The sequence below is a fragment of the Trachurus trachurus genome (genome assembly GCF_905171665.1).
Source record: "Trachurus trachurus genome assembly, chromosome: 7".
In the NCBI taxonomy this organism is placed as follows: Eukaryota; Metazoa; Chordata; class Actinopteri; order Carangiformes; family Carangidae; genus Trachurus; species Trachurus trachurus.
The window spans coordinates 25,716,536-25,860,714 of NC_139901.1; the positions used below are offsets into that span (position 1 = coordinate 25,716,536).

Genomic DNA, 144,179 nt, shown 5'->3' on the forward strand with positions numbered 1-144,179 from the left:
GGTGCTTTATTCAGGTCTGTTTAATTATGGATGATGACTGTTCAAGCCTAAGCCTCAAAGAGGACGCCCTGTTCTCAAAATCAGTCTTTTATTTCTAGGCTTTGTTCTTATAGAGGAGGAGATGGGTACATGCATGTTTTCTAATTCATTTCATTTCAGTCAGCTAAACACAGGCTCGTACATAGATTTTGTGTGTTTGTTAACTGTCACTGGGTCATTATATATTAAGCTGTTAACAACAACAGCAATGGTAAAATAATGTTAAATAAAAAGGTGAGTCTATTTCTATTAGATACTATATTAACTCATTCTATCTCCTTTTATTTTCTCTTGCAGACTGAAATGCAAAACTAGTTGAGGAGCAATAGCCCTGTCTTTTCTCTGGAAACGGCCAAGAGGGAGGGAGGAGTTTAAACAAAGGCCCACTCCACATAAAAAAAAATGGAGGCTTGTGCTGAGAAGCCATGGTGTCCTGCTGCTCACACTCTACATGCTGCCATTTCTACTCCTAAAGCCTTCAAATAAGACAACAACCGGCAGATTCTACACATGGAGGCTTCAAAACACTATGATACGGGGTTTGTATGTCAAAACTACTCATATTGATCATGTTATTTTGTGGTTTTAGGCCTAGCTCTGTGCTTATTTTTCTTCCCCTGTCTCTGACACTCACAGTGCTGCCCCTGCCTGCACTGAACAAAGATAATTACTCAGGAAACATTTCAGCCAATCAGACGCGGCCTTGTATCTCGCCTGCAAGGAAAGCGACCAGTCAGGATCTGGCTAACATCACTGGGGCCTGATCGCCTTGCCTGAAGAGCGGAGCCTTCCCCGACTGAGGGCTGAGAGTGTCCTCCATGTTTTATAAGTGTTGACATAACAGTGTGTCAGGCAGCCATGCATCCACAGAGGTAAGCTCTGTCTTTTTTATCTCAACTCTCTGATAACAACATGGCTTCCTTCTTCTTGTTGTGGTGAATGTTAGTTTCTCATGATGAACGTGCACACCTTAAAATCAGTTTAGTGTGCAGGAGGAGGAGCTGGGGTGGATTGGAGGCCTTGCCAGGCCTCTCTTCCACAGTGCTGTGGAGAAGGGTGGGGGGTTGGGTAACGACTCTCACCCTTGCTCTCTCTCTGTGTCTCAGGGTCACATGGGTGCCCCAGACAACCAGGCTGCCATACAGGGAGGCAGAGTGGACCATGGCAAATCCTTTTCCTTTTTTTATAATGCAAAAGAGAGTTAGATTCAAAAAAATGGCACCCACATCTCCTTTCTGTTGTGGCAGTCTTGTGTTGTATAGCCTGGCAGAGAAAGAATGAGGGATGGGCAGGAGTGGAGGAGGGGGTATTATGTACCCTTTGTAAGTAGATTGGCTCTCTGCTGCTTTCTTGTGTGTCATGCCAGGCCATGGACTAGACGCAGGGGGCAACAGATGTGTTTGTTAGGAAAAAACCAAGGGTACAGGACATAAGTGAATACAGGTTTCTGTCTAATAATTTCATATAGATGTAAAATGAATAAATAATTGAAGAAATCTTTGCATAGAATAAACTGTACAAAGGCAGCACACTCCATGCTGGTCAAAGGGTGACCCTCATGAAGCAAGTCTTTTGTCAAAGGGCAATCCCCCTGCCACTTCTTATAGTCCAACCTTAAGAAATGAGTTTCAGAGAAACAAGTTACCTCTGTTTACAGCCACAGGCCCTGAGTGTACACACCAGGGCTACGTCAGTTTCACAGCAGCATTGTGAAACTGCTTCCTCCACTCTGAGGCCATTTTGTGTTTAGAGAGATTTTTACAGGGGCAGTCAGGCTTTTCCCTTGAAAAACAGACAGCAGGCCAGAGAAACAACACAGGACTCTCAGGTTTTTATACGTTGTCTACATTTATAGATGTAAGTGCCCGAGAGCATTTGAAATGTTTGGCTGTGTTTAAACGTCCATCTGACTGTTTGCTTTATTTTAGACTGGAATTAGGGGGTTTCTCCATTTTAACAAAAACAGAAATGTCACTGATACATACGCACAATGTGTGTTATTTTAAGATTAAAAAACAAATACATTTGAACATGTAATAATACAATTTTAGGGCTGAGAGAATGACAAAGTCTCTGAAAACTGCTGTATGTAGCTTAAAGTTTAGAAGACAAAACAGTCATGCCATATATATATTTTAGGGGAACACATAAAGACTGCATTGTTCATGTCATTTATGACAATTTTAGCAGTCTCAGCTGCGTGGGGGTGACAAAGAATGTAATGTGTCTTCTTGTGGCTTGGTATGTTTCATCTACATGGGAGCCAGAAAATAGCAACATTACAATCCGTGTTTCATCTTAGACCAGTTCACTCCTTCTACAAAACCAAAACCAAAAGCTCATTTCTACCAGAAAGGCGTAATACCTGGCATAGATGAGCATGCAATATATATACGTATATACTATGTTACATTGCTAGTTAGAAACGTCAATGCAAAATGTTATGGCGGTGCAACAAATCCTCTGGGCCTGTTTCTGAGCTGGTGTATAACCAGGACGGCAGAGGTAAAATAGCACAGCCATAGAGTTATGCATCATGACCACAAATATAATCTCCCTGAAGGCCTTTTTCAAATCCCCTCTGGCTTATACTGTCATAATCAAGAAGGCCAAGCTAAACTGAAGGAAAATAAACCGTCTAATGCAGGGGGAAATCTCTGCATTGCAGCAAAAAAAAAAGGAAAAAAAAGAAGCATTTTAAAAGGACGAGGGGAGCCTGCACACTGTGATCCGTGTGGCATAGCACAGCCGACCAATAATGTTCCACCCTGTTGGCCCTCCAGCCAATTGCAGCTGCAGTTGAGGTTAAAGATTGACAATCAGAGGGAGAGCAGCAGGGAGAGCAAGGGCCTTCTGGAAAATTCCACAGCCATCTTTGATTCACCCTGTACAGCCTTATATAAAATCCAGGTCAAATCTCTCTTTTCATACAGGATATTCTGTGTATGTTAGCACTTTACTGTATTTGCTGATTCAGTGTTGCGAGGCATCTTAATGTTGTTGAGATTAATTATTTTTTGGATGATTGTTAGGCAAGAAATGTGTCTTTTTTTATGTTGATTTGATGCTCTCAGGAAGAGCAGAAGATAATGATATGCATTTCTACATTTGTCTGTATGTGGTTTTTTGGTCATTGCGTCTTGTTACTCTACAAAACCTAGTAATAGTGTAGCAGGCTGAGTAGGATGTTTTCTAGTCAATGGTTTCAATGCTGGTTCCAGAGTAAAGAGCGCAATATGATGTTTGTATTAAATGTCTTTCTTGGATTGTCACACAATGTGGCTGTTTATTCGGATATCTGTCTGTTTGGTGTGTGTGTGTGTGCGTATATCATTTTAATCAGGGAATAGCTCTGCCAGGATCCGAGTGTGGTGTATTTCACACAGGATTGGGTTTTCTCTTTCTTCAAAATGAAATCTAATTATTCTATGACAGCAGTATTCACTAGGAAAGGAGGGAAGCCAAGATCGAACACATAAAAAAAAGAGCGAGAGAGAGTGAGAGAGAGGGAGAGAGATGAGTGTTTCTCGCTTTGCCGGATTTTCCCGTGTCTCCCTCTCTCTCTCTGTCTCTCTCTCTCTGTGTTTTCTCCTCTGTATCTCTGTGATCCACCATCAAGGTTTTGTCTTGACATGGTCTTGTTTTTTGTTTTTCCTGTGTTTTTTTTTTTTTTAAATGTTGGACTATAATCTCCACACATCTCTCTCTCTCTCTGGTCCTCCTGCATGGATGTGCCAGTGCCTGAGTCTGAGCCTCGGAGTGGGGGATGGGGGAGAGGGGGGAGGGGAGCAAGCTGTGGCCTCCATTTTCTGTGACGAGAGAACCCTGCTCGTCTCTCACAGGAGTGGAATCTGAAAAGGCACTGACTCAGTGTTGTCTCCTTTTTGTCCATCAGGTACCACTTGCAGAGGGGGGAATACTGTCAGTTGTTTTCTTGAACCTGGGTCTCTCTCTGGAATATATCCCAGAATCTGCTAAAAAGGATTTATTTGCTTAACTCTTCCTTGTGTGATGGATCATAGCTTCCTGTGACTGAGAATGCCCTTTGGATCAGCATACTCCTCTGCTACTGGTCATCCTGTGTCTTCCTGGTAGTTGTGTTATATGATATAAGCTTGTGTTGAGCAGCTCTGGGCTGCCTGGTGATGGCGAATGTTCTTCTCTCTTTTTCTTTTTCTTTTTTTTTTCAGGGCTGTGGTACACGTAGCAGAGTGACTTGGCTAACGTTTTCTTATTTTCATGTGGGCCTCGTTTGTTCACTCAGTCCGGAACAGGAAGGCCCCGGAGGGGTTGGGGGTGTGAGTGTGTGTATGTGTGCGTGTGTGAGAGAGAGAGAGACTGTTGGCAGGCTGAAACAAGATACCCATGTGTCACATTTTAAAGAAACTCTGCTCAACCCATGTTTGTCATTTTTCAGACACCACAAGATCACGATGCATTTATTTTTCTGTGATAAGCTTTCTGTAATGATCAGGTTTTATGTTTGGAAAAACAAGGATTTTGTTTAGAAAAGCCCTGATGGTTGTTGTGAGCTGTGGTGTTGGTTTGGCTGTAAACCAGTACTTGTATTTCATTGGTTTGGTAGAGATGAGATGTGTTTTTTTTTCACTGTTATGGCTTTGGATTGTGAAGGTTGTTAAAGTTGACTTAGCGTTTTAAATGGTGTAGGTTTAGTAGCTGATGTGGTGGTGTTGGGTTTGTCCTGCTTCAGTAACCATCATGTGCCGATCAGTGAACTGACATTTGATCAACCTAGTCTTGAATCCCTTTATGAGGGTGGAGGAGGGGACATGAAGGACATTCCCGTACTATCAGAAGAGGAGGAAAAAAAGGCTTATCCCACGATGTGGTTGACCTTTGAGTTGTAACCTGTGAAGCCCTCGTCCAAGCTGGAAACCAGAGCAGCGGCCAACGCTATGAACTGGTCAAGTGTGTGACCTGTCAGGGGTCCTTGCGAGGGTTTTCCTCCTCGGGGCTTGAGAATAAAAGCTACATCTTTGGAGCAAGGCCCTCTGTTGCTCTAACAAAGGAGGAGCCAAAGACTCAAAAGACCTTCATTTATCGCAGGACCCCCTTTATTCTAGTGCCTTTTCCCTACACAGGAAATGAGATGAGAGCAGGTCTGGAGACCTGAGCAACTGGGGTTTTCCCGGGCTCGACATATGTGTTGGAGAGGGCTCTATTCTTGTCTTTGTGAGTGATTTGCGATGTATGGATTTATTGATGTAGGCTATAAGGCTTAATATTGGTCTGGTTATGTTGGAAACGGAGCAGTAAATGTGGCCCATATTCTGAGCTATGGATTGAGTTGCGTTATCTACTTTTATTCCATTTTTGTTTGACTATACTCTAAATATAATATGTAGTTTATAAGTTACAGATTGATAGTGGCTCCTGAAATATGCCTCGCAGGGCCAAAACATATAGGCAGACCCTGTTTTGAAACTAATCAGATTGGTCTCTGAGAATGGTCCCAAGTCCTTCAGGTGTGTAACCCCGTTGTCACTGAAGGGGCTTGAGAGGAGGCAGACACGCATACATCTTATTGTCATGAGACACCGTCCCTCCAGTAATATGGACCAATTCCCGTTGGCTTTCTTGTTACTATGGGGCTATTCACCTTTTGTCATAAACAAAGTGCAGAGCAAAGATCGGAAACCTATAATCAGACTTAAAATATTACAGCTGCACCGTCTCCTGACCGATGGAGGGTGCAGGAGTAATGTTGGCCAAAATGGCCCTATGTGGTGTTGTGAATATCAACTTGTGCCTAGCAGAGAGGAGTGTTGCCATGGTGATTGTTACCATCGTCTCTCTTGGAACATAAAGAACATATTCAGACTCATTTGTCACTGATAGTATGGAAAGGATGCGAACTTGGTGCCACCATATGGCAGAGATGTGCTGAATTCCAGAGAAAAAACAATATCAGTGGAAATAAATGTGCAGATTCCCAGTTGACAGACCCACTGGGACCTCGGTGCCTTAGGTGGTGTTCCACTTGTTTACTGTTATGCTGTTGTGGTTTCTGAACACCCTTTTCTGACTTTGTGTTTGCCTCTCTTCCTTTCTGTGTTCCTGCCTGCTGTCGTTCGGTGCTCTGCAGTCTGGCTGAGGAGGAGATAAAGACGGAGTCTGATGTGGTAGAGGGGATGGATGCATCTGTGCGATCCAAAGGTAAGTCTCTTCAGGCCGAGTGCCTCGCATCAGCCGAGTCAGCTCCGCAGAATGCAGAGGTGATTTAGTGCAAGTTTCAAGGGCAGTGTGATGTATTTTGTCGGTCTCTTAGCAGTGAAGAGATAATCCATTATCCCTGGCTGTTTGTGTCAAGTATCAACACTGGGTCTAGTTGGTTTAGAGGGAGGCCTCTGGCCATTTGTATTATCATGTTTTAAAGCAATATGTGTAATTTCCTAATAGCTTTTTTAATTAACTCTTTGATTATGATGGAACAAATTATAAAAACACAGTCTGATCACCAAATTGCTGAAAACTGAATTGCTTCAATTTGCGCATCCTGCCCGTTTTTATTTTTATTTTCTATTTTTTACATAATCTTCTTAAGCTTTTGTAATGTATTGGTCTCCCGTGGTGAACAAAACAAGCATCTCTTATGTTGTGTGATAACCCGACTGTCTCTCTCTGTCCAGTTCCTGACCCACCAGGGTCAGCAGAACGACCACCAGCACCACAGAAGAGGAAGGTGTCGAGTCCCACCCATTCCTCCAATGGACACTCTCCCTCAGACACCTCCCCCAGCCCCCTCAAGAAAAAGAAAAAGCCCGGGGCCATCCATCCAAACAGTAAAGACCAGGTAAGGGGCTTATATTTGCTCACCTCAAAATCTGGTGTGTTCTCAAAAGCTGTGGATTACGGTGCTGGAGGTGAAAGGTTTACTATTCATTCTACCCCCACACCATCGGGTAGAGTTTCCCAAGGAGATGACACCTCCAGTCTCTCCTGAGAGGAATTCACAATGTTGTGCATATGATAAACAAATAACTAGACCAAAGAATGGAGAGAGAGAGAGAGAGAGAGAAAAAGGTCTACAGATGGCCAATCAAACCACAATGTGTGTGAATGACATTCGATTTAGCAAAGTTACATAAATTATGGCTGCACACACTGCAGCATCAGATGAAAAGGCACAGTGCCACAAAGCCTGTGAGAACATGCCAGTTTTGATTATGACTGCAGTATACAGCTGAAATTCGAACACGTATGAAGGGTGTGACTTCCTGTAAGACTGGAAATATCTTGTGTAGGTTACTTAGACTCTGTTATGTATGCATGGTCAACAGGATACTTTTGTTACTCTGTTAATGTGATGTAAACACTTTATGGTAATTAATGTCCAGTTATTTACCTGTTTTTAAATGTTAAATTAATTTGGTATTACAGGCTGTGGTGCTCTTCCCAGATTAATGTAGTGCCGAGTAATTCCCTCTTGTCCTTATTTGATTGCATAATGTTCAAAGACATATCTTGTCTTTTTGACTAAAGCATAATTCTAGGCCTTTGTAATAGGTATAATTATTACATACTCGGCATTCTGGAAAAGGATCAAATAAAAGACAGTAAAAGTTAAACACTACTGATAAATTACAGAGCGTACATTTGGTGTAAGATCAGAATCATTTGAATAGTGAAACATTGTTTCTTCGAGTTGTGAAATCAAATGCATCCATTTCTATTTATTCAGTACTGTAGCATAGAGTGGTTGGGTCTTACTAGAGGAACATTGTTATGCATTGTTGACGCCCAGGTAATCAGACAAGCTGCTTTAGGTCACACCCTAAAACCTGTTAGGTTAGTTTGGTTTGACTGAAACTGTCACATGACTGCAAGTTTAGACAATAGTAACTGACCCCTGTCTTGTATCACTAAAATGTCAAAGGACTCAAAGCTGTGTCATCTTACCAGAATCAGATTAATTTGAATTTGAGTATTTTCTACATTGAAATGTATGAGCCAAGCCTCAGTACAACGAAAGCGATCACTGCAACAAATTTGGTTACATCTGGAAAAACTGCATGACCAAGTTGACACCTCGGTTTGACAAATTACCTGAACCACGTCAATGAATCTGTGTTTTTATAGCCAAATACCAAATGAAAAGATGACTCCCAGTCTGGAGAAGCTTGGCAGGAGGGGTCCAGATTTTCCAACATGACAAAATCACAGAGGAATTTTAAAGAAGAGAAATGTGAAAACCACGACCCAGCCAAGTAGTAGTAGTAGTAGTAGTACTTTAAGAAAGTAGTTGCAATGATGGGTGTGCTGACTTTTGTTGCAGCTGATACTTTACTTTAATGAAAATTCCCAGTTATCAAACATTTCTGGTTTTATTAAATGGACACATGTTGACATTTTAGAGATATTGACAAGAGGCATATTGTTTTGCTGTATACTGTATTTGATAAAGAGAAATAGTTTTGTGTTGGGTTCATTGCCCTTTATTGTCCTCTATGCTGCTTACCCTGCTAACCCCAACTGACTGCTGCCTTGTTGTTTCTGTTGCACTGCACCTTTTTTGTGTTCCTGCGTGTTTTTTTGAAACCTGCCCCCCTGTTTTTTCTTGCCTGCATTTCAGTCAGAGCTAAGACATGGTCCCTTTTACTATATGAAGCAGCCAGCACTCACCACAGACCCTGTTGATGTTGTACCGCAGGACGGAAGGAATGACTTCTACTGCTGGCTGTGCCACCGCGAGGGCCAGGTGCTCTGCTGTGAGCTCTGCCCCAGGGTGTACCACGCCAAGTGCCTCAAACTACCAGCCGAGCCCGAGGGCGACTGGTTCTGTCCCGAGTGTGAGGTATCTTGTTGAAGACGTGTGTGATTCGTGTGGGTGTACACAAATGATCGTGGCACTCGAGGCACAATCTTGCTTGCTTAAGTTGATAAAATAAAGGGGTGTCAGATTATGTGTCATTCAGTTTGAGAGGAGGGAGAAATTAGTGAATTTAGTCCGAGGGTGAGCTAAGCACCTCTCCAAGACACATGGTGTGACACCACTGCAAGCAAAACAGAGGATCAAAGTTTTAATCTGCCTCTTTACATTTGATCAAATTTAGCGTGCACGTCTTTTTAATTGGCACATCTAACAAGCTAAATCAAGACTGTAGATGATCTGGACTTTTATTATATAATTATTATATAATGTTCAGACTTTTTGCTTGATGTTTCTTTGTTTCATTCATTATATTGGCATTTATGTCATGAATCATTTTTGTTTTTGTTGCAGAAAATAACGGTTGCTGAATGCATTGAAACCCAGAGCAAAGCAATGACAATGCTGACAATAGACCAACTGTCCTACTTGCTGAAATATGCACTCCAAAAGATTAAACAGCCAGGGGTAAGACTTGTTAAGATTCACTTAATCATGGTTTTATAGGTGTTGTAAATCATTCTCTCTCTATAAGAGAGTGTTTGATAGTCAAGCAAAGTTCAGGAAGTTAGATATCCCAATGATGGCTAATGCATCTGTTTTTCCTTTTTTTCTTTATATTTGTATAATCTGAGCAGACAGAGCCTTTTCAGAAGCCTGTGTCTCTGGAGCAGCACCCAGATTACGCCGAGTACATCTTTCATCCCATGGACCTGTGTACTTTAGAGAAGGTAGCATTAATTATTTAATATGCTTTGCACAAAAAAATGTTTTGTCTTTGAAATTGACTTGTTTGATTTTTGCTTTTTCACAGAATATCAAAAAGAAAATGTATGGCTGCACTGAAGCCTTTCTTGCTGATATGAAATGGATCTTACACAACTGCATCATCTATAATGGAGGTAGGCAGATTTGACATATCAGCAAAAAACATTTTCTTCTAAATTTAAAAGAAAATATCAAGTCAGCTTGTGACTTTATTCCAGGTAACCACAAACTTACTGCAACTGCGAAAGTCATTGTCAAGATCTGTGAACATGAGGTAAAGAAGCTTCTGTAACTCACTATTAGTGAAGTTTCTGCAGATGTTTCTAGTTCGGAAATTAAATATGTCTCTCTTATTTGATATACGTTTTAGATGAATGAGATCGAGGTGTGTCCAGAGTGCTACCTGTCTTCATGCCAAAAAAGGGACAACTGGTTTTGTGAGCCATGTGTAGGTCTTAAATATTGTATTTAAACACTGTTTATACATATACTTAACACTGTAGAGAGAGTGAGACAATTAAAATTTCTTTGTTCCCCTATAGAGTCAACCACACCCCCTGGTCTGGGCAAAACTGAAGGGTTTCCCTTTCTGGCCAGCAAAAGCACTTAGAGAAAAGGATGGGCAGGTGGACGCACGGTTCTTTGGGCAACATGACAGGTGAGATTAACTTTTGAGCACAAAGATGACCACATTGTATTATAATAAAGGCTGTCAGACTAAGAATGATCTGGTACTAATGTGGAAAATGTTTTATATTGTATTTTTTGCTGGGGTTTCACACAGGGCCTGGGTCCCCATCAACAACTGCTACCTCATGTCCAAAGAGATCCCCTTCTCCGTAAAAAAGACAAAGAGCATTTTCAACAGCGCAATGCAGGAGATGGAGGTCTATGTGGAAAACATTCGCAAGAAATTTGGGGTCTTCAACTATGCACCCTTCCGTACTCCGTACACACCCAACAACCAGCTACAGATGCTTCTGGACCCAGCCAATCCCAGCGCTGGAACAGTGAAGACAGAGAAGGTGGACAAACTTCGCTTCAACTTTGATATAACTGCATCGCCTAAGATGGTCCTCGGCAAGAGCTCTACGCCGGGTGGTATGAGTCGGAGGGTCTCCATGACGGACATGCCTCGCTCTCCCATGAGCACCAACTCCTCAGTTCACACGGGGTCGGACGGGGAGCAGGACATGGAAAAGCCCAGCAGGAATCCTGCCTTCCACTACAGCACTGGAGAGGAATCAATGGACTGCACTGGTAAATTAATGATATTTTCTATAATACAAACTGATATAGTATATCATGACAAGCTGAAAGAACTTTGTCAATGTGAAAAAAGGTTGTTCACAGTATTGAAACTGCAGCGACTTATTACCTCTATCTCAGTTTCAAAGAGTTTTATACTGATTCTCAGCTCATTGTTTACCTGTCTAGTCTACAAATAGTAGAAAGTAAGTGCTTCATCTTCCCTGCTGTCATAGCATCATCAACTGCGGCAGGTGTTAAATAAAATAACTCTTCTTCTTCGTCTTCACTTCACAAAGCATAGATAGATTGCAGTTGATGAACACAATTAAGTGTTTTACAGCAGAAGAGACTGTTGTGAATGAAGGGGATTTTGGAATAATTCAACTCCAGATGAATTATATGGTTCCATTTACAGGTCATAAATGTCACACATCCCCTAAATAGATACCTGCATACATACGTACATACCCACCTCCACAGCACTGTGTCAGTGCTGGAACACTCTGGCTGGTTTCCATGTCTTTAGATCAACGTGGGCACCGATGCAGTGGCAATAGCTCTGCAAAACGGTGTCATACTTGTTTTAGTAGAACATTTGCATGTGGGGAAATTATCACTGTCCTTAAAATGGCAAATAGACAACGCCCAAAAAACCTTTAAAGACATGTTGACTGTGTGATTGCACAATCCAAACTTGGTAGGTAGTGTACTACCAACTCAGAGGTGGTTGTTATCTAAGTGAAAATGTCAACAGTAGATTGTTGAAGGGGAGAGGAATGTCACAGACGGGGTTAAGTTGAAATATGTTTGTTGTGGTTGCAGCGTCTCCTGTCTCGGGAAAGATGGGTCCTGCAGGCAGTGTAACAGGCAGCCCGAAGCCCTTTAAACCTGGACTGGTGCCGAAGCAAGAGAGGACAACAGGCTCAGGTGGCATCCTTAATCTCAATTTGGGTCAGTACAAATGACTTGTCACACAGTCATTATTATAGCCATTAAATAATCAGAATCAGGCATGAGTGAAAATGAATGAGTCCCAAATCTTGAGTCTGTCCTCTGTCAAAAGAGCCAGTACTGTTAAAGAGAAATAAAGAGAGAAGAAATTGCAGTGAAATTGAACGATGACCTGTTTGTTGTAGATCGAGTGAAGGCTGAAATGGATCTGAAGGAGCTGAGTGAGAGTGTGCAGCAGCAGCAGCAACAACAACATCAGCAACAACAAGGGTCAGCTGCTCAGCATACTCCAAAGAGACACATCCGGAGCCTGGACAAGACTATTGAAAGCTGCAAGGCACAGCTCGGTACATACACAATCACCCTGTCCCTTTTTATTTCTTTGATTTTTTATGGCTCACAACCCTCAGTGTTTATCTTGTATCTTGTTGCTTCTTGATAGTGACTAAAATGCAGTTACACCTTACAGTCATTTCATGAATATTTCAAGTTTGTCTTATGATACTGAGATTTTTGATTGTTGTTGCAATAAATTATGAATGTTGTGACAGTTTGCCTATTTTTAGATTTAATTAGAAAAAGCTTTTTTTGTGGTGATGAATTATTAGAAATTAACCCCAAACATTGGCATTGTGAAAGATGTTATAGATGTTGTTGACCTCACTGTAAACATTCATGGTCAACTTTGATTAAAAGTCTTTCACCTGTTTAAAAATACATCATGAATGTATGTTTCTCCACACAGGGATAGATGAGATTTCTGAAGATGTGTATAAAGGTGTGGATCACAGCGACTCTGAAGACTCTGAGAAATCTGACTCAAGTGACAGTGAGTATCTCAGCGACGAGGAACACAAGCCAAAGAGCTCCGCCCAAGACGACAAAGACAAGTCGGAGAAAAAAAGGCCTAAAGGACACACAGACAGAGAGAACAAGGAGGGAGTAACGGGGACGGGGGATAAAGCCGCCCCTGAACCCCTTCTCAAAGAGAAACAGAGCAGCAACGGCCCAGAGAGGGACCTGCAGGACAAACCCAGGACGCCCCAGTCTCAGCCCGTCACTGAAAAGCCCAAAGCTCCAGAGGAGGGCAGAGCAGCTGCTGCAACAGCGGCGGGCGAGCACGACTCTGACTCTGAACGAGAGCTGGTGATCGACCTGGGGGATGAACATGGAGGCCGTGATTCGAAGAGGGCGAGGAGAGAGCCGGGGGCCTCTGTTGCCAAAACTCCCAAAGAGTCTAATGTTGCCAAGTTGGAAGGTGAGGCCTTAATGATCAACTGTGTTGCATTTCTCTGACTTTCATTATGACATTATCTTGTCTTTGTCAGGTTGATTCTTACTGTTTTTTGGTCTCATACTGACATACCCTACTCACAAAAAGTTAGGGATGTTTGGCTTTTGGATTAAATTTCAGAATGCACCTAAAATGCACTATAACCTTTACAGGTGAACTTAATTTAACCTTCTCTAAACTTTTGAATGCACATGTCCAATTGTTCAGTGTTTCAGTACTTATTGAATAACATGCTGTTCTCTAACAAGGTGAGTAACCACAAAAATCACAAGCACCGTCTGATTTAGTGGTTCAGTTGTCATTGAACCACTAAATGTTCTGGTTCAATGACAATTTGTAGACAGTCCTCTTCTCTCTCCCTCTCCTCTCCACCATGTTCACATGTTGACATCATTAAACCAAGACAACACGTTGATCAAACTGATCAAGTTATTGAGACATTGAGATTTTTGTTGTGCTATTAGCCACCACTGTTGTTAGCTTTTGTTTGAGATAAAGAAATTACCATTGCATCCTTCTACTTAAAAGGCTTGCATGATAGAATATCACTGTAGCATGAACATTTTATAGAGATATTCTTGTCAAATATCCCTAACTTTTTGTGAGTAGTGTACACTTCATTGACAAATTATGTGAATGATACATCCCCATAGATTCTACGTGTACAAATCATTACCACTGTATTTTTATTTTATATGTTTACAAAAAACAGTTATTCTCAATGAAAAATACACTGGATAAAAATAAGAAATACACAACCTACAGTAAATACACAAATTGTCGCATTTTCCTAAATACAGTGTACTCAGTTTCATCTCTAAACACTTATGGATAAAATAATTTCAAATTCTGCAGTTGACTTTAACATCCTGTTCCTTGAGGACAAATATAATCCATGACACTTTAAAAGTCTTATTTACTATTCTTGGCTGATATAAAAATCTAGAGTGTCTCCCTCTGAAGGAGCAGTGTTTCTTTCTGCCCAGGTAAACCACCTTCATCTGCTACAGCAGCGGCACCGTCACGGGAAGCTGCCTCCAACCTCAAAGACTCCTTACAACCTGCCATCACAGCAGCTCTCAACCTGGTTTCCACTGCAGCTTCTGGTCAGTCCAGTGCAGCCGCCGCCGCTGCCGCTAACACCGCTAACACCACCACCAACAGCAGCAGCAGCAGCAGCAGCAGCAGCAGCAGCGGACCCACCGGCGCTCCCTCTCCTGCCTCCACCTCAGCCTCAGCAACATCCCCAGTACCTGCAGCTCTAAAGAAACAGCGCCCTCTACTGCCCAAAGAGACGACTCAGGCTGTGCAGCGGGCAGTGGTTTGGAATCCCACTAAGTTTCAGACGTCCTCACAGAAGTGGCACATGCAGAAGGTGCAGAGGCAGCAGCAGCATGGTGAGCAGTCGCCAGCGCAGACCCCAGCGCAGACCCCGGCGCAGCCCCCGGCCCAGACTCAGGGGCAAACGCGTAGCCCACAGCAGCAGCAGCAGCTGCAGTCACAACAGAACTCCTCCAGTACCCGCTATCAGACCAGACAAGCAGTAAAGGGTATGAGCATAAGCATTCATCTGAGCACTTAATGCAACACAATACAGAAACAATGAATTGAAAGATTTATAATTTCCCCCCTTTTCCACCTTTTATCCCCCCAAGTGCAACAAAAAGACCCGGCTCAGCCGTCATCCTCATCCACAACTGGCCAGGCCACATCTGGTAGCTCCTCTTCTTACACGTCTGGAGATTTACAGATCCCCACAGGCTCTGCTGATGTGGCTGCAGATATAGCCAAGTACACAAACAAAGTAAGTTCAGGTTTCCTGCTGAATGTTAAAGTGATGAAAGCCATTAAAATGGTCGACTAATATCACACGTCTTTTGGCAAAACTTTGCAGATCATGGACACAATAAAGGGGACGATGACTGAAATCTACAACGACCTTTCCAAAAGCACATCAGGAAACACAATTGCAGAGGTAGATAGTGACATAAACATGGGGGCTTTTTAGTGTGTCATCATAATACTCTGCAATGTGTGAGGGATTATAATGACTGTGTTTTTTTTGTTTTTGTTCCCACCTCCTACAGATTCGACGGTTAAGGATAGAGATAGAAAAGCTCCAGTGGTTACATCAGCAAGAGTTATCAGAAATGAAGCACAATCTCGGTGAGTTTCCCACTTCCAGCTTGTGTCATTATTACACCTATAAATAAATTTACTCAACACTAACCCAGTATTTACCTGAACATCACACGGTTACAGGTGTCTCTTTTCTGCATAGTTTTGAGATATTTGTGTTTGTCTGATTTAAAACACAGAACTGACGATGGCGGAGATGAGGCAGAGTCTGGAGCAGGAAAGAGAACGGTTAGTGGCTGAGGTGAAGAAGCAGACGGAGTTGGAGAAGCAACAGGCAGTGGACGAGACCAAGAAGAAACAGTGGTGCGCGAACTGCAGGAAAGAGGCCATCTTCTACTGCTGCTGGAATACCAGTTACTGTGATTACCCCTGTCAACAAGCCCACTGGCCAGAGCACATGAAGTCCTGCACACAGTCAGGTAGTAAGGATCAACACAATTTTAAATGTTCCTAATTATATGGAGGGGGGTTGTCTTTTAGATTGTTTTTAATTGAGTCTAACAAAGAAGAGAAAAAATACCAATAAAAAACCCCATTATGCTCAAGTTTATTTATACAGCATTTACAGGCAGGAAAGAATAAAACCAAAGGGAACTTAGGGTTGTGTTCAGCTTGAATGGCTTCTTCTCTTCAGTTACTTTTTTCAGTTTCAGCTTCAGCTGATGCACCCGTATGTGTATCTACCTCTGTGACACAAAACTAAAATCTTGTTTGACACATAGAAGAGGAAGAACAGGAGTTGTGTCCTGTAGTCTATATATAGTTTACATTATGTATTGTTAGAGTGGAGGTTTCTTCTCACATGAAACCATTTTATAATGAAAATATGAAAATCATTGGACATTGATGACTGTCTTTTTCTTGGCTTTTTTATGTCATGTCCTACATACAGTATGTGTTCACTTCCTCTTTTTTTTTGGTCCTGCAAAGCACTTCACTTTGGTTTATTTAAATGTGCTTTATAATTGAAGTTTGACTTGACTTCTTGACTTGACACACTCACTATACCATACTACTGTAATTATATACAGTAGGTCTTTGCCTTTGAAAGAGAGCTGTGGATCTACCAGCCAAGTTATTTTTCCTACACTCATGTAATTCTGACGTGAGACTGATTCTTTGTTACTAAATAATAATATTTTCTAGGTTATTCAGACAGTTTTTTCAATATCATTAAAATGTGGCGAGACAAAAACTTCCCTATTGTATACTTGAGTTTGAATGAATATGAAATTATGAAAAGGCAATGTGGTGTATCCATATTAACCAAGAATAGCGTCACTCTTCAGTAATAAATAGAAATAGGTTCACTGATCATTAAGTTTTGTGTACACAACCCATTCCCTTATCCAACCTGTGGAATAAGTAGCTATGTAGTGTCCATCTCCTCATCTTCTGTCTTTGTTTTCCTTCCAGCCTCAGGGTCACAACAGGAGCCGGAGGCAGAGTCCAACTCGGACCCTTCGGTCAAACCACCAGGTCACTCTCCTGCCACACAGACCCTGACCCCCGCAGGAGCAGGATCCATATCAGACAAAAGCAACTCCCCCACATATATGGACAAGAGTAAGGACAGTGCTGCTGTTACTGTGACCTAACCGCTACGCTACAGAAACTCTAGCAGATTCTGCAAGGCCGCTGTAGGGCTCGTGGCGTCAAAACGTTGTGGCGTCAGACTTGATGGTGCTTGAAGGCCTGCACGTCTGCGACAAATCACTTTGATATCTCCATTCCCACATGTACATCTGACATCTTTTGGTTCATCCCTCATTTTACAGTTCCGACGAATCTGTGTCCAGGTGGATTTACCATGTGAAAGTAGTCTGTCTTGAGAAATAAAATGTGAGTCTGTATGTTTTCATACTGTAGTTTTATGTTATAGCTCTGTTACCACTTTGTTTCAAATCTGAGCAAGATTGTATCACCACACAGAATATGTGCTACATTATCACTTTCAGTGCTGCTCTTAAGTGCTTCATGGTGGTTTTAATTGTGTTGATTGTTCTCCATATTATTGAAAACAGCCATCAACAGTTGATACTCACTCATCATGGTGCCACCAGAGGTATTTTGAGTTATGCAAGTTTCATCTTTACTTTTTAAACCATGTCCTCCTCATGTCAAACTGGGGTATTTCGAGTCATGCAAATGAAAACATTGTGTTTTTATCCATGTCCTCTTCGTGTCAGCGGTGACATTTTCGGCTCATACCAGTTTTGTATTGTTGTTCCACATTGTATAGGCCTACATAAAAATATCTGTGATTTATTAAAAAATAACTAAAAAAATTAAAACTGTACAAAGGTTTTGTAAGAAAATAACTGAACAATATTTATAGTGTTATATGTTTTATAGTATGTTTAATGAAATCACATTTCTATGTGTCTAAAAAAAAAGGTTATTTGAAAATAAATTACTTCACATGAATGTCAGCGCTGAGCGAAGTCTCTGTTTAACCGGTTATCCAAAGCTGATGTAAAATCCTGGTCAGACTGTGTCTATGAACTGGGTAGGTATAAATAGAAACTGCATTTTGGCTGGATATTCTTTGTTGTGAGCATGTATGTTTTGAGCTTGTGTCACGTACTTGTTTACATATTGTACATACAATATATGGACTCGTGAAGCAAAAATAAAAATGCTCTGATCAGTTTGGTCTTTCTCGGTTAAATTTGTTGTCAGAGGTGAAAAATCAAACATCCATCATGAATAGAAAATAGTTTACTTGGATTACTATTGTGCACATTGTATACTGTGATTCATTCAGACTTTGACTGTAGATCAATCAAACAGGAAACTGTTGTTTACCTTTGCTTTCTTCTTTCTTAACTCCACATAATATGTTGCGGACTTTGTACAAGCCAAGGGGTTTGTTAAAGTAGTCCACTCACTGATATTCATTTGAAGTTTTAAATTACAATGACATATAATATTCAACGTATTTTTAACTACACAGTGCCATACAACTTCTGGGTAAATTTGACGCAAAACCTAGGATAACTCTTCCTTCACTCTATTACCAATGCAAAGTTGAGTCAAAATGAATCTCTCATCATGATTGTTCTATAAATATTTATGTAATTTTGTGTGCAGAAATGTCAAATATTGGCTGTTTTATAAGAGACTGCTGTGAGATATTTGAAGAAGCTTGACAAAATAATCAATGTTTGGGGCATTTATCTTGAAAATGGTCAAATAGTCCTGCAATGTTTGAACAATGTGTTGAATACAAAAAAAACCCGACTTAATTTGTTTGCTTGTACAACTTGACTGTGACTCCATGCAAATATGCCAATAAAACTAAGTGAATAAATAAAAAAAGAAAGAAAAGTTGACATGATTAAACATGAAACATGATTAACAGACCAACCACGTTACTTTCCGCCGCCAACTTCTCGCGAGATTACGAAATCAGGACGGCGGAGAAAATGGAAGGCTGTGCTAGGTAGCTAGCCCAGCCAACCCATTCGTAACTGGAAAATTTGTCCTTTATCCTGAAGGTATGGTTTATTTTTTCCTAGGAGTGTCTTTGTACAGGTGTGCAACATTTAACTCGTGTATCGGTATCTCAGCAGACCATTAGCTTCCCGCGTTATTGCTGTTGTTACCAGGTAGTGTAGCTGCTAGCTCTGGGCTAAACTAGCTGCAGGGAACAATGTCGGTCGCCGTGTAAAACAAGACTCCTCTGCTCTTCTCTACGGGGAAAGAAAACCCATTGAGTGTCTTGCAGGAGCGTTTCGTTTCCGTGATTTTTACAGTCCACTGAGTTCTGGTACTGAAACGGGTAAGGTCTGTTGTTTGGTTTCTGTTTTGGTAACGGGACTGGTTGTGAAACAGCCGAACAGCCTAATCCTGTAGATCAGTCTCTGCATAAACAAACCAAACACAACCATGTGTCGGTGAGTTTTTCTATACAAATGCCAGGTACATTAGTTCTGGAGCTGCACCAAATTATCGGATTAATGAATCACTCAATTGGCATTCATTTTAATTATAGACAACTTGTGATTGAATATCGAAATACATCCCAAAACATCTCTAGTTTAAGATTCACGTGCGAGCATTCAGTGTTTATTAGGTACAATAACACAATCATAAAGGTCATTAAGTGTAGTTAAAAAAAAAAAAAAAATCTGCTGTATGATTTTTGTTAAAAACTTATATTTGTGGTTTTGTGATGCACTATTGGTTTTATGATGTTTTTCATTAGCCTATCCCAGTCTAACATAGGCTAAATATCAGAAACACCTTGTTGTTTAATGCACAGCCTCTCTCAAACTACATTTTCATTAGATACTGTGCAGAGGTATCAACACATCTTTGAAATGATTAAAACAACAACAACAACAACAACAAAAAACATGATGGAAAGTAGTAATTATTAGGTGTCTGTATAGTTTCAGCTAATGCAAAGAAAAAAAAGTCTGTTGCATCCTAGTTTCTCGCAGTGTTTCAGTCGCCTGTTTAAAAAAAATAGCTTAATTGGTTAATTTGGCTCTATTCAAATAATGTAGGCTATCTGTGAACACAGAACAGGAGGGATGCAAACTGAAACATGGCTGAAACCAACACTTGGGTGAATGCAATTATGACGGGATGACTCATGATTTATATTTAGCCTATTATGTCATCCATGGATGTTTATTTTTTTTTTTTTTTTAGCATTCATACAATTAACATTTGCTAGATCAATTAGCCTAATATAAAATATTCAGGTTATTTGATAAACACTTGAGGCTACAATTAAAGCAGAAGTGAGTGATCCGGTCGTTTTCGCTAATGCTGCGTTCCAGGCAGGCTTTTGAAATCGTAAATTACAGCTTCAAGTCACAACTTACGACTTTGTAGCGTTCCAGGCAACCCACTCGTGTTTTTCCGACCTGTTTTACCGGTGAAAGTCACTATAACAGCCACTCGTAACTTCCGACCGGCGAACTCGTACCAGATCGAACTGGTACCACTTCACGGTCGGAAAAATACGAGTTTCCTTGAACGCACCATAACAGTCCTCGTCGCTACGTCACCACATTCACGGCGTCCCTTGGCTGCACACACAGCCCTGCATGCCGTTCTCTCTCCTCATTGGATAAAAACTGTAGGATACGATAAATGTTTTCTCCTCGACTCAGAGCAGAGCAGAGTGACTGACAGACCCGTGTTTCAGACCAAACACTCTATGTAAGTGATTGCTGTCGGAAGATATAACTATTTAAGACTTATATTAACACAAATATATCACTTACTTCTGCTTTAATAAATTAACTTGTTTGTGTATGAAGCCATGGGAAATTGTGGGAAAAGGCATCTGAAATGTTCATCAAGTCTTTTAAATGTGAAAACTCAGATGCCAATATTTAGCACTCACGGCAAAAACTAATGCAATGTTTTAGCTTTGCAATAAATCCTAATCTCGTGAAGGTTATACTCAGTGTTGGTTGAAACTGTTGCTATTGAATTATTTGACACACCTAGAAATGTGAAGCAGTCGTATAAAACATTGTTTTCTCTGTGTTTTGACAGCCTTGTTCCCTATGGATGTCAATATGGACCCAATGGAAGGTAACAGCGTCATAGGTGATAATGATTCAGGTAACACAGATTCCCTGGTTTATGAATTGCTTCAGTTGACAGTCTTAAACTGTACATGAACATAAGATACATGTTTGTTCTCATTATGTTAATTTTGTGTGTCCCTGTTTGTAATCTACAGAGGAACAGGACAGCCAGACAGATGGGGCAGAGTCTACCATTAGACCAACCCTCTCACAGGTCACAAAGTCCTGGGGCTTCAGGCGGACAACCATCGCTAGAAGGGAGTTCTTGGAAGAAGTTGGCGAGATAAAAAACAGCCCTTCGCCTGTACGGAAAACCAGAAGTCGCCGAAGCGCCCAGAAATCCCAGACCACTACAGAGACCCGGGCTGCCCAGAAAGCCACGTGCTCCACCAGGAGTGTTATAGAGGACCTCGAGTGGTCTTCTCCGTCCTCACCTGCATCAGAGGAAAGCAAGGAAGCCTCAGAAACGTCTGCAGGAGGGGCCCTCGACCCCAGCTTATGGCAGGATTTCGGGTCTGCCTTCCACACTGCCTTCTCGCTGCTTGGTGGGAACGACGGCTTGTCATTGGACATGCCTGACGCACTGGCAGCCCCTGACAATTTGACAACTACTGATGCCACCGAGGCCCTTCCTCCAGAAGCCGTAGATGAAACCGAGGGGCCTGATAATATAGAATCTGCTGATGACATGGAAACTTCACAGGCAGTTGCTCCCGACAACATGGCAGGAGGGGAAATAGATGATGTGGTGTTGATCTCTAGTCAAGGAGAGGACAGTGACGAGATGACCCTGATGCAGATTAGGGAGCAACTGGCAACTAAAAGCAAGCAGGGAGACTCCCGAGCTAGAGGGGGTAAAGGTGGAAGAGGAAAGGCTAGAGGACGGGGCCGGGGCAGGGGGAGAGGTAGGGGTAGAGGGAGAGGAAGGGGCAGAGGGAGGGGCAAGGCAGTGGCCCTCGAGCCCAGCATCGTAGATGATGTGGACAGTGATAACGAGGTGATGCTTCTGGATGCAGCTGAGCCGCCGCCGCAACAGCAGCTGCAGCTGCAAGATGAAGACAATGAACGACCCAGCCCTGCTGAAATAGAGATTTCATCCTGTCACTCTGATATGAGTCCGGCACAGCACTCGAACTCGGACTGCATAGTCATAGACACTGATATAGAGCAGGTTGCTGACGCAGCTCCTGGCCAGTACGACGATGCACCAGAGGAGGACGAGGTAGAGGAGGAGCAGGAGGAGAAGAAAGACGAGGAGAATGTAAGGGAGTATTCAAGCATGTCGGACTCTGAGGGTTATGACTCCAATGCTCTGTGCTGCATCTGCAGACAGAAACACGATAAAAGGTACACGCTCATTTCTGGTAACAAGATCTGTTGTGCTGAGCTGCTCTTTCGGTGGAGGTGGTGGTGTTTGCATACCTGAACCATCTGCCAGTTTCACATCCTGATCTCTCTCCTGTTTGTTCACTGCTTCTTCTAGGTTCATGATCTGCTGTGACAGTTGCCAGGGTTGGTTCCACGGCGACTGCGTGGGTGTCGATGAAACGATGGAGAAAAAAGGGCAAGAGTATATCTGCCCCCCCTGCACTACCAAGAAGCAGCTTCAGTCTGAGCCTGAGCCTGAGCCAGAGCCTGAGCTTAGCTTTTCTGAATGCGTGACAGTAATTCCTCCTGGTGAAGGAGGGGAGGAGCGTGAGGAGCAGCAGGCGCCCAAGGTTAACATCTCATTTAGATTGTCAATGAACTCCTGAAGGATCATCACTCATAGGCACAAAAAATAAAGATAATGATTAAGAATAGTTAGGAAGTAGTTGGCATGCAGGTTGAATAATTCTCAGTGTGTGTCAGTAACTATGTAATGAGTCAACACTGTGTGATATTTGTATTACTAATCATTGGCTGATTTGCATGAAGGAAGTCTGGTCTCTGGGTCTAAGATGAGAATCGGTTTTCAGGAGACTGTGGTGGTGGTGGAGGAGCAGGAACAGGAGGAGGAGGAGGAGGTGGCAGCAGCGGCAACAGCAGCAGCTCCTGTGATTAGCCCAGAGCCTGAACCTGAACCCGAACCCGAACCCGAGATGGACAGCTCCCTTCCCCTGTGCATCGGACCAGGCTGCTCCAAACAAGCCCTACCAGACTCTGTCTACTGCGGCACTGAGTGCATCCTTCAGCACGCAGCTGCCACTATGAAAACACTCTCCGGCCCTAAGGCGCCCAAGACCAGAGGACGGCCACAGAGGAAAGCTGCAGCCACCAGACTCCCTGCAAAGGTAAGGGATTTAAACACCGAGACTGAGATGTTTTTTAAGTGTTTAGATTTGAGATTTTCTTGTCGGGTCTTGTCTCTTTAAATGTGAAGCTACTGTGTAAAACTGAAAGCTTTACGAAAAATCTTTTTTTTTTTTTTAATTTTTCGACATGTCTATGTGTTTTCATCTCAGGGTCAGAGGTCGGTCAGGATGTCTAAGAGGTTAGCGGAAAAGGCTGAGGAAGAAGGTGACAAGGAGGAGGAGCAGAAGGAGGACATGAAGGAAGATGATGGAGGGAATAAGGAGGCTGCATCTCCGTTAGCCTGCGACCCCAGTCTCACAGAAGTTCAGACCACTTCCATACCATCATCTAAGTTTTACACAGCGTGTATGTACCACTCACTACTCATACACATTCAAATCACACAGCAGTTCAAACACAATGCACAGATCAGATTGTCTCTATTGGCTCTATAGATTTCCCTCCCTTTTTTGAATCCTTCAAGTATGTAACACAATCATACACAAGCACACCCACACTCAAACACATATACTCTCTCTCTCTGGGAAGACTGATAAGTAGCAGGGGTCAGCAGTGGGTAAGTATGATCACTTTTATAGTTCCTTGTTGAATCCAAATGTCCAAAATGTTTTCGCTGAAGCAGTCTTGACTACTTCAATATTTAACAAAGTCACTTACTCAAAACAGTCTCATCACTGGAAACTGATAAATGAGCAACACAACAACTCTGTGTGTATAGGGTCGTACTGGTGGTTAGGCAGGGTGCTCTACTGGGTTTCACAGCGCTCCATGTCCAGTTTGTCTGAAGTCTTTTGCAAACTTGAACCTGAAAAATATACACAACACTCGTCGAATGATGAACATGAGCTCAAATAACTTCTACTGGTACAAAGAGGCTTAATACAATGACACCTGAGTCTCTTGTTCCGGACACATACCTCGTACTATGAACTAAGCTGCCAGCTTCTCAGTATATGAAGAATATTCAAATGGACTTGACAGTCAAGGTTTAGAGTCTGTTTCTCACTGTAGCGTCCACATACTATTTTTTTTTCATGCTACATATTGGTTTCAACAGGAATATGTTTGCATGCTCCCAACATCCATCTCTTTCAAAATAAAAATACGCCTTCAATAACTGTCAAAAAAGCTTAGAGGAGTTTGGCTGTTGTGACATACCCAGCGTTGGCATTTACAGCTGTTCAGTCTGGATGAGATGTTGAGTCTGGTAAATTCACAGCTGTTAAAGCTGATGCTGGCTCTGTAGCAAAAGCCAAACTTACAAAATGCTCCCTAAAAAAATTAAGTTTAAAATCAGATTTTCCAAAAACACGGTAACTCTTACCAGATGTGCAGATGTTTAGAGATATTAATGATGTCAGTCTAGTTGTCAGGAAGACTGAAGCTCAGATAAAAGACATTATTATAGGCGCCAATGTGGAAAGTTGCTCATACAGTTACAAAGTCACTTTCTTGACTGCGCACAATCGATTATATTATATAAGTTTTATATAGTACTGTCTCTGTGCTTTATTCTATTACAGACTTCATGCTTGACGGAGGTTTATGCCCAAGAGCTTGCATTTACTATTACAGATCATAAATGTACTACTGAAGTCCTTCTTTTTGACCAAGTCAAGCAAAACTCAGCAAAAATGTCTGATTCACATATACCATTTTAAGGAAGAATAGAATGACCTTTCCTAAACTTTGGCTTTTTTTTGTCAGTCAACATTTTTGAACACTTGACAGACCTGCTGTGGTTGATCTACAGCTGACTCAGGACAGACGCAGCACTCAGGATGTCTTGTCCAGAGGCATCAAACCGAGACTCTCACACATCAAACCTTTCATGACTCCTCTGTACCAGTGAGTTCACTGGTTCCGCGACAATTCTACGTCATAGTGGCCAAACTTTAAGGTTTTCTCTGGATCACAGTGTTGATGCCATGTAGGAAGGATGCAGAAGTGTTGCAAATGGAAGATTGATTTTGAAACAGCAGTCTGGTGGCTTCGCAATCTTGTTTTATTTGTTGGCAGTGAGTTGGCGTGAGTAAATTGAACTAATTGCAGCTCTAAATCCATGAAATACACTTCATGACACATACACAGAAGAACATTTTTACAGCTTTCCTTGCGCTCTTGCCATGTGCAAACATCTTTCCAGGAGATACCTGAAACCTTTTTACATTTACGTTTTTACATCCTGTCTCTTGATGCTGCATCTGGCTGTGCTTGCCTTAACCATCAACACACAAACACACACTCTTCGACCAGTCGTTACACAGACACACCAATATTAGATTGGGACAGCATCCTGAATGTATAGGGACTGGGGCTTCTGGTGAGGAGGAGTTGACTTCTTGCTGCTGGAGGGACACAGAGGGAACTTGAGGATTCATCAGTGCTCATGCTAGAAAGAGGTTTCACCCGGACTCTCCCTGACAGCGAAAAAGGAGACTTGATGTCATGTTTACATGAAGATGATACTGACGTGTCAGTGGGCCTCCGACAGTAAAACTCTCTATCGCACTGAGCCTCTGAGAAAAATCTGCAAATGGAGAAACCGTTTACAGATCACCATGCATGCATGCATACAAAATCTGGAGTGGGATGTCAGTGGAGGATAGGCATTATTTTATTTATTTTATTAACTGTGTGGGTATATCTACTTAAGCTAGTTCAGTACAGTATGAAAACACTCATGGATCATATTCCCATCAGTTGCTCACACCCTCACATACCCACACCCTCTTATGTCCATGCAAACAAAACCAGCAGCAAATATTTTATTACAATGCATCTTTTCTTCTTCTTTTTCTTTATGTAGTTTCCTTTTGAGCAGCAATATTTGTAACCATTAATATATTTCAGATTAATTAACATTACACCTTCACCTTACACTATCACATCACACAGCCTAAAACAGTATTATTGCATTTTATGTTTTGATTTTTTGTTGATATATAATATAGACAGATTGTAATGGTAATGTCCGATCAGCGAATCAGTGTGGTGCAACACAAAGATCTCACCACTCATATGTTAAAACACATTTTCAAAATATGTCACAGATGAAGCCTCAAACCTCACTGCTCGGACCAAAAACACAGCCAAAAAAATGGAAGAAAGAAACTGCACATCAAAGGTTCCCTGTGGAGTTTCCTTGTCATTATTACCTCTAGTAATGCTGTGGAGATTGATTTTTTTTTTTTTAAATGAATGTGTCCCTTCTTCATTTGTCTCGTTTGTCCAAGGGAACATGTGCAGCATGTGTGCATGTGTGCACACGGGGTGATGCGAAGCTGTCAGTGGTTTTCCTTAGATTAACAGGCAGAAGTAACACACAGACGTGTGACATGTAGCAGTGTAAAGGTGTGCACATGAAAACTCCACAGGGCATCTTTAAGTATGTGAAGCTATGGCTGAAAAACCTCCACATTTTTAAGTTGTATTCACATAAATACACAGACAACAAATGACAGTTTTTCTTTACTAGGATTTAACCAAGATGAATTTCAATCTTCTGCTTTGTCAGAATTTTTCTGTCACTATCATGCAACCCAGAGATTTTGGAATCACTAGGTCAACATAACCCAGGAGGCTCTTTATCACTCACGTGAGTCTTAAACAGATATTTGACACAAGACACACAAAGACTGAAGTCGGACTTGACAGATAGGAGATAAATTGTAAAAGATCCCTGCCCTGTCCCCTAAGAAGCAGATACGAACTGTGTATCAACTTTAGTAGACATGTAATGAAAAAGAACCCTTCTAACCCAACTTAAAACATAAACTTTCCTTTTGTAAAGTCACACTATCAGTTCCCATCCCAGTGAACACAATCTTCTTGAGTTGTCTCAAAGCATTTGACTTTCAAAAAAACACCACATCATATATTTTCAATGTCCCACATTCAGTTTTACTATTCAGCTCCTTGAACCTCTTAGTGGTAGTTGTTACAAGGAAGGAGGATGGTTTATGAACTTGTGCATTGACGTATCAAAATGCTAGGAACTAGAGTAAAGGCTCGTCCACCCCAAGAACAATAACTATAAAGACAACTTTAACAATAACGACGTGAGCATCCACACTGAACCATGACTAAACAGTGACCCGAAGCACACACTACACACTCCAAAACACGAAGCACCACTCGACCCGATGTTCCAGATGTTCCTCTTGTTAGAATTATTTTCATTACATGCTAAATGTTAATGTACTATGTGTTGGTGCAGCTGTCACCTGCCTGAACTCATATATTATTTGATTAGCTGTCATAATTTGAATTCATCAAATCACTCTGAAAGTCATTCTAACAATAACGTTCACAGTCGTTCTTTTTACAGTTGTGTTGGGGACATAGCTATCCTCTTAAAAATTTAAAACAATATATTTGTATTAATAGTTAGTTCCTTTTCTTGGTGTGGACAAACCATAAATCTATATACTGATGGTCAAAAGAAAAGATGTAGCACCAGAGTAAAATAAAAATAATATATTAACAGGGAAACAAACTTCCACACTATCTTCAATAATGACAACCAGCAGTAGTTGTCCATCAGTCCAGCACATCCCCTGGTACAGCTCCCTCTGCTTGACGTCCCACGGACCCTCCGAGCGTCTGAACGTGCAGCTGTGAGGTGCTGACACTTCGGAGAAAACCCTGACTAAGCTGCTGGCTCTTGACAGGCAGAGGTCACGTCTCCAGCCGTCGTGTTGCAGGGCGTCTCACAGGTTCTCAGTGGGGTTGAGGTCAGGAGATGTGGCAGGCTGAGATACCATCTGCCAACCAGCAGTCCTCAGGGGCAAGTGTGACCTGGTGACCAGAGACTTTCTACTGATGAGCGGTGGCGCTGCTGCACATGATGAGCTGCTGCACAATTTCAACACGTGCCGTCATGGAACTCAGGAAACTAAGTGTGGCATCAGTCTCAGAGGGAGCTGAACTCTAATTTAGTTTTTTTTTTTTGAGGAGAAGGAGGAGGATATGAATGGATATTTCTTGTGCTGCACTTCAGAGAACTCAAAGTGAACCTTTTTGAACCTTATGGAACATACAAACCGTAGCTATGCTTTCCCTAAATGTTTCTTTTCCATCAGTATATATCACATAAATCAATTCTAACAATCTCCAAAACAAATTTAAGCAGTTTAAACTTACTTCTTGAGAAAGCACAACTTTGCAAAAGCAATCTTTTGAAACAACAAAACAAAACAAAGCAAAAAAGGAGTAAAGATTAAAACAAGAGCAGCAAATACAATGCAAATGCAAACATTTACAGTTTAACTGTGATCTGTTTGTGATAAATAGTGCAAGTGAATGAGTTTCGAACGCGTTTGAAAACGGCTGTTTTCTATATGGGGTTTTTTCGACCATCCATAATGCATGCATTCTATATGAGATTTTGTTTCTCAGTTTTTCTCATGCATTAGCAATAGTCTGTGAACTGAAAGTTGCCTTCAGCGACACCCCCCACCTGCCTCCAGAACAGTTTTCCCACCTGTGTTTTTGGACTTTCACTATTAGTTGGGGGGAAATACAGAAAGATCCAAGTATGATACAATGACCTGACCTTTCAACATGTATGTTGCATAAGCAAATACTGATCAAAGCATTTGTACAAGTCGAATCCATGTCAGAATCCAAATGTATGTCAAAGGGAAACCCACATTGAGTGTCTTAGTAAGGTTTTGGGCCACTGTATGCTGCCACAACAGCTTCATTGCTTCTTTGCATTGTTCCTACAACTGTCTGGACTCTTCTGGAGGGATGAAGACCATTCCTACAAAAGATATTCCATCCTTAAGTGTTTTAATGATGATACTGGAGAGTGCCGTCTAACATGTTGATTAAAAGTCTCTCATAGGTGTTAATTAATTAAGATATTGTTACTATGAAGCCTGTAGCATATGATTCATGTAATTTCCATACTGGTCGCAGTATGTACTTGTCCTCAGGCCCTTTCCATGGGAGCATTATCATTCTTTTTATCTAGGTTTTTCTCTTAACTTAACACTTGGCTGTATATTTCGTTGATTATTATTCGGGTGTCGGTGCCTAAGAAACATGTGGTTTCATACAATTAAACCACAAGCCTCTGGTATTTAATTAATTCATAATCAACTGCATAATAGTTCAATTTTGTATATTTTAGACTTGGCACGTGTTTGAGGGCCATTACTTCTAATCAAAACCATCAGTTGAAGTTACTTTTATCAAAAGCAACCTATCCCTGCTTCATTGTCTTCATCCTCTGCCTTTGGTTGAAGTCTTGCACTTAATTGCCTGTCACACAATACAACCACACAATGATGCGCAGCATGTCTTGTTGGCGAGTGGCAGGTCTGAAATCACTGTGTTGATAAAAATCAGTCGCTGTGGAAGAATATTGATTCATATTCCTTGCTTTAAATTTTTGTGATTTTGTGATAGCAAGGTCAAAAACTGAATCAAGGAAAACTGTAAGACTGGATCTGAGTGAAGCTCTCACTAAGCAGTGAACACACCAATATCAGCAATTTTCACCCCAGTCCACTGAGGACACGTCAATTGATTCAGTGCCAATTTTTTTGCTGTTCATACAACTTGTCAAGATCTAACCAACTCGTATGACATTTTAATGGTTCAGTGAGTTGTCCTGCTAGAAGTCATGGTGTCATATGTCCTGATTTACTACAGGGGATGTCAGGACTATAAAGACCCAAAAAATGATTTTTGGCCCATTATTTATATCTGAGATTAAATTGAATTTCTAAATTTCATGGTGGATCTCATGTGTTTAGCTTGATTTGTAGTGTGACCACATGATATAGTGTAACAGACGAGAGAAGCATGTGATTTCTGTGATCCGGTTTCAGTGTTTACGACAGAATAACTTTGCTCAGGGATAGCAGCTTCCTTCTTTTTTTCTTTTTTTCACCTTGGTTCAGAGTGTACTGGCTGGTAATCTTAAGTTTTGAGAAGTATGAGAAGTCCAGAATGAGTTTTGTGGCTGAGGAAAAACACATTTTTACCGTAAGAGATGCTACAAATAATGCTATGTATTAGCCTGAATCTATTCTACTGTTTTCTCTTGGATTTCCACTTTAGCTCTTTGTTGAACCTGAAAATTGCATCACTGCTGCGTCCGTCTCATGCTGTCAAAGCCTGTATCGCTACAACATGTGTCCTCCAGCGTTTCCAATCATTTTTGTACCTCAATGTCTCAAGCATTTTATTGTAAAACACTAGCACCCTCTGCTGGCCATATGAATACCATGCAACCAAAGACAAAAACAGCTGCGGACATGCCCTGCATGACATAGTGGCCACTCTTCAGCTTCAGCTATTCAACTACTCAGCTTGATTAATGACATGACAACACTTATAATGCAGAAAACCTAACCACCACAAGCTGTCCTAATGAGATTTGTCCCCACAGCCAGTTGCCCCTGAGGTAAAATATCCTGTAAATCACATGGCACATTTTATATGGGAGATATGCTGATTTGTTTTCTTGATGGGATTGATACCACTCTGATATCTGTCCACAACCTTCAGTGTCATTTAAGAAGGTCCACCTAACACTACAAGAAGTAATTTCCCTCAACCAAGAAAGTGAAAGCACAACTTCTTTGCCCGTCTCAGCTTTTGTTATACAGGTTTAAACAGTTAGCTTTAAACTGTTTGGAGGAGGCTAGGGTAGCTGTTTTACATGTTATCCTGAATAGGATGACGTACTCATCAATGAAATAAGATGGTGATCTTTTAGTCTGTACAGTTTTAAAGAAAACTCTGTAGACTGTTGGCCCTCTGTGGCACATCATTTACAAACACTGACCTTTGGTTGTCACTTTGACGGACGTTTCCTTCCATAAACACTGAACTGTCTGAGTCCAGCACAATTGACCTGTTCCTCTACTGTAGTAAATGCTGAGAAGTTACAGATCTGAAGTGAGAGAAATGGTGACACTGTGGCTCATAATAGATACAGATATGTACTTTATTAAGCGCCTAAGATGTTGCCCCAACTGTTGATGCATTCAGAAGTTCAACCATAGTAAATGAGGTGTAAAATAAAAACTGCAGTAAAGTATAACACATGAATAACACACCTAACATGTGTTTTGTAGTAAGAAGTTCATTCATCATTGTCTTGCTTATCCAAGCACAACATTTCTTCTTTTGTAATGGTTTGATAAATGATGTAGCAATGTAGTTATTTATGTTGCTTTGATATAGCTGACATGGTCTTTTTATTTGATATTTGCTGCTACGTATATCAAAGTTCAGGACAAATCTATGAGCTGCGATAGCTGAATTAGCTGTCGGAAAAAAAAGAGAAATTATAAATAGGTCCAATTGGTTATGACTGTGTTGTTCCATGATTCCTGAGTGATTATGAAGATTATAGATACATAGAGATATAGATTCATGACTGCACCTCTCTGGATGTTTGATTCAGGAAAATCGAATCTGCAGACATGCAAGTTCGGCTTTGTGCAAAATGGAGACATGTTAAAGTTGGTGTTATAGATCAGAGAGACTCAAGTCAATTTATTAGTGTCCATTTGACAGGCAGTCAGATTGAAGTGTCCTCCAATTTAGCTGAGTCATCACAAGGAAATTAATATTCCTTAAATGTCATAACATTGTGTAATGGTAAGGTATAGCATCGGAGAAGAGCACTGCTAACCCCAGCTCTGGGTTGTAGTGATCATATTCAGTGTTTTTTCTTTTTCTTTTTAAATCTAAGTAAATTCCAGTAAAGAGTCCTTAAGATTGAGCATTTAGATAATATCAGTTAGCCTATTCCGAAAACGGATGAGGACTTTTACGGGTCGTGTAGAGGGAGAAATGACGTAAAGCAGCAACAGGACAAAGGTTTTATATAAAAAAACAAAACAGTTAAGGAGTTCAGTGCTACAATAAAGATGAAAAATGTGATTGTATGGAGTTGAGGTTTGTGGTTGATCAGGATCTCATTACAGATACAAGATTAGAAAGAACAAACCTATTATGCTCTCGGTGACGTTTCCCAGGCTTGTCGGGTTTCATTCTCATCAGATATGTAAATCTTGTGAGCTAAGAAAGCAGCAGTGATTTGAACAGGGAATATACTAGTTTAGAAAGGACAGGATCCCCCAGAGTCTAGATGCTGGAGGTGTTGAAGTGAAGTCAGCAGGTGGTTGATGGAAACTTTCAATTGAATCTCCCAGAACATCCTGCAGCTATCACCTGTCATGGGGAGGGGGCCGCTTACACAACAGGAGTTGGAGGCAGAGAATTGTAGTGATCACACAGCATTTTTAGGGCAAGTTAGCTCCAAGGCAAATCACCGGGAAAACGTGGTCATGTCAGAGCAAGGGCAGAACAAACAGCAGGAATTCACCTTCAGAGGAATAAAGGCAAATTACAAATGACAGTAGAGTCGCAGGAACACTGTGTGTATTTGTAACGACCACTGACGCAGTCTAAATGAGTGCATCATACCTTGAAACCAACTTTTAGTCACTGAGATGGATGCTTTTGTGTCTTCAGTTAAGCAAACACACACACACACACACAATAGTTAGACAATGCACAAATAAAGATTCAGCATTCTTTCCCTGATGAAGAATGTGGCTTGTGCATATTTACATGTTGCTTCCCTCCTTCTTTTCTTGCTTTAGTAGTTAAGTTATTATTTTTTCCTTCATTGCTCCAGCTGGTTGTGAGAGCCCTAAAGCAGAAATATCTTTCTCCAGATGACACACTAAACCTGGATCATTAACTCACTTCCTTTATTCCTTCGTTTGTTTGTTTGATTAACCACATGACAAGTACATCATTAATGCAGTTACATCTTACCGTGACATTGCCCCAGTCTGTTTGTCTGTCTGTATGAAGCACATAGTAGAAAGTGAGCCATATTTTAAACCCAGTCATAACCCAGTGCCTCGGAAGAGAATATGAGCTTCTTCATAAACGACTGGTTTGAGTAGGCACCTCACATCAGAGATGTCATGTTCAATTTCACCAACTCCAGGTGGCTTAACATTGAATTACACCTCACTTCATCACACGCGCAGCAAATCACAGCCTCAGTGGTTCGATAAAGGTCTCAGCTTCTGCAGAAACATGGTATATCTGACTGTTCAGTGGTGCTCTGTTGCCTCCCAGAAACATAACAACAGATAATCTTGACCAAGCGACTGATGTCAGAGCTGGAGTTGGCCTCCAGGTGCTGCACTGTTGCTGGCAGAGGGAAGTGGATGAGTAGCTTTCCAAGAATGAATAATGCATAATGTAACTTACACCACTGTGTTGCAGTGCCTGTGCAGTATGTAGGCACACACATATCCTCCTACCACATATCATCCTCCCATGTTCAGTTTTTCCATGCTTGCTTTGTATAAAGCAACATTTACCACCTCAGACACTTACTATAAATTCTCACACAGTTGGACATGTGATGAATGAAGCAACTAGTCCACACCACACAACCTGACTTGCTGCATCTGCTGATGACAGTTAAGGATGCATGTGATCAATCAATGACGTGGGTTCTGCAAATAATGAGTTTCTCTGGCCTTGTTGGCAAAAAATTGCTGCGACACACTTGATGAAATCAAGCTTCTTTTTTTCTGTTCTTTTTCATTTACAGGTGTAGTAAACAGGGCTATTGATATGCAAATAGTTTGTTATGGCTGTCTGAAACTATAAATGGCTAACTGCTCATACACCCACACAACCAGTTTGACACTGAAGACTCTTTGGGCACATTGGTGAAAACAAACTGTGGTGTTAACATTTATCTTCATTAGGATGGTCTCCAGTGACATGTCGCTAGAAATGACATCTGTGGCTTTGTTAGTTACACTCGCAGTAGCAAGGAAATGTGAGTGAACGTATCTGTACTTGTACATGGATCAAAACACAAATTGTTGTTTTGTTGTTCATAGTGAAAACTTTGTTCACAGTATAGGTTGGAAAAAATCTGTGAACCCTGAGGCTAATGACATTAACAAACACTCAGGAGTCAGCCACTGGACTCAGGAGTTGCCTCTGGAGACCAACCAATGAATCAAGACTCGAGGCGTGGGTTTGAGTTGTTCTGACTATTAAAAAAGAGATTTCCGAAAGCTTAAGATGAGCAGCATGAGGCTGCAAAGGTTACAAAAGCTTAGATATTGATCAGTCTGCATTTAAACAGACTATAAACTAAGATGGTTTAGTTGTGTGGCCATTCTCTCCAACAAGCTCAGATTGAGAAAGCACATTGAGTTGCCTTGGTATGAAATGCGCTATATGAATAAAGATGCCTTGCCTTGCCTTGCCTCTAAAGGTGCAATGCAGAATGATCAGTATTATAACAATGAATCTGAGTAACAGCTAGAGGCTTAAAGGAATCATTGTAGCTGGTAAACATCTGTGATGGGACATCATGTCCACCGTTGAGAAAGCTGCTGCTCTCCAAAAACAAACTTTACTGTGAGCCTTACATTTGCCAAAGAGCAGCTGAGGAAACTAAAGGTGAATTGTTTTTGGAGGATATATGGTGTAGAGAGCACTTGGCTTTGCTGCCACTATGTCTGGCAGAGTTTATTAAGGTGTGTTATTAACTTAAGCTTATTGTGTTACACTTCCTGTGACTTGGCTGAATGTCAGATAAGTTAATGCAGCAAACAAGGTTATTCAAAAGGGTTCACATACTCACACTTTTTTTTCACTGTTAAGTTTGATAGAAAATAGCAACAGGAAACACCCATAAACATATTCTACAACATGCCAACTGAGGAGGATATTTCAGAGAAGGTGAATGGTGGTGAAGGACACTGGAGGAGACTAGGAAACACTGCTGTGTGCTCTCCCAAAGAACACATCATCACTGGATCTGCTCCTCTCTGACATTATTCTTAAAGAGGCCAACAAGAGTGGATTATGTCAAATCCATATTCTTCCACAGAATATCGTTTGCTATTTCCAGGTTCAAATAAGCCATTTAATGATTAGTCTCCCAATTAAAGTGTTGGGAAAATGTTGCAGAGGTTTTCTCAGTGACTCTTAAGATGTAATAATTTAACCACAATCATTGGTTGGTTTGTGGTCTCACAATCCTTTAATCTTCCTTATGTGACCAAACAAGTTAGAGTCACAAAACTTGTGTTTGACCATTTCATTATTCATGTTTGAATACCAGCGCAAAAACGTTAGTTTAAAAGCACGTTGTTAATATGTTTTACAATATGTTTTAATAGAATGTGCCATGTAGATATAGATGTTACGTGGTCCGACATGAAGATCAGTGGATATACAGCTCATGTGAAAAATACACAGGAGAGAACATTAGATATTCACAGGGGAACATGGGAGGATGCTAGTGCTCAGAGTAATGCCCCCTGTGTACAAGGTCTGTAATGAAATTAAGGACAAAGTACCTTAGAAAAGGGACCCATTATTTATCAAAAACCCTTTCATTGTCCTGTGAGATGGAAATCAAGCATGTCTTTTGGGAAAATTTTAAATATTCTTCCATAGCACTGGTTTAACAGGAGGTGTGGGTTTGATAACAGAATGCGTCTTGCTACTACTGTAAGGAGGTGGACATGTCAAATAGAGCATTTCTGAAAGATTGAATATGAACAAATCAGTATTTGTTTATAGTATCAAAATTAGAAAAGTACCTAAGAGTTTCTCCCAGAAATTATTACCAGATGACACTTGTTCTTGGTGCCGAAGGGAGAAATCCCAAGATATAAGATGTCAAAGGAATGGAGTGTATGCTTCTTTTTTTTCTATTAGCTTGCTGCAGTAATAGTAATGTGTCAAGTGGCTGATATCCTCCGTAAAAGTGTGAGCTGTTCAAATGTTAGCAATTTGTCAGCCTCAAACAAGTCATCAATAGTATTGATATCTTGGTGGCAACAGCACCCAAACTGCTCTCACCCACTCGGGGAGAACGGCTTTGTTATGTGTGATTTTGTGTCAGGCTGATAAGTGAGCCTTCCTTTTAGAGGACATATTGATATTTCCTAGTTTTGATAGAGCTAATCATAATTTGACTGTTTTGACCCCAATGAAAGCAAGGCTGTTTTCTTGGTAACAAGGCTGAGTAAAGATAGATAGATGATAGATTGATGAGTTTATTTGTCCTTTCCAAGGAAAATTGTTTTCACCATTTTGTACAGAGCGGCCTCGAGAAGTGCAACTTACATACATTAACATACATTCCCACATTTCATACACCTCAATTACATAGGGACAGAAGAACATAAAAAAAAAGACATAAGACCCCGCACCCCACATTTACATGTGCATTCCCCCTGGTTATGTTCTTTTCATTGTTATTTAGTTCAGCTATGGCAGATGGGATGAAGCTTTTGTTGAATTTCCTGCCTAGAATCAAAGGATATGTGTGACATGCTCTGTCATAAAACACAAAAATTACAATTGCAGTTCCCTTTTGGCTGTGGTATTGCCTTCAGATTCAGATTTTTTTTTTTTTTTTTATCGTCCCATACAAGTTGGGAATGAGATGTCTGATATCAGAAATCTAATCCTTAGAAGCATCCTTTGCATTGAGTGTAAGATTCAATATTCAAATGCTTCTTGCTCAGCTTCTCAAATATTAATTATACTTTTAAATAAGGGAATTAAATCTATTCTCAGTTGTATCCTAATCATTTTTTTCCGATCAGGAAAAAAACGTTTTTTTTTAACTTTGCATGATGATTCAACTGTGATTGAAAACTGAATAACTCAATAAAGAAAGACGGTCACACAGATATTATTTTTTTTATAAAGCTGAGTTGTAGTGGTATGAAATTAAAATTGGAATGAAAAAGACTAGTTTTGCTTATAAAATCTGAAAACTGTTAGTGAGACTGGCTGTGTGCTTGCGTTGTTGTCCTAAACTATAATTACAACTTGTCACACAATATATTACACCAGGTATTCATTTTACAGCTATAAAGATATACATTGCATAGTTATCTGTTATTTTCTGTCTATATTACAAGTTTATTCACATGCGGGTTCACAGAGTTTGATTTATGGATTAGCTATATGCTTTTTGTTAATCTCATATGAGATACACACAAATATCAACAAACATTTCTGATATAAACACCAGCAATAAGCATAAATAGGTTATAATCAATTGTCATCCAGTGTTGCTCCTGAATTACACTTTTGTTTGTGAATAGCAGATTGAAATCACCTTTGCTGTATTACTTCCTATTTACAAATTGCCCTGTTGTTCTTCTTTTTAACAGCTGAACAGAAGAGCAAACAGGTAGAAGCTGACAGTGAGGATGTTCCTCTTGCAACACAATCTCCAGAGGACAACTCCACAGATGCTGTCCCCTCTTCCCAGCCTGTCACTGAGCCAGCCCCACAACAAACAGACTCTTCAGAAAAAACAAAGGAGCCAGTAAATAGTGGTGTATCCAAGCAACCATCTGCAGAATCTGACCCATCATTACCACCCATCCCAGCAAAACCTAGTCCCTCTCCAGCCACACAGTCCTCAGTCACCTCAGGACCCAGACATCATGAAAGTGGGGCCCTTATAGTTACTAAGACTGCATACGTCATACCAAAGAAGCAGCCTGGACCTCAGCCTCCATCAGTGTCAGCCTCGACATCAAGCCAGAAATCTTCTGCCCCCACGCTGCTGAATGAAGCCCGAAACCTGCTGGTACCTCCTGCGCCCAGTGCTCCCTCCTCCCGACCCTCTCAGCCCAACAACCAGGTCAGACAGAGCATCCAGCGCTCCCTCACCAGCATCCTGTTCAAAAGGTGAGAACTTTGTCACATCTTTTTCTTTGTCTGTGTACCAGATTAAATTAATATACTTTGTCTTCTATACAAACCACATTTCATACCTGTCTGTCAACACCATTGTATCATTGTCAAAGTATGAACATTTTGTAAATAACAAAACAGGTTGTTTTCATCACATTGCAGAATGTATTGTATGAGGCTGTTGCAATCAGGCAACAATTAAAGAGCAACAATCTGTTCTATGAATTCACTGATGCACAACAAAATTTGATGACTAACAGCCTCTTTGTTTCTTAAGGGTATGTGATTGTGAGGACTTGGAAATGTCTGAGAGCGATGCTGCAAAGCTTGTCGCAAACATCGAGATAGAGATGTTCAACATATTTCGCAACACGGACAGCAAATACATGAACAAGTACAGAACGATAATGTTCAACATAAAAGACCCAAGAAACACGGTTCGTTCTAAGCTGATTACCCAATTCTGTTTTTATGAGTTTTGTTTTAGATTACATTTGATTAGTACTACCCATTATATTGCAGATATGTCTGTAGATAAACCTTTTTTTGTGGTGAGGTTTTTAGTACACTGGCAGCAATCTGATCATCCATTAATGGATTCCCTCTAGGGTTTGTTGTATCGAGTTGTACGTGGAGAAATCAGCCCCTTCAGACTGGTAAGGATGAGCCAGAAGGATATGCAGGCTACCAAGGCACCAGAACCAAGTCCAAAAGAAACAGCAGAGGTAAAGTATAGTGACACAAAAATCTAAACAAAATCAGATATCACATTGCACTTGTTATCAGGCCCCAGCAAGGTCAAACTATATTTCTGTCAGAAGGGGTTATGTTCCTCCATTGCTTGTGTCAATCTAGGTCAAAGAGGCAGCTGCTAAACCAACAGGTTTGCTGCCAAAACCTGAAGCAGTAAAGGTTGATTTGCCCAGTTTGAATCCTGCTCGACCCGATAGAAGATCCAACAAAAAAACTGATGGCACGGTGCGTATCTACTCATTTGCAATACATTTGTGAAAATGCAAATTTTTCTGTGCTCACTATTCTGTCCCTCCTGCTCGACATAAACATTCCTCATGAAAGGTCGAGGGAGTCTTATTGCTTGTGTGTTTGTGTCGGTACAGGTTACTTCCCAGGAACAGAAGAGAAGTCTTCCCCCTCCTGCTTTCAAAACAAGAGCACATTCAAACCAGGGCAGCGCTACACCAGATATTCTTACCTGTATGCTTAAGGACACAACATCTGAGCACAAAACTCACCTTTTTGACCTGAAATGCAAGATATGCACAGGTAAATTACAAATATGTCTGACAACAGTCAACCATAGCCAGTAGATTAAGTGATTATTGTTGTTACTTGTATTATATAAGAAGATGTGTATTTCTTCCCAAAGGCCAAATACCATCTATGGAAGAGGAGGAACCTGCCAAGAAAAAACCAAAGGTCTCTGAAACAAGAGAGAAGCATGAACCCTTGTGGAGAAAGTCTGGAGGGGATGACTCCCCTCTACGTGCACCACCTGATTCACCTGACATGGATTCTCCAGAATCAATGGATTTCTCGTCCCGTCTTATCATTGACTCTCCAGCACTGACAATAGTGGAATCCCCAGCTTCCCCCACAATGGATTCTCCAGCCTCCCCTACTTTAGAGTCTCCTGCTTCCCCTGTAATAGAGTCCCCTGCTTCTCCAACTCCAGACACCCCTAAAGCCACTATACCAAAAAGAGTATATACACCAGTCGTCATTCCAGTTGTCTCCACTGTAAACATCACAAGACGTGATCCCCGCACTGCAGCAAACAGGTTCCCTGCTTCATCTAATAGCATCTCAAGTCCCAGTAATACAACCCATAACCAATCAGCCCCCTATGCCCCTCTTAAAGAGACTGCCTCTGCCTCACCGTCTGCACTAGTATCTTCACTACCACCAATAAAAACTTTACCCAAATCTATCTTGATGAAGCCATCTTCCTCAGTGGATCCCAGACTGTATGGCACTTCCTCAAGGTATGTACAGAACTGTGGATGTATAAAGCCAGTGAAATGTACACATCGGGCTGAAATCTGCACAGTGTGTGGATATGATTGTTATGTTGCTGCTCTCTCCTGTGTTTTAGGAATGCGATCTCTGAATCACCACCTGGTGGAGAGTCAGCTCAGTTTCTGGCTAAGCAAGAGATAGTGTGGAAAGGCTTCCTAAACATGCTCACAGTAGCCAAGTTTGTCACCAAGGGATATCTGGTTTCAGGATCGGCTGAAAATCTTAAAGCGGTATAGTGCTGAACAATGAATGGGCTTTATGCACAGCTCCACTACTTCCTGAAATAAGCCAGCTCGTTTATTTCCTGTTTTACATTATTGGACCAACTGATTAATCCAGGTGTGCCTGACCATTATTGTGAGGTCAGACACACCTGGATGAATCAGTTTGTCCAATAATGTAAGACAGGAAATAAACGAGCTGGCTTATTTCAGGAAGTAGTGGAGCTGTGCATAAAGCCAACCACTGTAACTATTTACAGAGTATCAGACAAATGGAACTGGAACTGATCTGTATGTTTTTTGTCATCATGTGTTAAGGATCTACCTGATACCATACAAATTGGAGGACGAATCTTGCCTCAAACAGTATGGGACTATGTTGCAAAGCTTAAGACCTCCGTTACAAAGGTAAGCAGTATATAGAGCTCCTGTTTGCACCATATATACTGTAGTAATATTGAAAACCTGTTCATACATATAATTTTTTTTTTTTTTTGCTTATTAGGAGCTGTGTGTGATCCGGTTTCAACCTGCAACAGAAGAGGAAGAGGTGGCCTATGTCTCTCTATTCTCGTACTTCAGCAGCAGAGGTCGATTTGGTGTTGTTGCCAACAGCAGCCGTTCCATCAAGGATGTATACCTTGTACCACTCAGTGCAAAGGAATCAATACCATCCATAATACAGCCATTTGAAGGGCCAGGTGAGAGAATTCTTCAACCACAACTTCAAGTTTTGCATAATGAAGTTTTTTATCATTTGGTTTGGGCAAGCGTAACATTAGCAACAGTAACAGCTTAAATATAACTACAGTATCCCACCAAAACAGTCCTCATGACAGTTACTAGCCCAGGCCCTAATGAGTCACTTATTTTTGTTTTGTAAATCTAATGAATTAACCTTTCTGACCACATTTGTTGTAATGACTTTTTTGTTGATCCGGCTTTTCTTTATTTCACAGGGCTTGAAAAGAACCGTCCAAATCTTCTTCTGGGTCTGGCTATCATCCAGAAGACAAAACGCCCAGGAAGTTTGCCTCAGGAAATTGAAGAAAAGAGACCCAAAGTTCATATGCCCAAAGATCCTATGTGGATCCCCAAACCTCCAGTCCTCTATGGTTCTGACAAATTGGAGATATTTCAACCCTATGATCCAGAGACCCCTACAAATACCACACCTCCTGATTCACCATCTTGCCCTGGGTCACCAACAGATTCTTCACCTTCTGGCTCAGTTACTGTGTCATCTCGTTTGACTTCCACAAGAGGGACTCCCCCTGTATCTACTTCAGCTGGTGTTGCCGTCACTGAGTCCACCACCACAGCGTCCAGTAATAAGACACCACTGCAGGCCATCTTAAAGACTTTGTTTGGCGATAAGAAAGACTCTTCTGATGTAAGTTCCCCAACAACACTACGTACTAAGAAGAATAGAGTGTTTTCTCAGATGTCTGCAGCAATGTCAGATCCCATTGTGCAACAATATGGACAGAAATCAAAAGTGAAAGAGATAGAAGAGGAAAATGACTTTGACAAACCATATGACCCAGAAGATGAGTATGATCCAGCCATTGGATTTGGAATGATTGCTTCACAGAACATAGACAAAAATGAGAGAGATGGCCCTGTATTAGCAGACATTGTGGATGATGATGTAGCCTATGACCCAGAAGATGAGACTATCTTTGAAGATATGCAGAGTGATACAGTTGTTCCAAAGGCCTCTGTTCCAACTCAAACATCAGATTCTCCAACATGCCCAACACCACCACCAGTTATAACAACCACGGCCACCCCATTACAAACTCCTGCTCCGGCTGCAGAAATGGCAACCCTTCCTATGGGCACTGTGGTTGTCTCAGCTGCAACTCTGACTGAACAACAGCGTATGCTGGAGGAGCTCAATAAGCAGATTGAAGAGCAAAAACGGCAGTTGAAAGAGCAGGAAGAGGCACTACGTCAACAGAGAGAGGCTGTGGGTATGTTCATGGCTCACTTTTCTGTTTCTGATTCCCTGATGTCTCCACCAGCAAAATCTTTGCCCCCCAGTCAACTGTCATCTCAGCAAAGTGGCATAATGCAAACAGAGCCAAAGTCTTCAGAATCAACAGACATGACCAGCAACCCTGCAGAGACTGTGGGCAAATCAAAGGTGGATTCACAATCTGTTAAGCAAGAAAACAAAACTCCCACCCCTACTGTAAAAACGAAAGACACAGATACTGTTGCAGACCAAGATAAAGCACCGGAAAATCTTGAGGACAGTGACAAGTATTCCTCTGCTGGGGAAATTGAAGATTCTGATGTAGCGTATGACCCCGAGGACGAATCACTTTTTAATGAAATTCAAGAGGATGTGTTTCAGGGAAGTAGCACAAAGACTCATGATACATCAGGGCATAGTTTCAGCCACAAGGGAGTGACCTCAAATTCATACCACAGTAGAAAGCGAAGGCAGTCACCAAAGAAGCGAAGTCATCGTGAAAGGGACCATAGAAGTCCCTCAAGAAGATCACAGAGGCATTCACCCGCACATTCCCACAGACGTAGAGAAAGGGATAGACAGAGGAGAAGTGAAAGGGACAGGTCAAAACATAGAGCTAGAAGCCAGTCTGAACGCCACGGTCGCCATCATAAAGAGCATTCTACCCGCAGACATTCTCGTGGTCATAAAAGATCCCCATCATCTCCTAGAAAAAAAGATTCTGCATCCCTCTCACCAAAACTGCACCGAGGACTTTCCCCTCAAGTCCTTGAGAAATCAAAAGATACAATAGTTCCATGTAATGCTTCAGACTCTGTTGGACAATTTGTAGAGGGTAACAAATCATCATCCATGCCAGTTACTTTTAAAAATGATCCCGATGGACAACAGTCAAAATGTAATCTTGCTGAGAGTCCTGACTTTTCTCCCTATTCAAATGAACTGCCTCTCAATGTGAAACTTGAGAATTCAGACCAACTAATATCCCATGGTCTTCAAAACAATTCAGTGAGTGGTTCTTCTACACAGGTGGAGAAACCCTCTCAACAGGAAACTCTGCTTCAAAACAAAATTGAAACTTCAGTTCCTCTCAGAGAAATTGACCCACCTATTCGAGATTCCCCTCAGAGCCCAGATCCAGAACCTCAGTTCTTGAAGCCTAATAACATAGAAGAGGTAGAGTCTGTCAATACTGCGGAAATAAGAGATCCTGAAATACACACCAGTGCCTCAATGTCACTTACTAAAGTTGAAAATAGTTTGTCTAGTGGCGGTCATGCAACAGTGTCCAATGTGCAGGGACCTATTGTGGGAAGTCCACTATCAATCCCAGGTGTAAGAGATCAATGTAGGATTGGGGTAAACAAACAGTTTGGATGGGACAGTCATGCAGGAGTTCTTTCAAAGCTAGCCACAGACTCAGATATGCAGAGTTCTGTACCTGAAATAGACCCTTCAAAGCATCCAATGAGTCAAGCACCCAATGTGAATGAACCAGGACATAGTGGGCAAAAGACAGGGGTAAGAGAAACTGGAAAAATATTCCCAGGGCCTGATAGGTGGTGTCCAGACATGCAAGGCATGAGCCCCAACATTTGGGGTTCTGGATTACAGATACAAGACCCAAGGACAGGTATGCAGAGTTCAGAGACAAATGTAAGAGAACCAGCTGCTCATCACACTTATACTGGTAGAATTGGTTCAGGTCCAATCATGGGCAGCTCAGGAATAAGTCAGATGCAAGATAATTTACAAATGGGAGAATCAGGCTTACGCAATGAGAGGGGCGACCCAATCATGAAAGGCCCTTTATCAGATATATGTGGTCCTATTAGTGGTCCTTCTTCAGGTATGTTTCATCCAAGAGGTCCACAGATACAATATAGGACTACAGATGTTATAGGAATAGATAGACCCCAAAAAGATAGAGGTGAACGCTCACACACTGGGGCTATGAGATCTGCTATGATGGGAGGGGGCATGAGAGATTCAAGTCCAGGTTCATCAGGTTTGGAGGGGAGAGTTCTAAAAACAGATACGCCATCCCCATTGATGACAGATAAGAGGCAGGGCCCACAAAGAGGGCAAGATGTACCCATAAGAGGACCAGAGTCAAACATAAATTATAAAAGTAGTGGGTCTAACATTCCGTGCATTGGACAAGATAGTAGTGGGCCTGGAGGGCATTTCAAGGAGCATAAGACAGATATTCGGGGTGAAAGGAACGTGCATGGCCTAGACATGAAACAATCAGACATGATGCATGAACCAAGAAAACAAGATATGACAGGGAGAAGTTACATGGGGCCTGGTCAGGGTATGGATTGTATGGTTAGCTCAGATTTAAGGGGTGATAGAACTGAGTCACATTCAAGAAGTTCAAATAGAGACATGGGAGCAACAGGTACAATGCAGACAGGTCCCAGGATGCATGCAGACATGCAAGGAAGAAATCAACGTCCAGGTCTAGAGAGGAGAAATGATCAAACTGGTCAAGATGACAAGTGTCCGATGCCAAACATGACAAATCCAGATGTGACAGGTCCAGGACCAGGTGGTGCCAGATCTGATATCAGGAGTCATAGGACTCCAAGGTCAGAGTGGGATGGCCCAGCAACAGAAATAAGAAATGATTGGAGAGGTCCAGATAGGAGAGGTTCAGTTAGAGGAAGGCCATTTACCCAAGATGAACGGAGGGTCCATTCGTCTGATAGGAGAGGCCCAAATATAGAGAGTCATCGGCCTGACAGAGAACCAGTGGGTCCAGATTTCATGACACCAGCACCTGAAGGGAGAGGACTTGGTATTGAGGTCCCAGTAAAGGAGAGGAGAGGAGGTCCAGATTTCAGGAAACCAGGGTCTGAAATGAGAGATTCAAATATGGATAATCTAGGGCCTGACACAAAGGGACCACAGGTTGACTGGAGAGATCGAGCTTTGGAAGGTCCTGTAACTGACTATATGGGACCTGGAGGTACAGATTTCAGGGGGCCAGGCCCTGAAAGAAGAGGTCCTGATATGATTGGTCCAGGGCCCGACAGAAGAGGACCAAGAAATCAAGATGTCAGAGGACAAGGCCCTGAAAGAAGAGGTCCTGATATGGTTGGTCCAGGGCCTGACAGGAGAGGACCAGGAAATCAAGATGTCTGGGGTCCAGGGCCTGAAAGGAGAGGTCCAGCTGTGGAGGGTCCAAGGGCTGACAGGAGAGGACCTGTAGGTCCAGAGTTCAGGGGACCAGGTCCTGAAAACAGAAATATATCTATGGCAGGCCCTGGACCTGGAAGCGCAAGGCCTGGTGATCCAAGTTTCAGAGGGTCAGGATCTGAGAGAAGAAGTTTATCTATGGAGAGTCCTGGGCTTGACAATAGAGGGCCCAGATGTCCAGACTTCAGTGGAGCAGGACCTGAAGGGAGAGGTCGAGCTATGGAGGCTGTAGGACCTCATAGAGGGGGGCAAGGTCCAGAATTCAGTGGACCAGGGCCTGAAATGAGAGGTCCCTTTATAGACAGTCAGTGGCCTGACAGGAGAGGATCTGGAGGTCCAGATTTCCAGGGACAAGGCCCTGAAATGAGAAGACCAGGGGGTCCAAACCTAAGAGGGCCAGGATCTGAAAGGAGAGGTCCCTCTATGGATGGTCAAGGACCTGACAGCAGAGGACCAGAAGATCAAAATGCTAGTGGACTCTGTCCTGACAGTAGAGGACCACATATGCAAGGTTCTGGATCAGCCTTTATTGGAGCAGGACCTGAAACAACTGGTCCATATATGGAAGGTCAAGGGCCTCATGGTCAAGGACACAGAGAACCATGCTTCAGGGGTCCTAGGCCTGACAGGGCTCATCCAAATATGGAGGACCCAGGGATGGAGAGGAGAGGGCCAGGAGATCAAAACATGAGGCAACCAAGGCTTCAGCATTCAGGTCCGAATATGAGGCAGCCAGGGCCTCTGCATTCTGCAGGCCCAAACATGGAGAACCCAGAGCCTAACATGAGACATGTTGAAGGTCCTAATTTCAGGGGACCTGGGCCAGAAAGAAGACCTCCACATATGGAGGGAACAAATGACAACAGGAACTTTCCAGGAGGCCCACAGTTCAGGGTCTCTGAGGCAGAAAAAAGACATCCAGATATAAAGGGCCCAGAGTTTGACAGGAGAGGTCCAAACTTTCCAACAATTGGGCCAGAAAGTCAAGGGAAAGGTCCAAGAGGTCCAGACTTTAGAGCACCTGGTTGTGAATTAAGAGGTCCAGATTCCATGAGCTCAGGGCCTGACACAAGACACTCTGGTGGCTCAGGCTTTAGGGAACCTGGGCCTGAACGGCGACGTCCAGATATGGAGGGCCCAAGTCCTGAATGGAGAAGATCGGGTGATCCAGACTTCAGAGAGCAAAAAGGTCCAAATGCAGATGGTCGATGGCATGACAGAAGAAATGACTGGGGAGGGGAGGACTTTCGAGGGTCAGAGCCTGTCCACGAAAACCCAGGTAGAGAGCATCAAGGACCTCATAGAACAGAACGAAGCTTCAGGGGTTCACGACCTATGAGGAGAAATTTTAGAGGACCAAGGCCAGATATGAGTAGTCTACACCCCCAGTCTTGGGATGATAGGAGCAAAGGAATAGACAGACAAGAACCATGGTCAGATGAAAGAGGCCCCAATATGGATTCTGGTGTAGATGAAGGAGGGGATTCAGGAGATACTTGGGAAAGACATGACAGTGGTCCACCACCTATCCAAGACGGTCTTAATGAGCAAGGCCAAGAACATAGTAGGCATGGTCCTCATAGTGATTGGAGATGCACTGGAGGTCGGGGGGCAACAACACAGAGGCAGGAAAGAACAAATATGCAATTTCCAGGACCCGATGAGAGTCAAGGAGATGATTGGAGTGGTCCTAGTTGTAGGGGCCCAGGGCCTACACCAGATGATCCAGATTTGATGTACCAAGGGCCAAGGGGAGGACCTGAAAATGAATGGAGGGAGTCTGGTAGAGGGGGTTCTAGGCCAAACAGAAGGGGAATGGGGTCATTTTTCAGAGGAGAAAGAGGTTCAAATGTTCGGGGACGAGGCCATGATAGAAGAAATCCAGGCTTTAGGGGACCAGGTTTTGAGGGAGGTCCAGATATGAACAATGAATGGAGGCAGTCAGACGTCAGGGGCAATATGAGAGGGCCAAACATGGAAGGACCTAGTGGCCATGGGGGAGGGCCAGGGATGATGAATTCATGTCCAAACAGGAGAGGATTTGAGATGGAAGGACCTAATAGGATAGGCCCAGGAGGCCCAGATTTCAGACACCCAGGGCCAGGACACAGAAGTTCAAACATTGAGGGTCCAGGGACAGATGGGAGGTTTTCAGATTGTGGGGGGATTGGATCTGAAAGACAAGAATTTGAACAAGACTTTAGAAGAGAAAGGAGAGGTCCAGACATGAGAGGGCCAGGGTCTGATAGAGGTTCACATGTGAGACATGGGCCTGGGAGGTGGGACACAAATACTGAGGTCCCTGGCTCTGATAGAAGAGGTCCAGACATGATAGGCACAGATAAATCTGCATTAGTTGATTTCAATAATCCTCATCAGGGTCCCAGATTCCAGGGCCCTAATGACCCACATTCTGCACCTTTCAATCGGCCCCAAGGTCCAGGTCCAAACAGTGTGGGAAACTCCTGTCCAGATTTTGACAACCAACAAAATCAGCAAACAGTAAAACCCCAGAGACACAGAGCTGCCTTACTTCCAACTCCTACAGAAGGTCTCATACGCTTCCCAAATCACAAGATGAGCAATCCTGATCTCTTCAACCAACCACAAAAGCAGACGGGTTTCTCCCCAGATAGGGAGTGGAGTAGAGGTAGACGAAGGACAAGTCCTGCTGTTAAAAGAAGCGCATCAGTAGATGCAAGAACACGTGCTGGAATGGGCAATGAAACTGATAAACAGGGGAATTTTGATGCATCTGTTGAAACTAGAACTAATCAAAGTATGAATAGTGATGTGAACAAAAGCAATGTCAACCCAAGTTAAAGGCTGGCAAAAAAACATAGGCCCTCAGGACAACAAGGCTGCTGAATTAGACCTGCAAAAATAGTACCTTGCATTGGATAGAACTAATACAGTTTAACACAAATTTAATGTTTTTTTGTTTTTCAAGGAAAATGATTGTTCATGTCATACAGTCCATTAAACCATGCAAGATTAGAATTATAGCATATGGAAATGCTTCACTGAATTCTGGTTCTGTCATATGTTCGGAGTAAATGTTTGTGCCTCTTAAATTTAATTGAAAATCTTTGCATTCAGCTCAGTGTGTATTTGTATTTGGAAATAGTCAGAAATGTTTTGTACAGAAAATGTACAGTTTTGTTTCTTTTTCTTTCTTTTTAACATAGCCATAGCATCAGTGCAGTAATCTTGGTCTGAGTTTTATGTTCCTCTGATGATAAGAGATGGCTTGTTTCAAGTCAATAAAAGTACGTATACCTTTTTACATTTGTATTATGTCTGATTTTCTCATTGATATCTGGATTGATTTTTGAATTTTGTGGTAAATTGTAAAAAGTATCTTTCCCAGAGGCCAGGGACACATTTAGACGCACACCTTTTTGCTAGAAAGAATATCTACAAAAGGCTTACATTACATCTTGATTTTATGTAATCCCGGTGCAAGGTAAGAACCTCCACTTGGGGATGAATATAAAAAAATGTTGCTCCCTTATGTTTTTTAATTGATGTGTTGTATATAATTAATATCTCTTGTGGTTGGAGAAGATTTCACATCATTACATAAAGAAACATTGTGCAACAGTGCAATTAAGTAGAAGACATCATACAAAATTGATTTGTTTATAAACTACGTAAAATGTATTAATAAAGCTGCACACCAGGACTGTTAAATCGACTTAAACTTGAAACCTTTCTACAGATTCATTTAATGTTACATTACTATCTGCTTCTGTAAACTATAAATGTTTGTGGGTCTTGGTTTGGTTAGGTAAGTTATAGCATTTCAAATTTAATAACCTAATCATATGTTTGTGTGTGTAAATTATTAATGTGCATAGCAGCTATAGCTGACTATAGACCTTGAATGCAGTCTGTAGGCAATAAAAAAGGGAGGATTAGATGTATAAAGTTAAATAGTCAGGTGCAAATATGACTTGACCCTAAAAAAATTCTAACAAAAGGTTTCTCAGTTGTTTTTTATAGTATTAGATGTCCTTAATAACATACTAAAAGTTTACCAAAATTTGACCACTAGAAAGGTGTCATTTTCAAGATGGCGTCCAAGATGGATAGGAAGCCTGAGGAGACACCACAGGTGAATAGGGTAAAATTTTTAACTAACAGTTTATCAATTACATTAAGACAAATATTTTTTGTATTACAAGTTTTGTCAAATTGTATGTTTAAATATGTAAATTAGGCAATATCTAATTAAATATGCGCTAATTTGCATATCCGAAATCTGAACAATGGATAAAAGCCACTTTCAAAATTCTTGTTTTATTTTGTTGACATACTAGAGTCAGAAGTTTTTACAGAGGGGATTTTGGATATCTCTCTTTATCACTCTGTAAATGAGAAAATACTAGCAGCCCTAACAATTCAAGTTGGTCGGGTTTTTAGGAGTAAAATGTTGTATAAGAGCCCGAAATCTCCACTTCAGCAGCACTTACAGACACCAAACCTTCCAGTTTGATCCCTTTCTATATTCTGAAGGTTTTTACAGAGGTGATTGTTGATATATCATTCATAGCCTGATTTATACAACATTTTACTCCTAAAAACACAACCAACTTGAATTTTTAGGGCTGCTAGTATTTAACACCTTTCTAGTGGTAAAATTTTGGTAAACTTTTAGTATGTTATTAAGGACATCTAATACTATAAAAAACAGCTGAGAAACCTTTTGTTAGAATTTTTTTAGGGTTAGGTGTTTTTTTTCATATATGTACCCGCCTAAAATACAATACAAAGCATACACAGGGAAGAACCTGTACCCTACTCTATTTTCTACATTTGAGCACTGTAAGTACGGCTTGAGAGAAATATTGATCACTGACATAATCTGTTGGTTTAATCTTGAATTGGAATGACATTTTTCCATAATAACTTACTACATACTATACTACAAACAGTACTTTTTCATTTTTTTTTTTTTGGTGTTACAAGCAAGTAGGGATACAAAAAGTAGGCAAAACAAAGTCCCTATAGAGGACTGAATCAGTTTGATGCAAATATAGCATTCTCCACCTGCAAAACTCATGTTTTACCAAAGGGGGGCGACAGTGCACAGTTGAATCTCTAGTCTTTTGCCAGTTGATATTCTGGCCTTGGTAATTGCAGTGAAACGAGTATATTTACTCAAATAGAGTAGTAAAGTGCAAGCTTGTGTAACGTTGCACTTAATCTCAGTCCTTGCACTAAATATAAAAAACCTTTTCTTTTGTGTTTACTCCCCTACATTTCAAACAAAATCTCTTACTCTGTAATGATTTTTGCATGATTAAAACAAAACAGCAAAAACAAATTGGTTAAATTAAACACATTGTTTATGATTAACACTAAAGAAAGTTGTGGGCTTTTGTAGAGTTTCAACTGTCTACAACCCTTTCCAATCAGTCATAATACCCCATTGATCTTGTGACCCTTTGGAGGAGCATGATAACCTTTAGGAACCACTGCACTAAACTACCTAGAATTAAGGCCCATTGATATTGAATTAATTAATTGCAATATTGTGTTTGTGATTTGTAATGTGACCTTTGCTATAAATAAACGTAGGCCATAGGAGTTAAAGCAGTAAAACGATTACACTTTCACACTGTTTACAAATTTGTTTGCTTCTGTAAATTGATAGAATAAACTAAATTATTTCATTTTGTACCTCAACTTCAGAGATAATCTAACTCTAGTGAAACCTTTAAACCGTTACCACCCAATGCTGATTCATTTTGATCCATAGTCTCAGATTTATTTCATGATCTGATTTGATCTGCTTTGCAGACAGATCTTGAGGGAGTGCAAAATGTTATGGAAAATTTAGAATGTGTAGTGGCCTTCAAATGGATGTGGATCTTGTGGTTGTAGCAAAAATGTTATTGAATAATGATTTATTAATTGATTTTGTTTGATTTGCCATCGGGAGGATGCAAATCTGTAATTTAACAATCTGAAATGTGTTGTTGATATAAGGATGAAGAATATAGCAATGCTGTGTTTTCTTCTTATGTTTTATTCATTCTGGGACCTTGAAAATGAATGACTTAATGGATGTCGTTGTCTCTCTCTGCCTGCGGACGGACCCCATGAAGAATATTTTTCTGATGGCCTACTGATACATTTTGAGAAATAACGAATAAATAAATAAACCTTACTTCAGTCAATGTACTTAGTTTAATCGCTTTACAAAAAAAATGGAAAGCTGTTTATAACATTTCGGTGGTTGTACAAAATTAAAATGCATTTGATTAACCAGCCAAGGTGTAAACAACCACCGGGAGTTGGACACCAACGTCTGTTTCCACCACCGCGGCCGTTGAACGAGCAGCTATCGGTGAGGTGAGTGTGAGAGACCTGTCAAAGTAATGAAAATAGATAAATACAGCTTGGTTACACTTTCACAACCCGTGTGAAATGGACGATTTAATAAGGAACTATTACAAATGTCAACCGGTTTGTAATTAGCAAACAAGTGGACTTAGCTTAGCTTAAACGTCCCTCGTTCGCTAACGTCAACGTACAGTCGCGAGCTAGCTTTCTACATCTTATAATTCTCTATTAATTATTTTGGGCTATGTGTATTTATTAGTATTAATTTAAATGAATATGTATATATTTTATTAATTAGTTTTGTGCCGGCCTTTTCTGGGTTAATTTAGTGGCCTTTGTCGGTGGAGATGTTAAACATTAAAGAACTCCGTCTCTCTCCTCCATCTTTAGAGTCCAAGATGTCGGCCTTGTCCTTCGCCTGTGAAACCATCCATGGCTCACCTTCGTCCAGAGAACAACAACACACCTGTGGCTCTGTGATGTTGAGCCAAGCTGGATGTTTGTCACATGATCAGGGGCAGATGTTGGGAGCTGAGCTCGGCCTGATGGAGATGCCGGAGGCTGAGTACACCCAGCTTCAGCACCTCATCCAGGCTCACGTGGAGGCTCACGCTGGGTCCACGGAGGGGCCTGATGACCCTGCTGGAGCTCAACCTGCCACAGGGACAGTCAAAGAAGCCACTGGGTCCACAGCGATGTCTCCCTTCACGACCACTCAAGCTATCGACCTGTCGACTTCCACTGAAGAGCACTGCGTGGTGATGCCAGGAGAAAAGACACCAACTTCTTTCGGAGAGGTCCCAGGGAGCGTGCTGGCCAGGATCAGAGGTGAAAACAGTCCGAGAGAATCACCAGCCAGCAGCAGGACATCACCACTCAGAAAGTCCAGATCATCTGCAAGGGTTTGCTTGGAGAAAAGGTTCAACACCATGTCTGCTGACACCCCAAGACCCAAGGACGTTCAGTCAGCAGTTCTCACCAAGTAAGCCTCAGTTATTCTTCATTATTGCTATTTATTAGTAGAAAAAAAAAAGCTAATGTACCCGTTTTCATTGAATTTGCAAAATCTGTGTTGTGTTTCAGTTTTTTGACGATGCTTCAGCAGTCTGCAGAGGCTCATGAGGCAGTCGTACATCCACAAGTGCACAAGTGGATGAAAACTGACAGACCAAATCCCATTGAGGTTACAAATGTAGGGGCTGTATTTAACCCTCTCACCAACGTGTGTGGCCAGGTGTGGTGAAAGAATACAAACATGTTTTTTTTTATATTCACTAAAGCTTCATAGCAGAATTAATTGTTTAATTATTTGTGTCTGTTTCTATCTCAGGTATTTGGCCATATCCCTCATATGGTTGAACCTAACAAGCTCCAGGGTTTAATCATCCCCAAGAGCTTTGCATTCAACGTTTGCCCAGAAAGGGTTCTTACCAAAGCCCACCACAGCAGCTGCAGCAGCAGCAACAGCAGCAACCCAACACAGGAGAAGTTAGTGAGCATAGAAAGAAATAGTAAGTCATCTCAACCAAACGTTTTTAAAACTCCCCCCCCCAAAAAAAACATCACAAATACATGAAAAGGTTTTTATATAGAGTCTCATGCATTCATCTTTTTAAATCTTTTTTTCTAGATAAGGTGACACCCAATGCCTCCAAGAAACATGGTGGTGCCCACATCCCTAAACCCACGAAGACTGCAAAGGTTTCTTCAGAGTCAGGGAGCAGCACAAAGAAGAGAGCTCAGCCTTGTGTTTCACATAGTCAGCGCAGGGAGAGGCACAACATTAAGGAGAGAGAACGCAGGTGAGCAGCCATTATAGCAGCTGAAAGTTTCACTACAACCTCCACACTGATCTGATGAAATACTATGTAAATATTAATTTATTTTTAGTCACAATTTGGGCCTCTTCCTCTCTTCCTGGACTTGTATATTACTTTGGCAGTGTAACATATTGTTAATTTTAAGTGCATTGTGGACTGTGTCCAAAATAATGTCCTTGTTTTCTCACCACACATATTCCCCTTCATAATCAACACCCAGTAGTTCAGTCCAGAAGTTTCTGAAGTTGTTGCTGCAACACCCTCGGGTGCCTCGAGTATGAGCCAAGAGTGCTGCAACATTTATTTCCAGTGTTACTGAACATATTTAAGAGCACTTCATTAAAAAACAAAGGCAAAATTACTTCACTCCATTTTCATATCGCGCTTTCTTTAAATATACAGATATGTGGAATCTACTCAAAGACTAGTGATCTTGCAGTTTCCAGTTGTCACTATTAGAGCAACAAATGTTTTAGGTCTGCAGCTGTCAGAAATAACAGACGTGATGGAAAAATGCCTAGAAAAGGGTTCTTAAGTTTGGAAAACACTGATTTATTCAGTATAAAGTAAGTAAATTAAAATTTTGGTGATCTAATATGTAGTTGTTTGATGTGTTAATTAAAGACAAATTAATTAGGTTTGGATAGATACAGAACTGCAATGATTGGTCAATTAATCATTAGGTTGAAAGAGAATTAATGGCAACTGTTTAATGAGTAAAATATGCATTATTCTGGACTTGGTTGGACAAAACAAGACAGTATTTGAAAGCAGCATTGGCTCTAGGATTTTGTGATGTGCAGTGATGTTTTGAATATAATGAAAATAATAATTGTACACTGCAGTCATAGATGGATCCAGTAATGTCTTACATAAGCTGATGGGACATGAAGCAAGGACACAGGTCTGTAAAGTAAAAAAAAAAACACTGATTGAAAACATCTGTATTGGCTGTGATGCAGGAGGAGGATTCGTGTGTACTGTGACGAGCTGAACGTGTTGGTGCCTTTCTGTGAGTCAGACACAGACAAAGTCACCACTCTGCAGTGGACGACTGCCTTCCTCAAGTACATCAATAAAACGTATGGAGACACCTTCAAAGAGGTACGCTGAGTAGTTGAGTTAAACATTTTGGGTTGATAATCCTGCAACTAAATCATTCAAGACTTGAAACCGGGGCCTGGAGGATGGAAGCTTTATTACATTTTCTCTTGTTGAGTTATAGAACTGCAGCAGATTTCTTATGACTTTTCTTATTTAGAGACCACAAATCAAATTCCTCTTAATTTCTCAGAATAAAATCAAATAGACTTCATCATTTTACTGTGATGGATCGTCTAGTTTTGCAGTTTTCAATTGATTTGCATATCCTGAAAAATTCATGGCAGCAAATTAAAACAAGCCCTCATTTATCCAACCACATTAGACTAACAGTGCGCAGCACCACCAGCAGGCTAGAACTCAACAATTATGTAATTAACCACAATAATCTAATATTCTCCTCTTTTACAGGAGTTTCAGACGGCATTCATCAATGAGAAGGGACAGAAGTCCTGTCCTTCTTTGGACAAGAACCAAGTTCACCGGGAGATGGACAAGACACTGAGCACTTCTCTTGCGGTAGAACAATAATAAACACACTCACACATACCCATACCCATACACATCTAAATCTCCAGTACATTTAAATAAGATGAGTTTGTCCCATGAGAACTGGTTGTGTTGTTAGATCTTAAATGACAAAGTCTCCTTTTGAGAGGGGTTCTGCTTCTGACTACATTAAAATGATATAGAACACTTTTAGTCCCATACCATGTAATGCCCAAAAATGATCTGAATTGCCAGTCTAGTGTTTAAATTGCGATGTCAACTATTCAAATACTGATATGTGTGAAAGAGAGCCAGCATTGGTTAAAAAATAAGTCATCAACAGGTGGCACTGTTTCCCTTTAGAAACACAAGATACGATTCTGAAGAGTAGTTTTCAGCTTTTCACTATCATTGATTTGGCTCATCCTAATTTTATGGGATTAGTTTTTACACCTGATTAAAATTTTATCTAGTTGATTTTTTAAAAATTGTTTACCCGTGTTAAACTTGTTCATAATATGTTAAAAATGTTTTCACATTTTTCATGGAAATAAGTGTTGCTGCCTTGTGAATTAATGGAGTTTATTTAACTTTCATGGTGTTAAGCATATTTTTCTGAAGTAAAGACTGTTCATTTGATATGTAGAAAAGAGTAATGTTTTACTGAAAAGTGGCTTTATTTGTTCTTTCTTACAACATGTCGCTGTAGCATCTTACTGTACATACAACAGTCACCCACAAATAATAAATAGTATTTAAAGTCATGTATATTTAATAGTTACAGCACTGGTAGTACATAGTGGATGTGGTCAATGCAGATTGAAAAAAAAAAGAGATTTTTTTTTTGCTTTGCTTTCCTAAGAATCTTAAACTTATTTTACAATGTCTGATTTATGCATCCACAAGTTTTATTTCATTTTTGATTCTCAAATCTAGAGAATCAGCTTCACATGTAATTAAAAAAAAAAAAAAAAAACAAGCTGTAAAAAAAAAGACTATCAAAAGTTAAAATTTTTTGCATTAATCTACACAATGTCTGGGCACCTGGGTATTTGTTTTTATTCCTTTTACAACACATACACAGCTCCTTGACAGAGGTTGCTTTGCCTCTGGCATCTATCTCCATATTTTACACTGTAAGCTTGTGTGCTGAGGTAACACCTGTGATTTACACTCATGGGCCATGATACATGCACATTCACTTCAGAGACAGTCACTGTTGTTTTTAGTGTCGTCTGCCAGTAGGATGTTAACCAAAGTAAAGGGCATGGAAACAACATGTACAAAGTTTTTTTTTACACAAAAAGGACTCATCATTCATTTTCCAGTTGTTTGTAAGTCAAGTCTTGTTATGTGATAGTATTTAGAGCAATGCAGTTGTTCTCTTTGACTCTTCCATGTCTCTGTCCACTTTATTTTTGGATGTCATCATGATGTTTTTGTCTCTCAGTTGCTCTGTTATTCATGTCACTCCTTGGATGTTCCTTTATTCCTCTCAAAATATCACATCTGTTGTTGATGTTACTCTTCCCATCTTGTGATACATGTATTTAAATAAAGAGGACATTGTTGTGATCGCTCTCTTCTTTCATTCCTTCGTTCCCTCACTTTTCACCCTTCCTCCTCGGGTTGGATGGTGGTGTTGGGGAAGTCATGATTAATGGTTTTTGGGGTTGGATGATTTCCCAGCGACTGATGCTCCCTGGCAGGCCGTTGTGTCACAGATACCCGGAGGTCCCTGGTGCCCAGTCCTACCTACCCTGCCTGACTCTCCAGACTCACCTGGATCTCCAGGAGATCCATCACGGCCATCCTTGACAACTCCAGCTACACCTGGGAGACCTGTGGGAAGTATTTTAGTATTTTAATTACACTATGTATCTGACAATTGGGTTTGGCATGAAATTAAACCATGTTGAAGGAAAATCTGTGAAGGTTGATTTCATGCTGACGTTAATATGACAAATTATGCCACGATTGACCCATTTTCACATGGTCACAGGTGTAATTAATAACACTAATAATGGCTCCCCTCCAATTTGTGCCAGTAAATCACTCATGTGTTGGCCTCCCCTGGAACTGGCACATCTAAATGGCATGCAGCTTTTGATAATCTTATTAATTATGTCTATATTTGCCACATACCTTGGTATCCTTGGTCTCCAGTTGGCCCGTCAATGGCTTTGCCAGTGGGTCCCTTATCACCTGCTTCACCAACATCACCTGGTGTGAAAACAAATATTTATTTAGTGGTTAAAAGTAAATGTGTGGAAAACTGTCATTATAAAACTGATAATTATTGGATTTCATGGTTTTTACACAATATTTTTTAACATTTCTTTAGTTTGTTTGACATTTTTTACAGTGCCTTATGACATTGAAATTTTATTGGTTGTTAATTGTTGATTGCATTCGATGCCCCTGATCAGACAGATTTGTTGTGACACTGATTTGTGTTTTCCATACCTCTGGGACCAGGGTCTCCAAGCTCTCCTGGCAGCCCTCTGTACCCTGGTGCTCCACGGGAGCCTGGGTGCCCAATAGAGCCGACAACACCTGGCTTTCCTGGAGGACCGGCAGGGCCCGGGCGGCCCACCATACCAGGGGTCAGGGGCCTTCGCAGGTTAGCAGCCAGCTGTGCAATCTGATCTACAAGACACAACACAAGCAGGTGAATCTCCAGCTTCTCTTTTATTCAACACTGCAATGAATTATGAACAGAGGTTAATTCAGGTCTCTCACCATCAATCATTGATCCACACAGCTCTCTGATGTGCTGTTCACTTGTCAGTTTACCCTGAAGAGATATTTAAAAAGTGTAACCTCATTCATGAAGTTTATTAGGAAACATTAACATTTAATATGCTGCCACCAGTCAGAAGCAGAAGAAAAAAATCACTCACAGGTACACCTGTCTTTCCTGCAATTCCAGGCAAACCCTGCTCCCCCTGGAAGCCCATTAGCCCTTGTTTTCCTGGGAGGCCTCTTGCACCAAGCTCTCCCTGTGGGCCTGTGACACCCTTAGGTCCCAGTTCACCCCGTTTCCCGGCCTGTAATCAACAAGAATTGCCCATTAAATAACTCATTATATTCTGCAAAAATTATAAAAATCAATCTCAAACTGGAGCTAAAAACATCCATAAGCGTCTGATTTGATCACTGACTAAACACCAACCAAGGAGCAAACTGGGTCTGTTGAGACAACGCGGGGGCGGATTCGTATGGCAGCTTGTTGCTTGATAATTACTCCGACGAGCACAGCAAACAGTAAATGAGACTAAGAGAGTGAGTCTCATCATTAGCATGTCTCTAGTTACATAAATTGTGCTGCAGCTTAATGTGACTCGTCTCTCCCTTGTGGCAATAGCAGCAAACAGGCCAATAAAGCTAAAGCAGCAATACCTATCTCTAATTAATCCTATTAAACCTGGAATGTGAGGCTGAATCATGTGCAATGACTCTGACAAGTGGGCAACAGCTCAGAGCAAGACACCAGCTCTTAATGTTCAGAGAGGGAGCACAGACAGAGGGAGTCAGGACCAACTTGTGCTGCTAATTACACCCACACACATCATCTAACTGTGTTGTGTGTCCATAGACAGACTTCTGGTGCTGCAGGGCTACCTACACCTCTGGGAGTGTTTCTGCAGTTGAACTTGAAACTAGAAGAAGAAAGAAACAAATAGAGCTCATATTGGGTCAGTGATTGCACCTGATCGATAGCTACATAATTAAACTAATGGATAAATAGTAAACATGGTTAACTTAAGGTTATATGAAAAAACTTGAAATAGTAGGCTTGAACTCATGTATAAACAAAATGATCAGCACGCGGTGATTGATAAGTGGTGAATAAGCTCAATAAATTGATAAACCATTGAAATTGTTTGTACATGTTTACCTAAAAGTAAAGGATTGAATGGTTGAAATAGTTAAAAGTCATAGATAGGAAATAGTTGAAACTGTTCAGTGTCAGTGAGATTGTATTTGAGTGCATCTTGCAGAGCTGTGACTCATATCAGATTACAAAAACACACTGGGAAACACTGATCAAAGATGGGTTAAACTGGTTTGGATGTAAAAGGTTCATGTGAGACTCTGTGAATGAAAAAAGTGTGAGAGGACACGACAAACATGTGAATTAAAAAACAGTGACAAGACGCACCTGTCCTTTTTGTCCAACTGGCCCAAAGGGACCCTGGAAAAACATAAAACATATCGTAGAAGTCATCAATAAACAACTCAATCATCGATTCATATGCCACATTTTATACAGGTTAGTGCAATTTAAGGTTCTTCAATATTCAGTATCATCAAAATAATGAATGATTAAGTGAGATTTAACCAGTGGCTGAAAAAAAACGTTCTCATCAAAAGACATCAGCACTTTTCAGCCGGTGTCAGACTGTGTGTTTTTATCCTGCACATCAGAATAACTAAGAGCTACGGGCTGGTGCCAGATCATGAAGTGCTTTATAAACATGTCAAATAATTTTATAATCAAAGACTTTAAACAAGCAGCGGTCAGGCAGCAGGGTGCCAAATTAACTTTACAACAAAATATGACAGAGGAAATAAAATAAAATACAAAGAGAAAGACAAAACTTACAGGCTCTCCGTTCTCTCCTGGTAAACCATCACTTCCTGCCACACCCTAAAGAAACAAGAGAAGATACATAACCCCAGTTTTGTTGAAGTGTGTGTGTTTTTTTTATTCAGGGCTGAAAATATTATAGTAATTCTCTGTTGAGCAAATAAAACAGTTTGAGTATCATCATCACTAAGAAAAGCAAACACATGGGCTGATTTATCAAACAGCATCTAAGATACTTTCAAAGTAGTGAGTGGAAACTGTCACCGGTCAGTCAATGGAGGCCATATTTAGGTTTTTGACCTGTGTGACCTTTGACCCAGAAATATTTACCATGTCTCCTTTAGCTCCAGAAGCTCCAACTGGACCCTATAGGAGAGAGGAAGAGGATGAATAAGAGCCATGGAGAGAGGTTTGTGGAAGGCCGGCTGTGGGATGGGGGGATGAAGGGAAGTGAGGTGGGCTGTTTTCAGGGGAACCGGGGCTGGTATAAAGACGGGCTTTGTTCTAACTTCAGATTCTGAACAGGAGGCCGCTTTGTGTTTTGAGCTCTCTCCTGGCCGCAGTTTGAGCTCATGCCAGTGGCTGAGGAGGGACGACCTGGTTATTGACATACAGTCCCTCCTATGAAGACAGCTGTATACAGTCACAGATCTCTGCTGTGTGTCTGTGCAGATAAGGCCTTGTATCTTAAGGAGTGACCTTTTTGTTGTTGTTTATTTCCATAATGTATTAGATCTGCAACTATTAGTCGATTCTGGCTATCTATTTATTGTCTAATAATATCTTGTCAGACAAAATAAGATATTTTAGAACCTAAAACAGACTCTAGGAGCTTGAATGCGAATGGTATTATACATTATTCTTGGGAAAATAACATAGATGCATTATTAACCATCGAGAGACTGCATTCTTCTTATGATAGGAAAACAAATGAGTTGCTATCTTGAGGTGTATTATGGGTTACACAGGGTGGCTTTAAAACATAATGGGACATATATCATATTATCACACACATCAAACTCACCCTGTCACCAAACTCTCCACGGATTCCTGTTGGACCTGGAAGACCTGGATCCCCCAATCCTCCTTTTACCCCCTGCAGCACACAACCCACACAGTCAGTGAATGAACTTAAAATAATAATAATTAAAGAGATAAAAAAAACGGATTATTCTCATTGATTTCATGCAACTGACCTGGAAGCCTTTCACTCCCTGGGGTCCTGGCCGACCCACTGGTCCAATACCTCCCTAATGGACAGAGACATTGTCAAGTCTTCTATTAATAAACACATATAATACTAAAACTGGATGTTAATGAGGTATCACTGCTGGACAAGTTGTTTTTTCTTGAGAAGATTTGAGAGAAAAAAAACAAAGGCTAAAAGTACGTGATGGTTGTGTGAGGTGTGATTCATTATGCAGAGCACAGTGCGATATAACTATGTTAATTCCTACGATGCTTCATCCTTTTTCCTCGCTGCAGGCGCTGATGTGAGAAACAAGGACCTCTCTGTTTATGAATTCCTCCTTTATGAGAATCTGCTCTCATCAGCGGCCCCCCATTTCTCCTAACTCCACCTCAGCGAGCCACAGAATCGGCAGCAATACTCTCAATGCCTCTATAGCAGAATATCATTAACTTTGAAGGGCAGTAGTTTATTATCCCTCTATTCCAGTTTGATCTCATATTCATGCTGGATGCCGCTATGCATTGTGGTCTTTAAAGTAAATGGGCACTTTATATTAATTTCTTTTCTTTTTCAGTCATTATACACTCAAATATCCAGACTGGTTATTAGCACTGTATATTAGAGACTGAGTCTAAATTCTGTAAGCTGGTTACAGATGGCCATCTGTGCAGAAGAAAGTCCCATAAACTGGATCGTAAATGGGGCAAAGATTATTTTTAAATGTCCTCTAATAGATGCTTTGGAAGTTTTTATAGCTATACAAGCAGTGCAGCAATTTGATAACGGACACAAGCATATAGTTTACAGTGTAACCATGAACTCACAGCCACTCCTCTGGGTCCTGCTATCCCCCTCTCTCCTGGGATACCGATGTCACCCTGAAGGAAGAGGAGGAAAGATGATGCAGACAAGTTTAGCGACCACAGGTTTCATGTGGGTAAATGTCAGAGAGCCTGTAACCCAGTAATATCCCCCAAAAGCCCATCAGATACATACAGGAATACCTGGCTCTCCAGAGGGTCCCGTCTCTCCAGGCTTCCCTGGATCACCCTGGTGTAAAAAGAGACAGAACATAATAGTTGTTCTTCACAATCCTCACTTTAACTCCAATTTCTAAGTCTTTTTCCAGATAGTTGTTATACTCACAACTCCTCCTTTGGATCCCTTTGTGCCAGCCTTTCCTTGTAGACCCTGGAACAGATGATACATGACAGTCACCTCATCTGTTTAAGGCAGGAGGCATATTAAAGGCTATTCCCTTAGAAGATATACAGTCTAATCATACTAATTTGGGTTTGCCTTTCAGGAGCTGAACACACCAACGATCACAAACAGTGATTAGGACTGAGTTTGTGCAGAATGATACCAAGAGAATCAACATAATGAGATTTAACTAATGTCCTTTATTATCAATCAGACAGGAAACACCCAGGTTGACTTCACAGTACTTACAGGAAGGCCGTTTGGTCCTTTCTCTCCAACGACTCCATGGCGCCCGGCATCACCCTGTCAACACGAACAACACTGTGACTGTGACATCAGCCTCGTCAAGGCAGTAGATGTTGATCACATCTACATGAAGCAAAACCTCAATCACACAGGAAGAACGGGTGAAACGCACCTTCTCGCCATCCAATCCTGGTGTTCCATCTTTACCATCTCTGCCGGGGATACCCTGTAGAAGACACCAAACGTGATCAACATGTTTCTTAGCGACCTCGTATTTTATTTTAAAAAGGTGTAACTCCTCAGACATGTACTTACAGGCTCCCCTTTGGGTCCTGCTCCTCCTGGACCTCCTTTGGGACCAATTTTACCCTGTTGAGAGACACATTAAGGTGCCATTTACATATGTACTGCTTATACCTCTAAGGATTACAACTGTCAAGTCCTTTAACTTACAATTTCTCCTTTGGGTCCTCTGAATCCCTGTGGTCCTTTTTCTCCAGCATCACCCTGGAGACATCAGATGAAACACACACAGCTATTCATTGATGGGACCAGCCGTCTACTCTCGCTGCACACCAGTATCAAACACTGGTTTAGTTTTAAAGTGTGTCACAGACAAGGAGAGACTCACTGTCTTTCCGATGATGCCGGCGACGCCAGGCTTGCCTCTGAAACCAGTCAGGCCCTATGGAAAAAGAGAGGATATTGATTGAAGAAACAGTGATTGACCACAAGTGTAAATGTCTGTGTTGAGATTGGTCAGAAGATGAAGAGAGGAGGAAAGATGAAGTTCCTTACCCTGTCTCCGACAGCTCCCATCGGGCCTTGTAAACCTCTCAGTCCACGTGGGCCCTGAAACATTATGAAGCATTATTAGGTCACTTTCAAACTAAATCAGAAAAAAACTCCCTCAAATACTGCTTGGATGTGGTGAATAATCGTTACGTTACTCACCTGCAGACCCACAGTGCCGGGAATACCTGGAGGGCCAGGTGGACCAGAATCTCCCTACAGACAGAACAGGATCATCAGTATAGCATCAAAAATAACAAAGCACAGAAACTCATGTACCTGTACTCAACAAAAACAGGCCATAATAGACCATAATATTCATGTCACAGAAAAAAACTCACCTTCTCTCCATTCTTTCCAACTTCTCCTTTGTCTCCTTTATGTCCTGTGTGACCCTGGTGGAGCAAAAATACACAGAGGGGGAAACACAGAGAGGAGTGTGCATCAGATGACATCAGTTTTACATATGTTCCCAAATGATTTATTGAGAAGCATTTAATTCACAAGACAGACTATATCTACCTTGAATCCTGGCATCCCAGGAGGACCGGGGGGACCAGGAGGACAGATTGCGGGACACTGCAGAGGGCAGACACACAAAAAAAACACTGAGGACTCTGCACAGAAGACACTGCTTTAGTTCACTACCCTACTTTCACTGTGTGCATGGTTGAAATTCTTACCAGAAGGTCGCCGTTGAGATCATGAAGAGTACCAGGAAGACCCTGAGTGAGAAAGGAGTGACAACACACAGCAGGAAATCAGTGCCTTCCCTTCTTACCAGATGGATGAATTCACAAATGTTCAGCAAGAGATTCACTGGGTTGCAATGGAAAAATGTACGACTGGTGCACTAGTTGAGTCGTCAATGTATATAATGATGACTCCACTTACTGGGGGTCCATCAGGGCCAGGAGGTCCGGGAAGTCCTGCAAGACCTTCAGCACCCTGGGGAATAGATAGAAGAGCAAGGAAATCAGAGGCATCTCCAACACCTTCAGTCTAACTGAGTAACTAACAGGCCAATGACCATGCAGTGTGGATCCATCCTGTTGAAATTATGACAAGTGCTGGATCCAGTGTTTATGGACTAACAGTTCAGTTTGGATATCTCAACCTCAACCTCTGCAATTGTATTCCTAAAACTCTAAACAGACAATAACTTATCGAGAGTATGACCACTGGACAATCATAACCCAGTATAACAGCAGGCCTGCCCACATACTGACGTGTCCTCCCTTTGCAGTGGTTATTTTCATTCTCTTCCTATTATAGGCTACACATACTGTATGGAAATTTCGCACCACTCAAAAGATAACTGAATTTCTCTCTGTATGAGAATTCACTGTTTCTGCTACAGAAGCTTGTATAGAAGTCTTGGTCCACTCCACTGTTCACCTATTAAATTAACTGGATGATGAGTTCATAGAGTTTTCTGCGGGTGCTGAATCAAAGATGGAATAAAACAGAATATATAACAGGAATCTCGTTCTGAATCAGTGGGTAAAACTCCTTAATAAGGATGACAGGAAGTCTAACTGGGGAGATCAGAGAGACACTCACCACTGGCCCCAGGGGTCCGACTCCGCCTGGCAGCCCGTTGGTTCCAGGTAGTCCCTGGAAAGAAAAGACACTGGATGTGTGCACGACATAAGAATACTTAAGTAGATGTAGCGCACAAGTTGGGCTACAACACACAGTAGCACGGTAACATGTATATGATCAAGTGAAGCATATGATTCCAGGACGAAAACAAACAATAATTAAGTGGAAAAAATAATACAAATCCATCACACTCTCCATGTTTTTGCACATGATAATGACATGAAAAAGGCAGTAGTGTGTACTCACTGCAGCTCCTGGTCTCCCTCTGCCCTACGGAAGACACAGGAAGGCAAATTAAGTCACAAACACACAAGAGATGATTCAATTTTCTCACAACATTAATATGCACCATGTGATGTAATTCTGCATTCTCAAAGTAAGCATGCGATTCTGCCTCATTGTCTTTATGTAAACATGTAATATGGTGGTATATATTGGACATAGGAATGAGTGTTTTTAGGCCATTGATGCCATACATGAAGGGATGGTATCTAAATGTTTTTCTATATGGAACTATATATAGTATGCAGGGGTACTTACAGGAGATCCAGGTGGCCCAGGAGGTCCGGCTTCACCCTAAAGAGAACAAACAAAAATATCCCAGTCAGCATTTCAACAGTGCAAAACAGACGTAGGCTACACATTAATCCTTTGACGATTGGTAATAAAGAAACAAATAAAAGCAAGACGGTGAAGAGATTATAGTCTTGTCACAACAATGTTATCTAATATTCTGTGGTCACTTACAAGTAACTTTCAGGAGGTATGCACAAAAATGACAAGCTCTATGCTTTTGCATTTTGCAGATAGATTGCATAAAGCCAGTATATTTGCCACCAGTGGTTATTTTAAGGATGGTTACTCAAAGGGTTTTGTTTGTGAATTTGTGTGGTCACATTCTAGTGAGACACAACAAGAGACAGGAAGTGTTGCTGCTGTATATGCTTATTATTTTGTCCCCTATTAATTTCTTCACTTTGATTAAAAACGTGTGTCACTTGTGGGAATCTGTATTGAAAATACACTTGGTATTTAAAGCTTTGTTTGGCACGATTAATGACTGACAGACATATTTATGAATCAATTCATAATTAATGACGATTTAATAACTGTGTGCTACAAAGAGACAAAAGTTGTATGTAGTGACTTTTCAGCTGTAGCTCAATTCTTTAACTAATAGTAATAAAAAAAACACTGTCAGAGAAAAGTTACTGTGATTGATATTGATGATTTATCCAAATCAATTATAGAAAATCATTCATGTTGTTGTCATTGTTAATGTGGAGAACACAATAAAACATCTTCTTTTCCCTCACTAACTTCAGTTTGTTTACAGACTCCATCTATCATCATTGCCGTCAGTAAAATAAAAAGTTGTCCCACACATAAATGATCAAACAGCGGTTTTCTTTCTTCTCTGCTTCCTAACTGCAGTGTGCTCCTTCCTCCTCCTGAAACCCTTTGTTTGCCCCTCACAGCTGTATTTGTGTTGTGTTAGAGGTGAAAGGGCAAAAGAGTCCAAATAAACAGGCCTGACACTTCCATGTTACACTTATTTACTGCATTCCTCAGTGTGCAAACTGTGTTGCACCACAAACAAGTTATTAAACGATATTAAAAAAATATACCTAAAAATATGGGGGGAAAAAACAACATATTTGTGTGTATATGCATTAGCTTGTTACTGTATATCTGCTTTACTGTCACATACTGGATTATCCTCCTCAGACTCCTCCAGCCTCCTCCTGTTTCGTCTTTGCACGACTCCTCAGCACTACGAACCAGCCATAACACTGTAGTAATCTGAGTAATTAGGGACACTGGTTGACGCAAGCTTCCTCATTAGGTTGGCTAATTAGTTGAATCGCTGGGGGCGTTTATGTGTCCTGACAGTGACTTTGCAGCCTCACAGCGGAGGTCCCGGAGTATTTATTCCCCCTCATATCTTATATTTTATGTGGAAAATCAAAGCCTTTCCCGTCTGATCATAGGATACAGCCGCAGTTTGGTGTCACACGTATTGTAACTCTTGTATCTCTCGGAGGATAACACCTGTTTCCCTCAGCATCACGGCAACGGATCATCATCCCCGACAGTCTCGCAGGTTGGTGGGAAACAGTGTGCATTCCGGGCCGGATTAGGGAAGCAGCAGAAATAAATCCGATTCTGATCCCTCATTAAAAATATTCCCACCAAGAGGCTGAGCCGCCTTGACAAATCCAGGTAGACAGGGGAAAACAGTGGCCGCAGTAACCAGTCACAGCAAGGATGAGTTTGGATACATGTTTATGTGTTTTTGTGAGTGTGTCACACACTCACAAAAACGATTAATGTGGAGTGGTTTGAAGTAGAGAGGTTGAAGAAAAAAAAAAAAAAAAAACTCAACTGGCTGCATCTGTAAAGTGGATCCTCCTCATCCCACAGAGATCACAAGACTGAAAACACACTTACTGCTTCCCCAGCGGGTCCGTCCTTCCCAGAGGGACCATCAGGACCTGTCAAACCCTGAAAAACAAAGTACATCATCCAACTGAACATCGGTGCTGCTGTTTTTGAACATTTGACAGTAATCACTCCAGAAGCTTCACTGGGTTTGGGCATCGATTCATGGCACAGAAATATCTGTTTGCACGCGCGTGTGTGTTTGTTGTCCACTTACATCAACCCCTGGAAGTCCTGGCAGACCTGGTTTTCCTGCTGATCCTGGTATTCCTGCTTTCCCTTTGGGACCCTAACATAGACAGAGACTTATGAAAGAGTGCACAAGAAATTGACCTTTTGACCTTTTCATTATCATTACAGTTTTTTATTCAGAAGTTATTCTTAATCCTAATCAAGACTCTAAGAACAGAGGATATAATTGATTAAAAATGCTGTAGGCAAAATAAGGAACTGTGTAAAAAGTATTACAAGGAGGGCAGGGATCACAAGAGGGGATGGGTATTGTGATCTTTTTGGGACAGCAGGGAATAGTCTTTTATTCTCTTATCATTCCAAGTAATATAATACATCCATATATGATATCGTGTTTGCTTTTTTGCAGCCATACTAGCCTAGTGACTTTTACACAGTCCCAACATAAGATTGACTTGACTTGTTGGAAAACTTACTGCTTTCCCTGCCAGGCCAGCAGGTCCAGGTTTTCCCTGTTGATGATAAAGAACAAATAAAAATCACAGGCAAAAACATTCCTTTCATTCATTTTCAGAGTTCATTAGTTGTACTCGAGCACCACCAGATTAATCTGAGATTATACAAATTAATCCTTTTAAATTCCACCAGCACACACGCCAAAAGACGTCCAGTGTCCTGTCCCTGCTCTGTACAGTCAGACTTCCTGTTTCCTGCCTAAGATTCATCAATAACTTTAGTGTAACACCCAACAACAGGTATATTAAGACTCAAGTTGTGAGACTCTCTGGTCTGGAGCTTCAGTGTTTAGCTTCTGCAGCGACTGGGGAAGAGCAAACACTTCTACACTGACCCGGTGTGGACTGGTCACATGATAAAAGCCTCAGTTTGGTTTGAACAGGGAGGTGGGGGGCTGAAGGTACAAGGAGGAGGTGTGAGGTGAAACTCTAGATGGTCTCACTGGGTTGGGGAATGTATGAATGGACCCTCTGTGTGCCTAAACCTAGAAGGAGTCACAGAAATATCAACAGCTAAAAAAAAACACACTGGGATTTTCTGACATGGAAATAAAATCTCAAAACTTTTTGAGGAACAGCAGAAAAGTTCGACAAAAATAAAGATTTAACTATTAATGGTTGAAAAAATATTTCCAAAGTTTGTGATCATGTTACTAGAGTTTTTTTTTTTTTTTTTACTTGGTTTACCCTTAATCCAATTTCCTCCTTTAACTTGTACAAATAATGTGACACAGTGTTGTTTTTCTACCATAATATCACATCCTACATGCAGGCAAAAACATTCTCAGTTAAAAGATCTTAAATCTCAGTGGACTGTTCTTGAATTGTCCACATTTATTGACAAGATACAATAATAGAAATCACAACATCTGACTTGTTGTATGTTGTGTGTGACCAACTAAAGAATAAATAGGTGACAGCCAGGTAATCCATATTGTTGATATAATGTAGTAGGAAAGGATAATTAATCAGACGGATTTCCACTCACAGAGGTCCATACAGTAGATCCACACCTAAACCCTGCCTCCCTGACACCCATGAATATGATTTGATATTAGTAGGCGTGGCTGTGGGAGGAGTCAGTGTGATAAAAACTAACATCGAGACCAATTTTAGCCACATTTTTGCACAAAGAAAACACTTTCTACCAAAGATTACTGGGTCAGACTTCCTAAAAAAGAGAGGTAAAGATATAAAGCCACTGACACAGCGTCTGTGGTGCAAATTTAAAAGCATTTTTCCAATTTTTGGTAACCTTGACCTGCGATTTGACAATCTCTTTGAGACGGAGAGGAAATCAGTTTATTTCCAGTAATAAAGAGAGAAAGAAGCTGACATTTGCCTTATCTACTTTCTGCAGTTGGTTGACTGTCATGTTACACAGGGAAAAAAAAGAGAAGGGCACAGTAGCTTAAGGAAAAGGCACTCCTGAGATCTGGTCAACTCACGTCAGTGCCATCCCTTCCCGCTGGTCCTGGGGGTCCCTCCACCCCAGGAGGTCCTCTGGGGCCCGGCCTCTGCAACACAACATTTATCAAAATCATTCATCATTTCTCTCCTTGTAACTTCTAAAGCATCTTCACTTCATTTGACGCAGCTACGTCAATAAGAAGATCTGAGATGAAACAGGAAGTGATATATTACATCAATACAGTGAAAATCATTATCTCGGAACAAGATGAAGTGTAATGATTCAATCTAATCAAAGATATAATAAAATAAACATATAGGCCACATTGATTGATGCAGGTGCAACACAACATGAAAACTATGATTCAGAAAGATGCTTTCAATCTTCCTTCTCACAACAGAGGAAGGCTAAACTAGATTCCTACAAAAACATAAATAAATCAGTAGTTCACGGATGATTAAAACAAAATAAACTCATTTCACTGAGGGCTCTGTGAATGAGCTCCAGCGTGGAGCTCAGTCAGGGAGCCTGAATGAACAGAGGTGGCATTGTGTGGTTGTGGCACTGATCTCCAATCCGCGCATTCCTCAGGTTCAGAGAAAACATAACCCCGACTTCATCAAGTGGTGCGAAAAGCACAGCCACCTGCAGACAATTACACTGATCTGACGGAGCAGAGACAGGCCTGCAGACCTGGACAGGCTACATGCAGCCTACTGTATGAACACCTTATTATATTGCACCTGAAGCATTTGACTGTACAGAAACACACAGCATTAGGTTTTAAGGTAAAGATGCTGCAGCTCAGGCCTGAAGCAGCTTTGAGAGCAACTGTCCTCCTCATCATCACCACCACCATCATCATCAGTAGCATCAACAACACAAGAGAAAACCTATAATATCAACAGGTGGATCCGCAGGACACAGAAACTTGATGCAACAAGTGAACGTTTTGAGTTATTCCAGAGAAAACACGCAGGCGGCTCTCGGTCACCCCTTACCTGGGCTGAGGATGATGTCAAAAGCTGGCACAGTAAGAGCACCCAAAGAGCGGAGACCACCGCCATGGCTTCTCCCCCCGCTCGCGCTCACAAACCCGAGTTAAATGTGGAAAAAGGTCAAATCCCCGGTTCCCGGTCCTCTCTCACTCACTCACTCCCCCCCAGCGTCCGCGACGGAGCCTTGCTTCACTGGACGGCGCACAGCTCCTGAATGGCTTCTCTTTGGTTCCAGATAAACCCGAGTCTCCAGCCGAAGGGGCTGAACTCAGTGCAGCGCGCTGTGCACAGGGGTGAGGGGGGTGAGGAGGAGTGGGACTGGGTAAAGGTAGGCAGGCAGAAGAGGAGAGAGACCAGGGAGAGACAGGAAGAAAGTAGGCCGAGCTAAAAAAAAAAAAAAAAAAAAAGTTAAAATATGCAGGGGCTGGTCATTTGGCCAATAACAGGCTGACCTGCAGCACAGATCCTCATGTCTGCAAGTAGAAACTGTCCATTATGTAGGCCTAGCTTATAGCTACATCCAATTAAAGGGGAACATTAGAAAAATCAAGAGCCCCCCAAAAGACACTGTATGCTGCCAAATACATTTCCCATAATCCAACAGCATATTTTAATTAAACCCCATCTGGTGTTAAATTTACAAACCAGACAGCAAATGTGGCATCACCAGGGTTATTTTACTCAGATCCTCCAAACGCTGCAGAGACTAGTTTAACCTTAAATATATAGCATCAGGTTCAATGTTATACACTACAATACACTAACTGACCCACATTACTGACTACTGAAGTTAGGGATAAAGCTTTCGGGGGAAATTTATGGAAAATGTAAAACGTTCATGCTACATTGGCATTATATCATGAAATAGGGCATGTGTATAAGTATGGAAACAAAACAAAAGCTAACTACAGTGGTGGTATATCACAACAAAAAATGTCAACCTGTCAATAAGTTATGTGACCTAAGGACGTCCACTTCTCTGCCTTTCTGTGACTCTTCCAGTCTCTCTCTGTCTCTCTTCAACCTGCCGATGACACTCTGTGACACTCTGAGCTCAGTGGACACTTCCCTCTGACAACATCCCATCGTCTGAAGCCTCGACATGGTCCAGGTGCCGTTGATGGATTGTTGGGTGTCGTCTTGGTCTCAGGATGTCAACATGTGAACATGAAGGGGACTGTTTAAATACAAACTGTATTCATGAATTAGACACTTATTATTGTGATCTTTGTGGTTAATCACCTTGTTAAGAGAACAGCATGTTATGTTATAAGTACTGAAACACTGAACAGTTGTGTATTCAAGGGGTTAGAGAAGGTCAAATCCAAAAGTTGAATATCCCTAACTTTTTGTTTATATGTATATATATATTATACTACATTATATTACATTAAATCAAATTAACATGATTAAAATAAGTGAAACAAATTGAGTTAAACACTTTAAATAAATCAGTTCAATAACATTTTGCCACATTAATGCAGTGATATTAATCCTACTTCAGCAGCATGTTTGCCCAGACTCACACATGATTCACACACATACAGTTACCACAGCTCCAAGTCTCCAACCAACATTAGTGTCACAGGTTAAAGATCCAACATTTGTGGAAAATGATCACGATCTCCTGCTCAGTTACTGAGTCGTAGCTTAGGAGGTTATTTTAGATATAAAATGTTATCACTTTGTCATTTTATCTTGTGTTAAATTTTCTCTAACAGAGCAAATTCTTCCAAGTTATTGTCAAAAAAAAACCAACCCTTGGTGTCATTACAGTGATGTTGACCTTTTGACCTAACTGAAAGTAACAACCTGAAAACATGAAGCCTCAGTTTGGACACGTAGAGAACAACTTATCCACATCCTCCGTCATTAAGCTGAAACACACTCTGGGATCTAAACTTAGAATAACTCAGCAAAATGTGTTTAGTATTTTCTTTATAATAATGTGGGTGGATCTAAAGATAGAGACTGGCATGGACAATGCAATAATAAACTGTGTATTTTTTCCCACTGTCCTTATTCACACCCTCGACTCTATACTGATCCTGAGGTCTGAACAAGCTGTGTAGCATCAATATCTCTCTTCAACATCTCTCTTCTCATGAGTCATACCACTTCTCTGCAGCTCAGTCTGTTCGCTGAAAAAAGAAAAAGACCAATATTTCTGGAGCAAAAGCCGACAGTGTTTTTCCTGAGAACTGCAAATTTAATACATCGAAACAGCACTCAAGACTTTGACTAAACAGATTAATGTCATAAACGCCTCAGAAAATAGTATAACTTTATTCTGCTTTGTCAACAGCCAGGTATTTACTTGGGAAAAAAAGTAACATATATAAAGAATTCAGCACTTTTGTAAAGTTATTATTACCATTTCATTATGTAAATACCATAACTTCAACAATTAATATTCAAAATGAAGTGCAAATATAGAAAGATGCATCAATACAAACCAACCTGGTTTGTAAATATTCAGTCTGCACCCATCTCAAATTAATTTACAGCGGACTTTAAATTATAGCCAGAGATTAATCAGTTCTGCCGAGAAGACATAGTATCGTACAATCAATCAGTCCCATCTCATTTTTGGCAGTTGTTCAAAAGCCTATTTCCCAAATCTGCATGAAACCACACAGATGTGCAACATTATTGAAACATAATTTAAGAGACATTCAGTCTTAAATCCATGAACAGCAGGGTCCAGCAGAGACACAAACTAGTACACAAGTAGTTTTTACTTACGTAAAAAGAGAAGAAAATAAACAGCTCAGAGGGGAAAAGCTCTTCCAATTAATCATTTTTCAGTGCAAATTAAAATATAAAAAAACTTCATTTGTGACAGTATTAGGGTGTTAAAAAGGCAGAAATCATTTTGTTGACAAACATTAATAATAGTGCTTTATGTTTTCTGTAGATATCTTATATCAGTTGCTGACAGTCTTAGTCTTCACTACTTTGAAAAGGATGAGTCCAGTAACATTGTATATTTTTCTTCTTGTCAAGAAATCCCATGAAAAGACCAAAACCAACACTGAATTCATCCCACTCACAAATTATAGCTCATTCTTCTGTCCCGTCTTCAACTGTCATCAGAGTTGCACTGCGTGACAAGATCCTTCATTCATTCAAACAAACAAACATGGAGTTTGTCACATACACCATGCTGCTGCTGCTGCTGCTGTAACTACTGTCGAGTCCTGTTTGAGTAACACTTGTGAAACCAGATGTTAAAAATTCAACTAAATATTCTTTATCTGTTTTAAACTTCATAGGAACAAATGGGACCAAGTTAGAAAGTGAAAGTAATAAGAGGCCCGCGCCTTTGGTAATTTCATAGGATTTTCTGAAACAAACAAACAAACAAAAAAGGTAGAATATCATCACCAGCCTTATCGCTGAAAGCTGAGTCACATCCAGTCCAACATTTGGTGAATTAATCATATACTCCTTCAAAGTGAAAAGAATCGATATCTAAACATCAAATATAGTAGAAATAAGGCCGAGAAAGTCTTTTAAAAGTCATATTCTGTCCCTATATCCAGTTTTATTTAAGATCAAATCCATGTTTTTCCTCCAATCGTCCAGTTTTATTCATGAATTTTCCACATTTTGGTCTGAGCTTGAGGAGTTTGCCATATCGATATCCTCCAACTCTTTCCCATTCATCTGTTCATCCACAGGTTTGTCGGTGCTCGTGAGTGACCCATTTGTTGCTGACACATTCTCCTGCGACATGTCTTGTTCCCCTTCTTCTTCTTCTTCATCTTCCTTTTTATCTAGCGCTTGATTAAAATCAGTCCTTGGGATTTTTTCCTCCCTCCCTGAAGAAAGAGAGGGGGAGTGTTTTGAGGTCTTATGGGGTGTTTGTGCCGACGGGCTCGTTTGACCAGCGGCTTTATTAGCACCAGTTTTTTCCTCCATCTGCCCACTGGCTGAGTCCAAAGCCGAGCCGTTGCTTGGCAGCTCCTTGTTATCCTCTCTCTTCTTCTTCGGCGGTTTCTCAGTGTCTATATCCCCATCTGTTTGCATACAGTTGTCTGGCTCCTTATCCTTTGAGTTGGTGGTAATTTTGTGGTCACTGTCCACGCTGGGCTCAGGTTTTGCCGCCGAAGTGTCGTGACTAGGTGATTGATCCATGTCATCAACATCGTCTGTAGAGTCGTTCCCATTCCCTAAAATTTCATTTTTAGGCTCAGCCTCTGCGTTCCCATTACCAACAGTCTCAGCCTCTGGTTTTGACTCGGGCGATGCCTCTGACAGTTTGTTTTTGTCTTTATTTGCTGTTTTATCAGTTCCTTTCTGAGTCTTTGTGCCATTATCCAATCCGTCCTCTTTTTGTGGCACAACTGCTTCTCCATCTTTACTTTTACCCCGTGAATAAACTTCATCTTTTCCATCTCCGTTCCCAATGGTATCAGCTCTTTTCTCGGCCTTCCTGAATTGTTTCTGAATCTTTCTGGGACACCACACGAACTTATCCTTTGGCTCAAAGTGAAGGTAGGCGAAGCGCACGAGATCCTGACGTTTCTGCTTGTCCAGCACCGCGAACAAGAAATAGTCAAGCACGCTGCGTTTCACACTGCTGAGGGTCTTCTTGACCAGAGTCTCTTCCAGAAAGAAGCGCACGAGTGGGGCCTGATAGTGCTCAAATCCCAGCTCCCCGAGGCTCTTCAGGATGCGAGTGATGCGCAGGTTGTTGTGCATATTCCTACAAGAGATCACACAGTCGAAGCTGATATTACAACTGTAATAAGTACATACGTCTGAAGATGCTTTGGTAATGGTATTTAGTATTTACCGTTCTAGGTTGCCAAAGCGCTCCTTCCAATTTTCTGCACGTTTCACTTCACCCGTCTCTTTGTTGACCAATCGGATGCCATAGAAGCCCAACATTAGTTCATAGGATTCAACTAGTCTCTTTTTGGCGTCCTCATTCTTCTTAAAGGCCTAAGGAACAGATACAGTGGAGAAAATATATTAATATGCTTTCAAGATTGCATACTGACAATAAGATGGCTCAAAACATCCAAGTAAAATGCAAATGGAAATTCAATATGCTGTTTCCCAAAGCAGCAGTTGCAAGAGTTTTCTTATTGTCGGTCGACTCTGGTGCTCAAAGTAAAGCTGAAAACCCTTTAAAAAAACTTTGGTTGTTGAACTGTCTGTGAGCTGTGCTGTGTATTAAAACATCCATTATGAAGCATAAGTGTAGAAGGGATCATGTTTTATTTGAAGGTGTTTAAATGTTTAAAATGTTGCTTTATGTGCAGCAAATGACCCAAAGCTTTCCAGCTTCAATGCTCCATGTTACTGGGTGATGGGTGTAAAAAAGAAAACTTTAATTTAGTTCCTTCTTGAGATGGATAGATATTAACTAACATTCAGTCTAAACTGAAGCAGTGATGATTCATATAAGTTTCATGAATATGGTCTGCTGTATTGTGATTATCATTCAGTCATCATTTCTGTACAACCACATTTTTAAAAAAAGAGGAGAAGATATGGAACTAGAAAATTGAACATAAGGTAAGTATCATCTGAATAAGAAGGTAATTTGTAAGACAAGAAGAAAAAGTGAATAAACAAATCAAGCAGCAAGTTATTGTCATTTTCTAATCTATACTCGCTTGCTCATAAGTATCAGTTAAAACATTAGCATCTATGATATAACTATAGACTTAAAAACGAGACAACAAATCATGCAGCTTTTGTTTCCTCCCTCAAGCTCTGGAGCTTTTTAAAATGCTGTTAGTCTCCCACGGGTCAAAGAGAGGCACTTGTTAATCTGCAATCATTTACGAGACCATTTCAACTTACAAGGCTTTTTGGTAAACACAGGTTCAGACTTTACAGTGATGACTTCAGTCTTACAATAAACATTTGGGAGATTCTGTGAGAGGGAGTAAAGGGACTGATGAGTTGAAAACCAGTGTCCTTCTGCTGCTGATGGCAAGAAATCTTCTAATTTGATTCATTTTTTCAGATGTTACGCTCAACTCAACAAAAATGTGACGTAACTAATATACAGGAGGGTTTTTGTTAAAACATTTTTGCCAGATATGTAGGTTCTGCAGTATTTTTTGGGGAAACAGCAGAAAGCTGACAGGAAACAAGTGAATAGAGAAGAGGGATGACAGGCAAAAAAAATGTGCAAGTATCTTAAGCGCATACGTGTTGTGGTGGTGTTTAACTTCAACTGTGGTAGCTGAAATTTGAAATTCACAGACGCTCATTGGATGACATTTGATTCTGACTTTGTGCTCATCAGATATGACTTTGCAGAATCAACGTAATGGGCCAAATACATTTGTTGTGCTGCTTTCTGTTGTGCTAGAAATTGCAAGTCACAGCCGAGAGTCAGATTCTGCAGAATAAACCGTTTGGCTGAGCATTTATTTCGAGAACCTGTTGTTCCCTCTTACCTCAATCTCCTTCTTGGTGAGTTCTGAAGCCATGTAATTAACCCCCGGTTCTCGCAGTGGAAACAACCTGACAATGGCAGAGGATACAGAAGAGAAACAACACAAAAGCAATTAACATCTAATGAATCACTATTCTAATTTAATGATGATGGCGTCAGCTGCTCCTGAAACCGTTCAACTGCTAAAATGTTAAATATTTTCTTGGTGCATAATCCCTGTAAAACATCACATGCAACTCTGAAGCCCTGTGAATCCGCAAATGACAGAAACATTATAACCACTAAACTGAACACTGGAACAGGATGAAACCCCTGGATATCACTGAATTATGTGCCAATTAACTCACAATTTGTCTTCTGGCAAGATCAAGTCAGTGACAGGAAAGACTAGACAACTCTCGGCTAGAAAACAGGTCCCTTAACGTATGCAATTACAGTTTTTGGAGAATCATTTCAACATTTTGTTAATACACTGTCAAGCAAATCATCCAGAGGAATGACATATTTTTACTGAGCTCATTTCATTCTGAACAAAGACCGTGAACTTAAGTTAACAGTGGAGGAACATGCTCGATGTTATGTTTGATATGACTAAAAGTGCCTAGGTGTGATACACATTAGCAATACATACCAGTTTTGAGTGTTGTTAGAGTCCTAGTTCCATAATATATTAAAGCAGATATCAGCTTCACGGCCGTTTCGGCTAATGCTGCGTTCAAGGCAGGCTTTTGAAACCGTAAGTTACAGCTTCAAGTCACAACTACGACTTGGTAGCGTTCCAGGTAACCCGTAGCTCGTGTTTTTACCATCCTGTTGTCTGTGAAAGTTCCCTATAACGGCCACTCGTAACTTCCGACCCGTGAACTCGTACCAGATCGAACTGGTATGACTTCACAGGAAGGAAAAACACAAAGTACGAGTTTCTTTGAACGCACCATGAGTTAGCAGCCCCCGCCCTTGTCAGGCATCAATTGGTCCTCGTGCTACGTCACCACATTCACGCGCATCCCTTGGCTGCACACACAGCCCTTCATGCCGTTCTCTCTCCTCATTGGATAACACTTGTATCCCACAAGGAAAATTTTCTCCTCGGGTTACAGCAGAGCAGAGTGACGGAGAGACTCGTGTTTAGGCTGAAATACTTCATGTAAGTGATTGCTGACGGAAAATAGGACTATTTAGGACTTATATTAACAAAAACATTCCACTGATATCTGCTTTAAATATATAGTGTTCAATATATTAATCCTGGTAGTATATTCTGCATAACATTGAGAATTTAACTTCACAAAAATGTAATTTGTTTTTCTATGAGGTGTCACCTGAGCTGCTTCACCACAGTCCACAATAAAGTTTACTTGTCTCCTTTTTCTTCATTGTGCATAGCATTGTATGTTATATTCAACAGCACTCTAAAAAAAAACATTAATTTATCAAGATTTTGTAAAATGCATACAAATCCGTTTAAATTTATCATGTTGTTTGGATTTGGGACTGAGTTCATGTTCTGGTAATTGGCACACACTAATGGCACCAGCTCATCTCAACTCTACTTACGTCTCAGTTTTATATCAGGCCTCAAACTGCAAGGTCATTGGGATCCCAAAATGAGATGACATTGATTCAGATTGGACACAGACAAAACATACTGAACAATACATACCACTGGATGTAGGAGTGAACCCTCTCCAGTCTTTTGTAGTCATTTTTCCATTCCTTAAGAAACGACTCGATGTAGACATCTGTTCCCAATGAGAAAAAAAAGTAGACGTTAATTTCACACAGGACATTAGTAACCAGTGTAAATACCGTGTAAGAATATTCAAATAGGTTACCATCAGGAGCAGAGGGATATTTATTGAGATAGAACTGCAAATTATTCATTTTGTCCTCTGCACACTCATCATCTGTAAGGTTCTGTAAAACAACAAAAAAACAAACGCTCTCCATTTGATACCGAATTGAATTGAATACAACTTTATTCATTCCGAAGGGCAATTCAGTTTTGCACCTACAGTACCATTATTCATTTGTTCAACACATTCATTTTAGTTAGTTAGAAGTCAAGCCCCAGAATAGCATACATGATCATATTATACTAAAATGAATACACAGTTAAATAAGTAAGCAGTTAATTTAAGGGAGCAGTTATCAAGAAAAACACGATATCATAGATAGATAGATAGATAGATAGATAGATAGATAGATAGAGGATGTTATGTGCAGTATCTTGTCTCTGTTACTCACTGGATATCCTCTCCTGTAGTTCTGCATGTCCTTTGCTGCCCTCATGTTTCTGGGCGTATGATGCCACTGCAAGTAAAAGTGAAAGTAAAAAAATATATATAACTACATCATTTGTGTGTGTATCCCCGATGAGTAAATGCACCTTAATCGATGACAAGTTGTGTGTGTGTTGTTTTTTTTAAATTAGCAATGAAGCTACAACATGTAACGTCTGTGAAAATAACATTTTAAAAAACCTAGCATAAGGTGTAAATGCAAATTGACATATTTAAGGCCAAGCTAATCAATCCCTCACACTCCCACAAATATGTCACAATTATAACTTAAAAAATAATAATACAACATGTGGATAGATATCGGTGTACGTAGCCCTACATAAAAAAAATATAAACATTTATCCAGCGATTAAAAAAAAAAGAAAACCCTAACAAGTGAGCTAAGCTAAGTGGCTACTGGCTCAGCTAGGCTAGTTAGCCAGCCTGCAGCAGTCAGTCAGTCAGCCGCTAAGCTAACATTAGCTTTCCAGTCTTGGCCAATAATACAAACCAAACGCCTGGCAGGGTGGACCAGCAGCGAGTCACAAGTCAAACACAATCAAACGCCATGACAGCTGCAAGGTGAGTTACGGTTCTGGCTGGTGAGTATCAATGAAATCACGTACTAAAGTCCAACTGGATTTGTTTTTGTCTTGACTTGACCGCCGGGTTTGGCTCTCTCCAGCCGGGTCGTCTCCATCACTCTCTGTGTCCCAGGTCGAGTCGTACTCACAAACACAGTCGTCCTCCATTATTATAATAATAATAATTATTATTATTATAGACACAGTTTATATCGTATTTGCTAAATATAAGTAAAACGTTTGACGCCGGTTTAAGCTCTGCAAACGGTACATGGATCAGGTTAGACCAGCATGTTTAGTTTAGTTTGGACGGGGACGACGGCCCTGACCATCCGTCTTTGCAGTCTACCATCGTCAGACAGCACAGCAGCACCGTTGGCGGCTGCAGTGCTGCTGCTGCTGCTGCTGCTGCTGTGCTGCCTTCACGGACCCCCGGTAAATTGCGTTAATCCAACTTCACGCCACTTGACACACATTTGCGATTTGCCTTTACTTTAATTGGAAAATGAATTTAAAACATAGCGTTTGGCGTCATTTATACTTCGGAGTATGACATCCTATACATGTAGCCTACTATATATAGAGCTGCTGCCTCACAGGATTCACATTAAGATGGATTAGGCTAAAAAAAAAAAAATACATCACTAGTTGTCCTCAGGAAGGTATTTATCCCTTTTTGGTCTAAACGCCCTCTCCTGGTAGGTGCAATCAGATCAATCTGACAACATTACAAGGTTATTTGGCACCCGTTGATGTGTTATTAATGTGCTTTCGAGTGAATACTTGAATTTCCCGAGACATTTGAAGGCGGCACACTAGTAGTGTTGGTGTTGGTGGTGATAAAAACTGCAAACCAGCTGATATGAGTCAGGCAGCCTATCTTAAGTACAGGAAAACTCTTTCACTTGACTGTTACTTAACAAAAGGCTACAGCCAGACTGTGATAGTGCAGATAACTAATAATCTGCCAAATTGAAAATGAATGATGCCATGTAAGGTAATACAGGAACCGCCTTATATGAGCTACCTTGCAGCACAGGTCCACACACTTTTGTATAGAGATACTTAGATACACAGTATGTGAGAGAAACACTCTTCTTCTTCTCTCATTGTTCACTCTTACTCAGTTCTCAGGCAAAACCCTGCAGGGAACTTCTGCATTAATAGCCGAGGTGATGCATGTTGGGATTTCAGTAGGCTATCTGTTATGTTTGTTTTGTGCAAATGCCATGTGCTTTTGATAATGAAAACAAAAAAAAACATGAAAGCACATAAACAAAGAGAAAAAGACAAAACCAACAAAGAAATGCTCCAAAATTATATTCTAACATGTCGCAGGCTCTGATCAAAACTACAACCAACACTATCTATTAATCAACTTGTACTTTTGTCTATAAAATGACAGAAATAGTGAAATCAAATCAAAATCTAAAGTGATGTCATTGAATTTTTGTTTGAAATGATCACCAAACTTTTTAAGAGCCTATTCCTGTGTGAATCAAGCACTGAACAGCTTTACCAGGTCTTACATTTGCATTAACTAAAACTGACCTCATGGACTTATATGGCTCCACTTGATGAACACATTCTGAGATATGATGGTCCCCCATCCCTTCTTACAGCAGTGCAACACCCACGTGCCACACATAGTTTTGTATCTCAATAGTTGTTTTGCATGTCTTTGTAGTCATTTTTGTACAGTCATACTCATTTGATGTCTTGTCTTTGTTCATTTTGTGTCTATTTTTACCCATTTCATGTCACATTTTGGTCATCCTGCATCTCTCTGCACTAATTTTGTGTCAAGTCCCAAACAATTTGCATCTCTTCATGATGGTTTTGTACCTCTTTGTACCTTTTTTTCTAATCACCTTTAGTTGTTTACATCTCTTTGTACTCATTTTGCATGTCTTTGTGGCTGTTTTGGGCCTATTGTTTGATTGACTTTCTAACAGCAAATGTCAACAAATCCCTTAATTCAGAGGCTCCTTGTGGGTTTCTGTGCCTGTATCAATGAGACTTGTTCAGTAGTCCATGCATGGTTATATAGTATCTGTAATATTTTCACACCCTTTTCTGACCAAGTGTGCCCTTAAATCATCCTTGGTGTCTAATTGTCATTATAACTGCATCACACTGAATAGTTATTATATCATAAGAACCCGCAGCACAAAAAAGGATGTGGAGGTGTGAACATATAATTGGACCATGATGTCCGTCTTTTGACAGTAACCTGACAGATGCATTTATGCATCTTCACCATCAGAAGGTATAAATAGAATAGTGTATTATCACAGGGGATTCAGTGTTGAATGGCCGCTGGTGTGGGTTTCTATTTTTGGTCCCAGTTACTGTGGAAACCAGAGGGCTCTGCAGGCATCCAGTATTTGCTGTTGCTATTTAGTGCCTCTGCTTCATGAAATGGATTCCCTATTGCTGTATTCTCAGTGAGATCAATACAGATGGAACGATTTGATAATAGACATACAGATTATAGCCATTATGTAAACCCGGACTGGATGTGTTTGTTGAGGCTTTCACAATAAATCTAATCTACTCTACCTTTTTTTATGTGAGTATCCTGCTTCATGTAGTTTATTCCTGCAGAGACTAGGTGGGTGGAGTCAAGGGTCATCTGATTGAACTCTGCTCCACAGGATCGTTACATGAGCTTATCCCTCCAGAGTCCTTATACTAACCTAGTTCAAAGCTGATTTACTCAAGCACCATCAAAACTTAAGGAGCAGCATTAAAACTAGCAGAATGTTTCAGCTAATGAAGATTTAAAGTGAGTGCAAATCAGTCACAGGGGACATCTGTAGCGCTGTTTAATCAAAACAATCAACAGTGTGAACAGAGAGTGTCGATAACAGCACCAGCTGTTATAGACAAAGTCACAGTTTTAGGGAGCCAAACTGTTTATTACACTTAATGGTCGATGCTTTGTGAATGTAAGAATGACTTGTTTTATTAATGTACGCACAGATCTGTGGCACAGATTGAGAAATATTCAGAGTCAGCAGAATGATTGTGCTTGTAAATATGAATTAAATATCTAATTGAGGCACTTGCATCCCACCTTAGTGTTTCTGTTTTCTACTACTTTGTACTTTTACTCTGACAATATAGGGGTTGTTGTACCTAAATTTAACTGGCACAGACCGGCCTCTCATCAGCCAGTTTCTATGGTTCTTGCAATCGAAGTCGTCTATAAAAATGGATTGAACACGTTTAACTTATGAGTCTTTTGGTAAATGTTGGTTTCAGCTGCTTTGTTAATTGGACATAGGGGAAAACCTTTCATTAGAAACTTTCAGTGTTAATCGAAGTATTGCTGTAGTCTACAGTGGTGCTTTGTGAATACGGGGGTGTTAACGGTGGTCAAGTCTGAGTAAAATATGGCTGCATCCTATACTATCCTTATTAAATGGGATATAAATAAACCAGTGTCAATTAGAAATAATAAACAAAACAGCACTTTAGGTCGTTCTAATATTTCTTTGGCAATTTTCAGCACTTCAGCCCATTCTTCCGTGAACTGAAAATTCGTTTTTTTAAATACATGTCCTGACTAATCAAATCTGCGAGTAAAAAGCCAGTCAGCAGATCATTATCTCAATCTGCTGCAGTTAAATTCACATCTGTCTGAATCTTGGTGTCATCAGGTCCTCATCTCTTTTCACTGACTGACAACAGGTTTGTCTGCACACGAATCCTCTCTCTGCTTCCTAATCTTGCACTTCTCTATTGTCCCTGTCTGTAATTGTCTCCTATCCTTGTCAAAGCACAGCTGCTGTTCCTTGCTAAAGACTCCCCTCCCATTCTTAAAGTTTGGCTTTTACAGAGGAGCTTAATTTTTATAAGCCTCCCTCTAGGATTTTGCCAGATTTGCATTTTTGTTGTTGTTGCAGAATTGGCAGATGGGTTTTTATTTAGTGGAGAAATGTGCCTTCAGGCACAAGGTCCTCTTTTCTCTGTGTGATGCCATGTGCATCTTCAAAATGGTTTTTGTACCATCTGCATATTCTCAGCATCCCTTCAGACACTGAGGTTGTCTTTTTGATTTTCAGATTAAAAAAAAAACATGTTTATTTTACAAATTTCTGCCAAAGAAATGTAGTATAATAGAATTTGACCTTTATGTTTGCTTTCTTTATTTGTAGGACTAGGAATATATTATATTCATCTATTATGCCTGCATGTGTTGTTTATATTATATGTCAGCCAGGTATAGGTGGTGATGGTGGAGTCTGTGTGTAACAGGTGCAGGAGACCAGGTAATGATGCATGGGTGATGAGGAGATTGCATGTATGTTGATGCCACTCATGTTGGCCATGCAAGAGGCAGTGCAGCTCAGTTTCTATGTGCACTTGACTAAACGTTTCACTGCTTCCTTTTTTCATCTCTTTATGCTACTTCAACTGCTTCTTCAAACACATTCAAAGCCACAAGGCAGTTTAACTTCAGCTAGTGCGAAAACCTGCAATTTCACCACAATTTCCTCAGAAGTCGCAGTTTCCAGTTGTCATTGTTCCCCGTAAATTACAGGGTAATATGTGCATGCAATAATGAATGTACCTGAGAGTAGAGAACTAAATCAATGAAGCATCTCGTTGAGTCAAAATACTTATCCTCAAGCACAGCTCCAATGTGGATTGATGGGCCCCCTCACTCTGTGCCAGGTCCTTGGGCTTTTGAAAAGGATGCAAATACAATCTGTGTGGATTGATGGGTGGCTATTAGGGTTTCAGGTCCCTCTCTTATCGGCTGAGATGTAATTGATTTATGGAGAGCTGATTTGAATCACAACAGGGATATAAGTGTGCTGATTTAGCCACTTAACAGCAAAACAGGGCCACGAAGAGCAGGTTGCTCTTTTGGAGAGGAACAAAAGAGGACACAATGATCCACCTGCGATGCCCTGTTTGTGCTGTTAATGCCCACTGTGACACGATGAGGCTGCTTCTATTCGCTTTGTATCCGATACAACTTCATTCACACGTTTTTGACATGTTAAAAACCGGTCCACACACTGTGATGCAGTGGCAACAACAACATGACTCCCTGAACGGCGGCATGCAGCAGGCCAGGATCATGGCGCTTAACATATTAGCTTCAACCTCCCTGACAGTCCCCAAGTCTGTGTGTGCTTCTCGGTTTAAGTAACCACGGCAACCAGCACCAGCTACAGTATGTTTCCAGAAGGATCCAGTGTTGCAATGTTGTTAATTCGGCCACTGTATTGCATGCACCAGTTCACAAATGTGACACAAACATATATCTATGCTTTCAAAGTGACAAGACTGAAACCACTGAGACCGACCAGTAAATGTGCATCTATCTCTGCTGCACAGCTCACACTGACATGACCTGTGTCTATTTTTAAGATGCAGACTTTATATGCGTCACACATGTGCATACGTATATTTTTATTTATACATAGTATTTATATATGTCTGTGCGTATGTGAATATAATGCATGTATGTATATCTTGCTTGGTTTATGGTTTGTAAAGCAATTTTAATCACAGATATTATCATTATTATTAAGATGGGTATTAATGGGTAATAAACATGGGCTGACATTATAACAATAGGCTATCTCAAAAACTTACTGACTCAATTTAATTTGTCTTCATCACCCATTTTTCAGACAGGCTTATCAGTATTTAATCAGAGCTCAAACAGGACTCCTAATTTTAGTTGCCATGGGTATGAAGAAATAGATAGATAGATAGATAGATAGATAGATAGATAGATAGATAGATAGATAGATAGATAGATAGATAGATAGATAGATAGATAGATAGATAAACTTCACAAACTTTACATTTGGCTTTGTGTTGATGCCTCTGTTTAACAGCTACATTTATTATTCCAATAATTATACAGGCTATTCAGCTCCAGATGACTTGTCCTCTCAACCGTCTAAACCACAGGTGTCCATGTTCCTGTGGATACACAGCTCAAGATAGACTACTCAGTCTTTAACACCAGTTCAAGTGTGAGACCCTGGTCTCTGTCCATGGTACCCACCCCCCTCCCACTCCCTCCCTCCCTCCCCTCCTCCTCCTCCTCCTCCTCCTCCTCCTCGTGTTAGATTGGTATCTGCCGGGTCGAGTCGGGACCTGACTTGTTGCACACAGGTGTGATGAACCCGAACACTGTCGTCACTTCTCACTAGGTGTCATAAACATCTGTTACGTTACACACACCTTTTTTTTTTTTTTTTTTTTTTTTTTTACTGGCGTGTGGTTTGCGCATGCGAAGAGACGAGCTGAAGCCACTTGAGTTTAACAGATGACCGAGTCTAGAGCATCTATCGATGCGCACCGCAGAGTATGAGCGTTTTTACATCGATAAGACATTTAAACCCGGTGAGACACGTTTCCAGGTTTGATTTCACTACGCGCGCCTCTCCGTATACGATACTACGTTTCACGCAACAGGCTGCACCACCAATGTGGAGTCCATACGCGGGAGAGCAGTACCACCACCATCACCACCTGTAACTGTGCCAATCTGCTCCCCGACTTTTCATGCCGACGCCGAGGATGAAGAAGCAAAACGTGCGGACCTTGTCGCTCATCCTCTGCATGTTCTCCTACTTGCTGGTCGGCGCCGCGGTGTTTGACGCGCTGGAGTCGGAGACGGAGAGCTCCCGCAGACGCATCCTGGAGCAGAAGCGCAACGAGATGAAGAAGAAGTATCGCTTCTCCGAGGACGACTACCGCGAAATCGAGCGAGTGGTGCTGCAAGCGGAGCCCCATCGCGCCGGGAGACAGTGGAAATTTGCTGGTTCTTTTTACTTTGCCATAACAGTCATCACCACCATTGGTAAGTTAATGTGATGCATCCATCTTTGTTCTGTTTCTTCTGCTTTTACTCAGTTGCTGTAGTATTATTTACACTGGAGGAGGTAAATGCAGCTTATTTATGTGACTTATACAATATATTTAAGGCTTGTTTTAATGACAAAATCATGTGTAAACAATGAATGTGTGTTTTGCCACCCATGCATTCCCACAGTATATGAGTCACAGTCTAATTCTCATCCCTCTGCATTCAGGTTATGGGCATGCAGCACCAGGCACAGATGCAGGAAAGGTCTTCTGCATGTTCTACGCCGTGCTGGGCATCCCTCTCACTTTGGTCATGTTTCAGAGCCTGGGAGAAAGGATGAACACATTTGTCCGTTATCTCCTCCACAAGGCGAAGCAGTGCATGGGCTTTCGACGCACCGAGGTGTCCATGGAGAACATGGTCCTGGTCGGCTTCCTGTCCTGCATTGGGACTCTGTGTGTGGGAGCTGCAGCTTTCTCCCACTTTGAGGGATGGAGCTTCTTCCACGCGTACTACTACTGCTTCATCACACTCACCACCATCGGCTTTGGGGACTTTGTGGCCCTGCAGAAAAAGGAGGACCTCCAGGAGAAAACCCCCTACGTGGCGTTCAGTTTCATGTACATCCTGGTGGGCCTGACTGTGATCGGGGCCTTCCTCAATTTGGTGGTGCTTCGCTTCCTCACCATGAACACTGAGGATGAGAGGAGGGATGCACAAGAGAGGGCATCACTGAAGAGGGACAGAGGCCTTTTGGACGGGGCCGTGGGTCTCCATGTTGTGGGTGAACAGAGCAGAGGCAGCCACAGGGAGAGGAACAGGAGCAACGCAGTGCACAGCCGCAGCCACAGCACGCTCTTCCTCCCGATGGAGGAGGGAACCAGCCGCACCAACCTCATCGCCTCCCCAGCAGAGGATCAGGAGAGGCAGAGAAGCCCCTGCAGAAACAGGCTGCATTTTCAGATCAAGGCAGGAAAACACAGACCGGACTCGAGCCTCAGCTCCCTCTGCTCCTGCGTCTGCTACCGCTTAGGGATTTGTGATAGTCCTCTGATGTCTCACAGTGAACACCACGGCTGCCACATCAATTCTGTTTATTACAACTCAGTGTCCTATAGGATCCCAGGCTGCTCGCCGGGGTCCAGGGACAACACTGGACTCTCTTCCCCGGGAAGCACGCCCTCACCTGGGCATAACTTCCGGGAGTTCCCCCGATCCAGGAGGAAGTCAGTGTGAAGATTTCTATAGTGATGGGAGAGTGTTTGCACTGACTGACTGTACACAGCATTTTCAATCACACTGTATTTTGTGTTGCACCTCTTTCGTGCATGTCAGAAGACAATGATTCTATTTACTGAATAAGTTGTCTGTTGTGGCCGTTGATGATTTGTAAAGCAAAGATGAGATTTGATTTCCTCTTTTATCATGCAGTTATTTATTTACGTTTGTGCTTCTGCTTCTTTTCCTCGCATGTAAGCCAAAGTGCAGTGCATGCTAAAGAGAATGTATAGCACACAATGTGAATGCACGAGTGCTATGTAAAGATGTAAGAGATTGGGCTTTTAATATACAGTTTTAACAAAAGTATTTTGGATATAGTGCTTATTAATGACTGTATAACTATCCAGTGGAGGTATGTGAATAATCCCAAGTGGAGTCTGCTCCTGCTTTAGACAAAACCCTAAATTTTTCATGCCATACCTAGAAGATGTCATTATACTTTTATATAGAAAAAAAAAGCCTTAAAGAACTTCGATCAAGCACATAAGATATGTGGCTTCTTAGCTCAGTGAATTTAATAAATCCCTTTATTACTATTTATTGGAAGGTCAGAGTAACCTTTGTGTGCGTCGTTCAGCACTGATGCACTCTAAAGAGATTGTGTTTGTTACATGACTGGTTCATATTTTAATGGATGTAGCACAAAAGATATGTAGCAGGCTGCAAGTGAACTTCCCACAGTCAGGGAAGAGTTGCCATTTTCCAGCCAGGGAGGGAGGTGTTGTTTCCTTGTCGACTTGGCTTGTAGTCACATTCACATGTGTGAGTCTCTAAGAGTATTCGTTTTATTAAACCAAAGGAAAGGACCACTAATAAATGTGTGCGTATTTATTTTTGTAAAAGTTTATTAGCTGATCAAATCACATTAATGTGACGTTTTTAAGCTCATGTGTTCTTTTGTCTTCCGTCGTTCTGCTTCAATCTACCAGGACTCCTTTATTTTTGATTTAAAAAGAGGACCCAAGGGCCTTAACTCTACTTCCTTCCTTTTCTGCTGCAAGGCTCACACCACAGGAGATGAACAGAGGAAAGGCGTGTAAATAAAATTGGGTGAATAATAATGATACTATTTTTAGGGAGCTTTCATTCAGGTTAAAAGTCTTTGTTGAGCTTTATTGAACCAAAACACAAATAGTGGCTGTGGTCATGTAAATGCTGTTTAAACACACGTTTATGTTTATGTATGTAACCTAAAAAAAAAAGACTTTTAATCAAATTTATCACAGTTGTAACACAATTCTTGACATTTTTGATCCGCAAATTACTGGAATAAAAAATGTTTACTCAAGCAGACTATATTGTTTTTACAGGTACTTGTACCTCACTGGCAAATGTTGTTCTTAATACTCCTTATACTTCCTTATACTACATTTATCTGAAAACTGTAGTTACTATGTTGTTGTTGTTATAATATGGTGTATTGTTTTTTATTAAAAAACGATAACCCCATCTTTCTATCATGAAAATATAATGTGTTGTTATAGATTAAACTACTATGAGTATGTATATGTGCATCTGTATGTGTTTATGTGTGTATGTGAGTGAGTGAGTGAGTGAGTGAGTGAGTGAGTGAGTGAGTGAGTGAGTGAGTGAGTGAGTGAGTGAGTGGGTTGTGTGTCCATGGCTTGACAAAGGTGAAAAGTTCAAAAAATGTAAGATACAGCACTCCAAGTTTAAAGATTTATTTGCCACACAGACGAAATTCAGCACACAGTTTTTGTTTTTGTTCATGGGAGTTGAGCGCGTTGTCTCCCATTTATATTGACAAAAGTGTACACATTGGCCTGTGTCTAACCCTCCCAGTGCCTCCATCTGTTTGATAAATGCAGTAAATAATAAAACGTCCATAAACAACCAAAGAAGAAAAACATCTCTATTCCAAGTGCAATAGCCTTGCCGATATTTCAAGCCATTAAACACCCCACCACCTTCAACTGTGATGAGATAAAATCACATCATGTGTCTTCAACATCTGCACATTACCTCCTCTTTGCTATTTTTAAAACCTGTTTTCAGTTTGGAATGAGGAATAGACATCATGAAGTCTTCACATAAGTGTCCCCAAGCATACATTTCAAGCCATCTGTTGATCTGCTGGAAAAGTAGGCTACTTTACATATAAATGTAAAACTGATTGGGCAATAGAATCTGAAATGGTGATTGGTTATGAAATGCCATCTGCTGTGTGCTGCTTGCTTGGGGGTAGAAACAGGGACGTTTATGCTCTTCCTTACCCTGTCACATCATATGCTCCACTTATGAACCTTTCTTTATTGTGTGCAACAAGTCAGATCGTGCAATGTGTTGGTTTCATCTGTAAATATTAAGGAGTAATAATAGTCAGTCTGTGCAGCCTTACGACAGAGAGAGAGAGAAGAGAAAAGAGGTGAATTACGATACAATAACTTTGACAAGGGGGCCCTCTGCAGGGGAGAGACCTTTGGGGATGTTTGAAGAAAGTCACATAGAATAATCAGAGAAGAAAGATGAAGCCACTAGAGGGCAGTATATACCCATGTGGCAGCAGTGAGGTGGCTGATGTTCATCCCTCTGTTCATCTGTGAAAGTGTAGTTTGATTTAATTGAAGAAATGTGGCACAACAACACCCACAGGAAGAAGTCATAATGATAAAACATCATTATGTTACAGAAATCTGATTTTAACCTCCAACCCACTTTAAGTCTAAACCTGGAAACTTCTGGTGTGAGGGGCATGGTAGTCGAGGCCACAGGCCAAACTAGCTCACAAAAGTGCAATCAAAAACCTACATGTCAAATTACTTTTATTGTTGTACCAATATCATTTATACACAGTATCACACTGGATTCACATCAGAAATAATCTTACTGTCCAAATTGATGCTTGTGTGAAGATTAGACCATAGAATTACGCCAGGATCACAATCATTAATACCAATACCTATAGTGTGATTAATATTCACCACAATGTTATATGATATTCTATGAGATGAGGTGTCACAGGCTGAACATTTTCATCATCGCTTTCATTTTCCTTTGTCTCCTACTGACTCCATCATATAGACATGCATGTTCAACATTAGGTGTTGCTTTGACAAATGTTTATAATGTGAACTAAAGAGGTGATCACTCCATGTGTGTCCATATTCAACAGCAGCACAGAGGCAAAGTTTATGCATATGCATCATAAACTCAGATAGGATCCACATCGTGTCACTGTTTTAAACATGAAGTAAAAGGAAAATACAAAAAGTAACTCCACGAGCGCTGCTGCACTGGATGATAAGCATCCAGTGCAGCAGGACATGGACCCTTTTCTCATTGACTTGCCTTGTTGCCATATAATTTCATTAAACAATCAATATCTGTCAAATCAACATTTGTAGCTATCCTTTCTAATACAAATTAGACTACATTGTTTGTACGAATACATTGATTGAACTATATAATTTTCCTGGAACCAGTTATGAAAACCAGCTGCGTGAGTGGTACAAAGAACATGTTGGCACAAAACCAGAATGCTTCTCATTTTAGATTGATGGATTAACTACAGCAAAGATGGCTGAACTTTTCATAACACAGAATTTAAACGGTTACGAATTACATGGCATGGTGCTCTATGGATGACCACTTCACATGCTACTCTCACTCAGACATGCTGGGATAAGAGGTTTGGGTTAAAAAGGATGAGTTTCAAAGTACAAACCTGCTGCTAATTCAAATTTTTTTGTACCGTACAGTACAGTTATCATTGCAGCATTTTCCACTTATTTCTTCCCCTTAATGCATTAGCATATCATAAAGCAAATTCCCCCTAGTAACAGAGACAGAGGTATCCCTTCATCTTATGTAGCCATTTCATTATACGCCCAAACAATTTTAGCTTTTGTGAGGGTGTGAGGACATGGATCAAAGTATGGTGTTAGATCTTGGAGGGGATAATCAAATAGAGCTTCATCACAATGGGAGCTGGTGCCAGTAATCTTTGGAGAGATAATTATAGTCTTCTGTGGGTTTTTGCATATTAATCTTGATATGAAATGCAGCCTGGTGTATGCTTTCTGTTATTCACCTTAAGTCTCTTGTTATTAATTTTTTCCGCCTTGCACTGGATGTCGCTGTCACTTTTCTGTGTGGTTGTTTGTTTTTCCCTCATATGTAAATACATGTATAGCATAATATGTCATGAGATGAGGTTTGCAGTCTTGTGAAGTGCAGATAACGGGTTAGTTTTAAATGATCTGTTCTATTTAGCAACTGACGACTGTAAGAAAAAGCATGCATTAGACCGAATCTTTATTGCCTTCACTCTACAAACCCCTGTCCAATATCTTTATTGTGAGATATGACACTGATGATAGTGCACGTGTTCACGCCGCATGCAGCCCTGGTGTTTATCAAACTGCATAATGTTCCCTCTGAGACACATAATGATGGATTGAAGGAAACGTGATTGGCTGATGATGCACATTATTTTTAATTTGATTTGAACTTTGATAGGACATAACGCCACGTTTTTCCTCTTTTGAATTTATCAGGGATGCAAAACAACAAGAATAAAGCAGATATTAATTTTGTTTGCAGTCACTTTCCATTCATCTTCATTGCCTTCACTTGTCAATGCTGTGCTAAATTCTCCTTATTATATTTTCTCTGATGTACCTTGCCTGGCAGCAGTGGAATTTATTTCCTGCTCCACTCTCATTTCCTTTTTCTTTCCATCTCATTCACATTTTCTAGGTTTTAATCCATTTGAATACAGTATCATGAGACAGACTGTAGTTAATTTCACACCTTATTAATTGCAAGTGGACAATAATCTGTTCATATTGAATAAAATATTATTTTTTGCAGAATTATGTCAGATGTAGCTGAATCCATTGAAGAACTTTTTATTCTTACATGTCCTTAATCACTTCCTGTAAGTTTCCTGACTCAATGTGTCCTATTCCTCACTCTGAGGACCTGGCATGGAGCCATGATAAAAAAAATAAAAGGAGATGTGACTCATTTTAGTGTTGGTGGAAGATCCATCCATTGGTCATGCCGCTCTAGCAGTCGCCGCTGAGAGGCAGTGGCGCTCCAGTTGGCTCACACAATGTGCCTCCTATGTTTGCCCAGCTGTAGCTTGTGTGCCGTCACCCCCAGCCCCCCACAAACTCCCCACCTCCCCAGCCTCTTCACTCCCCACCTCCCCATCCTCTTTACCCCTGCCACGACTGATCTGAGTATGAGATGGAGGTAAATGATGATGAATAACAATTAGGACCTTTGTGAATGGAAACCAGAGAACAGGCCAGTGCCAATATGAGATTTCGGATCGTTCATTTCACTACAAATGTTGACAGAGCTCGCCGTGGCGCAGCTCAGACAACACAATGATTTAACACTTACTTCAAACTGATATGTGAGCAAATAAATTGGACACGACCCACACATAAAAAATAAAAAAAAGTGGGGGGTGGGACAAAATAATCACATCCACTGCACTGAATTCTCTGCAGGAAAGCCATTAATGGTTTTAAATGAGGATGATCTGCCACTGATACAACTGATCTGTGTGTGAAATGGAATTAGGTGGCTGAGGATGAAAAGTGGGATCTTTTATAGCCAATACTCATCGTTCATTGTGGCAGTGTAAATTATGATTTTTTTTTTGTCTACTGCCCTGTGATTAACAAACGACACAACGCCTCACATCTACTGCCTCCCACTGACATATAATCACTTAAACTGATACAATCATCTAAATAATCACTGATACAATTTCGTTGAATCTTGATTACTACCTGTTAGAAACAAGTATCCAGAGGTAGAAAGTAACTCAGATGCCAGCATATTTGGAGCACCAAGCTACAGTGTAATACAATAGTGTGACGGCCCCTACTGTGTGTGTTACCTGTATGAGCCTGATGCAGCGCACCATGAGCCCAGAGCTCTGCAGGTTACTTAAACCCTGCCTCTGATCATCTCTGCCTCTCTGCATCGTGCCAGCACCCTCAGCCTCACCCAAGCCAGCTCTTTTTCTTTTTTTCTTGTCTTTGTTTCACTTCACAACCCTCGCAAACATCACATTTACACACACAGCCACATTTACACCGGTACCACTGACAATAGTAAACCTTCATCAACACTACAGTGTTCAGTGTTTATAGCTACTCTTGCCTGAGTAAATTGCAGGACTTTAAAGGGATAGTTCAACATTTTGGCAAATTGGCCCATTGCCATAATCCCTACAGTCATAGCAGTAGGTTCGTTACCTTTAATTGTCGATGCGAGCTATTTTTAGAACGGCGGAGCAGAGCCGCGAGCTGCTCAGAGCTACGCTATGGAGGCTAATGGGATTTCTTGGTTTCCCTCATCAAACTCATCAAATACACAACCCAACAACTCCAAAACGCTCTAGTAGACAAGTTGTGACCTGCACAATCACCACGCTATGAGATAATAATGGAACGTTACGAGACAGAGTTGTTTTCAAGGCAAATGCAGAGACTGCTTGCTGAAAAACTGCCCCCGACGTGAATGTGCATCAGCGGTTTTGCATGAATTTACTTAGAAAACGACTCCCTCTCGCAACGTTGTTATTATCTCATAGCGTGGTGAATGTGCAGGTCACAGCTTGTCCACGAGAGCGTTTTTGAGTTTTTGGATTGTAGCCTATATTTGATGAGTTTGATGAGGGAAACCAAGAAATCCCATTAGCCTCTGTAGCGTAGCTCTGAGCAGCTCGCGGTTCTGCTCCGCCATTCTAAAAATAGCTTGCACCGACAATTAAAGGTAACGAACCTACTGCTATAGTGCTATTTTTACATTGTGTTGTGTTTCTGACCACTCTGTAGCTCTGTTTTTGGTCTCCACCAGCTCATCAGGGAAATAACTGGCTCTTGAACTGTTCATTGCTCCACCATGTTCACCTGTGTCTTACTTACTGTCCCGTAACTAATAACAACACTGAAGAAAGTGGTGGGAGTGAACCCCAAAGAAGCTGTGGACCAGAAATCCAGACATGAACTAGTTCTACAGCAGAGAGTGATTCATCACAATATAAACCAGCCTTAAGTTCATTTTGCAGATATTAGACTTTTACTTAAGAACTTGTTTGCTTTGTAGCTTTACACTGTGTTGTTAGTGCTGCTCTTGCTTATGTTAAGAATCAGAGCACTGCCTCTGCTGTGAATGTCTGATGGCTATCTGATAAACTGCATCATCCCTGTGGACCAGATGTGTTTTCCACCCCCCCACCACCACAAACGCCACCACAATGCACATATATCACCACAACTTCTAACAATCGATCAGAGCTGCTGATGCTTCTCATCCCAGCGCCTTATGTTGGTCTCTGAGCAATTAGCCTGCTTGCATCCCAGTGAGTACACAGCACTATGTGGCTAATCTCACTCTCTTTTCACTCTTTCTCTCTTTCCTTTATCGATTCTTTCATCTCTCATTGGACATGTTTCTTTTTTTCCTTTTTTTTTTATCCCTCTTTTGACTGTCCGACACATATAACTGGAGGAGGTGTGACAGGTTTTACAGCTCTTACACTAATACCCTTTATTTGCCTGTAAAAGGCTATTATTGGGAAGTCAGTAATGGATGTGTGCGTCTGAGGCTGTCAAGTCTTTGTCTGTGTGTGTTTGTGTAGGTATGTATGTGGTGTGTGCATGCGGATTGTGTAGGTATGTGTCACCAAAGACATTTCTTTTACTGTGCTGTCGTGAAAAATAGACATTCATCGCCTCAGAGAGTGGAGCCATTTCTGTTTCACAGACAAATAGGTTTGTCAGCTCTAGAGATTATGGCTTCACATAGTGTATTTATATAGTGTGTGGGCTATATAATAGCATATTTGTATTTTATTTAGTGCTGTCAAAGTTAATTTTGGTGATTCATTTTAACGCGTTAAAAAATGAATGCAATTAACATTGTTTTGTTTACTTCCGGGGGCGGCTGACCCATAACCTTTGGTGATGTGTGCAGGCAAACCTGGCAAACCGATGTACCAGCTGTAGCGCTGTTAGTCATCACTTTTTTAATTTTTGATATTTTTTCATGCGAGCAATTAACCGTTTAGATACCCAATATGCGGTTAGTTTATCCAAATGACCGGGACCAGCGGGTCATATCAGAGGCAGCAGCCCGGTCTCCTGAGGTGGTCGGCCGGTCAACCTGCGTCGTCATCCCGGGGTAAGAAAGAGAGCTGATTAAATTACCCGCAATGTCTTTAGAGGTTTACCGCCGGTTGGTTTAATTCTTTTTAGGAAATAAATATTGGTCTCATTGATTAGTTGTTAAATGTTTGTTTAGTTGTTGATTAGTTTGTTTGAATGAAAAGTGGCTTCATGTGTTAACTGGACAGAAGAGCAGCGCTGCTTCGGGGCTCTGTACACAAATCACCTCATTTACATCAATAAATTAATGTTTTACAATGAACCGATTGGTCTACATTAAATTTAATTTACATCAGTGCGATGTGCTGAAAGTGTTTTTTTTGTGCATGTCCGCAGCGCGCACGCACAGCTCCATAAAGTGTTCATTCACGCCAGCGTGGTAGGAGAAAAATATATATACTGTAGTCTGTATACATGTTGCCACATGCACAGAAGTGGTCTGGAGTGGTCTTGATGGTTTTGATATTCAACCTTCACTTCAACCATACAGTCTATGACTTCAACACATGTAGGCCTGGGTTTTGTTATTATTTCTTTTGGAGGATTTGGTGCCTTTTTGTACTTCTCAGGAGAGGAACTGTGTTCAAAGTTCAAAGAAAGCCATTAAATTAGTCTTTAAATTTAAATATACTTTCTTTGTGTTTATTCCATATTAATTTGATGATTTAACATAAATAAATATTCGTTGTAAGCTTCAGTCTTAAGTGGACAAATGACAGAGGTCTGATTATTTTCGTTCCTTTTTCTGATTACATCATGTATTGATTACTCTCAGGATAGAAGGACCATTTCACCAAGTATAACAAAACGTATTTCTGAACAGGATAGCCAACTATAACTTTAAGTGTGATACAATACAGCACAACAGCCCTTTGATAAGTTCAGTCTATGATCATTTCTGAGTTTGTTGTTTCTTTTGTTGAATTGGAATATTTTAAATCAATAGGTGTTTTAATGTTTTTATCCCACAAATTGGAGGAAGAAATACTGGAATACTTTCACTGACAGTGAATAACAATCACATATTTCACAAAGCTATATCCTTTGATTTATTCTTTTGAACCCAAAGCACAGTGTTTCATAACTAAACCTAACTGAGTTTGATGGAAAAGTAATCTACACAATGATTGTGTCTTTTGGTCATTTTCAGGCAATGATGTCAAACATTTTATAGCTCTGGCTTATTAAATGTCTTTGGGACAATAAAAGACTCTAGACCAGGGGCGTTGCTAAAAAAAAAAAGCTCTAATGGGGCACAGTCCCCACCCCCCACCCAAACTCTAACATCCAAATAATAAGGTACATAAATCACTGAAACCCCTTAATACACAAATTGAAATGATAAAATGATACCTGTAATTTTCAGGGCAAGTTATATTTCAACTAAGTCTGAACTGAGTTTGCTTAAGCATTAAGGTGTATATGAATACTCGTATAACTGAGCTGTACTGGGGTCACAGCTCAGTTATACTGGGCTTTTGTGGCAGTGTTTAAATAAGATGTTTATTGATCAAAATGTCTCAATAGTTAAAAAGTCAATTTATGAATGAGTAAGTCATTCTACTATACATCTGCAGAAACAAGTGTGTGTGAGTGAATTTTTTAAGTACAATCTTTAGCCTGTGGAAAGATGTCCATTCTTTAAACTATATAAATAAGGCCCAGTCTCAGCCCAGCAGGAATCTTTAGTCACAATATAAGTTAATGAATTGGAAAGAGCTAAGGATGGACTGCATCTAGTTTTAAAAACTTAGCACAAAGTAATCAATGCGTCTTGTTTTATTTCTTCTTTTTTTTTACTTGCAGCCAAAAGACTAATGACACAGTTGCCATCCAGCAGTAGAGTAAACACGACTAAAGCTCCCTGCTGGCTGCTGCATGCGGTGACCTGGGAATGAAGGAGCACAGTCGTGCTGACTCGGTGGATCTGAACACCACAGAGGCTGGCTTGTCACAGTGCCAACCATTCGATTTTGTTTAGAGACACAATATGGTCATCTTGGCTGTGTGCTGGAAAAGATGCCAGGGGAGCCACTGTTTGCCAGCCAACTTTCTCTTGTTGCTCTTTCTCTTATTTTTCACTGTGCAACCACACTCTGCAGGGAGCATTTGAAGAAGGAAATGTGCTTTCATGGGAGATTCAAAGCTGTGATCAAACATGCAGTGTTCTCTGAAATAATTCAACATTTTGACACTTTCATTGTCTTCTGCTTGATTTATGGCTTTCAGCTTCATTATATATTCAAGTTACTGCCCCCCCTCCCCCACTTCTCTGAAATATGTTATTTTTATGCGCAGTATTTTACTCTTTAATGCAAAATATCTTAATGAGTAAGCTTCTGATAAATAAACCTGTTTGAATTATTTCTGCTATGACAAATAAAAGCCATTATCATTTTTACATAATGACTGCATTAACCGCTCTGATAACAGTATTATCATGAGCTTGATCTGTCACCCTCCTCTTCCCAGCAACAATAGCTTCTAATAGCAACTGTCAAGAGAATACAACCTTCACATCCTTGAAAAAAATATAATTTAGCTCCATCAAAACTTTGATTTTCCACATTCTTGGTGTTGCTCACTGCACAGCCAAAGAGATAAAGGAAACATTGCAGCACTTACGATTAGTGAGTGTTGATTTAGGGTCAACAAATCCCTTTTTGACTTCTGTTCTTCTGCCTGCATGGTTTGTCTCTTGGCTTCAAGCCCTGTCATTTCCATTGATGATAAGTCTTTAAAAACAGGAGACATTTTTTGTATGAAAATGCTGAATAGTATCCCAAAATAGCTGTGCACTGTTTTAAGCAAACTGTACTCCAACAGACATAAATCATGTAACCATGCTTTTAGCCATGGATTAATACACATTTGCTGCTTTAGCGGGTATTTACGGCTGCAATTTGGCTCATTTACGCGTTTCCTAACCTTTCATGCAGCAAGACATTTCACTTTAGGCTTTCTACTCATGCATATAGTGGCACATTGTATTTCCCATTAATTTTAAAGGATCAGTAGACTTAAATCATAAAAAAAGGACTGTATCCAGCAATGTCATCATTTAATCTTTCACCGGGGCTGTCTCCCACTAGAGATATAGCCTATAGGACAAACACGTCTACAGAGATGTCTTCAAAAAATCCAGTGGACCTGGGACATTGCTTCTGGAAAGACACACTGCTGTCGAATTTTGCAAATGTTATTTTGTGATAGTTTGAGCACCACAAACCAAATTTCATCCACCTCCACATATTGGAGTTGTGACAAAAGTCTCAGCAGAGGATATCTCAGAACTACCTGGTGGGATAGATACTGCCAAGTGCAAGTGGGGGAAATGCTGCATATTTTTATTCACTTATTTATTTATTTTGTTATTTGGAAAAAGGTGCACTTAAGTCTTACACAGAGGAGGTCTGCCACTGGCTTCCCTGCAGGCCTTGACATATTATTACGAATGAGTAATTCTAATGTTTTGTTAGAGTGTATTCTGACTTGTAGGCCTAATGATGATTGCTTTATGCTATCTGCCTATAGGGAAATAGATGTAAATGAGCATTGAGTTGTTGCGTAACCACTAGTTGGAGGATTTATGGAGAGATGATGTGCAACAGCAATCGGATGGAATTGAGCCTGCCTCCAGGTAGCCTACTCAGGTGAACCACTGGAGTGCAATACTTATGCATATCATTGTCGTTCACATACAGAAGGCAGATTTTAATTTTTGGCTCTGTTGATGTTTGTACACATGCGCAAGATTTGCTGCTAGATGTTCGTTCGTAGTTTTAAACCATTGGATGTATGATCGGAAGAACATCTCGCAGCAACTCTCGCACATCTTGCACAGCCACGGGGAGCTAATACCACAACAAGGCTAAAAACAGAGATCAAATTCATTTTTTCCGAACAACTTTGGGTACAGACGAGTATGGAGGTATTTCATAGTGTGTGTTTTGGATGATCCAAAAGTGAACTCTATCCGCTGCCATAGAATATCCGTTGCCAGCCGGACCCCTCCCCCTGGAACTCCAAAAGCGTTTTGATAACTCAAAAAGTTCTCCAAACCCTTCCTTGGCATGGCGGGTGAATTATCGGGGCAGTGGTTAGCTCAGTTGGTAGAGCACTCAGCACCTGCCCAAGGCTATATAATAGTCCTCACTGCGGCCACGGTTTGAATCCTGCGTCGAGCGGCCCTATCGTGCGTGTTACCCCCCCCTCTCTGCCTCCTATTTCCTGTCTCTCTCTCAACTGTCCTGTCAATTAAAGGCAAAAAAGCCCCAAAAATATAGGCTACTTAAAAAAAAAAAAGGTGAATTATTGATTTTGGTGAAGTATCCCTTTAACGTCTGCAGACGGTCTGGTCGCTGGCATCTCGCCGCCTGCTGCCAGCTCTAGCGGCCGGCGGGGACGGGTCACGGGACTTTGGCTGCTGCTTCGGCGACGCTCCAAGGCTACATAGCCTACAGTTGAGCTTCTCTCAATTTGACGCTCTGGACGCTCGCTGCTGCTGCCGACGCTCCCGACGCCCGTCGAATGAATATGAATGACTTCCGGCCACCAGGACCCTCCCACACCTGCAGCTACCTGGCTAATCGCTGCGTCAGTGGCCTAGTGACGGCCATGTTGGCTTTTTGAAACAGACGGTTGTCCAAGCTGGTTTTGACATTGAACACCTTAACTGCGACAGTTTGTGGACATATAAAAGCGTAATCTCTCTGGAAAACTATTCAAAGATATGTAGGGAAGCTACCAAATATGATGCCGACCTGTTTGTGTTTGTTAACACCTGGGCATGGCTGCTACAAGGAGCCCGTCAGTGTAGCAGCTGAAAGACTGGCCCAGGAGGTGATCGATGTTTCATCAGGGAGGAAGAGAAGGATGGATTTTGATCTCGAGTGACTGGTGAGTCCTGCTGCATTAATGATCTATTGTTGAGTTGATGAAGATTGTTGTTGGCAATGCTTGGATATGCTGCTGTGAGATATATGGCCTTATCTCCATCTCTAAATTATTGTTGACTGATTTTTTTTTTCTTTGAGCAACACCAGAATGGTTGGCAGTTTTACTAATGTTTTGTCTCAGTGGAAGAAATAAATAAGTTTGCATGGTTTTAGCATATTGAACAAATAGTTTGAGCACACTGTGTGTGATAAATCTAACTATTGGTTCCCTACTGTTGCATATGGTTCATCACTGATCATCTGTAAACTGAATACTGCCATGCATTAGCAGTCATAATGAGAGATGAAAAGGCAGTAGCCTATATATTGACTGCAGCCCAAGGTCTCTGACTATTTTTACTGCCAATTAATTCAAATTTGACAATAGATTGAATAAATCCATTTTAACATGGAGGCGAAACCTTTTGTGTGTCTGTCCATATGATGGAAAAGTACAAAACCAGCATCAGATAGATGATATATCATCTCAGTCAGCAGGTCAGTGCTACACAGCGGCCTTTTAAATGTGATGTATATGAGGCATAGACGTCATCTGTATTCATAAGCCAGACTTATCAAACTGACAGAGCATCCTTTCATATGTCTGCCAGCCATTGTTAAATTGTGTGATCAGTCGGAGAAAGTACCTGTGGCATTGACTAAAGCATCATAGTTAAAAACAATTTGGAAATAACAGTACTTTACTTCAGTGTTTTTGATTTTCAACTTAAAGCAGAAGTAAGCGATCCGGTCGTTTTGGCTAATGCTGCGTTCCAGGCAGGCTTTTGAAACCGTAAGTTACGGCTTCAGGTCACGACTTACGACTTTGTAGCGTTCCAGGCAACCCGCAACTCGCGTTTCTCCGACCTGTTGTCTGTAAAAGTGCACTATAACGGCCACTCGTAACTTCCGACCCGTGAACTCGTACCAGATCGAACTGGTACGACTTCACAGGTCGGAAAAACACGAGTTACGGGCTGCCCTGAACGCACCATAACTTCTTGTCAGCCGATGGAGTTAGCAGCCCCCGCCCTCGTCATGGATCTATTGGTCCTCGTCCCTACGTCACCACATTCACTCGCATCCCTTGGCTGCACACACAGCCCTTCATGCCGTTCTCTCTCCTCATTGGATAAAGGTTGTAGGATACAAGAAAAGTTTTCTCCTCGGCTCAGAGCAGAGCAGAGGGACTGAGAGACCCGTGTTTCGGTCCAAACACTCTATGTAAGTGATTGCTGTCTGAAGATATAACTATTTAAGACTTATATTAACACAAAAATATCGCTTACTTCTGCTTTAAAGCAGATATCAGCTTCACGGCCGTTTCGGCTAATGCTGCGTTCAAGGCAGGCTTTTGAAACCGTAAGTTACAGCTTCAAGTCACAACTACGACTTGGTAGCGTTCCAGGTAACCCGTAGCTCGTGTTTTTACCATCCTGTTGTCTGTGAAAGTTCCCTATAACGGCCACTCGTAACTTCCGACCCGTGAACTCGTACCAGATCGAACTGGTATGACTTCACAGGAAGGAAAAACACAAAGTACGAGTTTCTTTGAACGCACCATGAGTTAGCAGCCCCCGCCCTTGTCAGGCATCAATTGGTCCTCGTGCTACGTCACCACATTCACGCGCATCCCTTGGCTGCACACACAGCCCTTCATGCCGTTCTCTCTCCTCATTGGATAACACTTGTATCCCACAAGGAAAATTTTCTCCTCGGGTTACAGCAGAGCAGAGTGACGGAGAGACTCGTGTTTAGGCTGAAATACTTCATGTAAGTGATTGCTGACGGAAAATAGGACTATTTAGGACTTATATTAACAAAAACATTCCACTGATATCTGCTTTAATTCTTATACCTTATAACATTTTGAAGAGAAATATTGTGCTTTTTTTTTTTTTTTTTTACTCCAGTGCATTTACCTGACAGTTTTATAGATTACAAATCACTCCACCACAGAGTGATTTCCCCTCTACACCTCGCCGTTCAAGTGTATCAAACACTACTATGACCCCTTGAAAGGGTGGAAACCTCTCATAGAAACTAACATCATAAAATGTAGTCAAGAAAAAATCTCTAAGCCAGTAACATCAGTAAAATGCCTTTTTATACAGTGATACTTTCCAGTTAACAATCTAATGATGTCCTACACAATAAATATAATACACAGCATTTATTCAATAAAACATCTTCAACTTAATTTTTCAAGTTCATCTTATAAGAAGGAGAGCAAGTCTGTGAATTAATCAGCAAGACATACAATATTAACCACGAATTTGAGAAAAAGAGATATAGTTTGATTTTTTAGTTGACGTGGAATAAAAATCTATTGATTTTTAAGTTGCCTTGTTCTGTCTGTCTGTAAAAAATGTGCTGGAGGTCAAAATGTGGTAGAGCAATTGCAGGGGATGTTATCTAATCAACTAGGAGGGCATGATCATCATTCAGTTCGGAAGTGTTTTTGTCATTTCAGTCTTTTCTTTCATGTTCGTGCCACCTAGTCAAATTTCATCTGATGAAACCTGAAGCAAGTGCTGTGGTCCTCCACTTGGGAGGCAGATGGTGGAATCTGGGGACAGGAAATGTGCGGGAAGTGGAGAATGTGGAAGACGAGTAAAAGTGTCTGTTTACCAGGAGTGTGTTTTGCGGGAAAGAGAAAGACGTGAAAAGGTGTGTCAAGTGTGACCTAATTAGCTACATCAGAGGCTTCAGCTGCTCTCAAGTGAATGGCAATCGAAGGGAATGCAGAGTTGAACTACCTGTTTGAGTCAATGGAGGGAAAAACATGCTGCGTCTCCATTTATATCTTAGTTTTAAAAATATTGTGCTGGTAAAATGCATTAAGAGAGATCATAATGATATTATGGATCTTAGGGAGATAAATGGCAAGTCGGGGTAATGGGGCACAGTGGATCGATACAATTAGAAGCCAGCTTTGACGTCGGTTACGCTGATGTCTGCTTGCTGGTTCCCCACTTTTCCCCCCCGTCTATTTTATTTCATGCAGCTCACCATAATCTGCTTTAATTTATTTGTTTGCACTCATCTCATCTTTAATAGTATCATTAAAATGTCATACTCGTTCCCCTGTTGTCTTGGCAGTGAGGTTGAAGCTTTTCCCCTGTAATGGGCTCGCTATCGAACATTCACTGGTAACTGAACAGTAATGAACTGTTCCGTGACCTGTGGTGTGTGAGTAATTGATTCGGAAAGCGGTGTTTGTGGGCACAATGTGTGTCTACAGGGTGAGCAGGCACTGTGTAAAAGGCAGCTGTTGCCACAGCTCTGGAGCGTGTTGTTGCCTCTCTGGCCCATAGATGGTGATGCTGCACTTCCTGTTGTTGAGTGAACACGCATCATGATTTCACTTCTGCTATGGGGTCTGGGTGATCAGCCGTCCCCGAAATGAAGAGACAGCTGTGGTCAAAAGTTGCAGGTGTATGCCTATTTCGGGGTGAGATTTGTTTTGTTGTGTTTGGGAGTCGTGTTACCTTGTTTCTTTCTCCTTTTTTTCTTCTTTGTAGTTGTTTTTATTCATCTCCAAAATCAAGGCTCGGTCTCTTGTCATCACTCTCCTCCAGTATTATTTAACTCTTTCCTCATGTGATGGTGATTAATGCTGGTAATTTAATTTCTCTTGAATATTTTGTTAAAGGTTTACTCAACTTACCTCCCAAACAGTGATTGTCCAGTCATGTGTAAGTAACCATAGCTAGGCGTGGCAGGTCTGTCACACCTTCAACATGCTGAGGTGGTGTGCAGAGAACTATGTAAAACTGATAGTCTGTATCTAAAGGCTTTGGAGGTTTTTTTTTTTTGCATCGACTTTCCAAACCCAAACAACAAAACATCAGAAGTGTGAGGGAGGAATTAAAATGTGAGCTTGTGTGCTCTAATGTAAGCTGCAAATGTTATCATGCATGGCTAAATAGCTTATTACTTACAGTACCCAGCGTTATTTTCCAAAGGCAGCAGGCATGACAGTAGCGAACTGCTTTATGGGGTTACAGGTTATGGTAAAAATAAATAAATAAATAAATAAAATGTTCAGGACTGGAGCATTCACTACATGGGAAGCAAAGTGCTAATAATACATCAGCGTGGTAATAACAACAGCGGTTCTGTTTGGTTTGGAGAGGAAAACACTCGATCAACTTGAGCCAAACTTGAGTTAATGTAACAGTTGCCAAACACTGTAGTTATTCCTCATCCGTTTCTCTTGTAAAAGCGAAACATGCTGTTTAGAACAACTCTGTCGTTGTCCAAACATGTTGTTCTAAAGCTTTTGAACTATTAAGAATCAGAACGGGTCAGTTTTGACTCATTTTTTGAATCAGGCCAGATTTCTGTCAATTCAGTGGTTTGACGTTGAGTCAGAAATGGGTTTGATTAATTGCCTGAATGATCAGCATTTTGCTTCTTGGATGATCAGTTGGAATTCTTGCATTCCAGAAATATTGGCTGTCCGTCTTTAGGCAGGTCAGTTTGTGCAGGTCCACGGTCCAATTTCCCACATGACTGATGTCATAAAAAAAAATCCATTATAAACTCTAGTGAGCATTTCTTTTTAATATTGCTTGAGTATTCTTTTCTATGTTATGGCTAAACCTATGAACAAAACCTAACTTCCTGGAGAATGAACAGACCATATTGTCAGCATCACCCAACCATCTGTGGCTCCATATTTTTTTTCTTCGTCTTACTTTCCATTTACTACAGATACACAAAGTAACATGGCTTTTCTCTCTTTTTGCCAACATTGTTTACAAAGTGGTCGTCTTGTTTGAACGAAGTTTATTGGAATTGTCAATGGACAAAATTGAATTTCATGCTTACATTCAGCGTGAGCACCAACATCGCAGCCAGTCAATTGATCTGTACAGTGTAAGCGGGAAAAGTCAAAGGCTCCGGCCGTGCAGAAAGGCAAATTAAAGTGTGTAGTGCGAGTTAACACACCCTTTCACAGGCTTCTCATTTTAAAACGAATCAGCTGGAAACTTTAAAAGGCAGTGGAAATGGAGTATTCAAGCAACTCATGGAGTGTCATGAATTTAAACTAGCTAGCTACAGCTGATAAAATCTCTGAGAAACAGTCATTGTCTCAGTCTACAAAATCCACCGCGAGTTGCTACCTCCCAAACACACACTCCGCTCGCTACCTTTGTCCTTTTCACAAAACTTCATTCCTCTGTCTTTTCTTCTGAATGTGCAGAGCAGAGTAGCCGCTGCATTAACCTCCCAGTCACCTCGCGGGCTCATCTCTTTCATTGGCCCTTCATGGTAATGGCCACAGTGAGGTTTTGCTTGAGCACAGATGGTGAACAACATGAAACTATGGGGACCACCCAGGCTTATGGCCAACTACTGCTCTTTGTGCGGGCAGGTAAACTGTTTGGAGAGTGATGTGGAATGACAAAAGGCCAGATATGATGAACACAATAATCTCCTGACGACTGCATCATTGAATAAAGATGTTGCCTCTTGCAGAAAATAAGCAATTGTTTGAGAATGTAAAAATAATAATAAAAAAAAGGCCTCAATTTTTGATTTCAGCTGAAATGGCCCCGCTGTGTTTTATTCCACAATTTGTATTGCAGTCAGGTTTCGTGAAAAAGGGGCTGAAATGGATTTGATTGCGCTTTTAGAGGTGATGAAATGGTTCACCGCACATTCTGACGAGTTAAGGTTATCGTGACAGTCAGCTTTCCTTCATTCTCTCCTCTCTTTTGGAACACCAGGACGTATTGCATTTATTTGGATTGGTCTATGATTGCAGATTCATCAAAAGGTCAATGAAACCATCAGTACCTACTTCTCACTGTCCGAGTTCAGCAGCGAATTCAGCAGAGATTAAACCAGTGAGTGAATTTTAACATTGGGCATACTGTCATGTTCCCTTCAAAGTGCAAGCGTGTGTGTGTGTTATATGTTGTATGACTCACAGAAAAAGCCACAAAATGAAACGGGGAGAAAGAATATGATGTGAAAGTTGTTCAAGGAGAAAATCTGTTGTGCTTTGTGTAAAAAAGTACAGAGTAGTCAGCCTCCCTACCACTTAATGAATGCTTGACTGAGTGGAGCAATTACAGGGAGATAGCTCTATTAAGCCATTTACATTTGGTCAAAGTTAGATTGCCTTTAATTTGCTCTATTCGGAAAGCTTGAGAAAAATAAAGGCATACAAATTATGGAAATAAGCCAGCTGTGTGCGCATATACAGAAGCTGTTGAAGTATTGGTGATGTTAAAATGTCGGCTGTACTCTACCTCACTTGGTGTTAATTGTTGACATGGCAACAGCTGAACCAGTTTAAAGGACTTAAATCCCCCAGATGTACCCCTTTATGTATATGGTGAGGAAGCAGTATCGTAAAGTTGACTGAACACTTTCCATTTGGGATACTTTCTGCCCAAAAAATACTTGCAAGGAAAATTGTTGAGAGCAGGGTTTGTGGATTATCCTCAGTTATCAGGACATTGTTTCAGAAAACAGCTGTTGTTGTGGGGGTTTCAAATTGAAGTTTGTTTGTTTTTTTCTCCCCAGCTTCATGTTTTGGGCAGCCAAACCAAAATTCACTTCACCTCCATCATATTGGGGTCAGAGCAGAAGTTTCAGCAGCAAACATTTTTGAAAGACTAGGGAGGGATGTAAACAAGTATGAATATTGTGGATGAACAGTGATGTGCTCTGTGCGCACTGTGAACAGGAAATGCTAGTAGCCAAAGCAGCATGATGACTTCCCATGATGGAGATTTGCCAAAAAGAATATAAACATGGCCGGGCTGTAAACACAGCGGTGATTAGGTTCAATATTCAGCCTTTTTTTTTTTTTTTAGCAATGTTCACCCTCCAAGAAACAGAAGGTGGTGACATCCATCTCCTGTCTTATCCATAGTTTTTACATTTTTACAGAAGCTTGAACCCATTTTCTTTTGTGAATATCTTTTGTTGTCAGTTTAAGTTACAGTATATACGTGCAGTAGAAAACGTTTTATCACAGAAAATGGAGCAAGCCAGATGATTTCTGGTGGATGCTCCGACTGTGAATAATGCATCTCAACGCTTCTGACTTTTTTAAAACAGGTAATATCCTTGTGATATAACTATTTTTCTATCTTGACTATAGTTAAATAATGTGAGTTTTGGGATTTAGGTAAAAGGCTCTTACAACATAAAAGTTTATTTTCCTTTTCATTTCTAATAGATTTTAGAAATCTTTTTTTTTTTTTTCGAAAATCCTTTTGACCTTTGTGCCTTGTACTGCTACAGTACATCACCTGTTTTACTGCAAACCACCCTCAAGTAATCCTCCATAATTCAGCGGTTGTCCTCCATGCTTCACTGAAACCTTGTGTCAAGGCGGTTGAAGTCAGAGATGCAGATGCTTTTCAGAGCATATAATATAATGATGTGACAGGAGTTCGAGGAGTTGATCTGACACCAGATTGTGATTTAATTACTCTGTATGGGACGTGTCAAGTGCTGCCTAAATACTTCTGAGGCAGGAGACAGATCTAGCCAAGGTGTTATGATGAAAGTATAGAAGTGCTGACAGTATAACAGAACAACTTATAGCACACGGCTCATTGCAGCGCATACAGTCCCTCAGGATGCGCCGGTTTCACACGCAGAAACCTCTAGTTATGCTGTTTATGCTATTGTGTGTAACCTCGCTCAGATGATCCCATCAACAATGAATACAAAGTACTGTCACATTAAACAGCAGCCTGAAAATGGATTTGTAAATGATATTAGATGAAATAAAAAACAAATATTTATAGGCTGCATTTTCACACAACTCTCACCTTGGTGTAATATCATTTACCGTGAAGTCCTATTATCTATTGTTAGACATAACTTTAAAATGACTCCAGAGTACAACACGTTAATGTCCACAGTACAGCTGCAGTTCTCGTTGTGCAACTCTTCATTACATTTTAATGCAGTGAAATCTCTAAGACAATGGCCCCCGACGGGGGGCGGAGGGTAATAATTGGCTAATAATACAGGGCCATAACAGTTGGCGAGTACTGTAACCACTGCAATAGTGTTGTGAGACAACGAACAAATGGATGAAAATATCTGTTGTCTTTTGAACAGGTGGTTTGATGAAGTTCTTATTGGCTTTTTCCTTTTTATTGAACTTGCAGTAAAGTTCAGTAATAGTTGTGTCAGCTCCAGTAATCTTTGAGTTATCTTTACTTCACCTGTTTCCGTGTCCTGTGCAGCCTCTTTTTCACTCTGTGTGTGTGTGTTTGTGTGTGTATTATTGGTGTAGTGAGTGCAGCCAGCCCACCTCGCCCTGAAAGCAGAGGACAGAGAAGCAGTGCCCCCATAAAACGACTAATAGAGAATAAATATGTGGCAGTTAATAATGACTGGCAGCATGGCAAATAAGCATGGCAGCTCTTAATAGCCTATTATCAGGCAATTGATGCATTTTCCTGATTCAAAAATAAAATAATCATGTGTTTATTCTTTTTGTGTGGCCGTTGCTGTAACCCAGTGCTGGATGCATCATGTATTGAAGTCGCACAAAAGCGTTAACATTTTCTAAATTTGATGTGAGCAATAAACAAAAAGGCTGTACTTCCACACAGGCACAGATGGGTAAATGTATCCAGGCAATATTTTGTGTATGCTTTTAGGAAGATCATATTCAAACTCTGAAATGGGCTGGTGGACTATTTTGCCCGGCAGAGGTGATTAAAAGCACTTTTGAGTCGTAGGAATTACTGCATGTGCCTCTCAGCCCAAAACTCAGCCAAGAAAATGATCTACCTGAGCTTTCTTTTTCTATCCCTCCTCATTTATGCACTTACTTTTGTTTCTCTTTACATTTTTTTTAATCTCTTAGGTGCTGCCCTGTCAAATTCTCCCCAAATTTATTGTCTATTTTTTTTCTCTCTCCTTAACCATTATGGAGAGACACATCAGAATGCACTGGCTTTAAACTGCTGCCAGTAGAAGGAGGGGATGGAAGCAGACGGAGGAGGGTGCATTAAAGACTTGAGAAGTGCTTGGGATAAATAATCATATTTCTATGCACCCACGATGCTGGAAAAGCACCATCTGGGACAGGCCATGGATTTGCATTACAATATAAATGGGAAGTTGCTGGAGCTGAAAGGGTGATGTGAAGTCATTCAGCCAGCCCCCTCACTCTCTGACAGGTCGCATCTCCCTCCCCACACCAGGCAGCAGGCAGGCGCAAGGCACTTTGTTGGCGCACGGTACGCTGGCGTATACCTTTGCCGCTCGACTGCCCCCCTCCTCCTCCCCACCTCTTTCTTTCTTTTTTTTTTTTTTAACACGCAAGCTCGTCTTTTTTCAAATGCCACATCTCCACACACATGGAGCAGCCAGATAGTGTATGCACCAGTGGCTCCTGCTTCAGATGTGATCTTCAGTGAACCCTCAGAGCTCTGTTCATATATGAGTAGGAGCACAGGAGACAAGGGAGATGAGCAAAGAGGAGGTGGAGCTGGTGGCATTTAGGCACGTACTGTAACAAAACCGCTATATAATCGGCTATATACGTAACCTGGTACAGTTTAGATGTGCCCACTCAGCTTTAACACATAATGAACCCCGAGAACAGAATATTCAACTCCTCATCTAACTGGGGCAGCAGCAGCAGCAGCAGCGCCAGTCACCAAAATATGCAAATGCTTTCGCAAATTAAATTTTGAAAGCTAAAGGGCACAGGTGATTAATGCTTGTTTTATTGCAGTTTGTATTGTTATGCAGTACTTTCCCACCCTTTGATCTAAAACGTCTGACTGGTTGGTGCGGTTTCTGAATCTGACAGTGTACAGATTTTCAATACTTCATGTTAAGTTGGCACCAGCTTGCATGACAGAGCAATGCATCGCGTTCAAAATGACTGTTTCTGCCGTAGTCGGGCTCTGAGGATGCACTTGACATGGTCTTTAAGTGGTATGTTGTGTTTACTGGTGCACCATAAGAGCCCTAACCTAAGTAATTACGTTTATAGGATGAGCTTCTTGATTTTGACACATTACGATTGTTCAGTTTTTCCCATAGTGCTTGTTCCTTTTGCTTGTCAGATCCAATATTTAATCCGTATGATTCTGACAGTAGCCTTTCTCATGAAACTTTAAAAATCACACTCGCTGTAGCACACATTTTGACAACGTACAAGACCCTCGTGTTTGCGCTGCTATGTATTCATATAAACACCTACTTCACAAGCTCCTACAATATAAATATGCACAACATAACGACATGACATGAAGGGAAGAACACAATGTCAATGACGTTCTCACTTCTCACACCTAACACGAGTCTATAGAACCACAAGATTGTGTTTACTAAATAAAGCTCTGTTAGCAACAGAATAGCTTAAACCACAAGCTGAAGGGGATCAAAAAGGGAATGCTGTTTTTGGAGCCATTAGCAAAAAGGTGATTGCAAAGCTGTAAATTAAAACATCATAAAGTGACACATAGCGGCGATGTGGGAAGCTACAAAATCAATACGGCGACAGAAATAGATCTAAATTGATGCTGTGGAAAGAAATCAGTGTTGGGATTCCCTCCAGAGACTGATTAATTTCTCCAAAAATGAGGGAGAAACTAACATTAAGTCTGGATTTTTGATTTATTTTTTACGAGTGGTATGACTTCACCTCTCAATTATATTGAGCACATTTGTCTGCAGACATTACTGGCAACAGAAGAGAATGAGTTTCAATATATATATATTTTTAGAACAAAACACATTTAGTTAGTAGTTAAGCAAAAATAACGAGCTGTTATTCCCTAAGATGTTTTCCCTTCTTCCCCCTCTAATGTCAGGTTAAACATGGGTTTGTAGTTGCTTGCTGGGAGTCAGTAAAACTGAATTAACTAAACAATGCACTGCATTTATAATGGCAAAATCTTATTGTTTTTACTAACTATGATATTATTATGGAGTAGCCTTTACAGAGTCACTCTGATAATCCATGCATAGATATTTTCACATAAAGAATCATTGCACTGAAATTGGGATGAATAAAAAATAAACTACCAGCTCCATTTTGTGCACAGAAGAGCTTTCCTTTTACATCTCATGTTACCTCATTTATGAGAAAATATGGTGTCACATGCCCAGATACAGTGGCGATAACTCCTTTATTTCACACTCCATGATCCACACTACTTGTCTTTAAGGATCAGGAAACAGAAAATGACAGCATTTCCCAGCTGTAATGAAACTGAATAGTAGAGTAGGGGGCTCAGGTACAGAGGTGACGCCTGTGACTTTTTCCAATCTATTCACGTCGTCTGTCTGCAGCTGTGTAGACCTTTCAGTCCACTGTCCCTTTGTTTTCTGCTGTGAAACCCAACAAAGTTCCTCTGTACTAACAAAAAAAAGAAAACTGGGTAATAGCAACCATTGTTGTACGTGGCTTTGAAATATCACATATTAATGGATGCCATTTTCGAAGTGCAGTTGCTGTTAAATTTGAATAAAATGTGATAAACCTTGCATGGAGAGATAATACTCATTAAAACAAGCCCGCTCTACACTGAAGGGGTGATACATGCATTCAACCTTTCACTGAAAGAAAGAAAATAGCAAATTGCAAGAAAGAAAAAAACAAACAAATGAAAGTGCAATTATTGTTTCAGCTTTCAGTCCCTAGGCTTTGTCACTTCTTACTGCTCTGGTTAATTTTCCATGATGTCTGCACTGATTGTGGAATTGCTGACAACTCAGGCTGCTTTGTTTTGGGTTTTTTTTCTCTGCTTCTATCCATCTAAGGTACCATTTATTCTCTTGTAATAGTGGACCCGAGTGTCATTCATGTTGGAATTATTTGTGCCTGCAGACATCTCTACAAAACTCACACTGAAATCACAACACATTAAAATTATAATACACACATTTTTTTTATGGGTTTAGGATTCATTAGCGGAGAAGATACAGAGATTTACAGCATGCTGAAGTTTCCATGCTGTTCTCTTTGTGTCACCAAAGTTTTCCTCTTCAAGTGGACCACTGCTTTTTATTGTGCGAGGGATTTTGTGTCAGTTCAGCATGATGCTATTCTCAGAGCTGTATTAATTGTTAGCTCACTCTTTGATTTGCCTCATTTAAAAGGGCTTTGGTTAATTTAATGGATCGCAGCGTGAGCTTTTCAAAGTACTGCTGGTTAAAAAAAAATACTGACAGTAATCATACATCATTAATCTAAAAATAATTCACAAAGAGTTGGTTTTCTTCAAATTGGTTCTGCTCCAGGGTCACACTCGCACACATTACAATCAGATTAGTGGTCAAAGTAACACGGGTGTCCTTCCTGTCTCTGCTGAGTCCTCCACATCACATTACAGGTGTCAAATCTGGCCGTGAGACTTCATCCAGCAGCCCCCCTCATTGTCCTGAAAACGACTAAACTCCCAATGGCTACCGTTTATTTAAGCCAAATTCTGCATTTACGCAGGGTCAACGGTTTGTGTCCATGAATAAACTTCCTGGAAGTTACTGCTCAGCTAAACAGCTGCAGGCTATAGCTTTCATATTCACCATAAAAGACGTGAGAAGGGTGTTGATCTTTTAATGTAACTCTTGGCTGGAAAGTGATAAGCATATTTATGAAATGTAGAACATTTTCTTAAATGATGGCATTTATTTAAATGTGACAGCCAGTGATAGTGGCTCTGCAGCCACTCTGTCATTTGGGTTTTCAACAAGCGATGGTGCAGCAGGTGTGCAGGTTTCAGATCTCTCCAACTCAGACACGCAGGTGGAGGTGGGGGCTGCTGTGAAAAGTTGTCCTCACTTTCTTAAAGGGACATTGTGTAACTTCTCCTGTTATCTATTCACGAAAATTGATTATTTCGTTCAAAAGTATTTTTTTCATTAATCAGTAATCACCCCATCAACAAACTGAAGTGTTCCGGTAAGCTCTGAATTTGCTGTTCATATCATTCATATCTACATGGAGCGGGTAAGCTCGGCTGTGACCAATTGTTATTGATATGATGCTCATATGGTTTTATGCACTGTTTGTGTATTTTGTAAAGCAATAATAAAGTTGTTTAAAAAAAAAAGACAGCTGTGCACTTGCCGGTGAAAAAAAAAACGCCAGGAGGGTTTGGAAAGTTGCCAAACCCTCAGCTAGAAGTTTGAAAACACCGCGATCTAGTGTGTTGGAGGAAGGGCGGTGCCAGTGTGCGTGACGTGAGCTTAAATTAGTAGTCTGTGAGTTGAGCACGTCGGCCTGTACTGTGTGTGTGCTGTCTGCTGAACAGAGGATCACAGGAAGAACGATCTGAAGTGCCCGTTTCGGATACAAAAACCCGCCGAACTGATCTGAAACCAGCCCAATTTTTATCCACCCGCCCAAACCCATTTTTTCCCGCACAATAGATTATAAAAACGGCGGGAACCCGCCCAATCTGGCAACACTGGTGGCAGCGTGACGGTAGGAAACCATGGAAGCTCACTGGAGACACCGGAGCTGTCGGCTCAGGTCGAGGTGGCGTCTGTGAAAAGTCACCGCGGTAACGCAGTGAGGAGGAATGGAGCGTCACACTGATGCTGCATTCACCTGCAGTCGGGCAGACGGCCGTTGGTAACAAACCAGAAGTCATTTTAGTCACAGAAGTCAAAAGAAAGCCGGTAAAACGTGGGTCAGGTAAACAATACGACATCGCCATGACAACATATTGTCACGTGTATTGTTTTGCCTCGTGCTGACGGACCACTTGTTTACATAGAGGCTTGTTTATGCCGTTACGTGCAGCGGCTGTCGTCCGTCTGCCGTCTGCCCAATTTCACGTGAATGCAGCATGAAAAATACGATTGAGTTGCTTGCGATACAACCGCAACGCTAGATGGGAGTAATTCCTACACAATGTACCTTTAATAATCATTGCTGTCTGAAGGATGTAACGTGAACTTATACCCCTTTCCCACTGGCCAAAAAACCCGTTTAAACCCGCTAACAATCGGCTTTTGGTGGCAGTGGGAAAGGCGCACTGAGCCGCGTCGACCCGCGTTGACGCGGGTCAAACGACTCGGCAAGCGACGCGGGTTAAAATCGCCTTTAATCGGCTCGGCTCAGAACGGCTTGCAGTGGGAACGCCAGACCCGCGTCAACCCGCTAATTTACGTGATGACACTGAACGTTACGTGACGCTACGTCATCGCGCCGGTCGCGTCTCATATCACGTACCAAAACAAAGCTCTGCTCCGCTCTGCTCTCATCCGAGACTGGGATCAAAAGATCAGAGAACACTGACCAAAAACGATAGAAAAAAAGAAAAGAAAAGAAGCGACAGTCTGTTTAACTGACGTGTTGTGCCGCGGACGTCCGTCATCCGGCCGCAGCAGACTCTCTGTCCTCCGCGGTCCTGGTGCTCCAGGTCAGCCAGCCAGAGAGTCTGCCTCGGCGGACGGACACTCTGCGGCGGGCGGCTGTGGCATGACTGTGTGTGTCTCTTGCACCGCGGATGAGAGCGGGGCGACTGGTTTATGCTCTGTCTGATCCCTCAGCGGGGGGGCAGACTCGGCTCATTTTGGTCAATGGGAAAGGGGCCAAATGCCGATTGTTAGCGGGTCGACCCGCGTTTAAAAAACCTGCATCGACCGGCTAATTTTAGTGGGAAAACGGCTTTAGTGATAGTTTCCTCTCACTTCTTCGTCACATCATCAAGTTTCCTTTCTGTGCTCGGATTTTAAGTGAGATCTTTGTAGCTTTCTCTGATAACCTTCCTGTGAACCTGCCCCCCATCTGTGGAGTGTGGTGTAGGGATGTCACGATTATAGATGTTCTTGGTGCGATTATTGTCAGAGAAATAATGACGGTATTATTTATCACGATTATTATTCATTTATTAATTTCACAACACTACGAATGTACACAAAATATTTGAAGTACCTATTAATAAATGACCAATTATTAATCCCCAAGGGGAAATGTTTGAAATATTCAAGTCATGTTTAAGTTTAGGTGATGATGCATATTAGACTTACAGTATTTCATATATAATATATACTGTATTTCCTCCTTTGCCTGCTACTGTACTTTTTCACGGCATGTTTTACAGGCTGGTGAGTTGTCATCAACTTAATACGTTTGTTTGGAGGGAATAAGTCTTCCTCTGCCAAACTTTTCCACTCAGGCATGTCTGTGTTCTGCAACTCGCACAGAATGAAAACAAAGTTACACAATTAATTAATTGTTTAATACCGCGATTAATTGTGAAAACAAGTAATCGTGACATCCCCAGTGTGGTGTCAAGCTTTCCTGGTGTATCACCTCTCAGTCCTGCGCTGTAGCTCACATTCACCAGCCTATTTCTGTTTTCTTGTCTTTCCCTGGCCTGCAGCAGTTATCATACACCTCCAGTCCCTCTCTCCATCTTCCTCTGGTTTCCCCATCTCTCCTCCATCTCCTCTTCTTTACCTTGTCATGTGGACAAGCACAAACTCTGCTGTTTCTGATCAGCTACAACAGTGTTGTGTTGCTCAGTCCCATTTACAGGACCAGGGCTACGTAGGAACACCTGGGGGTTTTGTCCAGCTGTCCACTAGACTGTGAGGAGATTGCTCCATCTGACAAAAACTAGAATCGTTTACTCCACCTTAAATGAATAACCACCTTAAATATATTATCTGTGGCTTGTTTGGATTCCTTTTTAAGTGTATTTTTCTGTTTTAAATTGACAGCTCTTCTTTGTTTGCAGTCTTCATATTTGACCTTTTGGGCTGATATTATTCTCAGCAGAACTTTAATTAATTTCACAAAAAAGTTGAGAGCATTGTTGCTGCGTCTCTCGACAGTAGTTTCAGCTTATTTGTCTCAGACGCAAAATTAACATTATAAAACCTTGTCTTTCTTGCTTTTTTGTTTTTTTATTAAAGCAGTACATAAATGAAACAAAAGCATAATAGCAGCCGCACAGCAAGATAACAGCAGCGGCATTAATACAGCATCAACAACTCATAACAGGAATTTTAAAACAGGCACTTCCAGGGACAAATGATTACTTCCTCAGTGTTTACAGTATTTGCTGTCGGCCAGAAGTTAGTCACCACTTTTGTGTTCAAAAACTTCAGTGCAGTGGGACGGAGACGCCACAGTATCAATCATTCCACACAAACAGACCAGCTACTTTCATGCGGCAAATGAAATGCAGCGTGATTGGTTTTCATTAATTAAATAATTAAACAAGTTCTCTGCTTTGAAGTTCATTTCGTTGTGATGATACAGGCTGTAAGTGTATTTTGAAGTTTGAGAGGAAAGCAGCTGTGGAGGAATAATACCTTTAAAGAAAAAGAAAAAAAAAGAAGTGGAAAAACAAGCCGTGCTCTGTCTGCAGAAATGAGGTAGAATTGCTGAAATGTACAGTGCAAGTCAGTTTTATAACTGCGTTGTGATTTTGTGTGCATGTGTGTGTTTGTGCGAGTGATTATAGGGACCTGCTGCAGTCGTAGAAAGTCCACGCTCATAAATCAATGTCGTGTTTTATTTGGAGACATGACCGGCTCCCTCCCAGTGAAACCCGCCCCTGTATCTCTGCGAGTCCCCGGGTAAAGACAGCACACGTGAACAACACCAACCATGGCTCTCTTGTTATCAGCTTAATCATCACAGGAGCCCCTACAATTTCCTTTTTTTCTCCCCCTCTTCATTCTCTCACTCTTCTGCCTTTCTTTTCAAACGCAGCATCCTGTTCTATTACCTTCAGCTGTGACATTTACTCACTCTTTTATGATGAATTCATAAAATCACGACAATGATAGCACACTGAGAGTGCTTTATGGAAACTCATTATAGAGTATCTATCTCTGCCTGTCTGTCTCTCCCTCTCTCACTCACTCACACACATACACACACACTCCCTCTGTCTTCATGTTGAACACACAAACAACAGAACGGCGGCACACTGATGTGAAAAGTTTGCTTGTGAGCTCTCTGTGGAGTGTTCTGATAAGGCTATCAATGCTTGGCTGGCTGATACACTTGGTGAGGCTGAAGTCATTTTTTCTCTGAAATCCTTTTTTCAGATCACTCAGACTGTCTCTTCGCCACATTAGGCTGAATGCTGTTGGTTAAAGGAGAAAATAGCCTGCAGTGATACAGATTTTCAAAGTAATATCCGAGATATTTTACATGAAGTGAGAAATGACCGCCATCTCTCTGACAGTTCAGTCATGCCGCTGTGACAAATACCAAGGTGAGTGCTGTTGCATTTTTTGTGTACGTACTTCAGCTTATCTCCACATGCATTATTCTTGCTTTGATAGGAACTATACCGCACCATTGTTTGGCGTGTCTTTTCCGTGGAGGAATTTAATTTTGCAAGAATGTCATGCATTTACAGGATGTGTCAGGCCGAACATTTCACAAGACAACATCATTCTTTCGGCAGGAAATTGGAAAATCCTCACAAGTCAGGACAACATCCAGTTCACACCAAAACGCAACATTCAACACAACCCCGTGACGAATCCCCCCTGCTTCTCTTAGTTTTCCACTGTGTACGGAGATCTCAGCAACCCCAGCCTTCCTCCCACAGCGTGATGTTTTCTCCCACTTCTTACATCATCATCTCCAACCTTAACCAACCTCAGACATCACTCTCCTCGAATCACCGCAACCCTTCCAGGTTTGACTGTACCAACTATATTACCATGCACTCTGGTTTGATGAGAAAACTCATGCGTCCGATATCACCCGAAGGCTGAGTTTCCATTACCGACATTACCGACCTACCCGTAACTCCAAACAGCATGCTTTGCTGAGGCACTTCTGAGCAGCACTCTCATTTTTCTGGGTTTAAATCGGGGCAGAGACAGATAAGACCCCGTAGCTCCAGGTAAGCTCGCCAACACGAAGATGTGCATCATCAGAGGGTGGCAACTTTTCTCTAAAAATAGCTGTGCAGAAGTGTATTGCACAATCGTGACATACTTAAGTAGCTCCAGATTGGGTGCATGGTCTCCTTGGGCAACCCTCTCTCTCTGTGATTCATAATTTAACATGTATAATTGAAAACATGAGAGGTTAGCCATCCAGATGAATGCTCAGTTTGACAACAGCATAATAAATTACTTCAGATTATGTAGTTTTATTTCAGGAAATGCCCCCAAATTATATGTTTACATTTGAGTGACAAGGCCCCTCAAGTGGCTATTACGACGCGAGCAAAGATGGAAGTCAGCCGCTGTAGCATATAGAGTGACAACGTATTAATACAGGACTTTAACTGATAGTCAGTGTTGTTTTTTCCAATCATAACCATGCCCATTCTATAACCCTTGTTTTTTTGTTGGTGTGCGTGTGTTTTGTTTTTGGACATGTGACTTGTGCGACCACATTAATTTCTTCACTGAGGATAATAAAGTTGACCTTGAACCTTGAACCATGTATATTAACAGTAAAGGGATAGTTCAACATTTTGGCAAATTGGCCCATTGCCATAATCGCTATAGTCATAGCAGTAGTTTTGTTACCTTTATTTGTCGGTGCAAGCTATTTTTAGAATGGCGGAGCAGAGCCACGAGCAGCTCAGAGCTACGCTACGGAGGCTAATGGGATTTCTTGGTTTCCCTCATCAAATACACAATCCAAAAACTCCTTTACGTGGACAAGTTGTGTGACCTGCACATTCACCACGCTATGAGATAATAACGGAACATTATGAGATGGAGTTGTTTGCGAGGTAAATTCATGCAAAATCGCTGATGCGCGTTGCCTTCAGGGACAGTTTTTCAGCAAGCAATCTCTGCATTTACCTCGAAAACAACTCAGTCTCGTAATGTTCCATTATTATCTCATAGCGTGGTGAATGTGCAGGTCACAACGTTTGGGGGTTTTTGGATTGTGTATTTGATGAGTTTGATGAGGGAAACCAAGAAATCCCATTAGCCTCCGTAGCGTAGCTCTGAGCAGCTCGCGACTCTGCTCTGCCGTTCTAAAAATAGCTTGCACCAACAAATAAAGGTAACGAACCTACTGCTATGACTATAGCGATTATGGCAATGGGCCAATTTGCCAAAATGTTGAACTATCCCTATAACTTTACAGTATTAATATTTATAGTGTTAACTTAAAATCCTCAGGAAAGAAAATCTCAAAAACTAGTAAATCCCCCCCAAAAACTATAACAACCAAAAAAACCAGGCATTCATTCACAACAGATGGTATTCTGTAAACATAGATTTTTAGGATTAATAGGGCCCAACGTCTGTGACACCCTCAGGTGTCAAGTCATCGAGTAGTTTGTTCCACAGTTGGAGTGCAGCTACACAGCCCCCAGTGATGTGGGTCTGTGGGCAGCAGCATGTTGTTTGACCTGAGGGTGGGCATGGGGAGTGTGCGGTCATAAATTTACTAGAAGGCACAGTGGGTGCAGGTTTTCTGGGTGTACACTGGAAAATCAGGACATCACGTAAAAAGTTTGGCCGGGGATACTGAACTCTGTTGTTTACATGGCCCTGTCAGCACTGATCTGGATGTTGTGGAGACCTCTGCCAGACACAACAACCTCAATGCCTGAAGGGGATAAAAGGCCTGCACCTGCTTCTTTGACGGTACCAGTTCGACTCTGTAATGTTTCTTAGACGAAGGCCAACTATGAAAAGCCAGGTGACTGATTCATTAAAAACAAAAAGCAGACGTTTCTTTGTGTCTCATCAGAAGGTCAATAATGAAGTTGCAGGTTTCAGTCAGCCAAAAAAAGTGAGTTTACAAGTGTCTTAAAGGTAGTGTTGGAGATCCTATTTTGGAACAATTTTTTTACAAAATTGTTTTAAATCCTCTTCACACTCCAATTGCAACCAATGCATTAAATGCTTTTTCACAAAAATGAAAACAGTCTACCGCAGTCTTCAACTAGACAACAGATAATGACAGTGACATTGTACCACACTGAAGTATGGTAGGTGGCAATATACCTCTGAGCTTGATGCTGGGTGGTTAATTATTATATCAGGTGTTTTCTTTCATGTGAATGAGCCATGAGAAAAAGCTGGCGGATAGTTAGCGATGCTGATGCAGTGACATGCGACAGTATCGCAGAAAGCCGCGTCGCTCACATTGGGATTACATTGAGTAGTGCGACAAGCGTGATACCTTCGTGGCTTCACCTTGATGGGAAGCCAACGCCGAATAAGCATTGCGTGTTCCTGCGCTCTGGAGGTGTGGCTTCAGAGAGAAGTCTGAGGAAAGGGGCTTGGACTGTGGCCTACTCTAACCGTTTTTCCAGGATCTCCAACCAAGCTCAGCACAAAATCATTTCAATCACGTTGGACAAAGTGCGTCGCACAATAGTTTTTAGATGACAGATACAAAGTTAAGCTTAAATGCTTATTTTATAGTAATTGAGGATTAATGACTTGAGCAGGCAGTAAAAGGAGAGAAACTGTGTAGTTGGAATTTGTTGGATCCAGCCTTTATTTTGATGACATTAAGCAGTTATGACAGGGCTGGATTGTCTCAAGGTAAAGTTGAAAAAGCTGGCATGGGAAAACCAAAGGCTGAATGAGTACGGCTCATTGTGGGTTTAGGCACTGTATTAAAAGAGTTAAAATGGGATCAGGTTACACAACATTTTCAACTTCAGAGATTGTCACAGTTACGTCAGATGATGGCTGAGAGAAATGACACACAATGACTGTGACATGTGTGATGTGAAAAGGTGATTGGTGAGGTGGCTGGAGACAGACCTCACACAGCAGCTGTACATGTTGTCAAAAAAAAAAAATGCTATTCCTCCTCTAAAGATGTTTGCCATGAGGTGTTGTATGGCGGTATATGCTAGAATCATCCCTGGCTTCTATAAATGACAGTCACATACTACTAATTAGTTTTGCCAAGTAGGTTTTGGGGGGAAACATAATTACAGCTTGGATTATGTCATGTAGGAATGTGCTTTCAAGTGAATACACATAAAATGACAAAATGTCATGCCCTGCACTCATTTTCATTCCCAATGTCCCACTCTACTGGATTGGAGCATTATTGCGCTACTGTTGCTTAGTCGCTCGCTCGCTGTGTTAAACTCATGCAACGTTTCTATATTACCACACGGTACAAAGCAGCCTTGTGGGAAGCAGCGGAGCAAATGTGATGCGACCCTTCAGTGGGTTGGGATTTCATTTAAACACTGATTCGGTACAATCAGTAGGTGTTAAAATCATTCCCGCTGATTGAAGGATACTTGAATTGTGGTGAATGTAAAAAAGCCCTATGCGACCGCATTCATTAAATCTTATAAACTGAACAAAATCCTGACCGAGGTTGATGTTATTCAAAATGGCATGGGATTATGATAAACTGAATTATTTGGGAGTTTTGTTTCGTCTAAATGTTTAGATTTTGTTAAGCACTGAGCTGTAGTCATCTGTAATGGCTGCTTCAGTTTTTAAAGGCTGTAGTTTATTCCAAATTGCCAAGGAAGGTAACACAAGGTCATGTAAGTTAAAACTAATGCTGTCTTAACACTTTCTCACATGATAGCTTATATGTAGACACACTACAGACAGAGGCATAACACACACGCGCGCACACACATAGTCAGTCAGAAAGACAAAGCCCATAAATAGTAGCACTTGTGTGAAAGAGATAGCAGGAGAAAGTATTTCCGAAGGAGGTTTCTGGGTTTATTTGTGTGGGTGTGATGGGATGGCAGGTGCTATATCTGAATAAACGAGGCCTAAGTAAACAACACAGGGAGAGCAGCCTTAGTGGAGGAGCCAGTACAGAATTAAACGGGATTAGAGACATTTTAAGAAAAGTCGGGGAATGATTTCTAATCCTTTTCTGTGACAGATCATTTTGATTCAAAGAAAAAAAAAAAAACACAACTCGTGTTAAACGTCATTTAGACAAGTTGATTTATGTTTCCTCCTGCAAAACTATCTGACTTCATTATTCTCTTACACATTCTGAATAAACGGCATATAGCCTATACTGTGCAGAAAAGAATTGACAAGGTCTGGCATGGATCTCAGTGAATGAACACGCATACACTGCAGCCTTTCCACGGCTGGATGAAGTAGAGCCAGAGGAGTGAAAAGAGGGCAATTTTCTGCCTGTGGTGTGTGGAACAGAAAGTTCTGCTGTGGTTCCAGTTTTGTCATTTTCCAGTGACACCAGAGGTAAGAGCAAAGTGTCGGATGGAAATGACACTGGCGCTGCACACACTGGGGGATACTTCTGGTCTATAATGGAGGAAGATTGAGCAGATGCGAAGGACGGGGGATTGGGAAATTAATGGCTTGTGAGCACATACTTTTTCCCCGGACCAGTCCTCATCATCAGTCCTCATTCAGTATTTGATTTTTTGGTCTGTCTGCTTTTCTCTGTGTCTGCCTGTCTCTCGTTCCTATGTTCATTTACAGGCATTCATCTGTATTTTTTGCCCAGCCACTTCCAGGGCTTTAATATTATGGAGGATATGCAAAACATTTGCTTGTTTCAAGAGTCTCAGACGGCAGGGGAGCCGTTGGATGTGCAACGACTTGTGCTTGAACAAAGGGCCTGTGCTTGTTGAAAAGAAAGGACACATTTCTGCTCATCAAAAGCATTTCAGAGAGGTACAGTGTAATGATTAGCAGCTTGTATGGTGATAAGCCCCAGCAAAAAGCAAAATGAGTGCTACAGGTGACGTTCACTGCAACAAGTCCTCCAGTATGGAGGGACTTTTCTCCAACGTTTCAGAAGTTACACTACAGTCGTGTGATGAGATGCATCTGATTTAAAACCTCACTATGTAGTTTTCCCACCTTAAAATAATGTTTCTAAACTCATTGCGTCACAAGTGGTAGAAAAATAGTTAATAGGATGAATGGTGCCGCTGCTGCAGTCTGAGCAGGGTTGGCCTGGGCGCCTTTGTACAATAATGTTGTGAGAAAATTAACTGTAGGAGCCATGAATTGGGTTTTGTTGTTAGTTAAGGTTAAGGGTTTGGTGTTGTTTATTTTGAGTATGATTTAGTTTATTATTATTTTAGTAGCGGGTCACGTCATTGTGGGAGGGGTGTAGCACTTATGTTCACCTGTTGTTTTTCCTTTGTTTCAGAGAGAGATGGGGGGAGTTGAGCGTGGGTTGCCGTATTTTTGTTGAGCGCTATATTTTTGGTATTTTCCATTGTGTTAGTTGATCACTGGGATTACTTTGCTTTAGTTTGTACACTTTATTATGAGTTAACCTATTTTGTTTGGTTAATAAACACTTTGATCTTTAGTTCTGAAATCTCAGTGAGTTTCTTTTTGATAGCGCATCTGACATCCGGCCCATGCTTAGCCTCTCAGCGGCTCTTTTGGCTGAAGCCGCTATATTAACCTTATCCAAAAATGCAGCTTTTGAAAGTGGATGCTGCATTTGGCCGTGTTGAGATTTCAGTTACAGTGAGATAGATTTTGCAGCCCCAGCAGACAATGATATCAGAAGAAGAAATAACATTAGAAAACAAAAAATGAAATAAAATAAAATCCACTGTAGACTTCTGAAACACAATTCATATTTAAAGCAACAAAGGACTTTCATTTTTGTGTTGATTTGTGGACAAAAACAGTAGGTTTCTGTTTGCGGATCCTGTTGTAGTATCCACCATGACGAAAATATGACGATGAAATTGAGCTCAGTTTTTACTGGCTATAGCAACAGTTGAATGCTAATTTATTGCCTCGTCAGGTTTGCCGTCTCCTCCGATCTACATTTTGTAAATTGTTTTGTCCAGTGGACCGACCCAACCACTGCCTCACGAAGGTATCGAGTGACACTATCTTCCCACCGATGGCCTCATTTGCTGTTGTAGATCATACAGAGACATCAGTTAAAGCAGAAGTAAGCGATCCGGTCGTTTTGGCTAATGCTGCGTTCCAGGCAGGCTTTTGAAACCGTAAATTACAGCTTCAAGTCACAACTTACGACTTTGTAGCGTTCCAGGCAACCCACTCGTGTTTTTCCGACCTGTTTTACCTGTGAAAGTCACTATAACGGCCACTTGTAACTTCCGACCCGTGAACTCGTACCAGATCGAACTGGTACGACTTCACAGGTCGGAAAAACACGAGTTACGGGCTGCCTTGAACGCACCATAACAGTCCTCGTCCCTACGTCACCACATTCACGGCGTCCCTTGGCTGCACACACAGCCCTGCATGCCGTTCTCTCTCCTCATTGGATAAAAACTGTAGGATACGAGAAATGTTTTCTCCTCGGCTCAGAGCAGAACAGAGTGACTGACAGACCCGTGTTTCAGACCAAACACTCTATGTAAGTGATTGCTGTCAGAAGATATAACTATTTAAGACTTAGATTAACACAAATATATCACTTACTTCTGCTTTAAAGGGATAGTTCACCCTAGAATGATATTTTGCTCATTATCTACTCACCCTCATGTTGACTAAGGGCTGGAAGAATTTCCAGAGTCCACCGTCCCTTCTCTGAGTTACAGGGGGTCTTGGCGTCGCAGTGCATTTCAATGCAACGGTTGCAAAGGGACACCAGAGCTCTTCGTAAAAAAACACACACAAAAAAACAAAGCTCCTCTTCCTGCTCCGTCCAAATCTCGCGTGATTTGCAGTAACCGCACTGACGCCGGCGCAAATCACGCGAGATTTGGACGGACCAGGAAGAGGAGCTTCGAGAAGCTTCCGCTACAAACAAGCTTAAAATATAGACTTATTTAATTTTTTTCGGGACAATTACGCAATTTGGGGCTTCAGCACAAGACGGACATTACATACGAGCATCATGGAGGTATTTGGATGTTTTTTTGTGTGTGTTTTTTTACGAAGAGCTCTGGTGTCCCTTTGCAACCGTTGCATTGAAATGCACTGCTACGCCGAGACCCCCTGTAACTCAGAGAAGGGACGGTGGACTCTGAAAATTCTTCCAGCCCTTAGTCAACATGAGGGTGAGTAGATAATGAGTGAAATATCATTCTAGGGTGAACTATCCCTTTAAGTCCTTTGTAGTTGCTTTAATATTATCCAAAACAAAGATGGGTGATGAGGCTGAAGACTTATGGTATTGAGGCTTCTGATAATGATTCTGACAGTAGACAGATACAGTATACACTTTATATTCACAATGGTCACTACGGTACACTTGTAAACTGCAACAGAAACATAGAGATTGCCTTGGTCCTGTTGCCTCGTATCATTTCAGACAGCTAATACAGCTTCTACCACATAAGGATCTTTGTATGATTTCAGGTAAGGTGTAAATGAGTATTAACGGTCTATCAGACATCTTCCTTTGTACATTTCAACAACCCAATAAAACCCAAGATAACCTTTTGGTTTTAATGTGCTGAGCAAATTCAGTTCGGAACAAGCCTGTTTATAATCGTAATCAGTCAATGAGTCATTACAGAGAAGAAAAACAGTTGGTCCTGCTCCACATGTTTATCAGATCTTCAATATTTGGTTTCCAAGTAACAGGTTTCTTTATATTATATAAAATATGGAAACTAGCATGGATGACAGCATCTCCTCCTGATGGTATTAAAAAGCCCCTTTTCTATTTTGAAAAAGACAAAGAAACAAAAAATATATCACTGTATGAACAATAACCCTCAAATCAGTTGGTTACATACATACACAGTATTTAACAGTTTATATATTGAATAAGGAAGGCATTGCTGCTTGACCACTGGAGAATAGTAAGCTCAAAGCTATTTCTAAGAAAGTTTTCCAAATGAGCCTTAAATAAATATTAATTTATGATATATAAACTCCTCTAATTCATAGCATGCCTTGCTCTGAAAACAGAAATGAGAAAGTGTGAGAGCACACTGACTTCAAAGGCTAATTTCTGCAATGTGTATTTTAAAATTTAAAGTGTCAGTGTAACTGAAAGTGTATCAAGAGGGTTTTCTTTTATCTGCTGCGTTTCTAGAAGTCATAGGATTACCTTTTTTTTCACTGTCTACTCCTAAGCTGCTTCAGAGAGATCAAAGTTTGGATTTGATAGCAATTCTCATTATTTTTTATTTAAAATACAGTAAGTGTTAAATTGCACATTTTCACACACCCAGTACTGACCAATAGATATCTAAACAGATTAACTAACAGAGTTGCTGACAGTTTAGTTTTTTTCCCTTTTTAAATAGAGGAATATGCAACTGAGTTTTTGAGTCTAATAGAAAATGTTTTTGTTGCAGAGATCAATGTGATTTCCCTATTAAGCCCTCAAAGGAAAGATACAGCTGTTGGCAAAATGCAACTTTAATTTTTCTTTTTAAATTAGGTACACATCTCTTCACATTAACAACAATCATAAGTTCTCGGGCAAGAGTCATTACAGTTCATATTGTGGAAAAGATGAAGGTCTGCATCAAACTTTAATCCACTGTATAGTTCTGAATAGGCCTACACAATATCAGCCATATGTTATGCAATGACACTGTTTAGTATTGCGAAGATGATGTGACTTGCGATAAATAAGGAGTATTTGCAAGTGTGACGGTCCACATCAGGTCCATGCTTCAACATCCGGGGGTGGGTCAGCTTTTAACTTTCAGGCCTGTTAGAGCTCCAGCTTGGTGACGGGAGCAGAACGCTACGCACCGTGCCGCTGTTGTGAGGTTGCGGAACGTTGACTTCCAGCCTACTGCGCTGTGATTGGCTAGTAGCAGGCTTTGGGCTATGTGCTTCAGCAGCTGTCCAATCAACACGGGGATAAGCATCGCACACCAATCAGAGAGTTATTTGAGAGCTTACACCAGGAGCATCACGTGTGCGTGAGAAATCGGAGGTGTGGCGTGAGAGCGCGTGAAGCCAATCAAATGCGTGAGTCTCACGGCGAATGCGTGAGAGTTGGCAGCTCTGAAAATAGCAGTGTCTTTTTTATATATATCAAATGTGTGCTTATTATAATAATAATTATAATAATATTAGGAAAAAAAAGAAAAAGAAAACCGCAAAAAAGATGAAACACAAACTCCAGCTCCAAAAATTGTGGCCCTGCATTTTGGAAAAAAACATTTGGGACGTGTCTGTGCGTTTCAGGTCAGTGTGTTGACGGTCTCAATCATGAAACGAAACGAGTGCACCTGTCGCCCACTAGACTGTGTTAATAGAAAAACAGCTGGAGCTGAAGTGTCACCTAAGCTGAAGTTACTCATGCCCATTACTGCCTAGCTGACCGTTAAGTTTAAAGCAGACGATGCTGTTCAGTGTTGACTCTGCCTCTGTTTGTGTGTGTGTGTGTGTATTGTGTGTACTTGCAACTCAGTGCGTGGATTTGTTCATGCATGTGGAATGGATGATGTTTGTGAGGTAAATTAATAGATGTCTCCCCCCTATGAAGATTGATTTTCCGTCTCCTCCTCTTTCCTCCATATTCCCACTTGTCTTTTTATTTTAACATTTTACATGTTTACCCCATGCTTGCTCCTGACCTTATTGTCTGATAATTGCCTTAACGAGAGAGAAAATGCAGACCAGTTTCTATGGAGACGATAAATCTGCCATGTACTGAATAATATGTATTTGCAGAGTAATTTTGTGCTCCACTGACCCCAAAAGTCTAAGCCAGCCAATACATAGATAAATAAATAAGAACAAAATACTTTACTGCCAATTAGACCATGACTGCACCTACATGTTTTTAAGTGCTGCTGTGTTCATGTCTGAAAAACAATAATAAACCTTGAAATGAAGCTTACACCTGTGGTACTACCACTTGTTATCAGTGTGTGCTGACTTGAGAGAGTTTGGGCACAACTACCTTTGTGACTGAAACCACCATTTCTCCTTTCCTATAACAAGAAAACAGAAACAGAAATACTATTTTCAATGGAGGGCATCTTTGAATTTTTCTTCTATTTTCCCTCTTCAGCTGTGTTTACTGGGTACATCAGCACAAGTGTCATTGTGTAAAGACCCTGAAAAGGGAGATGTTTGTATGGAGAGTGAAAGAAACAATCTTTGCGTAAACTCGTTGTTATGACTGAATTATTATTACAATACAAACATAATACCAATTCACAGAATGTACCATTAAATATCCAAAGAACAAACATTAGTATTAAAATATGTAAAAGAAACAAGCACAGGAATTTACACTCGTTCCCAAGATATTATTCATCCAAAGAAAAGAGAAAGCATTTTCTCTGAAACAAGTGAAACATGAAAAACAATGATAGGTAACACCCACATTTGTGTATCAGTCCCAGACTTGCATTCTCTCCTGTCAGACTTTTAAAGTGGTGAATTTAATTTTCTCTGACACTTAGTATTTTCAGTCTTTCTCAGTTCATTGCCAACGACAGCCGTAATTCTTTTGGCTGCAAAAGATGATACACAAGCCTTCAAAAACTTCTGCAGGTTTAACTGAACTAACCAAACACACTCAGAGCTGACAATCTGTGAAAGACACACAGTAAACGGATCTGAAAATGGTCATTAGCTCAGCAATATGGAGGCAAAGCATAATGCAACACTTTCTATAAAATCATATAGTTCAACTTTTAACATCCAAACAGATTCTGCTGATGTTTAGAATTGTCTTATCTTCAACCACTTTTTCCAAATCTAAGTGTTGAACATATTGTAGAGATATTCCAGATTAAGCCACTTGATTTATTCAGTACCTTATTGTCTATAAACCATTTTCTTTTCTTCGTTGCCAGGTGACGATTAAGGAGAGATTTGTTTCCAGATTTGAAGATTAACTAATGGCTTTGTTGAGATTTTTCAGGACTGTCAGAAACGTGTTCAAGTCCAGCTTACAGTACTTTGATGTTTTTACATCTTGTCAAAAGTTTTATGTATATGCATTTACATTAACTATAGCATTATTTTCCCTGTAGTAGTGGGTATTTATTATTTTATTACTTTACTGACCTGTTTTGATCGCTTGGTGACTTTAGTGGAGTAATATCCACCCGGACCATATCACACTGTGGGCTTGTGTTTTGTTGTTTGGGCTGAGTGAGTGCACAATGAAAAGTTTTGAAATGGCCATGATTTGACCTTCATATGGCAATATTGAAAAAAGAAAAAGAAAGAAACAACAGGGTGTGGGAACAGTGGAAATGAGCAATGCAATGTGAAATAAACCTGCAGGAAAAACAAGTATGTACCAGGAGTGTTTTCTGAATTTTGGCACTTATTTTGGTTTTAAGTCTGGAGGGTTACTTATGGTTCACACCACTTTTATGTGGGAACGGCAACAGCAATGCTGCTAGTGGCCATTAGTGTCTTCAGGACTCCCAGGGTGCCTCAAGCAGGTCCCGCAATCAGTAGGAGGTGAACTACTCTGGGAGTCAAACATATTTTAGTGTGTCCAAATGCCAAAATTGTTCATGCAGAATTTAGTGAAACTCACCAACAAGAATCTTGAGCATATTTCCTTATTGCCTTCATTCAGTTGCCTTTTCACAGTGATTGATTGCTTTTTAAAACTACACATGCACATTGTTGTTGTTGGTCTCTTTGGGGACATTACACTTGCATTAAATTCTCAGAGACTTGATCTGAACTATAAACATGACCACTGACCAAAACTGTGGATGTGACTAATCAAGCTGTCCCAAATTAACTGGTCCTGAGTCTCTGTCTTCAACTACAAAACATTTGACCATTAGAAGTGGGTTTTGTTTGAAAAGAAATAAAATGTCATCAGTAAATGTTTTGCAAATACAAAAACATTTATTTATGATGTCAGACAAAAAATCTCTAAATTACATTTTTGCACTGTTGCAGATTAGTAGAATATTTTCTTTTAAGTGTAGGCTACTATTATACATAGCTTCCTGTACCTTGGCTATATTGATTAAAACACATACATACAATCCAGAAACATTCCTGAATGGATGAATAGTCACTAAACTGCACAGAGCAGCCAGCACAATGTAATCTCATAATTTTTATATTAATTAATTGACATTAATTATGACATGTTATGCAGAAGCACTGATTTTCTCCTGCACCAGACTGTAGTGGGAGTCCTCTGAGATTCCATTAACCTGAACAGTTTCAAATAATTTCGTATTTCTATATTCATTGGAAGATAATGTAGTGTTCTTCACTAAGAAAATGAGTTTTACAGCTTTTGTATCAGAGAGATGGTCATCCTGGACCTCCTTGTTGTTCAGGCACACTCACTGTGCAGCGAGAAATGTAACCATAATAAGAACCCATTAACCTCTCCTTAAATTGGCCAATCTAGACTTCATGAAGCCTGAAATTGTCATGATTAAAAGCAAAAACTCAATCATGGCAATGCATAATTAATTTTCCCTGCATGTTAATTCTATTACGGACAGACAAGAGTGATTTTAATCATTTCTTTTCAGAAAATCTGGATTTAAGAGGAGTGACTCAGGACCATCTCAGGCACCAAGCTTTCAAGCAGTTCATTTTCATCAAATTATATAGCTCATTGTACACAAGCTGTCTGAGCCCAGATAATGTCTGTCATCATGGGAATCCAGGCTTAGAGCCATCTTACATTGTCAACTAAAGCACGAAAGTGTCCACTGTTACCATTAGATACTGTATTTCTCTAAATGCCCATCCCATCCATTTTACCATCCCTCATCACTTCCATATTTTCTACATCTCCCTTTTTCTGCCTCCTGGCTCTCCAATTGAATATTTTATTTCATGCTTTTAACTTCAATGTCAAGCTTTTTGTCTTCAGGTTCTTCTGTATGTTTACAGAAAACATTAGGAGCACTTTGGCTATAAGCATTACCATAGAATCCAGCAATGTGCGATTACTTTTGACATTTTTAAACAATGAAATGGCACTTCACCAAATGTATTCATTTCGATTTTCAAGCATGAATAATGTTTACATATATTTGTATACGCCAGGCTTGTGAATACAAAATCAAGACAGCCGTGCCTGCTTTTTGTTGTTGTTGCTGTTGTTGTTGTTGTTTTTTCCAAAATCAATGTTTTTTTTTTATCTATATTATTATCAATAGTATGCTGAATTGCTCTCACCAGTTCCTGTCCAGCAAGAATCTGGGTATGTTCAGACAACTCATAGTTAAATCCTGATGAGGCTTTTTTTTATGGACATTTATTAATGATGACAAACACAGGGACAGTTACGTAATCGGAAAAAACTGTCTGTCACATTGAATCTATATATTTTACATGCAGGGGTTCAGATTTGAGTAAATTCTGACTCGTAGAAGGGACTGTGGGGGCGCGAGTGGCGCAGGAGGTGAAGCAGGCGCCCCATGACTACAGTCCTCCCTGCAGGCAGCTCCGGCTCAAATCCCACATCGGGCAGCCCTTTCCTGCATGTCATTCCCCCTCTCTCTGCCTCCCAATTTCCTGTCTCTCTCAACTGTTGGCGTGAAAAAACCAAAAAATATACTTTAGAGAAGGGACTGTGAATTTCACCAGATATGGATTTTAAAATAACCTAATTGTCTCCATGAATTGTGTGGCACAGTCATTGCTGCTGCTCCAGCTGCTGGCCGCGTGTATAAGCAGGGGCAGGTCCGCAGACCAGACTATACATGACAATAACTAAGTTTGTGTTTTAGTGTGGGGAACTGTTACTTTGCACATCAAGCAACACACTTGCCTCACACCTCTCCCACTCATCCCTTTGTTTCAAATCTCTCTCTTGGTACACACATTTATACAAAGAAATTCATGCACATACACATACGTATAAGCACATATACAAAGAGAACTGTTGGCTCTCTTAGGGTTAATGCAAGCAGCATTATAACTTTTCTCTACCTTGGTCCAAATCCTCCTCTGAGGGTAATCCCTGACAACAGTGGATATCACTTTGACTGCAATTTTCCCCATAATCAACCGACTCCATGCTGTGGACTTAATGGATTAGATGTAATGTGATTAGGGTTATCTGGCTGTAAAACAATGATTAGAGTTAGGAGGAAAGTAAGTGATTTTCAGCTACGCTAGTGGTTGACACACTTGGTTTATCATCTTTGATTTAGGCAAAAACTTAGTCTTGACCTAAATGACTTCCTGGCATACAGTTGTGTATTTCAAGTAATTGTAGCATCTGTTAAAGGGATAGTTCAACTTTTGGCAAATTGGCCCATTGCCATTATCCCTATAGTCATAGCAGTAGGTTCGTTTCCTTCAGTTGTCGGTGCAAGCTGTTTTTAGAGTGGCGGAGCAGAGCCGTGAGCTGCTCAGAGCTACACTATGGAGGCTATTGGGATTTCTTGGTTTCCCTCATCAAACTCATCAAATACACAATCCAACAACTCCGAAAGGCTCTGGTGGACAAGTTGTGACCTGCACATTCACCACGCTAAGAGATAATAACGCAACGTTACCAGACAGTTTTTTTCGAGGTAAATTCATGCAAAATCGCTGATGTGCGTTTCCGTCGGGGGCAGTTTTTTTGACAAGCAGTCTCTGCGTTTGCCTAGAAAAACAACTCTGTCTCGTAACGTTCTGTTATTATCTCATAGCGTGGTGAATGTGCAGGTCACAACTTGTCCACCAGAGCGTTTTGGAGTTGTTGGATTGTGTATTTGATGAGTTTGATGAGGGAAACCAAGAAATCCCATGAGCCTCCGTAGCGTAGCTCTGAGCAGCTCACGGCTCTGCTCCGCCGTTCTAAAAATAGCTTGCACCAACAAATAAAGGTAACGAACCTACTCCTATGACTATAGGGATTATGACAATGGACCAATTTGCCAAAATGTTGAACTATCCCTTTAAACTGTTTCATCATGTGATGGGATGAACAACATGAGGAAAATCTGTGCAGTGCAGTAATGCTAGTCAAGATTGTGAGGATACGCAATAAATAAACAAATATTGTGCACAGTTCCTACTGTATGTCTCCCTCCACCAGTGTTAGGTCACCTCGTAGTCAGCACCAAATTGACACCAATTAATCTGAGGGTAGCTGGCAACCCGCTGGGGATTAATCTGATTGGCCAAATTGTGTGAGGGCATGACCCCATGCATCCAGGCTCCAGCAGAGAGACTGTCAAGAGCCTCTCATATGGCTGTGGGGCTGTAACAGTATATTAACCCTATCTGGTCCTTATTATTATTGTTTAAAGATAATATGATTTGGAGTAGAATTTGAATGATCAAAATAAGTTTTTACAGTAGCAACAGTAATTTTTACAATAAAACATTTACTTCTCCAAGGTCTCCACCACCACTGTCCGTCTGTGTGTGTGTCACAGAGGAGAAGCTGCAGCTTGACCGTGAGGACATACATGTTGGAACAAATGTAACATAGTTTTTTTAAGATTGATTATGACGATCACCATTGAGCATGAAAATAAAATTTAGTGGTCTGCACACGTATTTAAAATGTGAATTGAGCTGCACTGGGTTGTGTGTGGTTCCAGACTTTAGTTTGTTAAAAGAAGAATAGATATAGGACTTAGCAGAGAAAATGAGAATCAATTCCTATGCATACAGTAATCTTGCATAACTTGCAGGAAATCCAACACTGCAGATGTGCAGGATGATAATTGTTCCAGTTTTGGAAGGACACTAATCCAAAAGCAGCTAAAAGGGACCTGTGATATCTCTCTCTCCTTTTCACACACACACAAACGCACAGACTTGTGGATTTATGTGTGGATTTACACACACACACACACACACACACACACACACACACACACACACACACACACACACACACACACACACACACACACACACACACACACACACACACACACACAAGCACCGTGTCCATTCCCAGAGGCCTCATTAACAGTGCTGGGTGATGGGAGGGCTCACAGTAGCCTAAGATACAGAGAGACTGTTCACTGTACAAACAAAAGCTTCAAAGTGGGAATTACACACACACATGCACAGTACATACAGGGAAAACACACATTTGCCGACCAAACTCAAGGTGGTGCAAAGCACTGCCGTGTGCCTTGCACAGAAATCTTGTGTGTTGTGAGTGAAAAGCTCATTATGGTATGTATCAGGTTGTTTAGTTTAGACGATTCTGCATAGCCCTCAGTCTGAGCTAGCATCTGTCCATTAGGTCTCTTTTTAATCCCTCTGTGCCCTTGGCTTCCATGGCCCACATTAAAGTGCACTTGCAGTTGTGTTGCTGTGAATCACAATTTGATCCTAATATGTTGTGGAAGATATCACATAATTACAGTTCAAGTTATCATGTGTATAATGGTGGTATGGTCTGTGTACGGCTGCGTAGCCTAAAGGGGTTTAAACCAATTTCCTCTGGTGATTGCAGCACCCACTGCACCAATTCTAATGCATTAATGTGAAGTAACAACATAGTGAGACATTCTGCAAGACTATTTCCACCACAGCATGAAAATTGTCTAATGAAAAGGCACTAAGATAATTATTACTTAGCCTTTTAATATACAATAGAGATTTGGGAGAATAAGGAGACTTAGAAGAGTGACAGAGAAAGACAGCATTATATTTGCAGGGAAAGGCAAAAGAAGAATCAAAAATCCAATAACTGTACCATGAGCATATCCGCTGCACATCGTCATTTCCATGGTGAGCATTAGATATGTATCAGAATGCCGCTCGCTGCTTCTCTCAAGGCCAGCCAGCTTAAATAATGATGATTCTGCCTGGGGGACTACTTGCTAAAGGAATGTATTTTCTAATTAGATAAAGCCACTTCCCCAATTTGCTGGCTGCTTAACCATAAAGCATGGCAGTGAGAGAAGCCTCAGAGCCATCTTGAGATGCTGCCAATCCCCATCCCAGCACAGTCTATCACCCAGTGCTCAAAATCACATCACCAGGGAGACAATAGATTTTGTTTGTGCATTTCTCTCTGTGTGCTGATATGAACTGTGTGTGTGCGTGCATGTGTGTGTGCATGTGTGCATGTGTGCATGTTCCAGAAACAATTGATGCTAAAACAATTTTCATCTGTAGCCAAAGCAGAAATCAGATTGGCTTTCCTCAGCCGTTACCTTACAATACATGTGTTTTTGTTAATCATAGATAAGCACACAGATTGATGACAACAAATGGTTTTTCAGTCTTTGTTCTCCATTTTGAAATCTTAAAGGGATAGTTCACCCAAAATTCAAATTTCACTCATTATCTACTCACCCTCATTTCGACTAAGGGCTGGGAGAATTTTCAGAGTCCTCCGTGCCCTTTCGGAGTTACGGGGGGGGGGGGGGGGGGGGGGGTCCGCGCAGCAGTATTTGTCCATAATGGTTGTGAATGGTGCTCACTTTTCTTCGTCCAAAAAGACACACCAAAAAACATCTAAATACCTCCATACTGCTCGTCTGTAATGTCCCTCTGGTATTGAAGTCCCGACATGAGAAATTGTTCCGCCGGTCTTTGCACTGACACAGGAAGAGCAGTGAACTGAGACACTGGGAGCTTCCGCTACAAACAAGCTTATTACTTATTTAATTTTTTTCGGAACAATTTCTCATGTCGGGGCTTCAATACAAGAGGGATATTACAGACGAGCAGTATGGAGGTATTTGGATGTTTTTTGGTGTGTCTTTTTGGATGAAGAAAAGTGAGCACCATTCACAACCATATGGACAAATACTGCTGCGCGGACTGAAAATTCTCCCAGCCCTTAGTCGACATGAGGGTGAGTAGATAATGAGTGAAATTTGAATTTGGGTGAACTATCCCTTTAAGGCAATAAACCAATCATATTCCAAGATGCAAACTACAGTACAGTAAACCTCACAGGCAGAGCTTTCACCAGCGCTGCACTCACTGAGGCAGAGTGTGAATGCACTTTGCCTTTGCTGACACTTGGCCCCTGCGGGTCATGAGACTGACACGGCAGCAACATCCCAGGTCATGGATCCCTGACCTGTGAGCAACAAAAGAAACTCAGAAGTATTCACAGTGGACGCTGTGGAAGAGAACAGCCAATTAAAGCTCTTAGTTTTGTAACAGCGAAAAAAATGAAAGCTCAGAGAGGTGTCAGCGTATATGAGCGGTGTTGTTCACAACACCCGGGAAAACACCTGCACTGTCACTTGGATGGTTGGAGTGTAGTGTGGGTATTCACAAATAAATACATATAACCACACATAGATCTACAAACAGCAAAGTGAATGAGTTTGCACACACACACAAGCACAGTAAACATTTCCACCCTCAGTCCTCATTTCGCTGCTGTTCCGAGCGGATTGAGGTTATGAAATGAGAAACAATATCACACATGGACACACACTCTTAATTAGGAGTGAGATAGAGTTCACCCGCGGTGGATTTAATTCAGCAGCGCGAAGGGAGAGAACATTTAAGCTTTGGGTGGATAATCAAGATGGTACAATACTTAAGGCCTGCAGCCACCTGCACATAATCTAGACACAGTCTTCCTCTTTTGTCTGGTAAGATTAAATGGTACTTAAGTGGATAGCGACCTTCAATTTCTCTTACTTTAAAGAGACATGATCAAAATTGGTAATGTGTCACTCAGCAGTGGAGAGGTTGTTAATCTCTTTGGAGGAGGGTTGCTTTTGTCTTAAGAGATTTTCCTAGAAACAGCAAGTTAAGGACCTCTTCTTTTTCCCTGTCAAACACACTTCTTGTTTTGATTATTCATGTTCGTATGATTGAAAGACACCATTATATGTATTTCACATTCACAGATGCCTGAAGCAGCACAGCGGGACAGGCTTGCAGGACTCCAAACTAGGCGTCAAACTGTCATTATGAACCTTTGCTGTTTGTATTTCTTTGTCAGAAAACAGTGGAAACCTTCTGTGTCTGACTGCAGAGCCCCGTTGTTGAGGAAACATAATTGCTGTTCCCATCTCGGAGAACAATTTCCAGCTCCCTGACAAAAAAAAAAAGAAGAAGAAAAAATGGGCTCCTGCTAAAAAGAATTCATTTATTCCAAGTGCAAAGTGGACAAAATGTGTAAAAAATTGACAATTGATTGAAATGTAATTGCTACCTGGATTATGTTACAAGGGATGATTAGCTTTGCTAGAGTAATTGGTAAAGACTAATTTAGTCACTGCGCCAGGCCAAGAAATAGTCCAGCACATAATTCCTCTGTAAAAAACCACAACTTGTGGGGCGGTGCGTGGCGCAGTGGGTAGAGCGGCCGTCCCATGTAGAGGCTACAGTCCTCGCCGCAGGCGTCCCCGGTTCGAATCCCGCGTCGGGCAGACCTTTCCTGCGTGTCATTCCCCCTCTCTCTGCCTCCCCATTTCCTGTCTATCTCTACTGTCATCACTATCAAATAAAAAGCAAAAAGCCGAAAAAATATACTTTAAAAAAAAAAAAAAAAAAAAAAAACCACAACTTGTCTTTTTTTTTTTTTTTTGGTTTAAGTTAAACAAACGAGAGAAAACATGTAAATCAGAGAGATTTAAAGGTGCTGTTTTCAGTCATTATGTCAAGCGAGGCTCACCATCATCTCTGTCCTTCTTGTCCATTAAAGTGGCCGGTATCAATTATCTCATCTACTCTCTATCTCTCTATCTCTCTAATTATCTCTGTGAATAGGTAAATTAGCACATTATATGTTTTCTTTATGACTATAATCAATAATAATGAATGATAATATGATTTCTTTATAACTACTCTATATAGTAGGCCTGCACGATATTGGCAAATTGTGCGATGGCACTGTTCAATATTGCGATGACGATATGAATAGACAAATATTAACATGGGAAGCTTGTGCGCTGTAGACAAACTCCAAACATTATCGATTAAACACAAGAAGTCATGCCAGTACAAAATATGCTGATCGATGCCACGTTTATTTCAGTTTTTTTCACACTCCTGTTTTGCCTTGTCTTTGTCTTGTTGTTAGCACCTTGGGGTCAGAATCATGATTCCGATCCTCTGTAGTACATCACATAAATTGACAATAAAACTGACTTTGACTTTGACTATTCTTTAGAGGAAGTATTTTGAGTGACCTAAACTTAAAAACATAAACATATCCATGTCAATAATGCTTTGTTTTGGAAGAGCAAATACTCCAGGGGAAAATATATAAAATTAGTTGACAGGATGAACAATCAGTAGATGGTTTTACAACGTTATGAAATGAATTTGTCGTTGCTATTATAAGTTTTGACCTTGTAATAATGGAAACTGTCATTTGACACCGCAGTTTTAAATTCCTGAACATTACTGAACCATGAATCTTTCTAAGGGTTTTTACATCTTTTATGGCCCATGACCCCATTTTCAGACTCTGAAATTCTAACGACCCTAGCAATTTGAGAGTTTTCATGTTCTCATGTCAATTTATATATAATAAGGCATATGTTTATATCTACTTTCAGGAGTATGTGTGAGGCTCTTTTATTAAAATATATATGAAACACATGAATCTTAGAAATGTTCTGTGACCCCGTGTATAACCCCACATCCGCGTCCTGACTCCTAAGTTGAGAAACTCTGCTCTGCACGCTTCCAGTCCAAACTGTGAGCCATGTGTATTGTTACATTCATTGTCAGCACTCTGATGTCGGGGCCAGAATAACAGATGACCATGTTGACGAGGCTGGAGCTGTCACAATGCCCGTTCACCTCTGTGACTGTTGGCATGGCAGACCACACTTCGCAATCTGCCTCTCCGTCACCGGCTCAAATTAACAGTTGGACCCGCACATAATTATAAGTTATTACTGTAATATTTCCATTCTGCTGTATAGTAAATAGGGTCTGCTAATAAAAAAAAAGCTGATCCCATAAAGCGTCATCAGGGATTCTAATGAGTTGGACAGCAGCCAAGGATATTTTCCCCCATTTGACACTGTTTCAGCATAGGAGCGTTTAATGAGTGTCATAATTATGCACCCCAAACATAATCTTGAAATGAAATACAAAAATGGGGAGGAGGGGTATATCCTTTTCCCCGGCAGCTGCTGCAAGGCTGAATGTGAAATTCCAGATCATGATGTTATGAAAATGTGTTTTCTTTGGGAAAACATTCATTTCACTCTAAATACAGGACTTAATGGCTTTCATTCATTAATATCATATTATGACAGTGAGAGATGGTAACAAAATCAAACTCTCATTAATATATATGAATAGACTGGCTATGCATAAACCATGAATTAGCTAATTAAGAAAATTACACCAGAGGTTGTGGCACCTGTGCACGTGCCCAACTGCAGCTTAAAATCCACAGAAAACTGCAGATTCATCTGCATGATGGATACAGACTAGAAACACCAACACCACGGAGACTAAACGCTTGATGCACTTGCTCCCCCCTGACTTCTTCTTCCCTCAATTATTTAAGCAGCTCACAGTGTAACCGAGCCAAACATTCAAGTGTATGAGGAAGGAGTGTCGTGTTGTTTAATCAACTTAATGTAGATTAGATACTGTAGCGCTGGTTTTACCAAAACGATTCATTTACCAAACACTCTTTATGCAGTTTGAATTGTCTCCTCTCTCCTCTGAAACAGGCAGGAAGCTTTGTGGGACTGCCATTAAACTTTAATTAGTTTTGCAAATGACTGCAGTGAATAAGATTAAGTCTGTGTAAAGCTCAGACTTGACACAACAGCCAAACACCAACTACCTGATTACTTGAACGCTTCCAGCTTTTGGGGCAAATGAAGATCCCCGAGCGATGGGGGACGGTGAACACACACTGTCTTCCACCAAAGTTGGACCAGTCTCTGTTTTTCCTCATGAGATTTCTCTGAATTTGTGCATTTGTTCGTGTCCTTCTCACTGTTTTGAGGTGGGCAGGCTTGAGCAACATTTGAATAAGAATCTGACGACAGGTGGGTGTTTGGTTCCTGCCAATCACATCAAATCAGACTCCGCACAGCTGTGTGTTCTTAATAAATCATCCCTAATTTGTTGCTTATTTTGTATTCATTTAATGTCAGACGGATGAAAATCTTCACAAGAACAAATGCATCAAATAACTCTTCATCTAATGTGGAAGACTGAAGAATGATGGACTGGCAGTAAACATACTATTTTTCAGGGGCTATTAGGTTAAAAAAAATAGTAATAAATTGACTTTTTGACTTGAGCTTTTCCATGTGTTGTGACAAAATGTCAATTTCAGTGAGGATATAAAATGTTATGTACATATTATATCTATTTGACTGAGAACCTCAGCAGATCTCAATTCTCAATAACATGACATATTCATGACCAACAATCAAATTTCTTTTTTTTTAAATGAGAGTCCAAACCCAGAGTCACAGTAGACTGTCATCTGCATCCAATTCAAATATTCCTATACTTTGATTGGTGCATGGAAATACATGACATCACCTGTTTCATCCGAACCCCATCTTCCTCAGGCCAGTAATACAAACACCACCGAAAAAAACATGGATACAGAAACCTCTCAAGGGAAATATCCAGAACTGTTTTAATTTTAGCGGAAAACTGTTTTCATGCCGGATCCCTGCCACTCACAGTTAGAGGCTGATGGAGAAAATATGACTTCAGAATCTTTAAAGCAAAACAAAATAAACAGGAGTGCAAATTGAGCTCATAACTTTTCTGCCATTTTTGAACTCTTCAGCTCCTTTGAATCTGAAAAAGTTCAGTAATGCGATTCAGCCAGAGAAACTTGGATGAAAGCTCATTGGTAATTCCTGTAAGATTGGTAAAACCCATCCATCCCGTACAGCTGGGTCTATCCTTTAAATGTTTTTATTCATTTTTGCCAGAGGGAGGAAACTTCTACTTAGTAATGCTGCAAAAAATAGACTCACACTTGCTACACTTTCCCTCATATGTATTTCACAAGTGATTTCAGGTAATTCATGTGCAAGTGGTATATGAGGTTGACATAATTAAATATGAGTGCCACTTGCACATTGTTAAATGAAAAAACAGATCCACTGAGGAGATACATGCTTTGTCTTGATATTCTGCTGCGATACATTGATCTGTTTGTTAATATATTCAGCTTCAGTGGAGCCAGGTGATATCTCAGTCTCTTTCAAGCACTTGAAATTCCAAATTACATTTCTCACGTCTTTCCTGTGAAGAGGTGTTGTTAACGATAGAGAGGAGACCAGGGTGTCAGTTATGCCTGGAGTGAGGATGTGTGTGCAGCGTTTATGGAAATAAGAGTTATTAATAAAACTTCTCAAAGATTATGAAAGTCATCTGCGGTTTGGTGATAGCTCGTTTTCTCTGTGTGTTGTGTGTGTGTGTGTGTGTGCTGCTGGTCCAACAGTAGGACGGCGCTCTGTGAGGTTGTACTCAGACATAGCACCAATACTTTATGACATCATGTAGCCTATATATTGTGCTAATTGGTGACGGTTAGCAAGACACTGGTGAACATGACACCAGCTGAATATCAGCATGTTTTCTTTGTCAATGAAATGACATCTACGCTTCGCGCATAGTATCACTGTTTTTAACCGGTGCCATGATTTCATTTTACTCACACACTACTTTACCCTGTTTTTGACGTGGTATTGGCTCTAGATAAAACATCCACAGATCAAAGTAATCAATTTGTCCTGGAGCAAGTTTGCAGGAAAATTCATCGGTCAGCCGTCTATCTAATAGTACTCAAAATAGTTAACAAATGTCGGTTTCGGTGTGGCCCTAGAGGCACATGGCAGGGGGCTGCCAAAGTCGCTATAGGTCTCACTGTGTAAAAGTGTCACCAAAGCTTTTAAAAACCCTGAATGCCAGTTGCCAGTTTCAACACAATCCAACCCAAAGATACTGGTCAAGCTACAGTATCTCTACACCACAATCCAACTTGTGCCAATAGAAGAAAAGTCAAGGGGATCACTAAAAGTTATTTGGATTCATCCGCTGGTGAAAGGTGTCTGCACAAAGTTCAATTCCCAATCCACCAGAACATCAGTATTACTTTCTTCAGAGCCAGGCCACAATGATTAAAGATGGAGTGATGCTGTTGCAAAGAGACGATATAAGAAGAAGGATGCCTCTGACTGTCAATCAATGCAAGGTGCTGTGTATCGGGTGTAGTCTTACAGTAACTCCTAAAGGACGTGACTGTGGGTGTGAAAAATAAATATGAAACCACTTGTATATATGCATATGTAAGTGGATTAGAGAGTTGAAGGGTCAGTTCTCTGTTTAAAACATTAATTAAGTGACACTGCTGAAGTGTCGACATACTTGAAAGGTGAAGCACAACTGATTAGCAGTGAGGAAAAGTGTAACCTGGTGGTTCTTGTTGATGCGGGGAGCAGACTCAGTCTGACCTTCTGCTGGGAAAGTCTTATTTTCTAAGCATATAATATCTTTTCTGGATCTGTCATAATTCAGTTACCAGTGTGGTAAGATATACAGCAACCCCACTGACTCGCACTGAGATAAAAGAGAAGGTAAACACAGCATTTGGATACTGTGTGTTTGCATTTCATTGGATACTTCTGGGTCCATTGTTGAAGCCAGGTTATGTAAAAAAAAAAAAAAAAAAAGTGCCCAAGTCTGACTAAATCTAAATGTTTAGCTGCACTACTTGCCACTAAGAGTCGGCTGAAGATATTTTAGGATCACACATGTAAACAAACTGAGCTTTTCTATTCAGACCTTCAAATTTCCATATTCATGATAAAGTGGTAAACACAGATTGTTTATATCGGCTTGTTCATCCCTAAAACGGTGCACATGTGTAAATAAAATGAACTTCGATGGTATTTTGTACAGTGTTTATGACAGCAGGTCTGTTTTAAAGTAACACAGTTGTTTGTGTTTATCTGTCTGAGCGCTTGTTTGTGTGCAGCTGAGTTTAAAGGTACACAGAATGTCAACTCCAGTTGTAATCATTTCTCTGCTGAGGAAAAACAGACAATATCAGCATCTTAATGTTTAATTCAATAGCTAAATTGTTGATGGGTAATATGATGGACGCGTATACGCTTGACAGCATCATCAAAACTTGGAAACTTATCTTGTGCGTGATTCTTGTAATGAGCTCGGCGAAGAGGAGAGAGAGCTGCATCATTATTCCACAAGTTGAGTGGCTGAGGAGATGGCGTAGTCGAGTGCAGTTTGCAGAGATTGTGTGATAAAAGGACAAAGGGAAGTTTTTGTAAAGATTTCCCAAACATCTGTACTTTTTGGGGACTTGGAACATTTATTTCTCTGTGAATCAAAATCTTCAGAAACAAAAAAAAAGAGAAAAAGGTATCAAAGTTTCCAAATCATTATCAGTCAGGATGAATTTCAGAGACAGGCTGAGAACAATGTGGTGTCTCTGCATAAATTACACAAGAGTGTGTGTGCGTTGCGTGTAGATGTTGTGTAATGTCTGTGTGTGTATCTATTAATGTGCAAGGTATAAAAAAAAACTTGTCCAACACTTGGCCTTGTGTGGGTGTAAGAATTGTGTTATATCCGTGCTCAGTTGGATATATTAACTTTTCCTGTTGAGAAGCCACTCAAGAATGGCGAATGCTCACTATGTAATGTGGAACCAGAAATGAAATGTTGGCACCTTGA

At 40.9% G+C, this 144,179-nt stretch overlaps 6 protein-coding genes across 9 annotated transcripts; 4 read left to right on the top strand and 2 right to left on the bottom strand.

Annotated features, from left to right (window-relative positions):
• Positions 1-415: 415 nt before the first annotated feature.
• LOC310989194 (MYND-type zinc finger-containing chromatin reader ZMYND8-like) lies at positions 416-18,521 on the top strand. 4 transcript variants are annotated; one of them, XM_083976167.1, is made up of 21 exons: positions 416-578; positions 676-911; positions 6,146-6,216; positions 6,690-6,853; positions 8,633-8,854; positions 9,284-9,397; positions 9,568-9,660; positions 9,744-9,831; positions 9,916-9,971; positions 10,068-10,145; positions 10,240-10,355; positions 10,482-10,957; positions 11,771-11,899; positions 12,085-12,246; positions 12,645-13,157; positions 14,180-14,743; positions 14,849-14,997; positions 15,088-15,168; positions 15,281-15,359; positions 15,512-15,754; positions 16,749-18,520. In XM_083976167.1, exons 2-21 carry the CDS (start codon positions 898-900, stop codon positions 16,928-16,930), a joined length of 3,594 nt encoding a protein of 1,197 aa, XP_083832293.1. In that variant the 5' UTR covers positions 416-578; positions 676-897; the 3' UTR covers positions 16,931-18,520. The 4 variants fall into 4 exon arrangements, with proteins under 4 accessions (XP_083832293.1, XP_083832295.1, XP_083832294.1 ...); XM_083976169.1 differs by having other exon boundaries at positions 417-578; positions 15,512-15,751; positions 16,749-18,516; XM_083976168.1 differs by having other exon boundaries at positions 442-582.
• Positions 18,522-18,745: 224 nt separating this feature from the next.
• Positions 18,746-39,842, top strand: LOC310988133 (death-inducer obliterator 1-like; the record flags this gene model as incomplete). The annotated part of the gene is made up of 13 exons (XM_083974645.1): positions 18,746-18,832; positions 20,853-20,921; positions 21,043-22,234; positions 22,371-22,605; positions 22,846-23,160; positions 23,332-23,527; positions 37,402-37,927; positions 38,211-38,370; positions 38,542-38,658; positions 38,789-38,911; positions 39,052-39,217; positions 39,321-39,732; positions 39,815-39,842. Exons 2-13 carry the CDS (start codon positions 20,864-20,866, stop codon positions 39,840-39,842), a joined length of 3,528 nt encoding a protein of 1,175 aa, XP_083830771.1. The 5' UTR covers positions 18,746-18,832; positions 20,853-20,863.
• A 25-nt stretch (positions 39,843-39,867) lies between these two features.
• LOC310989135 (uncharacterized protein) lies at positions 39,868-48,583 on the top strand. Its single transcript, XM_083976049.1, has 5 exons — positions 39,868-39,936; positions 40,047-40,200; positions 40,510-40,599; positions 40,697-40,892; positions 41,151-48,583. The coding sequence occupies exons 1-5, from the start codon at positions 39,887-39,889 to the stop codon at positions 48,197-48,199; spliced, it is 7,539 nt and encodes a 2,512-aa protein (XP_083832175.1). The 5' UTR covers positions 39,868-39,886; the 3' UTR covers positions 48,200-48,583.
• Positions 48,584-56,339: 7,756 nt separating this feature from the next.
• col9a3 (collagen, type IX, alpha 3) lies at positions 56,340-70,464 on the bottom strand. Its single transcript, XM_083976054.1, has 32 exons — positions 70,331-70,464; positions 69,367-69,435; positions 67,880-67,915; positions 67,429-67,500; positions 67,221-67,274; positions 65,310-65,345; positions 65,016-65,039; positions 64,728-64,781; positions 64,059-64,112; positions 63,848-63,889; positions 63,687-63,743; positions 63,506-63,559; positions 63,327-63,380; positions 63,171-63,224; positions 63,004-63,057; positions 62,826-62,879; positions 62,688-62,741; positions 62,545-62,598; positions 62,376-62,429; positions 62,070-62,114; positions 61,920-61,973; positions 61,748-61,801; positions 60,928-60,981; positions 60,756-60,827; positions 60,062-60,097; positions 59,747-59,791; positions 59,303-59,335; positions 58,041-58,187; positions 57,880-57,934; positions 57,604-57,786; positions 57,283-57,360; positions 56,340-56,979 (listed from the first exon to the last, which is right to left on the bottom strand). Exons 1-32 carry the CDS (start codon positions 70,394-70,396, stop codon positions 56,795-56,797), a joined length of 2,037 nt encoding a protein of 678 aa, XP_083832180.1. The 5' UTR covers positions 70,397-70,464; the 3' UTR covers positions 56,340-56,794.
• A 3,364-nt stretch (positions 70,465-73,828) lies between these two features.
• Positions 73,829-79,976, bottom strand: ogfr (opioid growth factor receptor). Its single transcript, XM_083976055.1, has 7 exons — positions 79,660-79,976; positions 78,999-79,064; positions 78,587-78,668; positions 78,415-78,493; positions 76,753-76,819; positions 75,129-75,277; positions 73,829-75,038 (listed from the first exon to the last, which is right to left on the bottom strand). The coding sequence occupies exons 1-7, from the start codon at positions 79,783-79,785 to the stop codon at positions 73,922-73,924; spliced, it is 1,686 nt and encodes a 561-aa protein (XP_083832181.1). The 5' UTR covers positions 79,786-79,976; the 3' UTR covers positions 73,829-73,921.
• A 5,924-nt stretch (positions 79,977-85,900) lies between these two features.
• kcnk15 (potassium channel, subfamily K, member 15) lies at positions 85,901-88,251 on the top strand. Its single transcript, XM_083976056.1, has 2 exons — positions 85,901-86,455; positions 86,688-88,251. The coding sequence occupies exons 1-2, from the start codon at positions 86,158-86,160 to the stop codon at positions 87,695-87,697; spliced, it is 1,308 nt and encodes a 435-aa protein (XP_083832182.1). The 5' UTR covers positions 85,901-86,157; the 3' UTR covers positions 87,698-88,251.
• The last annotated feature ends 55,928 nt before the right edge of the window (positions 88,252-144,179 follow it).

Coding starts and splice junctions, on each gene's coding strand:
- LOC310989194 (XM_083976167.1), top strand. Junction 13,158..14,179: donor TAATGTTGCCAAGTTGGAAG/GTGAGGCCTTAA, acceptor CTTTCTGCCCAG/GTAAACCACCTTCATCTGCT. Junction 15,755..16,748: donor GTCCTGCACACAGTCAGGTA/GTAAGGATCAAC, acceptor TTTTCCTTCCAG/CCTCAGGGTCACAACAGGAG.
- LOC310989135 (XM_083976049.1), top strand. CDS start 39,887: ATGAAGCCATCTTCCTCAGTGGATCCCAGACTGTATGGCACTTCCTCA. Junction 40,600..40,696: donor TTAAGACCTCCGTTACAAAG/GTAAGCAGTATA, acceptor TTTGCTTATTAG/GAGCTGTGTGTGATCCGGTT. Junction 40,893..41,150: donor ACAGCCATTTGAAGGGCCAG/GTGAGAGAATTC, acceptor TTTATTTCACAG/GGCTTGAAAAGAACCGTCCA.
- col9a3 (XM_083976054.1), bottom strand. CDS start 70,396: ATGGCGGTGGTCTCCGCTCTTTGGGTGCTCTTACTGTGCCAGCTTTTG. Junction 61,974..62,069: donor AGGGATCCAAAGGAGGAGTT/GTGAGTATAACA, acceptor TTTTTACACCAG/GGTGATCCAGGGAAGCCTGG. Junction 57,787..57,879: donor GTGTGGATCAATGATTGATG/GTGAGAGACCTG, acceptor TGTGTCTTGTAG/ATCAGATTGCACAGCTGGCT.
- ogfr (XM_083976055.1), bottom strand. CDS start 79,785: ATGGAGGACGACTGTGTTTGTGAGTACGACTCGACCTGGGACACAGAG. Junction 79,065..79,659: donor ACAAATCCAGTTGGACTTTA/GTACGTGATTTC, acceptor TTTTACTTGCAG/TGGCATCATACGCCCAGAAA. Junction 78,669..78,998: donor ACTACAGGAGAGGATATCCA/GTGAGTAACAGA, acceptor GTTGTTTTACAG/AACCTTACAGATGATGAGTG.
- kcnk15 (XM_083976056.1), top strand. CDS start 86,158: ATGCCGACGCCGAGGATGAAGAAGCAAAACGTGCGGACCTTGTCGCTC. Junction 86,456..86,687: donor AACAGTCATCACCACCATTG/GTAAGTTAATGT, acceptor CTCTGCATTCAG/GTTATGGGCATGCAGCACCA.